This window comes from Varanus komodoensis, unplaced genomic scaffold (genome assembly GCF_004798865.1).
Source record: "Varanus komodoensis strain SLA01 unplaced genomic scaffold, ASM479886v1 scaffold19, whole genome shotgun sequence".
NCBI lineage: Eukaryota > Metazoa > Chordata > Lepidosauria > Squamata > Varanidae > Varanus > Varanus komodoensis.
This window is the reverse complement of record NW_025335550.1, coordinates 3,177,146-3,321,324: the sequence shown is the minus strand read 5'-3', so window position 1 is coordinate 3,321,324 and position 144,179 is coordinate 3,177,146. Positions and strand designations below refer to the sequence as shown.

General features: G+C 43.4%; 1 long non-coding RNA gene across 1 annotated transcript; it reads right to left on the bottom strand.

Moving 5' to 3' along the window:
• Nucleotides 1–134,376: 134,376 nt before the first annotated feature.
• LOC123022324 lies at nt 134,377–138,139 on the bottom strand. The gene is made up of 2 exons (XR_006414510.1): nt 137,979–138,139; nt 134,377–135,436 (listed from the first exon to the last, which is right to left on the bottom strand). It is a non-coding gene; the product is annotated as an uncharacterized LOC123022324 (long non-coding RNA).
• Nucleotides 138,140–144,179: the final 6,040 nt, after the last annotated feature.

Sequence of the window (144,179 nt, the reverse complement as noted above, 5' to 3'; positions counted from 1 at the left end):
TTGTTGCCTTGCAACAAAAGCATCCACTGTCCCCCTTCATTTAAGAAAAACAAACAGTGGGTTTCTGACAAAATTCCACAACATGGCACGTGGCAAGCAAGAAAAGGCCTCATTCCTCCTTCTTTTAAGGGAATATTAAAAGGAGGAGGAACTTCAGTGAATTTCAGTGGCAAGCTGCCACCTCTCTCCCTTGAAACAGTGACAAATCAGCCCCTCTTTGATACCTGGTGGATCCCATGGTAAATTTGGAGGGGGACAGGACTGGCGTCCAAGGCAGGCATAGCTGAATACCTGCAGAAGGTCCACTCTCCAGTGGGGTCCCCATGAGAAGAATCTTGTGGACTTGCTCCTCCTCTTCAGCAGTACAACTTGGTTGATCAACTGCCTCTCTGTGTGACCTGGGCCATGCAGAATCGGAAAGAGGACAGGGAGAGTCCCACCTACTTTCCCTCTGGCTCCTTTCCTACGAGCAAGCAGTAGCCACGAAGCGAAAGAGAACAAACAGCAGTAGCAGCCAGGGAGGAGGTCACCTCACTGAGGGAGGGGCTCATTTAAGCACCTTGCCCCAGGCCCCTCAAAGTGCTGGAGCCAGCACTGGGCTGTTGGAGGGGTCAGTGTGGGACACGAAAAGACGGGGATACATTTCCCTGATCTAAATAAAGGATTCTTGAGGATCCCAGCTTTAGCTAAAAATTCTCCTTAGAGATTATTACCCCAGACTTCTTGTTACATTCAGGTCAAAACAAAGTTGCAGAAGTCCTATCTACATACACAATGACCAAGACTCATGGGATCTGAAGTCAAAGGTCAATACTGGCAACCTGTTCTGAAAATGAAGGTCGAGAGAGAGACGGAGGGAGGGAGAGATGGAGGGAGGGAGAGAGGGAAGGAGAGATTTAATTTTATGGAAGATCAAACCACAAAATACTGTTTAGGGTCATTACTTGGGTCACAAGTTCTTGAAATAATTCAAGATAACTGGTGGATGAACTCCGTGCTGGAAACAGAAACATGGCCTATTACAAATGGCCTTAATTAGTATTGTTCTGAAAAGGTGAATGCTTTAATATGTTCCCCATTTGCATCATGCCATTTGGAGAGACACAAGGCCAGGAACGAAACCCAAATTCTCCAACAGCCCACAAATTATGAACTATTCTACTCCCTGCAGTATATTAAGCCACTTTCAATTTGACCCGAGAACTGATTTATTTTGGAAAGCATTACCATAAATCTAATTCTAATGAAGGCAAAAAAAGAGGGAACTGGACAGTGATGCTGACCTTTTTATCTTTGTCCCTTGTAGCTAAAAGTTCATTTGTTCCTCTGAACACTGCAGTGCTTTTCTAAGAGGGAGAAGCAAGGAGAATAGAAAGGAAAACAGTATTTTTTCCACAGAAAAGGTTGTCTTTGTTGTTGGTCCATTAAGTAGGAAATCACATAATTAGAGCAGCTTTAAATTCTGTTCCAAGCCACAGAGTGTGGTGGTCCTAGGTATGAACGTACCTTTATTCTTGGTTTTCTCCCTTGCAAGCTCACAGCTCCAAAGCTTACAACTTCTAGATTCAGGAAGAACAGTTAATGACTGGAGACCGCTGTAGATCTCCAGTCTCATCAGTTCCCTGGGCCAGGGCTAGGCACCTGTTGAACACCTGTCCTGGCAGCTGTGGAATCCCTGGACTTGCTCTTCCTCTTTGCCATTACAACCTGTTCCATCACCTATCTCAGATTCTGATCCAAACAATGGTGATGCTCAGAAGGTAAACCAGTAAGTGCCACTGACAACTTGCTCGCTTGTTCTCTGCCTGTTCAGCAAGTACTTAGTAGTGACAGCAAAGTAGGCATGTATCTGGATCTCATTTTTGCTCGCAAAATGTGAGCATCTCTGTGTAAAGCTCTGCCACGGAGCCCTGTGTCCACCAAACCTATTAGCAATGTGCTTGCATTTTCCCAGTTCTTCATGCCCAGTTCAAACTGCACAAAGGCCCTAATTTGTGTAGGTTTTCTCTGCAGGCTGAATTAGCCCCTTTTTAATCCATGGGGACAGGTTGTGCGAATTAGGAGAAATTTGTGCAAATTTCCCAGTTGGTCACTGCTTGATCTGCCCCAGTTTCTCATTTGTGTAGAGCGAGCAGTGAGATCAAACATGAGTGGATCCAGCATGAGAAGTGTGGTAGGATGTTGCTGAGATAATTCTGGAGTTCTTGCTTTGGAACTGAAGCTCCCTCAAAAATTTAGAGTCGACACTGGATATAAATTAAGGGCATGGGACAGAATTGGCTTTCTTTGGCTTTTTCCACTGCAAGTTCACAACACACAACCCTAAATTCATGTCAAAGAGTGGAAGCAACTCTAGATCTTCAGCTTTTTTTAGTCTCATGGTCCAAGGCATAAGTTTAGATACTGTCCACAACTTTGAAATATGATATAGAAAATGCAAGGAAATCCACATACCTCTATTTGCAATTCAGAGTTACTGAAGCACCTTGTTGCAGGGAATGCTGTTCAGCTCAGTCTAGACATTCAGAGTGGTGGGACTGAACCGGAATTTAAATTTTTGGAGCAGAATCTGATCCTAAATATTTGCCTTGGAATATTTTGCCTGGAGGGACTCAATCAAGGTCTAAAAAGGAACACCAGGTTGAGTCAACAGACCTTTACTAATGGGCAAACACACAGATCTGTGTTTCACACAAATGCAAGTAATGAATCCCCGTGGAGCCAGTGAATGTGAACAGAATGAAGGCGTGGGGACAGGGCTGCTTAATAGTGCCTGGGATTTTTTTTTTTTTTTTGCAGCTCCCACTTGATAGCATGGCATTCCATGTTTCTATTTGCAAGGACTGACTGATGCATTTGGGATGTTGACACAGGGCACAAGGAACTTCTGAAGGTGGGTGTCTTGTTTTTTTTCTTGCAGAAGAAAATCAGCCATCAGGGAATGAATGGCCAAAGTGTCTGCTTTTCCTTATTACTACTCTGTTCAACACTGCAGCCTAGAGAGGTTGCTTCTTGTTCCACACAGTTGTAGCTTTATTATACAGTCTTTTGCATGTAGCCTCCGTTTATTCTTCGGGGTCAGTTTGGCTCCATCTCTTCCATTTAACAGCATCAGGAGCTAATCAGATACCAGGGGACTGTGATCAGCCTGTGACCTGGAAAGACTAACTCTGCTTCCTTTCTCCTGTATAAGAAGTCTCTCTCTGGTCTTTGATGGTATAACATTGTTCATCTTGATCCTGGCTTGTAAGCTTTAGACCAAAGCTGAATCATTCTACCAGAAGACCCATTAAGTTCTTCAAGAATCCAGCCCTTTCAAGGACCCTACAGGGAAATACTTGGTGTATTTAGATTTGATTTTAGTGGGTCTGGAATACATGTCTAGTTTTAAAGAGAACATTATAAAAATGACTGGGAATTCTCATTATATGTCAATTCAGCTGCTACTACAGATGAAAAGAACTGAAAATATACTTCGCTTATCCCATTCATTGTTAAATAAACAAAACAGTCAGTTAGGGTGGCCATGGAGGATTAGGGTTATGTAAAGCATAACCCAAAATCCATGCAGCATACTAAGTTTATCAAAGATCGCGGCACATGTGCAACTTTTGATAACTCTAGATAGGGTGAAAAAAGCAGGGTGGATGTGATAGGATGTCTCCACCAGCAATCTCAAAATGAAATGGAAGAGGAAGATTTGCAGGTATACAAATTAGGTTCTAACCATTCAATCTGCATGTGAGGGAGGAGGAGGAGGAGGAGGAAGAGGGGGGAGAGAGAGAGAGAGAGAGAGAGAGAGGTGGAAATGAAGACAGAGACACACAGAGACATCCCAACCCTTTCTGTCCTACTCCTCCCCCATGAGTCATCCTCTGAGAAGACTGACTGACCTGGATTCATGGATCTATCTTCTAAGGATGGACCAGAAGCAGTGAAGAAATCAGGTTCACATGTGATGAGACGATAGGGCCCTCGTGTATGAACAGTGAGAATTTTCTCCCCCACATGAGGTGCTCAGACCTAGCTCCCCAAAGTCTACCACCTAAATCAGAGCACACACGTTTTCCCTCTCAGCAGAAGTGCCGGATCAGTCCAAACTCTCTCACAGGCTGCAGCTGGTGCTTAGGTGGACTCCAGGCTGCCCCTTCTTAAACATCTCACAAGCACATGGAGTCGGTGGCTGGAAAACAACATGCTCTGCTCCTGATCCCTCAGTCTTTTCCCTGTATTCTGCGTCCTTTGTTCCACGCCCATTCCTCCACTGCTGCGTTCAGCCTTGTACTGCTTGAGCCATCCCACAACTCACAACCCTGGGAATCAGATGACCTTGTGGCATCTTTAGCACCCTGCTTTTGCCTTGCCTTCTTTAAGAGCTCAACCGGATGGTTTCCCGACTGGATGGCTGTTCTATAGTTCAGAGCTGGTCAAAACAGGACACTTGCTGCTGGTGTTTTTATGAATTCTGGACTCCATAAGTTAACCTGTCACTCTCATTCTATGTTTGCTCTAAAGCACCTCATTTAGCATCACTTGGATGCTATTTTCCACAAATCTAATTACATCAGGATACATTGTAGCAGTAAATAATTAGATCTTAATTTGAGAAGACATCGCTGGGTGTGATAGTTTTCCATTTGGGACAAGGTTGTTTTGAAAGCAGTGCTTGAGGGTGAAGTTGTGGCTTAGGTCTCACCCACACTTCCCACTTTTCAACACCTTTGCTGAAGGTTTTTGGTGTAACAGCATTTCTGTGTTTCCCTCATCTCACACCCCATTCCCAAGTCACTCCATTGTGCATTTATCATGTTTTTTCTACTGGGGAAATACAGAGACAGGGTTTTTCGAGCTTAGGACAAAATTCTGCGGTGATGGGCACAAGGAGTCTGCGAGGCTGGTGAGGCAACCTGGTAGCCGTGTGATGATGGGCAAACAAGTCATGTCCAAAATTGTCAGGATTCTGCAAACGTCACCTAGGTGCACGGGTCGCTTTGTTCCCATGTTAGATTACAATCTGTTTTGCTTTTTTAAAATACAAGAGGTGCACATTCCAACTGGGAAGAACCCACTTTTTTAAAGTACACAACTAAATGTGCACTTTACCTCCATATACTAAAGCATAGGAATCGTTATTGTTTTGTTTTGAAAAAGGCACATGCTGTACACTTTTTAATTCAAACACAAGTTTGGGAGCATGTGACCTTTTCTTGGAAAAACTATTTGCATTCATGGTAATATTTAGAGGTACCAATGGGAAAATTAAAGTGAAAAGGTTAGCAAAATGAATTTCGTATGCATCCCTAGTCTTTACCATTCAGTTCTGGGTCTAAAATCAACCTAGTTCAGTGGCTTTTCTGAAAAGGAAGCAAAAGAGAGAAACTAAATAGATGTTGTGGATCCACATGGCCTGAGACCAGAAAATCTCAGCGAAATGTAATTAGCATTTAGTTTTGCCACAGAAAATCCGAACTCAGAGTTAACTGCAGGTTCTTAACAGCTAAGCTGCTTTCTTCCTGGATTTCAGAGTCACTTGTGGTCCCTCAAGTAGGAATACCAGAGCAATCCACAACTGATTGAAATGTTTCTGGATTTCCAGGAATCCAACTCACAGAATACACAGTGCACTGGTTTTTCCTGAGTCACACACATTCTGTGAGTATGGAGACAGTTTCCCTTACTTTACATTATGTACAATTAGTGATAGCAGAAAAATACTAATAAAATGTGCATTCCTTCCCAATTAATACATGGAAAGCTGGGGGCTCAAGGGGTAGATTTCTATATTTTCAGGGATTTCTGCATGGTTGGCAATGTGAATTTGTACAAATGGATAGAAAACCATTTGCATAAACTCTAATTTAGTCAATGAGCAGAGGATGGAACTAAAGTCAATTTAAAATCGACCAAATGCAGAGAGAACAGATTTTACAAAGTTTTTACATCTCTGCTAGCACCACTTAAAAGGCCATTGTCCAAATGGAGCAATGAAGCTTTATCTGGAAGAATGTGGCAGAAGCACAGTGAAAAACTCTAATGTGGGAAAAGAGAGCACAGCCCCACAAAGTTGGGAGAAGATCACAAGAGTTGGGCAGGATGCTGATCCTGGGAGAAGTTCTGGCCAGTGCCTAAGAAAATCCATTATTATTGGAGCCTACAATCAGTACTGATAGTTTGGACCTAAGGGTAGTTATCAAAATCAAGAGCGACCACCTCATGGTAGCAACTTGTGGAATGCTCAGATCAGCATCCAACAGATAGTTCAATTGTTGTCTCTTGGCAAAGAAAGAGGCACCATCCAGAGGTTCTTCACCATGTGACTGAATTTGGACTGACTAAAGCATGAAAGCCTTTGACTGTGGGGGTTACAAGAAGCTGCGGTTGGTATAGAAAGAAATGAGGGTGCCTCAGTACTTGATCGTCCTGATGCAAGACCTGAACAAGAAGCTACTGTTGGGACAGAATATGGAGAAAAAGAGAGGTTTCCTATAGACAGAGACCTCAAGCAAGGACATATTTTCTCTCTCTATCTGTTCAATCTCCGTGCAGGACATTTCATGAGTAAATCTGGATTAGGATCAGAGGACAAAGGAGGGAAAATTGGCAGAAGATGCATCAATAATGTTAAATACCCAGATGATACCATATTCCTGGAAGAAAGCCGCATTGAATTGAAAGAAGGACTCCTGGTGGAAGAAAGGAAGATCAAAAGAAGATGGAAAGAAGGAAGATCAAAAGCAAGAAAGCAGCCTACCATGAAGAAAACAGAGATTGTGACCACAGAAGAATGTTGCAACTTTAATGTCAACAATGAGGAAATCAAAATTGTGGGAGATTTTCCATACCTTGACTCTATCATCAATTCAGAGGGAGCCTGCAGCCAAGAAATTAGAAGAAGGCTGAGGAGCAATAAACGAACTAGAAAAGATCATGAAGGGTAAGGACATTTCACTGAAGACCAAGTTCAACCACACTCTTGCATTCTCAATCACGATGTGTGGGGGTGGAAGCTGGACAGGTAAGAGAGCTGACAGGAAGAGAGCGGATGTGTGTGAAACATGGCGCTGGAGGAGAGCTTTGTTCTACAACTTGTTGGAAACTGCTCAGAAAGTTTGGACCCAGCTCATATAGAAATTCCTCCTTGCATGTTTGTGTTGGGTGTGGAGGGGTGTTAATGTGGGCTTGTTTGAAAAAGAAATGAACTGTCCTTATTGATAAGGAATTGCACCTTGAAAGGAGCACCTCTTCTCCAAAATTGCAAGCAGCTCTGCCATCATCTTCACAGATGATGGATGGCCCCATGAGGGCACAGAGGGGATTCCTCCCACCCCAGTCCTTCCTTCTGTTCTTAAAAAACGCAGAACAGAATACAGGATTTATTCAGTGTGGTGGCCAATGAAGATGATACCAACCTATTTCATTTTACAAACATTGCCTTTTCTTTCCTTTTAAAAATTTCAATACAGCAAATCAGAGAAGTATGGAGACACTTCATTTCCAACTGGTCTGGAAAATAAATGGACCAAAAGGTACAAAAATCAAATAATTGCCCAGTGAGAGGAGAGGAAAGGCTGTTTCAGCTGACATCATGTCGCATTCCATTTTGTACAGTGATAACTGTAATTTGAATCCTTAACCTTACATCCCATGAGCTAAAATGCGCCTGTGATATTGATCTTGATGGAAGATCTTAATATGCTTGTGTATTGCACACTTCGTGCTTGAATTATCACCTTCATTGCGCTTCTTGCTTGGCTGGCCGCTTCCTTGGTTCTGCCTCCTTGTTACCTGAGGCTTTTGTTGTGTTTGAAGAATATTTCTGCTAGAAAATGCTGTTTCCAGAACTGAGTGAACTCCAGGGACAATCTTGTCCACAAGTCCATTTATGTCAAGAGCCCTCCAAAGGCTTCTGGAAGTGAAGGTCCTTGTCTTCAGCGTCTGGTACATGATAGGGATGAAAGGATGATTGGAAACAAGGAATCAGGAAGAGTGAAAATGTAACAAAGAAAATTCCTTAGCCAGAGGAGGAGGGGGCTGGGATCACATAGGAGGAGGGAATTGTCGTGTAGGCAAGATAGCAGGAAAATTGGTCAATGAATGACCTCATGACTATTAACAAACACACCCTGCATAGGAAATAATCGCATTATGAAGCACATGGGAGGGATGACGTGGGAGGACAGAACAGGTATTGGAGTGACATGGAAGAGGTGAGGACAGAATGATTGCAGCCTCGGCCAATGAGGGAGAGGAGGGGAAAGCGAATGGGGAAAGGGCATAAATAGGAATTGTGAACATGTGCTCTGGGAGCTGGAAAGGGGAAGGAAACCCAACCACTCCCTTTATGCAATAAAGTTTCAAAATAAAGGCACTCTCTGTTGCCTGGTGCATTTTCTCTGCCGTGGAAAAGGAAAGGGTGTTACCAACAGTACACAGAGGGAGGAAGCCTGGGGACACAACTAGCATGGCCACTGCAGTTGCAAGACCTCCAGCCTCCTCCACAACATTGCTTAGGACCGCCTGCCTCTTCAAAAGCTCTCCATGAGCCAAAGCTGCATTATCAGCACTGTCATGTGACTCATCTCACTACGTAACCCCTTTCATACAGGCAAGGGACTGAACTATGCAGACTAGGTCAGTGAGGAATTTTCCTCAGTTGTGTGAGCCTTGTGGGAACTTGCTTCAGACCGGGAGGAGCTGTATCCTGTGGTGCCCATTCTGAGTCAGGGGGCCCAAGAACTGGGCCCAGGTCACGAGGATGCCAAGGCCAGGGAGTTCAGTTCAACCAGGATTCTCAGTGACTTACCAGCTGGGAGTGGGGGACAAGCAGAAGGAAGAGGTGGCTCTCTTTCACAAGGTGAAGACCTGGCCTTAATGGAGACCCCTGATTCTCAGCCAGGGACATTTTCCACGTGAGGAGGGCACAGCTGACTGCTAGAAGCCAGGTTTCCCTGCCAAGAAAAAAATATTGATCTTTAACAGCTGCTTTCCTGTATTTAAACCTGAGTAACCTGGTGTAGATTTTGCTAGAACTTGCTTTTGTTTGAACTTACTGAGGCTTGTTCTGCATATTGAAGCAAGGGCAAGTTGGGCCATTTGTTGTGATGCTCCTGAACCAATTCTCATCTAGCAACTTTGCTGTGACCTGTTAACTGCAGTTCTTTATTGGGGCTGTAAGGGCTTGTAGCTATTTATTGGGATTACTTCAATAAAAGGTTTTATTGAGACTTCTGCCTTCGCTCTGGGAAGTCCAGTTCCAACAGGTGCAGAAAACCATTCATTTACTTTGCATTTTAATGAGAACTTAATGATTTTTGCAATTTGGAAAAAAATACACAAACCAAACCCCAGTTATCCTTTGCCTGTCATTTGTCTCCAAATATAGCAGTGGAATTCTCCTACCAAAAATGTTTATGAAATGTGATTTTGGGGGGGAAAGTATCCACACAAAAATGCATTCATTCATAAAGATGAGGTTGAATGCTTTTCAGTTGAATTGAAAACTGAATGATTGAATTGATTCATTGAATCCTCATTGAATCCTCTCAATTAGATCAATGCAGTGATTCCAAAAGTGGAGGTACCACCCCCTGGGGGCAATGGAAAGGTCCAGGGGGCAGTGATTGGTTGTTTTAGATTTTCAGTGGAGCAAAAGACCTAAAGAAAGAGACTTGGGGGAACCAGGGTTGTTGCACAAGATGAAATGAATCAGGAACATGAAAAGTTTGGATTAGTGCAATGTGTTATACACAGGGGTGCCTTTGAAAATGGACTGGAAACTTTCTGCTGGTCCAGACCAGGGGAGCAATATTGTTAATGGGGACTGGTCAACATGATCATATTAGCCCAGTAATTTCCATCTGCACTGGCTGCCAATCCATGTCTGGGCCCAATTCAGAATGCTGGTATTAACCTGCAAAGCCCTAAACAGCTTGGAGTCAGGTCATATATACCTTCCTGGACCATACGATCAGCTTCAGCAAATTTATCAGAGATATATCAGAGCATGAATTTTATCCAGTGTTAGGGTACATCCATTGAAATGAATGGAGCCCAAGATAGCTGGATAGTAGGTACAATCCACTCAATGCAAACGGGAGGGCTGAGAAATAATTGCAGTTGCAAATCTGCCCATCTATTTGGGAGAATATTTTCAGTAAGGCCATCCTACTTCAGGCACATCCCAGCAAGGCAAGACTCACTGGAGAAGGAACCGTGCTAGAAAAAGTTGGAAGTGGGAGTGGAAGAGAAAGACCAATTAAGAAATGTTTGAATCCATAAAGGATTCCAAGACTTGCCAAGGACAGGAGATTTTGGAATGTACTCATTCATAGGGTTGCTTTAAGTTAGAGACAATTCAATGGCACATAAGAAAAATAACATTTCCATTATGGGTGGTGGAAACATTTCTCAAGAACGTTATGGGATAGTATTGATCAGAGGTACTGCTGGATTTCTTTACTTTGAAAAATTCTCAGCTGCCACTTTTGTGCAATGGGCATCCTCCTCTTTCTCATACACAATTAATCATAGCAAGGCTACATCAGGAGCATTTGGTCAACTGGCAGTAGCGATGGATGAACTCATCTGTTTCAATTTCTTTTTCTCATTGTTTCAGATGTTCAGTTTAGTTCTTCCTGAATTTTAAGATTTTCTTGAGTCTTGCACAGACTAATCTTTGATTAAGAATTGAGTGATTTTAAACAGGACCATTGGAGACAGAAATTCTCACCTTTTTATGAACATGTTTAGATCCTGAACTTGCATGCTATATTTGTGGAAGTCTCTTGGCATATTTTCCCTATATATTTCTTTTCTTTTTTTCTAATGTACTTCAAGAAAATAAACGAATAAAATTGGATAGCAAAAAGAATTTCTTGACTCTTACGTTTTGTTTCTCCCAAACATGGGAATTTCTGTTTGTTTTGCATGACCATTCAAAATTTTGTGCATGTTTTTCCTAATATGCAATACTTTTTTTGTAATATACAGCATTTTAATGTTATTTCCCAAGCATCTTCATTTTCCATTTCAACTTTTTGAGATATCCGCATTTCAAGTGATAATGAATTTTGTCATTATCATATCTTTGCATTATTCTTCAAAAATACAAATTTGATGCATTAATTTCCTTTAATGAAGCAACTGTGCAGTTTCACTCTGTGGATCTTTTTCTGCTCTGAATTATTTTGTATTGTTATAATTGTTATAGTTGTATGTTTTAAAATTTTATTTTAAATGTGATTTTAATATTTCCATGGAAACCACTCTCAGTTTTTTCTTAATATTAAGTGGTATAGAAATAGTGCAAATAAGTAAACAAACAAACAAACTTTGTAGGAACCTCATTGCCCCATTCCAGGTTTTGCACCTCTGAAACTGGCTTCCATATTTCACTTCCCCCTGTCCCAAATTCTCCAGTCAAACTTTATTTGAAAGAATTTTCAGCTCATTGTTAAAACATAGCTATTTGTTCCTAATCTTTGTGGCCATCCTATGAGCTAAACTGGCTGATATCTTCATACTGACTGAGATAGATATTTCTTGGATTTTGGAAACTGCTGATACAACTGAAAATGGAAGCAAAATGCGAGGATTTGTCTCCCTGATATTAATGGCTACTATTGCTTCTTAGCCCACGAGAAACAATACATCAACCAAGAAAGAGACAGACATGAGAAAGTCTGTGGGAAAGAAATTGCTAGAATGCAAACCTATGGAAGGGAAATGTCTAATGAATTAATTGAGTCAATGTGTAAAACCACCCCGGCTTGAGAATGTGCTCTTGATAAATATACAGTTCCCTGATTTCATATTATTGTTTCACTGGAAGAGCCATGCTGGATGGAAGAATTTGGAAGGAAAACATACGAAACCATAACTGGGCTCACTGATATCCCTAGAATCTTCTTTCATCTCACATTCATGCTCACCCTTGGTCTCAGATAGTGGCATTTTAATGAGCCCCACACACAGTTAGCATAACAGAATATGACAGAGTAGCGTTTTCTTATTCCCTTTAGTTTCATTTTCTGCATCATGTTTTACACCAGTGGCAGTTTCCATAAAAGAACAGCTTTGATTAGAGCAATGGAGAGAGAGATTTTGCTCAGACAGTTCTGTGTTGTTGGTGGGTTGTCAGGTGTCTTTTGTTCTGTGGTCCATTCATTGACAGAACTGGATTTTTTTGTTTTTGTTTTTGATGAGTGAATTGTGTTCCTTTGCAAAGGCACACTTGTGCTAATGCACCTTTGAATAAGCGTGCATTTGCAGAATGCAACAGAAACACAATGGAGAATATAAAAGAAACATTTCTGCATGAATCAGATTCCTTCTTAAAAATCTGCACTCGTTGAATGGACTGTAGATTTTTCAGGCATCCAGAGTTAGTCTGTGTTCCAGTAATCTAATCTAAGATACTATTCACTGTTACATTAGACTTATATATAACATCCAGTTGTTTTTAAGTATTTCTCCCAGAGACTGAGGACAGACACACACACACACACACAAACATTTATATGGCAGTTTCATATTCCACTTAGTCAAGATGCTTCCTTGTCATTATTTTTTAAATACCGGGGAATGTTATTTTGCTTTTTCTTTCTTTCTTTCATTCTTTTTTAGTTAATATTAAGAGCCAAAGAGAGATTACAGGAAAGTAATTTTGTTCTCCATTGATGCAATATCCAACATTCTAGATTTTTGAACCCTAAAAATCTCTACATTTAACTAGTGCTGTTAATTCAAGCTGATGTCAGATTGCACATACTTTTCCATCTATGGAATGCTATGCTGTAGGAGGATGCTATGCTGTAGCGTTGTTTCTAATTTATGGTGACCCTTGGAATGGAAGCCCTCCAAAATGTCCGTCTTTTGACAGTTCTGCTCAGCTCTTGTACACTCGTGGATGTGGCTCTCTTTACAGAACCGATCTGTCTCCATTTGGACTTTCTCTTCTTACTCTGCCTTCTCCTTACGATGTAACCAGATCTTAACTTGTCTTGACATGCCTAAGGCACAGCAGCCTCAATTTTGTCAGTTTTGCTTCCAGGAAAATTTCTGGCTTGATTTGATCTAGGGCCCACTTGTTCATCTTTCTGACATTCCAGGGTATTCAGAAAGTTCTCCTCCAGCATCATGTTTCAAATGCATCTGTTTTCTTCCTGTCAGTTCACGTCATGGTCCACCTTTCACACCCATACTGAGTGATCAGGAATGCAAGGATATGTATCTCCTTGGCCTCCAGTGCAATCCCTAGTTCCTTCCTTACTTCCCATCCAAATCTCAGGTATCTTCTGTTTTCTCAGTTGCAGTCTGCATTTCAATCGATGATTGAGCCTTTCATTTGCTTTTAGGATCCAGAGAGCAAGATGAGCTCACTTAAGTTTTAAATAAGTTTTCAGCATTTTGAAGCAACTCTGTCACTGCCCTTTTGCTTCTATGCTGTAGGAGCGTTTGCTAGCTTGGAACCTCCTGTTTCGACTACAACTCCTTTGTTACCCCTGAAAAAATAACAACAATAGTTTAAATTATCTTATGAACTATGACTATCTTTCCTTTCCTTTGCTTTATGATGGAATATTTGTTTTTGTATTTCTACGATGCCCAAGAAATGAATCCATACCACTTGGGTAGTTTACAAGAAATTATACAACACAACATAAAGTGCAGATAAAAATAAAAACATCATTCACCTTTACTTAACCCTCCCCCTGCACAGCCAAATTAAAATGAATAAGGGACATTAAAATAATTGTCTCTGCTAAATGGCAGACATAGCTAAGTCTCTCTTGGAGAAGGCAGCTGGAGGAGGAACTCGGACAGTAATGGAGAGTCAGGGTAGATCGTGGTTGGGAGAAGTATTCTGCCAATCACTGGAGTGCCAATAAAGGTACTTCCTCTGTGTTCACACCAGCAGCATGGAATGGGCTGAGAAGCATAGAGAGGTGCAAGGCACCATTGAGGCCATCAGAAAATGCTCTCAGTAGCAAAACTTTGAAATGAAACCACTAAAATTGAATGGTTTCTGCTTAGATTCCCAGAAAAACTCAAAACATGTAGTTTGAACTACCCGACACACGATTAAAGATGGTATTTTCTAATGAACAGTAGGGTACATAATGAGAGCTGTGTTTTGGCATTTAAAGAATTTTCTTTGTGTACTTTGTACAGAACAATGGCTTTGGAAAAATGTAAAGTCTCTTTGGGGGCTGTAAATGTAGCCAAAATTTACAGGATCTCTTTGTGTGAATAATAGCTAAACCTTTAGTTCCTTCTTTATCATAGGAAATCTCATTTTTAGTCTATAGTCCTGTTTACCTTTTGTGACAGTGTGAAAACTTCATTATACGTGCTCTCCATAATCTCCTTAGCAAGTGAGATAAAACAGCCCACAAATTAAATATTCTTTTGGTCTACAGCAATAATACCTGATGTTCCTTTGCAGATCTCTCCAAAAATCAGTAACACATTTTCTGCTTCTGTGATTAGAACAAGTATATTAATTGTGCAGTAAAATGCCTGGAGGTTTTTAGAAATGATGAAGATGATGGTTTTACAACCGAATTCCACCACGGTGCATGTTTCAAACTGTTTTAGGAGCTGAATTAGCTCTGTTAATTAAATTTGCTCAACTGAAGTGAACGAGATGCCATGATCTTAAGTATGAAGCACTGTCCGTTGATAACCCAGACTATAAGCTAGCCTTTCGCTTTCTTTCTGTGCACCTCATACACCAAAATGGAACCAGATACAAGGAACGGAGATTGTCAGGCTCAATTGGCCTACAGAGCTTTTCTTAAGCGATTCCTGAGCTGGGAATGGGCAAAAAGGAAGTGCTACTGAAAGCTGGGAATATGCAAGAAATTACCTAGAAATTTTGTGAGGCTGTCTTGACCTAAGGTTGGCAGAAAAAAGATCTCCAGTTGTTTTCCACTGTAGCCCTCAGAAGTGCCTGCCAGAATGGCCAGTGGTCAAGAAGGTTGGGGAGTAGAGGTCCAAAGGAGATGCACATTCCTGCTTATCTCACCCTAGGTTTAGACAGAATCAACAAAGGGTTTATTTTCTTCTGATGGGTTCATCAAAAATGGCTCATAGCTATTCTGTACTTTCCTCCAACCTCTAGGCATATCTTTGGGCCCAGAATGTCTGCAGAAAGATTTTTATTAGAAGTGTAAAACAAAAGAACAAAAATAAACATCCTGGCCACCTCATCTAAAACTAAGCTAAGTCAAGGTACTTTCTCCAATTTTTCAATTTTCCTCTGTCCTCTCAGAGAAACCAGCCCCCCTGCCCAACCTTCCACAAGGCACACACGATCTGGTGAGAAGGGGAAATTTTCTGCAAGTTGTTATATGTGTGCATACATTAAAGTTAGTGCAAAAAATCATTATATTGGGGAAAACTGCTTGCACAAGTAAGCACGCTGGGAAATACACATATAAAATATGCTTGTAGAATGTAGTAGAAAAGCTGCATACATTTTCATGGAGTCTTTCTTCATTTGCTGGCAAATAGGCCTAAGTGAGAAACGAGAAGCAGAGTGAAACCAAAATGTGACATTTCCTAGATGCCACAGGGCACATGATGTAACAGATGTGAATGCCTGGGGAACAATTCTCAGAAAAATAGGAAGAAAGGAATTTGATTTGTTTTGATTTGTGGGGGGGGGTGGGATTGCGGGTATTTTTTTCCTTTAAAAATAGACTGCTCCAGGTCCTCATATGTGTAAACATGATTTGGTACCCAGTTCCTATCCCAGTTTCCTCATCTTTTTATCCAGCTGCAGTGATGCCTCCCAAGATTCTTCTCTGCACTGATGACTTCATAAGCCACTAGCCTTTCATAAGCCACTAGTCTTCATTCTTGGTACTGCTGCAATTGTTGCCGCTTGAGTCTGAGATCCAGATGTTTTCAAGACAAGTTTAACATGGCTGCTGTTGTTTTATTCACAACTAATTGCTTATCATTCTAATCTTCCCCGTGACACACGCAAAAACATCTTCCATTTCATCATTAGTCTTTTAAACGTGCTCTTAAATATTTATTTTCACATCTACATTTAGTGCTCTTTATTCCCACCCCCTCCCTTTTTAAAGGGAAGGCACTGAAATCTGATCAAAGATAGCTGATGTTGATTACCACATCAGTCAGCCCCATCGATGTGATTCCCAGGACTGTAGAGAAGAGATCAAATGAACTGGAGCCATAGAAATACTGCTTGTTGCAACACAACGGATGCCTTTTGATCAAGCACCTCCCATCAACAAATGCACGGCACACAGTGGGGTTGTTGTCATTTAGAACTGCTTGTTGTGAGGTTTTGCTGCTCCTCCTAGTAACTTAAGCAGTAGAACATGAGCGAGAACTATCAAGTCCACTCACGCCTACCTTGGCCCTTCCCGCAAGCAGTTAGCCAATAAAGGCATAATCCTGGGCATATTTAGACAGGAGGAAGTCTGGCCTGGTACTGCTGGGATTTCTAGGATTTCTTCCTGCCTAAATCTGCATAGGATTGCACCCTAAGACTTGGCTTTACTTCCAGGCATTTGACAAAATCGAATGCAGCTGCTTAATCAGGTTGCTGTAAAAAGCCTTGGCATTTTATTGCTGACTAGTTTTAGCTGTTTTATTTTACATTTTTGCATGGTTTTAACCCCTGTCATAAGAAAATATGATTCTTTTTCTGAGAAAGATATCTTATTCATGCCATTCTTTTTATGTACGTATTAAAAATTCCATATGCTACCCCATACCTGAAGCACTCTGGGTGCTTAACAAGAATTTATTAAAACAAACAAAGAACCACAGGAAACAGCCCAGTTACAATAAAACAGCCTATAATTCAATATAACCTTTAAAAATAGAATTTAAAACTATTTAATTTTAACTTGAGGAGTTAAACACATTTAACACGTTCAATAAACTAGAACACTACATGCATAAGGCCCAAATGCCATTAAAAGCTACGGCATAGGTAGCAGTCTCAACCAGGCACTCAATAGTTAATAGAGTTGGCAGCAGGCAGGCCTCAATGGGAAGTTTGTTGTACAGTTGGGGGCCACCACGTACAGGGCCTTCCTTTTCATTGCAGCTACCGACTGAGCCCAACCTTGAACACTCAATGGATAGTGATAGCGGGTGAAGAGTCCAGGAATATTTTAGTCAGGTGGAGTGTGCTGGGCCCCTATACCTTGGCTAATTTTAGCTTGTCTAATGTAATCATAATGAACTTGAATAATGGAATCTGTGAGCAGGGAGCAGAAAATGAATGGTGTCTGGTCCAAATCTTCACTTAATAAAAAGTCTAAGTGTCAGTTGAACTAATGCATAACAACAGAAAGCTGAATTTTCTATATTGTGCATTTTACAACATTATATGATGTCGTTACTGCATTTCTATATTGCCCAGCATCCAAAACTCATGCAGCTAAATTTGGAAAGACAGTGTGGAATGCAAGCAGCAAACCCTTCCTGTTTTACTGTTTACTGTGGCTGATTCTGCCTCATTGCAGTGGCAGCATCAAAGCCCTTCCCTTGGTGACCACCATTTTCACTTCTTCCAGAAGCCCTTTTCCATAAGACATGCATCTCAGCTGGAAGATTCTGGGGTGGGCGGGTTAACAGCCAATTCCTGCTTGCATTACTCTATGCCCCTCATAGGAATATCCTGGAAGATGGAATCCAGGCTGTGCAATTCCACTTTTTGCTGCAGGTTGCACTTGTGTGACTCTACTGAAGTGGCGCCAGGTGACTAGAGCATTCTTACAAGTGCTCTCAACCCAGCCTGGCTCTTCAAATAGCTTCCTCCATGCTCTTGAATCTGCTCAAAGAACAGAGCTTTGGAAACAGGTTGTGCAAATGAATGGACAGCACTGGTTGCTGCTTTGGGTCATGAGTCATCCAAAGTCTATTAGTCTTGGAGGAGCGACTCAAGAGCTGGCTCAGAAATGGGTTTTCGGAGCACAGATAAAGTGGCTCAAAAGCATCTGGATGTGTTGCTGCTTTCCTGAGCAATCGCCAAAGACACTCTCATGTGGACACACGCACTTGAATTTTCCTTTATAATGTGAATTGATCAAACATAGGAAACAGCTCTACTTCCATAAGAACATAAGAAAAGCCCTGCTGGAGCAGGACAAGGGTTCATCTAGTGCAGCACTCCATAAACACTGTGACACGCCAGCTGCCTGCAGAATCTCCCAGGCAGCATGGGTGCAAGGCCTCCTCCTGCCCAAGCTCCTCAGCAACCGGTGCACGCAGGCAAGCCACCTCTGCTAAGGGAGGTAGCAAATAGCCAGCAGGACTAATAGCCATTGGCACTCCAGAGTTCTTATTGATCTTCTTTGTCTTTGCCTCTTGGCTGGGAGAAGGAAACTTCACTTTCTTCCAATAACAATACGGATTTCTTAAAAAGAAAGGGGCCCCAATCCACTTATCATGTATCTGTTGCACTAGGAGGCATGCCCTTTGCAGCTGTGGAACAAATGTGGGGTTTTTGTCTTGATTTTTTGCTGAAATGTTTGTTCTTCTCTGTTGTTGTAAGCCTTTTTGAGCACATATTGAAAAAGGATCCAGCCACTTACAAATAAAATGCAAAAGCTCTTATACAATGCCTTTGCCAAAGAGGAGATGGCAACAAACCCGATGCTTTTTCAGAGCAGAACTGTGAAGGAGCCATCCTTTTAAGCGAGATTGTGAGGGCTTACGGCTGTGGCACTGCAAACTCAACAAAACTGGTTCCGGGAGTACACGGCACAGAAAGAAAAGCCAATAAATGAAAGAATAATAGAACATTGATCAACCCTTTATCTCAGCAGGGTAACTAAGTCGGCTGTCACCAAACATGTCATTGCTGAGCCATTTGATTAAATACATTGGGATGGATGGAGGTGCGTGGCTCCTGCCAGGAACTATACACACGCGAAGATAAGGAAAGCTATTGAAATTGTAATAAGAGTGTCCATTGGGGCAGGCGGGGAGGGAGGGGGGAGTTTGAGGTCCTCCTCGTTCTCTTCTTGTACAGAATTTGCATTGCAATCTCCAGCCTATTCAATCTCCTTCCACGCTAAGAGGGCAAATATTGGTTGTCTTTCTGCACATTCCATAGACAGATTCCAGTGCCCTGATTAATAACATGGATAATTTTGTGGTTAAAATGAGTTCTACTTGGGGTGGAAATGGCAGTGCTGCAAGTGAAATGAAGCAGTGGATGAACTAGATGGTTTTGCAAAAGGCAACTCACGTTGGACACTGAGAAATAAATTGGCATTTGAACACGTAGCAAAAGTGCGGCAACTTTGGGGGTTCATAGAGTGCATTCTTTGCACTGTTGTGTGAGCTGCAGTGACTAAGGTAGAGGCAGGATGGGCAGCTTACCAAAATTCAGGCTCACCAATGTTATTTTCATCCCATTGCAAAGTTTGTTCTGAATCGAATCTGTCTGAAAATGCCAGGTTCATTTTTTCCCCGTGAAAATCCATTGGCGCTTTCATTTATATTTTTCTGAATGAATACTTTAATTTTATGTGTCGTTCAAACGTGCACATCTGCCTGCCATTAATTGAGGGGTATTTTTGCACATTTATCAAAAGTCTCCATTTCTGCGTACTCATTTTCATGCTGCTGAACACATTTTCCTTGGTCCAGAAATCATATTGCAGGCTCCAGATTGCATGAGCTTCAGCCACAGATTCCATCAGAATGCATGTTTAAGCTAGAAGATGTGAATTGGGTAAATCCTTATCAAATCTATACTGAAATGAAGGAGGAGGATGAGGAGGGGGAGGGGGAGGACCAAGCCATGAGCTGCAATTTAGGAGTCCCTGTTTTGGGTAAATGATGCTGATCATTCAAGGGTGTACCATTCTGCCCACACCTCACTAATGAAGAAGCCTGGTCTTGCAGCTTCAGATGCTCCAGGGAAGAAATGCTTGAACTTGTCATTGGCTAAATTGCTTAAAATGCTGTTCTAAATTTTGTGCTACAATCTTTTGCTTTCATATTGTTTTGCTTGTTTGCTTGTATCGTATTGCAAACATCACAGTTCACCACTGAGAGACTGTTGCTTATTGGGCACTGTAGACTTGAAATGAAACGTAGATGAAACACAAGAACACTGTCCTCTGATGGTTAAAAGCAGCTGGTCCTTCTATTTTGCCTTGGCCAGGGGACACTTTCCCACTGGATACAAGACACCAAGTGGAGGACAGCGTGAAGACAGCACATTGAGGCCGAATTTACCTTTGGTGCCCGTCGCTCGTGACCTTGCTGTAAGTTATTGCCGCAGTCCTATGCACATTGCTACCGTTTTTCTGAAAAGACCAGGGACCGTTCATCAAGTAGCTATTAAGGCAAATTTGTTTTCCTTTATTTGAACAGCTGCTATGTAATAAAATTCATTACACTTGGTTGACTCTCTCTCTCTCTCTCTCTCTAGTTAAGTGCTTTGGTTAGAGACTTACAATGCACACGGGGGCGGGGGAGTGCGAAAACGCCTTCTTCCTGTGTGCAAGGGAGGCATTTCTGTCTGAGGCTGGTTTCAGGGCATCAACAATGCAGAAGCATTAAAATGGGCTATTAAGTAGCTTTCTCCAAGGATCTGAATGCTGCAGGATTGGAATTGTTGTTGCTAACAGTCATCTCTGTGTGTCTGCATTCAACGTGCTCTGTCTTTCTGCTCATCTGTCAGTTTAACATGCATTCAGGGCTTTCCAAAATATCAAGAAAGTGAGCTATTAAGGGGCACACCCAGAATAAGCTTGCTGCGATATTTAGGTAATGTGCTTATGGCATGGCTTCCTGCATTGTGGTCAGTTCCAGCTTGACCTCCTCTTCTTGATTATCCATGAGTGCAAGACATGGAATAACTGTTGTGAAAGCCCAGAGAAGACTTTGGCTGTTGGTTGGTGGTGGTGGTAGTGGTGATGTTGATGGTGATAGGTTCTAACTTACAAGAAGCAAGCTAAAAATCAGGAAAATGCCCTGGCAGAGCAAGATGGCAATGGAACCAATGACCTAGGGCAGCTGTGGGCTCTTCTGCACTGGAGGCATTCAAGAGGCAGTGGGACTGCCATCCGAAATGGATGGTTTAGCCTGGAGTCCTGCACTGAGCAGGGGGTTGGGCCCAATGGGCTTCTTGGCCCGTAGCAGCTGCATGATTCTAGGATGCTAATTTCTGTGACTCTGTGGACTTGGATGGCTGTCCTGGACAGATGTGTAGGCTTACTAAAGTCTCCATTCCATGACTTGGAGACCCAACTGGCAACCAACACACCATCCACATCGAATATAAGGGTTGGGGGAGACCTTGATTTTTTCTATAGTCCAACCCATGCCACAGGTACATATTTCCCCTTTAGCCAAGTGAGGCTGCAGCATTATACTAACAAGACAGGAGTAAGCTGCATTAAAACACAATGGGCTCTGGAAATAAGGCCCACTGTGTTTAATGTGACTTACTCCTTTTAAGTAGATCTACAACTGAAGCCTCAATTGGCTGAAAGGAAAGATGCTAAAAGGAAAGGCAGGCATAGAAGGTGACAAGGACCAATGTTCTGCCACGCTGCCTGCAGCACATCATGTTGGAGCAGTGATGGAGCAACTATTCCTATGCCCAGCATTGTAATATGCAAACCATGACTGAACAATTGATTTGGAAGTGAGTGATGAGCCAAGATCAATTGATTTTACCTCTGAGCATTTGGGGAATGGGATTTCCTCCGAAACAAATCTGTTCTCTTTCCTATGTAATGGTAGCATAACACTGAGATGGATATCATGCATGGACATTGCATCTCCATGCAATAACATTTACTAGCTCAAGTCAGGATCTGGGTTACATCACACCTCAGCTTGCCTTAATAAAAAAGGCCTTAGTGAAAACACAACCAATAGAATGGAGACAAATTTATTGGAGCCATTTCTCTTGCTGCAAATGACCAGAGTGCCAGGCCGTCTCTGGTGAGCATTCAAGCATTTGTACCCCCATTCCTGAAAAATAAATGATTTTCTCCCAGAGTGTTTAGAACCAGGGTTTTATGGTGTTCCACCTCCATGCTTGCTGGAGGGAACTGAGGTATGCATTTGGGATACATGGCGGGAATCCAACATGGATTAGTTTGTGGAGTTCAGCTTTCAACTGTACTGTGAGGAAACCAACTGGAGGGACCCATCACAGATTTTAAAGTGAGCTATGAACCAAGAATATGTGAATCAACAAATCTCAAAGATGTTAAAGTATTCAGAAGCATGCCATGAAGTGTATTCCAGCTCTGAACCACAGGAGGTTATACGCTTTTCTATCCTTTTCATGTGAAAATGTGTGGCACACATACTGTTCTCCCGTGGATTAAGTTATACTTGTGTAAAATATCCAAGCATTCAGGAACATGTGTGGATTATCCATAGCTTCCGAACATGTTTTCTCATGATTTTAGAACAGTATCACAGTATCACAAGATCAGTGGACAGAGGTGTCCAGAAGGAATTGTCTCATGCGCAGGGATGGGCCAATCAGCCATGCTCAACATCACGGGATTCTCCAAACATCATCTTGCCACATATCTCATGCCCAGCATCCATGTGTACTTCACTTTACACAAATGGAGTCAGATTGGAGTTTTGTGCAGATCTTCCCAAATTTGTACGCATTTCCTCCATGGACAAAAGTGTGATGTTGTGAGCTGGTCCCTCCTTTCCTCTGGTTCAAAAACTCAAAACAGTCCTTTGAAATGCAGTTCTTTTATTGAGACTCCACAGGTAACAGAATAGCTTGACCTCTACCAAAGATTTAAAGAGAAACCTCTGCTCATGTAAAGAGTGGAACCCAGCTTCTCCTCTTCCCTCCCTTCCAGTAAAGCTTCCAGCTCCACCCTCAGGGTGGCTCTCCCTTCTGGAGAGCAAAATGGGGAGAATGGTGGAGACCCTCCAATGGAGCGACCAGTTTCTCCCAATGGCTCCTCTCTGGTGTCAAGGACTGGGCCTTGCAGATGCTTCCCTGCCCCCTCCTGAAACTCTTCTACCCTTTCTAAAACAGGCTGGTTCTCACACCTGGCCTTGGAAACTTCACTGGCCACAGTTGAAGGAGCTTCAAGTCTTCATCCCCACCCCTTGCTTCTCCTCCTCCTCCTCTTTAGACTCCTCCAATATTCTCCATTTGAATTCCAGGAAGTACTTCCTGACAGTTAGGATCCCTAGGGTATGGAATGGACTTCCATGGGTTGAAGCCCCATCAGCGAGGGTTTTCAAGGACAGGCCGGACATGCACATGGAGCCAGGGGTCAGACTAGATGGCCTGGGAGATCCCTTCTGACTTTCTGTGCTTCTATCTCCCACTGAGCAGCCTGCAGGGCATGAGAGGATGGCCCACTCTCTGCACAGGGGGCAGCTGCAGGACTTAAGCAGCAAGTGTCTCTGTCTGGAGTGGCAGGGCCAGGAGTGTTGGAGGACTTGGAAAGATGCCGTAGTGCCAGAAGCAAAGGAGAAGGCAGGCAGCCTGACAAGGCTTGGCAGGGAAGGAACCAAAGGCAGAGTCAGGAGCAGGCAGGGAAGCCAAGGCAGGGCCCAGCCCCGGAATATGAAGCCACCACTGCAAAGCTGGGCAGGGCCGAGCAGCCTTTGCAAGCCCTGCCCTTCTCTGCTTCCAGCTGGTCCCAGGATTGCAGTCTCTGCTCCCTGCAAACCTGGCGCTGGTCCTGTATGAACTCGCTAAGTGAACCAGTCTGGCCGCTTGATCAAACCCCCAGGAGGGACCGTGGCTCTCTGCTCCTCTAATCGGTTCTGTGCCACCTGATGGTCACATGTCTCTCCCACCTACTCATTCCTTTATTTATTTACTTTATTAATTTAATTTATTTGGGGTTCTTGTATGCCGCCCCATTCGCATAAGCCTCCTATTTGCCACCTTTCCAGCCATTGTGGCATGGACAGTGCCCATCCATGGACCGGGGAGCCTGGCGTGCTTGACCCATGTGCCCATCTTTGGCCTCACAGCAGAGGAAATGTGGAAGACTTAAATTCCGGTTGTGTCCCTCTTCCCTTGTTAGTAAGTGCTTATATTCCAAAATGAGATGCAATGTGAGAAGGAGAATGTATAATTTAACTACTTTTGCTATACTCCATCGCAAAGCAATTACATAAAGATTAATTAGAATGCTCCCCAAACAGTAGTAAGCTGCAAAGTAGTTTAATTAAATACCATTATCTCTAGAATCAGCAAGTTAATAACACAGTTGACGGTACAGGAAAAAACAATGCGGCGACCAAAACATGAAATAAGGCAAAAAAGAAAGGATCCGGTTGTGAACAGATTTCAGTATTCTGCCTCGTTACATCTACCAGAGTTGTTTCATCAACTGCTAGGAGGCTTCCTCTAAACGTGGAGGGGTGAGGGAGGAAGCAAGTGGAACTCCTGTAGGCATCGAGCTCAAAACCTGCAGTAAAGCAGAATCTGCCACACCAACTCTCCAAAATGCAGTCGCCACTCACAGATCAGCCTAATCAAGGCTGAAGCATCACGTACATTATGTAGCTTGACAAGACAAGAGAAGCCAGTGTACAAAGGTGCACAGAGGCTTAATATTCTTACATAGCCAGAGTTACGTGACTAATGGCCAAGTTACTCATCACACTCATAACCAACAGGCCAAACTATTAAATTCTCATTTCACAAGCCAAAGTACACAGATCTGCACAGCCCTAAAATGTACACAGTACCATGATTGGATCTTTTGGAGTCTTTGTTTTAAGCTAAAAGCAGCAGTGGGGCTCAGGCGGGGATTAAGAGGCCCAGATTGGTTCAGGGTTGTCAGAATGGGAGACAATGTGCTTGACTCTTTTCCGCAGTGCTATTTTTCTCATGAGGATTGGTCACACAGCCACACGCCAAGCCAGTCTTCCACCAGCGCAGCTGCTTTTAAGCTTAGTCAGTGAGATTTTCTTTCCCAGATCTTACAGCTCATGGTACTGGCTAAGCTAAGCCCTGTCGCTTACAATGGGAGTTAATCGTGACAGCTGTTACCCAGATCTGGACAAAAAGTGAATAAAATAACCCTGTATTCTAGGTCATGATAACCTACTCATGTCCTCAAAGGTTTTCAAAGAATAACATAAATTAGTGTTCCCTATCCACACCAACTTCCAGCAACCCAGATCATTGGCCATCTTGTATAGGGCCGATGGGAACTGTAGTCCAAAACATCTGGCAGGTTCCAGGTTGGGCAAGACTGACATAAGGTTCACCATAATTTCTTTCATGCATTTACTCAAAAAACAGACAAGCAGAAAGTCTTCTCTGAGAATGCACAACACATCCTCATAATACTGGACATGAAAGTGCTGGCACTGGCGTATGCTCGGAATGCTTTTCTTGCCACGTTGTTTGTTTATTCTGTAATATTCTGACTAAGATCAGAAGGGAGAATTTGTCCTTATAGTAAAATATAAATTTAGATGTGGAAACATACACATTTTATAATGTTATCAACATTCAAAGCTCAGACTGAGCCCCATATGTGAAATAATAGATTCTACAAATTTAGTTGTAATGGTGTACACCTAGAAGAGGAGTGTTGAATAAACTGGGCATTTTTTAGCCTGGAGAAATATGATTGTGGTCTTCTTTTAACTGAAAAGCTGTTGTGCAGAAGATGGAAGCCAATTTTAGCTAAACATTAGGAGAAATGTCCTCAGGGCAGCAGGCCAACGGGCTAGGAAATGTGTGAATCAGCACAGCTCAAACCTGCCAGTGTTTTTGAATTCTACCTTGAAGCTTGTTCCAACCCGAGTCCATCACAGACTGCAAGCTTTTGGTTGGGTGAGAGGGGCAGTTTGAACACTACGTAATATGCATTTTTCCATTGACTGAGGTTTGTTTCTCACATTTTTAAAGATGTACTCATTTTTCCCAGTATGTTTTAGTTGAAAGCATGTTCAGAAGCATTTCTTTTGTCCACATATTGAACCACAAGCTCAGAAACATATGCACCTTGGCAGCAGATGGCACTTAAACATTCATTCCAGTTTGAGAGGTGCCAAGTGAGTAAATGCAGGTCTAAAACTAAATGAAGCAAGTGCCTCGTGCTCGGATTGGGTCAGCCTGTCAGTTTTGCTTTGTTCCACATTTTATTTTATTTTATTTTATTTTATTTTATTTTATTTTATTTTATTTTATTTTTTACAGCTCAGGTTCTTTCTCCCCAGTATATGCATGCTGTGAATTTTGGTAAATTATTAAGAAAGGTGAACTGAATTTAAATTCTTATTCATGTACATCAGACATGTATAACAGGTAATCATTAATAGAAGAGGGAGATTATTGGCTAGTCACCTACATGGTTTGAATGTACAGGGACATTCAGAACTAAGTACTCAGAAAACCTTAGGTCTTGAGGGATGGGTCCTTGATTAAGTTTCTCCCAAATTTGTTTCTTGTTTAAATGTCAGTTTTGGAAAATGCTCATCAGAAACAAAAGTCTCCCCATCTCAACAGACATGCCTCAGATAGACCGCCTCTGGAACACAGGAGGTGTGTGCATTTAATGGAATTAATGCTTTTCTTCTGTAGAGAGAAATAAACAGAACCTCAGGGGGCATCCATAAGAGATGCTGTAGTTGGACAATTCCTGCGCAAAGTCAGGGAATTGGACCACATGATATCCACTGTGCCTTCTCATTCAAACATTCTCTGCATCTGTGTTCATTTAGATAATGCATTCTAAAAGTGCGATATGTATGCACCACACTCAAGGCCAAAGTAGAGGTGATTGTAGAAGCATTGGTCGTTCAAATGCAAAACTGACCCAATCACTTAGAAAAAAGGATGACACGTCTGATTTCAAAAGCAGAAAGTGCATAAGGGAGGAATGAAAGTCCTGCTGATGAAGAGGTTGCCAGAATGGCATGTGGGGGGCGGGGGGAATAGCACTGTTGCTAATTTGCTAGACTGTTGACTGCTTTTCAAACACCTTGGCCAAGAATTCTAATCTTCCGTCTCTGTGGAGGTGTAATCCCACCGTACTGAGCAAAAGTCTCTTCTTACCCCTTAGGAAATGAATATATAAATTTAATCAAATAGTGCAGGGAACCAAAACCAGGTGGAAATGCTGATTGAGGTGCCGTTGTTCTCACATATATGGCTTAGGGAAAGAGGGAAATGCAAATGTTCTGGCAACCAAAAGTACAGACTTTGGTAGCTGTAAAGGTAAGACCTAAGCTATTAATCCAGTCCCAAAGATGTCACTGGAATGATTTACAAGGATATTGCACTGGAGTATGTTCAGGAAAGGTTTATGGGAGCCACATTATTGATTGCTAGAAGATGCATCACCCGGGTTTTATCAGGAGAAGTCCAGAATGCTTTGCTTTAGAAAATCCCTGACTAAGTAAAGCACCCTCATCCTTTGCTTAAATTTCCAGTGTGAAAATGTGCAAACTGCAACAGATATTTATTCCCAGTGCAGCTGATGGGACATGAGCGGGGCATGGTTCAGGTGGCTGAGGATGCAGGTTCCTGCTGGCAGAGGTGCCATTTTGGAGAGCACACATGACCGATCTTGGGCTGGGCAAACTTTTATCTGCTCACAGCAATAACATCTGGGTCTTGCATGCCCGCTTTGTTCTGCAGGCGTTTGCTCTGGGCTGCACTTTGCCTGTGGCTGTAGGTCAAGGTTAGAGTGCATGGTTCCATGGGAAAGGCCCCAACTTCGAGCAGGTTCATCGCTAGCAATGGGTTGCGAATTTGGCATGTTTTGGATTTTGGTGAGAGGTTGTGAATTTTGCACATAACAAAATCAAAAGAACAAAAAAGTAAAATAAAAGTCTCAGCTATATAGACTCTGAGTGCTTAGGTCTTAAAAATCGGGGTTTGGATTTTCAATGCTTAGTTATGGTTGCAAGGCAGGTATAGCATAACCTTCAGGGCTTGGAACGTTGTACTTACTGTACATGGCCAGTCCAGATGGATGAGAATTGTGTTTGCTGTGGGTTTTCTGATAGCACCATACCCAAGTTTGTATTTCACTTGTTGCTGTTATGTTCTATTAAGCCATCTCCAATTTATGGCAATGGATGAATGCACACCCTCCAAAGTACCCTGTCCTTGACAGCCAATGAATGTGGGAGAAAAAGAAAAGGCAATCTATTCCTACCAATCAGATTAGGGCTAAGGAAATTCTCAACCAGAAACTCTAGTTTCCTGGTGCCAGTCAGTGCAGAGAGAAAGGAAAGAGATGGACCAATCATCAACTGGAAATTAAAAGAAAGGAATATGAAGAGGGAGAGGGAAAAGAAGGGGAAAGGGGAAAGGAAAGCTTCTTATGATCATACAATCTCAGTACCATTTTATTTATTTGATTTATGTCCTGCCTTTTTTCTTGCAAAGAATTCAAAGCATCTTACCTTGTTCTCCTCCTGCTGCTTTCAGTCTTGTCCCCACAACAGCAGGTCACTTGGACTGAAAGTCTGTGACTTGCCCAAAGTCACCCAGCTGGCTCCATGGCTGAACAGGAACTAGACCTCCTGAGTCCCAGTCCTGTGTTCTTAACCACTACACCACCCTGGATCTCTTGTTTGTTCAGTTTGGACCTATTGATAAACCATAGTTACCATGAACCAGGAGGAGAGGAAAGTGAAGAGGAATCAAGAGTATGAATTCAAAGCACAGATTTAACAACCTAGTGAAGATAGAACTCAGTGTCTGAGCGTGGATATCAATGCTTTCTCAGTGAAAGTCATAAAGGGCACCTTAATTCTACTTTCCTAATGACTACACTATAAAACGAGGGATGGGTGAGGAATTCATTATCTCTAAATATTTCTGCAATTTTATCAGAGTTACACCTGCAGAACCAATGAGCCAAACAGAGCTAAAAGCAAACATTTGCCTTCCCACTTTAAAAAAAAAACCACACACACACACACACATGTAAAGGGAAAGTGTGTGCAACATCCATTTACAAGAGAAATGTGCAAAGAGAAATAGTTCACAGTGAAAATTACACCGAGAGGTGCAGTATTATATGGGAAATAGCCTGCAGAAATTTGTGAATCAGCAAAAAGCGCACACACATGTTGCACACTTTTGATAAAAACTGTACAAAATGCCAATGTATTTCTGTTAAAATCAGAAAGTGAATGGAAACCACAGTTATTCCAGACTGGTATGTATTTCCACACAGGGCCCAGGCCTCATCCTGCCCCACACACCTGCTGTTCTAGCTTCCCCCATCCTCCTACGAGGTTTGAAGGATCCCAACATTTGTTCTCCATCTATGAACATGAAAGTGGAAGCATGTCTGAATGTAATAATCTTTCCTAATAAGATGAAAGACCCATGTGCACACCAAATGCACACACATTAATTAAAGCTGAGCAAAGCTTTCGCATTGCAAAATAGTCAAGTGTTTCCAGTTAGAACATTAGGCAGCAAATTCCAGCCTTTCTCACCAGAAATATTACTTTGCATTTATATGCAGCTTTCCTTGTGTCCCTTTTGATGGATGCGGAGGTGGATCCTGGGAGTGCCTTCCACAAGAGGAAGGGTACTTCTGCCCAAATTGGGGAGAGCCCTGCTCCCCACGCTACAGCTCCCACCCCCTTCCCAATGACTCTGGAGAACTTTCGGTGGCCTGGAGGGGGCTACAGTGAAAAGGGAGGGGCGGAGAAGTCCAGTTCCATTGGTGCAGATTATCAGTCTGGATCCAGCCCATTAGTAATTCCTCTCAATACAACAGCCCTGTAAAGTACAGCACTAGCACAATCCCCGTGTGCAAACAAAAGGAGCTTTAATGCTTCACTGAAGACCACCTCGTGTGTCCATCCCAAGTTATGTCCAGGTCTGCTTGGGCATCTGCCTGGGCTCCAAACCCACAATGGTGGCTACCAATGCTAACCGTCCCTCTAAGGCACCTTCCCATATTTTAGGCAGTTGGGTCTAGGGACCCACAATTAAAACAATTCTCATAATGCCCCAGAAGGTCCCTCACAGCTTCACTCACAGCACTGTGTCAAATTTGCAGTGGCGGATACTTTGCTGTCTAGCATTGGCATGATATTATGAGGTCTACCAGCTTGCTCACCTTCAGTGAGGCCCCTCACTATTCTAGAGATGGTCTCCTGACTAAGTTGAATCGTGGACTATGCAGAAATTGTTCTCCCTTTGGTTGAAAAGTTATGCCTGTGCAGATAATGCCTTAAGGCAGGGTTGGGAGTTCCCTTACCTTAACATCCAGATTCTGTTTAGGAGAAACCTTCAAGGTTCTGAGTGGGGTCAAGGCAAAGAGGGTTGTGACGACCACCAAAGGCCAAAAATACACCCATCCCAAGCAAACTGCCAAACTAACTCACAGTAAGTGATTTCAAGCTTTAAGGATGGAGGAAAGAGCTGCGTAACACCGAGGAAATCGATACATGATTGATGACTGGGGAAAAGGGTGGACTGGAGAAAAGGAGCATGCCTCTCAGGGGAGCCGTAGAAAGCCGGATTAGAAGCCCAGGAGGACCACGCTTGGCTTCTGGACCTGAAGGTCTCCGCACTGCCTTCATGGTTTCATGCAGAACTATAGAGTGCCTCGGAACCGGGGCCCGGGGTTTTCTAAGCAAGCCTGCTTCGCAATAACTAACAGGTTTTCTGAAGCAAGCCTCTGGAGACACAGGAGCCCATGGCTTCTTCATATGTTTGGGCGTGATTAATCAACACACTCACCTCCTTTTTGCAGCCAGGATAATGGCCGAAAGGAAACCTGGTTTCAGTAAACCACTGTCGGCAATAATTTCAAACGAAGGCTCACCGAGCCCTAACAGCCAATTTAAGCCTAATGAAAACATATTATTTCTTTCTAATGAAGTCAGGGAAGTGCCCTAAAGGGAGGAGGGAGCTACAATGGGTCTATCTGCAATATATTCCAAATACGGTTCAAGCAGTTTAAACATTCATGCCCTTTAAAAGTGCTCAGCAATGGCATAGCACGGGTTACATGTGCAAATCGCCTTGCTTCAAATGGTCCAGACCTTTCAGCCAGCCCCGTCCTTTTCCGCAATTTGGGAGACCTTAAAAATTGCCCTGAAATACCAGAGAGCCGTGTGTCTTAACTAAGTTTGGTCTACTTATAGGAAATGACCGAGCATCTTCCCCTTTTGCAGGAGGCTAAGAAGTCTCAACATTTATCATTGTACCAGTAAGTCTCTAGACTACTGCCCAGTGTGTCCTCAAGAGAGAGACAATGATTTTGCAGCTTTTTTCCCAGGCTAAAACTGACAGCTCCCCTTTAAGGCAGCTCTGAGCATGGATGAATTCCATTTCTTCTTGCAAAACACAGAAGCAAGTCTGGATCGCAAACGTGCACTTTTTTGGAGAAAATGTTTGCATGTTGCAAGACCATTTGAAAAAGGCATTTTGAGTGTGCACTTCTTAAAATGTTATAATTTTAATTTTATCCTCACAGGAGCCATCTTGTGGGGTAGGTTAGCTGAAAGTCCATGACCAAGGTCTTCTAATGAACTAGAACCTGGGTATCCCAGGTCCCCGCTGTCTGTCTATCTGGTTGTCAGCCACCCCTGCTCACCCAGCTCTAGTGGTGCATTTTTCCTTGCTTTACTTTCCAAGGACAGCAAAGGAGAAATCCTGTTTATTTTATCCCGATTTCCAAATATATGCCCCATATGTGGAAGAACCCCTGAATCTTTTGTGTTTGGGTCCTGCAAATTCACAGGCTGCCCACCTGCCTTCTTCCTCCAGTCATATCTTTTGAATTATACAGATATTTTTTTTCTGTTATGTTCCTAACCTACAGTCAAGCTTCCCAAACACTCTGCAATCATTACGCGACGGACGTGTATCAACTTCGTCACCCATTGTGATGCAGTTCCAGGGGGCAGTCACAAGGGCTCCAGTGTCCCCTATAAGGAATAGCTGCAACATCTGGAACTGTTCAGCAAAGACAAAAGGTCAATTTGGAACGCATTATAATGCTATACAAAATTATACGTGCTGTGGAGAAGATGAATGAGGAGGATTTTTTTCTCTTCTCATAATACTGGAATCTGGGACATCCCATGATTGATTGATGGGAAATTCATGACAGATAAAAGGAATGATATCTTTACACAGCGCAGAGTTAAGCTAAAAAAAGTTGCTACTGGGTAGCCATGGCCACCCTATGGCCTTCCAGCAATGGTAGGGATGGCCATCCATTTGGATGGCTTTAAAGGGGATTAAAAAAATGGACGAAGGATAAGCTCTTGGTTATGGAGGTTCTATTCTGCCTCTGGTGTTTGAGCCAATATGAAGAATGTTTATGTATGGAGAAGGGCAATTTGGAGGATGCTTTTACATTCATTTCTGCCACCGGTTCCTGCCGGGAGCTGGCAGTGCGTCGTGTGAACAGGGTGCTGGACTAAATGGACCCTTGTTCTGATCCGGCCTGGCTCTTTCTGTGCTATGAAAGAAGGGCCTGTATGAGGTCATCTAAGTTTAGGCTGGTAATTTCAGAATGTAAGGGAATATTTGACATACAACAAGGCTTCATTCCATACAAGGCAGAAAGGATCAAAAGGATCCGAGTCTTAGTTTTTGCTTCCTTCCAAGAGGTTTGTGTGCTCTCATCCTATGATTACATTTTTTCAGTTCCAGAGAGAAGCCCTTGGCTGCTGCATTTTTGAATAAATTTTATCCACAAAGCAAGTTTTCTCCCAGGGAATGTGGAAATAAAGATTTATCATAACCACTGCAGTTGGTAATCAGAGCACATTTTAATGTCTTTCTGAGATATGACGGTCCACCAAAGAGTAATATTCCACACATGGCAGAATGATTTGCTAATGGTCATCAGACCATTTGGAGAGGGGAAACACACACACTCATGCAGAGAGTCAGGATGAATGCACAACTACAGATTTAGAGTGGAATTAAAACAGCTTTGACAGCACTATGGAAACCTCTAGAAATAACCTCCCTTTTGACTTTTACTGGGGTCTCATCTAAATTAATTAACATGAAGCACAGTGTTTTGCAGAGACGTTTGGCCTGAATCTCTCATTAGTTAGCCCCTTTCTCTTGAAAGCAAGTGCACGGCCCAACAGGGAATCTGGCACACTGGGTTCTGCCCATAGGTCCTGCCCTTGACTCACCTGATCCAGGTAAGGTTGCCAAGCAGTGAACCATCCCCCTCATGATAGCAGATTCACCTGCAGAAATGAGCACCGGGCACCATCAAAAACTCCAGCTGCTTATTTCCGAGGATCGGGGCTCTTTTAAAGATGGAGGAGTTGACCAGGCTGGTTTTTTAATTTTAATTTTCTGGAGAAAAGGTGCCAGTTGGCATCTCACATCCACTACTTGCTCTAGAACAAATGGCCTGGCAGGTAAACCACTGTGTTGCTCCCAGCCCATTTCCCTCTGCCACCAAGCCGCAATTCTTTGGATCACACAGATTACATTTGTAGCTCACTTCACAACTCAGACACGTGATTTTATTTACCCATGAAGACAACTTATAGACATGGAAACATGGAAAACTTATATACTGCTCCTCTTCCAAACACAACAGCAACAATACAAATAAAACTCCTTAGTAGGCATCTGTAATAACAATCTTGTACCCGTAAGACTGGTCACAGTCACCAATAAACATAATGTTTGTAAAGGGGTGCTGACATGATGCATTTCCCCGTGAATTAAAGGCTGCACATTAAATTGTCCACTTAACCCGGAGTTGCTCACCATAAAGGAGAAGCTGGACTGATGGTGCAATCTCCTTCAGCTAATGGGAGGGTATGTGAGTAAGGAGCTTGTGACAAGAGCAAGCCTGCTAGCCTATAAGCCTAATCTTCCAGGTACATGCTTGGGCCCCCTGCTCCTCCGTCTGGCCTTGCTGCACCTGGTTATGCTCTCACAGGAGGAGTGCTCCGACAGGGATGAGATCTGGGACCTGACTGAGGCATGCCATTGCTCTAGGCCTGGCCTACCATGTGTGAAGTATTGAATGATTTGCTCCTCTGAATTTTGATTTGCTAGTCCTGCACTGCTTCTGACTTACTGTGAGTCAAGCCAAAAACATGGACTCCCGTCTAGGAAATGGGCCATGCTTTACACATAGCTTTTTTTCTTTTCTTTTTAACTTATTAAGGAAATGCATGCAATTTGCATAATTTCTGCTACTTACACACGTGGCAGGCCAAATACAATGCAATTCTAGCATGTTTTGCACAAATCACGCTAGAGCTATATCAGTTCCGGCTTCTAATTTGCACAAATCTTACCACTGGTGCAAATTTCGTTAGCATGTTTTTTTCTTAATGTACATCTGCAATGCATCTTACAGACACAACCCGGACTGCCTTCATTCATTGGAGCAGGAGTGGGCAGAAGTCTGTCAAGATCAAATAGCCAGATCTCCCAGGATCATCCCATTCTTACTTGCATATCCGCTGTGAGATTAGGCACATGAATTCTCCATCCAGAAATCACCTGGGTCCTGAACTGCTGTGCAGTCAGGCCAGTGAGAGTCGAATAGCAATGGAAGCAAGCCGCAGCTAAGCGAGAAAACAAGGTTTTCTGCACATGCAGGAGTTAATCGAACTGTAATGTGAACAATGGAATTGGCCTGACTGAGTCTCTCTTTTAAGAAGCGCAAAGGTAATGCCGGCTGACAGGTGCTGCATTACAGGAGACCTTTAAAAGGCAGATCACTCTTTTCACATTCAGTTTGGCCTCTGCCAGGAGTCAGCTATCCAATCACAAATCACTGTCACCATCCTGGATGGAAAAAGCAAAAGGAGAGAGAAGTTGCCTATCCAGACAGTGCAATAGTTATGTGGCAAAGTTTGTTTTTGCATTATTTATGTATTTGCTTGTTTGGCTGGTTGTTTACCTGCACAGGAGCAGAAGTGTGGCAGGAGAGCCATTAGGCACTGCCTTCCTGGAGGGTCCCGAGTTTCAGCACGGTGAAGCTGATCAAGAATTACGACTGCACAATGACGGGACAAAATTGTTGAAATGGCCTGGCTCAGCTTACGTAAAGTGTGGCATTGCAATAAAACCATTTCTCCCACAATAATGGGTGACTCTGCATGGCAAAAGCACTTGACAAAAAAAGAAAAAGAAAAAGGAGTGTCCGATTACTGATTCATGCTTTGTATCTGCCTTGTGTTCAAAGTGTCAGTTTGTTCAATGAGAACACTTCAAAGCGTTTTTATAACCCGGTTTGGGCATCCCTTCATTTTTTATCTTCTCTCCATTTTTGATCTCATTTTCGAATCATTGCTAGAGGCATTGCCTGTGATGATGGTGCGTTTGATGTGAGACCCTGTGCTCTAAACCGCCTCCCAACCAAAGTGTTCCTACGGTTAACCTTGCAGAGCCCCACTGGGGCATCCGGATGAGTTGTCTGCCACAAACAGGGCCAGTGTGGCATAGTGATTAGAGCAGGGGACTGGGACTCAGGCAATCTGGGTTCTAGTCTCCGCTCAGCCATGGAGCCCACTGGGTGATTTTGGGCCAGTCACAGACTCTCAGCCCAACCTACCTCACGGGGTTGTTGCTGTGGGGGTAAGATGGAGGAGGAGAATGATGTAAGCTGCCCTGAGCCCTTTGTAGGAAAAAGGCAGGATATAAATCGAACAGGAAGTCACAACACTGATTCATCACCAGCATGATGATGGGCAGAGGGAATGGGATCCAGACTTTCTGGAGAAATCCCCTGGGACTGGCTGGACCCTTTCGGACCAGGATCTCTTCTCAGTCACCACAGGGTGTAGGATATGGACCAGTGGGCTTAAGTTACAGAAGCCAGAGACTGGGTAGACATCAGGAGAAGTTTCTTGACTGTTGGAGCAGTGTGACAATGGAACCAATGACTTGCGGGGGTCCTGAGCTCCCCCACCTTGGAGGCCTTCAAGCAGCAGTTGGACGACCATCTGTCAGGGATGCTTTAGCATGGCATCCTGCATTGAGCAGGGAGCTGGACTCAACAGCCAACTGATGGCAGGTCTGAACCGAACTGGCCAAAGGTTGCACTGAAGGAAAAAGCTGTATTAGCATTTATATGCCCTGCAGACAATGTCAGTTTCCACCCTGTAGGAGTGTAAAAGGTAAACGTTGGCACCCTTAATTTTAATATAGATGTAGCTACAATTACTTGCTTTTTCATAGCCTCTCCCGTCCTGCCATTCTCCACATAAGCTGGACCACAGCTCCCATCCTCCCCAGATAGCATTGGTATTCCAGATGGGGATGATGGGACTGTGGTACAACACATCTGAAATGTAACAAGCTGAGGAAGGCAATTTTATGATGCCACATTTTCTGGAAGGTCTTGGCAGTTGTGGGCAGCCTATAAATTTGCGCATAGATAGATAGAACATTTAAAGTGATACACACAGTAGAGTCATCACATTAGGGCCCAACTGCGAAAGCACAGAGCACAGGAAGTTCCTCCTGCAGATGTTTCCTGTCCCACCAACTTGTCAAAGGTCCAGGACGGTGTGTTGCTGCAGCTGCTCGTCCCATCCACATGCATATCTCTGCAGGCTGTTTATTTGATCACCATACCTGGTGCCCCCTCTCCCAAACCCCCTCCTCCCTTGAGATCTGTGTTGTGTTGAATAAAGATAAAACCTTCTTTAAATTACCAGGCTGCCAAGCAGTGCACTCGTTTGGAAGAATGGAGCTGAAGAGCAGAACTAAGCTGCGGCCGGCATGGGGAATTATAAAAAAGACAGCATCCCATGTGCAAGATGGGAACGCCATTTTCTTCTGAAAAGATGCATTCAGGAAGGGCGAATGAGGGTTTTGTGAAGCCTCACTAATGACTCAGAAATGCCCCATTTGGAACTACAAGCATGATGGGAGCGTGTGTTCTCTGCAAAGGCCTCCAAGGCTCCGATTCTCCAATGTGCCCTTTCCCCAACTGAATGAACTAAAAACACAGATTGAAAACTGGAATGTGAGTGAGCCTAACCTGGTTTTGAATTAAAGTGACATGAAATTTGCTGAACACAAGCTTCCCTGCTTCTTCCAACCCAACCCAGAGTCCCTTGTTGAGCATCCTCTCTACAAATCTAGCTTTGATCCTGGGTCTTGGACCAGCATAAGAACACTCAGGTTAGCAAACCGCTCTCCACAAGGGGCGCACACTGTGTCTAATTGATCACACATTTTGTCTACCAAGTCCAGGATGGACCCCGTGTTCTTTCATGGGGCCCCAGGTTTTATGAATCCCTACACTAAACTGAGCTGAATTGCAACCTTAACTTGAAGTTTTAATTTCTCTGCATGGAGACAGAGTACTCAGATAGCACCAAACATATTTTTCCAGTTGGCCCCTCACTCTCTCTGAGGAATCTAGGCTGGATCCAGGCTCATGTACCCTGACTTTAACCCTAACCACACTTAATTCTACTCCTAGCCTACATCTTAAACCTCTCCCCATGAAGGCAGCATGTTCTGCAAAGTCTCTTACTCTGCCTGCCCAGTCTGGGCTAAATCTAGGCCTGGTTTTAATAACTGTAAGCATAACTCAATGCTAAATCCATCTTAATTCAAAGTTAAGCCTATCGAACAGCTTCAGTCTCTCCCTATGAAGACAGCACTCCATGTCAACTCGATACAGACTGCTGAAATACACAGGAAACCTGACTTTACAAGTCCTAAACCACGCCTGAAGCTGAACCCACTGAAAGCTGATCATTTTGAAAGCTGTCCATCTTCATGCTTTAATGGGGAGGGGTGCACTTTAAGAATGGACACATTATGAAATTCACCATTTAAAAATGCATATCTGTAAAATACACAACTTTTAAATACACACCTTTATGAAGCACATTTTTTTAAGTGTGAATTTTAAATTTTGTAACTTTTAAGCAATGCACGTTTTCATGCCTCAGGCAACTGGAAAGGTGCACACTTCTGACAAATCCACTGTCCCCACTGGAATGATCCAAAAAGACAGACGACAAACAAGAACAGGAGCAAGCCGAATTTAGCTTTGAAGTGAAGTTCAGAGAATTTCAGAGAGTTTGATCATTTTGGGTTCTCTCATCACTAGCATTCAAGTGATTTAAAGTGCTTTAATTTTGCAGCTGTTTAAAGGAGGAGCTTTATGATGGAATGGAGACGGAGGTGTATGAGATTACGTACCCTGAGTTTTTTGCATCGCCTAAATAGCAGTCCTCTCTCTGCACCTGGAAGAACCAGATCTTGCTGAGGCCATCAGGCCAAGCAACCTAATACTTCTCACCACTCCCATCACCAGGAGCTATTCAGAAATATAAGTCTGTCTCAAATACATCCTCAGGTGTGCTAAAAGCTTTCTCACTCTGTTTCAAGATCTTCTTTCAATACCACTACAGGCCACATACCACAGAGAAAGGAAAAATATCCCAGTGATGACTCAGTATTTTTATAGAAAAAGAACAGCATTTTGAGGCATCATCATTAGGCCAGACAATCTTGGGAGGTTGGGGCAATGCAATTCAAAGGAACCACTTGCCCCCCTAGGTTGCCTTGAAAGAGTTGGGATCTTTTGCTGGGCTTTAGCATGCACTGCCAGGCTTTTGCATTCACATGCAACCCTTGGAGAATTTCCAGCAGAAAATATTGCGCAGGTACAAGCCTTAACCCGAGGTTGTCTAGGTAGCAAAAATTCTTCTTGCATCCCACCCCCACTCAATATTTCTAAAGAGCTAAAGAATAACAAAGAAGGATGCTTAGAGACAAAGAGGAGGAGCATTACCCAACAGCAGTCCTTTGTGTGGACAGGAAAGGTGCTAGGCCAGTCTCCAGAGCTGCCCCATTTTCTGAGTCCCTGATCTTTATATTGTTTGTCTCCCTATGTGTCACTGTGGGAATGAGCAGTTCCCCAGCCTTGTGTTGACTGTTTGATGGATGTGTGATTACTTCTTGATGACCTCATCTACTGCTGTCTTCTAGATGACCATGTCTATTTTGAATGGGTCTTTGTCTGTGTTTGCTGGCTGCTATTGATGGGGTAATTTCCAGGGGTCTCAGGACAATGGGTCATCCTCCTTGCAGGGTTGTTCTGCCTTTTTTGGGGGGTTGGTGGTGGAGAAATGTCTTCAGTTGGACCACTTCTCTGCCAGTAGGCCAGCATTCATTATTAACCCTTTATCCTTATCCACTTTGGCCAGGATAGTAGGTCCTTCTTCCTGAACTGAGCTAACTCAACATAGCCCATGACCAGAGAGCCTAGTCTGGCATGGGAACATGTTGGTGTGGTGCTAATATTGATATATACATCCTTGTAGTTCTCCCACCACCATCAGGGTTGAAATGGTCTGATTGTATGCAATGGTTCCTGGTGGGCAGTCTTTGCTTCTCCTTATTCAATGGCTGCTAGATTGCATCTCCATTCATATCCATTTGCAGGCCACTGGGGATATATGGCCAGTAGGGATTTGTACACTGACCACAAGATACATTTTAGGTCCCATCTGTGAATTAATAAACTGACCAGATTGGCCCAGACCAATTAGGAGTTCATTGGTTTGGATTCAGGCCTGAATCAGAATCTACAACTGGAAATACAAATCTTTATAGCTCTGTTGATGATCATTAGAAGTCAACAAATGGAAACAACTTTTTGTCATCCTTGAATGTCATTTGCAGGTTTAGCAGTCCCTTCTGAAGATATTGTGCTTGTCCAATTTACAAACAGGTGCAGCATTTTTTCCTGTTCATTGTTTGTTTGTTCTTCTCACCTTTAAACATTTTTATTGCTGTGCTGATAACTTCTTTGCCAGAATTGGATGAAACTTAGAAACATAGAAACAGAGTGAGTCAGAAGGGGTCTCCTGGGCCATCTAGCCTGACCTCCGGCTGCAGCCAGCTCCACTCATGACATTCCTACCATGTGCATGTCTAGCCTGTTCTTGAATACCCTCACTAATGGGGCCTTAACCACTTCCCATGGAAGCCCATTCCATACCCCTGGGGTCCTAAATGTCAGGAAGGACTTTCTGGCATCCAAATTGCACCTTGGTTCCCTGAGCTTTGCTCCATTGGAGCGCATCCTGCCTTCCTCTGTAGGGGAGAACAGGTCCGTGTGACACCCACCTCCGTGTGACACCCCCTCACATACCTGTATGTTGCCAACAAACATAAAAGGTTTGCTTCACTTTCTGAGAACATCTAGCTTGGCAAATTCAAATGTTTTCACAAGAGTTTCTTTAGAGTTAGTTGACTTTGCAGAGGAAGAAAAAAAAGAAAGAAAAGGAAAACAAACTGTGCTGAACTACCATGCAGCATACAGTTGGGCGTGATTAAAAAACATGCACCATTTCAGAAGGATAGGTTCAGAATGTCTGTAGAAGAGAAATATTAGCATGTTTTGTTGAGAGGTGCAATGATTCACTTCTTCTTTTAAGTTTAGTTTTAAATTAACATGGCAGAGGCATCATATAGGTGACCCTAGGCCATGAAATTGGAACATTTCAGAAGGATCGCTGCTGAGGCTAGGGAGGGCATGCAAAAGAGCTGCAGGCTTTTCTTTGCTTTCTGCTCAATTGGCACTGTAAGCTGCAATAGGATGGGATGGCACATGCAGTAAAAGGGACTCGGAGAGCCAGTATTTCCAGGTAAGCACCCAGAGCTACACTCTTCCTTGCTGCATGGACTCCATCAATCCGTTTCAGACATTTCTTCTCCTGGGAGAGAGAACTAGCAAAGAGCCTCTGCGTGTTGCCTCCTCTTCCACCCCACTAGGCACAGAGAGCCCTGGTGAAACCATTCTCTGTCCTGGGAAGCTCTCCTCTCTCCCTCTGCTATCTCCTACCCTAGTGTTTTCCTTACACAGTGAGAGCTTGGGGGTAAATCAATTTCTGTGTGTCTATTTACTCTGAATCTCCTGGAGCAGTTAAATTCAGATTTAGTCCACTGCAGAGTAGTCCTACTTGGATGCCTCCATCTCCCAAATCAGCTTGATTCAGTTGTGGAGTTGGAAACTGGCCAGGTCTGACATACACCTCTTATAGAGAGTTTTGTTGAAATCTGGAGGGTCAATTCTAGAAAAGAATCACTTCCCAGAATTTCAAGAAGCCCATATTGCTTTTGAAGCTCACATGGATTCCCTGCTTCCTTGTTTTTTGTCCCAGTAAGACCCATTCAATTAGTATTTTAAACCTTCAGTGACAAACACTGGTGGAACGCTTTCTTCCAGGGAAAATTGACTTGATAGAATCTGCACTGAACCTTCCAGCAAGTGAAAAAATGGAATTGCAAAAATGATTATCTCCAAAATCCTAAGTGAAAACAAAGCCCATCCACTGGATTTTTCAAAAAGGAAATATTAGTTAGCTGAATTCAATATGCTTTTCGATTGCCCAGTAAGTGGAGCTCTTCAGCTGGCAGACAGGTAAACTCAACAGGTAAAGTGGAATCCATATGATAATAGCATCTTGCCTCCAGCTGTGTCCATTTCTGATTTTCTAACCAGAAAGGAAGAACTGGGGGTCTAGGGAACACTTTAAATTTCAATGTGAGATTGTTTGTGTAGAAAACAACAAGGCAGAAAAAGGTCAGGCAGAACATGGTGGTTTGATAAAGTCAGTCCTAGTCCAATAAGTTTTGCTGGCTGAGAAAAATAGCAAATGATGGTTTTTCCCAATAAGCCAAGATGCGTGGGACACAAGGAAGGTCCGGTTTCTTTGAAGCACATGGCAGACAATCCCACAAGTGCACCTTTCCTTTCTGTCAGTAAAAAAATATACTAATAATACCTCAACCATGAACCCCTATAGATGTCTATTCAGAAGTCTCATTGCAATCAATAGGACTTACTTCTAGGAAAGTTCCTATTAGATTGCAGTCTAAATAACTAAATATTGCTTGACAATTTCATGATACCTAAAATCTGGTCACCTTTCTTGAAATGTATAATAGGGCTGCCCTGGCCACAAATGTTTCTGTGATTGAAGGTTGAGGAGGAAAGCTTTCCTAACACCAAACAAGTCACAACAGAGGTGACAGAAGAAAAGCATAAAACAATGCTTATTATTATTATGCTCAAATATATCCAATATTGCCTTCCTGAAACTTATGCGGTTCTTCTCTTCCATAACTGCTTGGAAGAGGTTATTCCAGGATTTTACATTTCCCCTTTCTCCAAGATTAAAATTTTATGCAATTATAGAAACAATGAAAATTATATTTAGAACTTCTCAGCTTATAATGGCCAGTGTTCTGGTTACTGGTGTTGTCAAATGCATGCCATTAATACTTCCAAATAGTGGCTTGGAGCTGAACTGTCAAAAAGAATAAGTTCACATGGCATGTGACAATCCTCTGCAGTAATTAACAGCATTTTTGTAAAAGTTATCAAATACATCACAAGTGAGGCTGAACTGGTCTCATTAGATGCTGTGAAAATGCCAGTCCATGAACACAGTAACTGGGAAATTGACCGGAGAAAATGATCCTTCTAGGATGATAACAGTAAACTAGACTTCCAATATATATGAAATGGACCCAATTCAGTGCTTTGGAAAATGGCCCAGTTTAGAAGTCAACTTCTAGACTGATTTAGAAGTCAGCTCTTTTGACTCTGGATCAAGCTCAAGCCCAAGTCCAGAACCCTGAGGCTTTTTGCTTCCTGTTGACTCTCAGGAAAACAGTGGATGGAACTATTTTTTTTCTTCTTTAACATAATTGGATTACATATGTATGTCTTACACCTGAATTGTCCTAACATCAGAAAATTAGGTTCAGGGGTTCTTTGTGCTATGAGGTTTCATGTTTTGATGTTTGTTTTAAAGGGAACTGCTAAGAACTGTTAAAAGAATTATTTCTTGGAAATATGGGATGAGCTGCACAGAAACAGCTACCCTTTCTTAGTGGACTAGCTTTGGTGAATTTCAAAATGATAGCTTCAGGATGTTGTATTCTTTAACATTTTTAGAGTACCTTGAAGAGAAAATGCTAGCCCCCTCTTTTCCTTGTGCACCATTGCTCTGAAAATAACAGAAAGATGAGAGGTGTCCTTATATAAGGACCCTGCCAAGTTTCAGAAGGATAGGTACAGTGATCCTTGAAGATGGGGTGGGTCCTCCAATATGGAGTAGGCATTGTGACACATAGAAACAGAGCGAGTAAGAAGGGGCTTCCTAGGCCTTCTAGTCTGATCCCCGGCTCTGGCCGGCTCATTCGCAACATGCCTACCACGTGCATGCCCAGTCTCTCCTTCAACACCCTCACCACTGGGGCTTCAACCACCTCCCATGGAAGCCCATTCCATACCCATTTCAGCTTCCTTTGCCCAGTGAAGTCTGGCAGCACTGGAAGAATGGTCATCTTATAGTCCCATTCTAGCCTGCCCTCAAAGCACAAGGATTGGAGTACCTGGCAATGATTCCCTTAAGATTAGAAAGTGGAGCTGCCAGTCACTCAGCCTCACTCCCTCCATTACTCCTCCCTTTCCACCATTTAGTTTTTTAGGTAAATGAACTTAAAAGATGCTATATTTTCAGTAGACATAAACATCTCTAAGCCTGCAAGTTTAGGCAGGAAATGTCCTATAACTCCCAGCCTGCACCAGTCTGGCATGATGGGAGCTGTGTGACATTTTCTGCCCAGGCACATATTGACTTGCATCTTGAGTCTCCAATGAACGTTGTCCTGGAGGACTTTCAGCTTTGTTCTCTTTTCCTGGATCCAATGATCCATATTTCACCTGGGTAGACAGGGAAGTTAGCTATTCAATGGAAGAAGGGAGAAAGAAAGAAAGAAAGAAAGAAAGAAAGAAAGAAAGAAAGAAAGAAAGAAACTTCCCTCCATTGCTTTGGACACACTTGCCAAACAGAATGCCAAATGGCATTTAAGTCCTTGCAAAATGGTATTTAGTTCGGTAACTTTCCTTAGCTATACTTCAGGACCAGCTACTGTTATTTTCAATCATTCTGACAAGGCAGTAGACAAATGAGTGTGAATGGTATGCTAATGATTCCCCCAGAGTGAAGCTGAAATGAAGCCTCTGGTAAAGTTGATGCTTAAATAAAAACCTTCATTGCTCACGGTTGCCCCAACAGGGATGCTATTTTTAGCCCACATTTCTGATTAAACCAAAGGAAAGTATATTTAACAGGTAACGTGGATGCCTGAAGGCTTTAGGATGGAATTTTATGATGGAATGTGAGAGTAAGGGCAAAATTAAATGTAAATGTTATTTCCCCCTCTAAATATGGCAGAGAGCTTCCTTGCCTGTATCCCATTGGTGTCCCAGGAAGCATCAAAGCATCTTCACTAGGATTTGGCCTTTCGGAACCTGTTCCTCTAATATCTGTGAACGTCTCACCTAGGCCCTGTCCTGCAAGGCAAGGGGAGCCAAGAGGAAGAACATGAATGCTTGTGGGAGAGAGGAAGGGCAGCCCTTGCATTAGTAAGTGGGGTTTGATTCCTGGTGAGTGCCCCCCAAACCCTGGGCACACTCACCAGGAACTTGGACTCTGGGCTGCAAAGTCTGGGGAGCTGAGCCCGAGGAATCTGGTAGTTTCCCATCGCCAAACAGATTCTTCGCACATGCACTGCATTTTTTTTAAAAATGAAAACAACAAAGTAGTGTTAATCACATGACTGGGGCAATTCATGTTTAGTTCACCTTATGAAACAGGCTCTAAGAAGGAGATCTGGTGGCCCCCACACATCACTGGGAGCGGGAGAGGCCACAGGATAATTCAGATTCCCAGATCTGGGGTCAGAAACTGGGCTTTGCCACTGGAGCTGGAAAGCCAACCCCTCCCCATCCGCAGAGAAAGAATCACCTGTCCCAACTTGGAAATCAAGCTTGGAGAGGGAATAGAGGGGTCATTCTGTGTGGGGGAGAGGAAGGTTTACTGGGCACCCCCAGGGGAGGATGTCCTAAAGCAGCTTTCCCCAAATTACTGCCTCTTAAGATGTTTTGGATTACAATTTTCTTCAGTTTCAGGCACCATCATCAACTGCTTGGAGAAGTGAGATTTGTATCCTTAAATATGTGGAGGGAATCAGGTTGGGGAAATTTAAAATCAGCTGGATTTGTACCTGTTGAGCTGGCATGTTTTCTTTAATCATAGCAATTTCCTTGTTTGTTTATTTCAAATTTCAAGACCAACCTTTAAAAAAAAATCTTAATTGGTTCTGAAAAATCTGCCCTGTGCAGTCCACCACGGCCTGCCAGAATGAGATGCTGCAAAATTATTTGGGGTTTAAACATAACTGTATTCTCAGCATTGCCTAGCTCTCCTATTCTTACCCAAGTTAATTAGCATTTAATCATGCATTCTAGCCATACATTTGAACATGAGAAGATGTTCATTAGAGTAGTACTAAATGGAAGCGTACAATGTATTTTCAAATACTTAGGTGCCAAGGGGCGATATCTTAACTATTTGGAAAAACTAAGTTCTGTTGATCCTTTAAACCAGGCCAGATGGCTTATTTCTTGCAAAATTGTACTTTTCTCTCTTGGCTGTTTTTGTATGAAACCAACGCAATGTTATCATCAAGTGTAGGTGTGAATGACAACATTGTTACTGAAAAAACTAGTACCTGGCATTTTATTTGGGGTTTGTGTACAGGAGAGGGAGAATAGGAGGAAGGAAAATAACAATATGCCATGAGAAAAGGGAGAGAATTGTGGAAGCATTTAGAAAGAAAGAGGTAGGGCTGTGAAGATGAGCAAAACCCAGGCTTATGCCCTGAATTTCATTCCATCACATGTAATTTCATATTGTGACTTGTAACTCTCCTTTTACATGAACATTTCTGCGTATTCTCATGTGCATTTTCCTAAAATAGACACGCGTTTTGGAAGTGCACACTTTTCTCCCACTGTTCAAAACCTGCTTGGGCCCATGGTTTGAATGCACATGTCTTTCAAATACATTTCATTTTGTTTGTTTCATTCTGTGAACTGCACTACAAACCTAGAAATGCAGGGAGCCATGGCATGGCTATTCTCAGGAAAACATTTCATTCTGGATGTGTGAGCTGGATAATTTTTATTTAGTCAGTTAAAATGTATTTATTTAATTTTTTTTACCACATCTGTACCCAAACAGGTCTCAAAACAGCTCACAGAACAATGACAGCACATTAAAATAACATATTCAGATACAAGCACATTAAAATAACATGTACAAAAGAAAAAACTGAACTGAAATCAACATCTCATTTAATATGTTGTAAGCCACCCAGAGAGTCTATGGCTAGAGGAGTGGTATATAAATTGAATAAATAAATAAATACAATTTCTGCATTAAGGGTGACTTTGAAGAGCAACTCACCCCAATTTCTTATGGGTTCAGGAATGAGTATTTAATGTCTTACATGACTTTATATCCTAGATACACACAGGTGCATGCACACATGCACACACATCACTGTTTAGAAGGATTTGTAACATCTGGGATGGTGGTTTAGATGACAAACATTTGTTGGGTATTACATGAGCAGAGCTGGCTTCAGCCAGGGGACAGACTAGATGGCCCCGGATCCCCCTTTGACTCACTTTGTTCCTGTGTCTCCATGACTTTTGAAGGGGATTACACGAACGAATGGATGCATCCAGCACAGCTTCCAGTCGGAATGGCTGCACAGAGCTACCATGTTGCAGATTCAACACTTTCAGACTGCCTGTGGATTAGCACCAGGAGAAGGCAAACACTCTGAAGTCCTGCAGTGGGATTTCCAGAAACCACTGCTAGACCACTGTGAGGCAGAAGGAATCCAGCCAGGCACACAGAGGTCTGAAATGCCTGGGACTCCTCCACACGAGTTTTGGGGGGATAACGTTTGCTATGCATGGATTTCCCAGCATGTGAGAAGTGCTTCCTTGCTCTGTGTGTGTGTGTGTATTGGAAGGTTTCTCTAAATCTGTAACCAAATGGACTCTTGAAATGCTCCATCCTATCTGAGAGCAGAGATGCCTTGTGTGCGTGTGTGAGACGGGGAAGGAAGGACATTTAACTATATTTCTTCAAGGGGAAGAAAATCGCTCCACATGTGTCTCAGGGACCATCAATGGTCATCTGGGCAGTATTTACTTATTTAGTAATTAAATATTTTTATATATTGTGTTCTCCACACATTGCTTTCAGAACAGTTCACAAACAGTTATAAACATTAAAACAGCATAACAAGCATCCATACAATCTAGAACACCTAGAAATAAAATCTTGAATATCTAGACATCTTCAAGAATACCAATGAACAAAAATGAACAACTATAACACACAATGAAATAATATCATATTGGACCAGTGCAACCAATTGCTGAAATACAAACCAATAGAGAAGCACACCTCCAATCAACAGTTAAGGTAATGGGATCAGATGGAGGAGGAGACAGAAGCTGCCTTGAGCCCTTTGTAGGAAAAAGGCAGGACACGAATCGAAAAATAAATAAATAAAAAGGTCCTGACCCAGTGCCCAAATGTATAAAGTGGTGGCTGGTCTCAGGAGAACCTCCCTACAGAGCTGGTTGCACAAATGTGGTGTCACTACCAAAAAGGCCCTTTCCTTTGTCACCAGTTTCAAGGGGTTCCTCTTAGCCACCTTCCTTGCTTCCTTTAAAGATGACACCATTTCTTCTTTGCATGTTCTGTAAGAAGCCCCTGTGCTGACAAGCTGGCCACCATTTTGTATCCCCCACCATGCCCTGGGTCTGGCTGCATTCTGGGGCATTGTGGGGCGGGGAGCAGAAACATGATAGAGAAGACTGAGACAATGTTCTTACTTGGCCAGTCTCCAGCAGTACCTGCCACTGCTGCCTCTCCTTGCTATTGACTGATGTCTCCAAGCAACTGAATGGGGGCAGGAGAAAGGAGAAGAGTTTGCAGCCACCGTGATCCCTGGCTTTCCGGTCTGGTGGTGGTTGTGGGTGAGCATTAAGCCCAGAGGAATCCAGCAAGCAAACGATGGGGAAGAAGGAGGGCTACGGAGGGAGGAGTCCACCCCTGAACATTTTTTCCTTGAGTAAATATCTTGTCACACCTTAAACTAACACCAACACATGGGGTTTTGCCAGCAGTGTTCCCAAGATAATGTACTTCTTAGTAATAATTCCCATTCCTTATCTAGGAATAACTAATTCATGGGTCTGTTGGAAAGGGCAAAGCTAGGGAAGCTTGCACGAACAGCAAGCCCCAACTAATTTCAGTCTTTCCTCTAGTATCTCAGCAGCTATACCTCCAAAAATTATTTCTGGGAAACATTTGACCCACCTCCCAGAAAGAGGCTTCACAAAAACTGGCAAAGTTCAACCCCAATTAGCCATGGATGAGAAATCAAGTCATGTGAATATTTCTCGTTCATAAGCCTGCATGTTGAACACAAGCAGGAAAGCATTCACAGGAACTGTTGACAGCATCAAAGCTTGAGTGAGCCTTCTCAACTCCACATAGGCACATAGGCACATATGCCCTTGCACAAAACCTGCCATGCACATTTAAATGGTACATTTTTCCAGTTCAAGCAAATGAACAACAGTCACCTTTGGACTCAAAATAGATGAAACAAGCACCAAGGAAGAATTAAGAAAGCCCCAATGAATGCAAGCATCTCCATTTGCTCATAGCACGGCACTGCCACTATCCCAAACAGAGCGACCCTTGACCATGTCAGCTGCGCATAGTCCCACACAAGCCCCAGAATGGGAAAGGACGCTACAAACCTTTTCTACCTGGACCTTGACTCCCGTTGTTTTGCCTCCTCAGGAATACTGATTTGTTTTATCATGCAGAGGAACCAGATAATTTAAACATCTCACTTGTGTAAACAGTGAGGCGGGAGAAGTCACAGATACGGTGCCTGTGCCACATCTGACGGCATAATTGCACCCTTGAGACACGGCAATACATTAATAGGCATTTTAAAAGCTTTCCTATTTACCTGTGGAAAGCAATGGGGAGAAAAGAGGACCATCTAATTTATTGACATTTCAACACCTTGCTCCTTCTAAAACAGACTTTAGTACCCCAAGATGCCCTGTTTGCTTTGGTAAAAAGACAATAGTTCCATATTAAAGATAATGTGATAGTTAAGGACACTAATTGAGCTTAAGTAAGTATGTCAGTGATTTAATTGTCAAGTCAGTGACGAAGGGTAAAGCCAAAAACATGTTTGAGGAAGAATTAAATAGCAGATTGTCTAGGAGCATGCCTTCATGATCGAGTATATTCGAATTATGCTTTTCCTTGAGAAATGCAAAATAAAATATTTTCACAAAAGCTGCTCAAAGTATATTCACCTTTAGGGACTGAAATAGCTGAGGACATTACAGAAGATGCACTACACATTAAAGAGGGATAAACTCAGTGGACGTTCCTTTGGAGAAGAGATGAAGCATCTAGAGAGGTGTGTGTTTAGCAAAGTAACACTTTATTTCTAGCAAAACAAACTCCTCTGCATGAAAATAAAACACAGATGCGTATTTAAAGCATTTCTTTGAATTTGCAGGAGATGTGGGGAGCTAAGGTATGGCAGCAGTTCAGTGGCTGGACACATGATGAAGGGGTGGCCAGTCTGCTGATCAAATTCGCAGACGACACTAAAACCGGAGCAGTGGCCACAACTGAGGAGCAGGGACTCCAGATCCAAAAGGATCTGGACAGACTATGGAAGTGGGCAGGGGACAAAAAGAAGGCGTTCAATGCAGGTAAGTGCAAGGTCTTCCACTTGGGGCATAGGAATGGGTGTCATAAGTACAGGTTAGGGGACAAGTGGCTGGAGAGCAGCACCTGTGAAAGGGACCTCAGGGTGCTGGTTAACTGCAGGCTAAACATGGGTCAGCCATGTGACTCAGTGGTCAAGAGGACAAACACCACCCTTGGTTCCAGAAGCATGGCTTCTAGATCGAGAGAGGTGTTACTGCCACTCTGTATGACTCTGGTGCACCCGCAACTGGAGTATTGTGTTCAGTTCTGGGCTCCATATTACAGGAAGGATATAGCCAGGTTAGAGTCAGTGCAGTGTAGTGGCTGGATTGCAGAGAAAGCCATAGGAGGCAGGACTGAGGGAACTTGGTCTTTTCAGCCTGGAGAAGAGGAGACTCAGAGGGTATCTGTTGGCAACATATAGGTACATGAGGGGATGTCACACTGAGTTGGGTAGAGACCTGTTCTCCCCTGAAGAGGAAGGGAGGACATGCTTCACTGGTGGTTCAAGGATAGGTTAGTCATGCACATGGTAGTCTTGTCATGAATGGAGCCGGCTGGAGCCAGGGGTCAGACTAGATGGCCCAGGAAGCCCCTTCTGACTCACTCTGTTTCTATGTTTCTATGATCTGCAGGTAAATGTCCCAAGTTTGAACCCTGATGTCTTCAGGAAGGGCTGGAAAAGTCCCTCCCTGCCATGTGGTAAGCACCCCTTTTTGCTATTCCTGGGTGGTAGTGGGGAGACTAAAAAAGGAAAAATAGCCATTTATTTATTATTCCTGGATAGATGATGGGTATATCGCCTCAAATTTCCCAAAACCATTTTCAAGCAAGTTCAGTTATTTTGGCCCTGAAGGAGGCCACGTGCATATGCGTAATCTTTCACTAGGCACGGATACAAGATTTTGGCCTCCGGTTTGTCCCTTCTTTCTCCAGAACCACCATTCTGCTGCATTCTTTTTCTTACTCTAGGATTCATCTTTTTGCAACACAGAAACCGAAAATAAATGATGTAGATCCATTTTGGATGAGCTTCCTCCAGCAGCCCATTCTTCATAAAGTCATTTATTGCTTGATTGGCCAGATATTATCATGGGCCACATTCTAATTATGCTCTCCTAGATTCATTTCTTCTCTGGATGTCTGACAAAATGTAAGATGAGCTACAGACTGCCGAGTAATTTTCTTTCATTTGCATTGGCAGTTAGCTTGGGCCCAGGGGAGTCTGGGCTGTCTCCTCACCTCCTGGTGGGTGGCCAGAGAAGAGAGTGGGCTCCAGGTAAAAGCTGCCCCATGCAATGGAAGAAAGGAGATCAAGATCCTGTTTGTTTGCTGCTTTCCTCTCTCTTTCCCTCTACTAGGGAGCCCAGGTAGTTCCGTGCCAACAGAACTGGACCTGCTGGGAAACTACAGGGAAGCGTCAACATTGTCAGGTGAACCCAAAGTAAGCAACAGCAGAAAACAGAGAAGCAAATGGAAATCATGAGTCCAGTCAGCAGGCCCACTGGCATCCAGGTGCTCTGGAATGTAGAGTGTTATGTGGAAAAGAAACTGGTGAAAACTGGGATGGGAGTGAACTGAGCCTTTTACTGGGTACGGAGCGCGTCTTGCATGTGGCATGGCTAGGTGCATAACAGCCTTGGACAGAGGGACGTTCATTAGGATGTGAAGATACACTGCAGTGAATTGTTGCAGGTCCAGCTTTTAGCACCACAATTCACAGTCACGCAGGGAAGCCACGGGTGTGTGTGTCTCTGTGCGTAGAGGGAGCAAGTTCCTGACCCCGCGCTGGTATGTCCGTCCATTAGGATGCCTACAGGGAGTCCTAATGAACGTGCGCCACCCCCCTCCTCTGTGGAATTCACTGTGTATGAATGAATGACAGAAATCGATTTTAAATAGCATGCAACTCTACAAATGAATTATGCATTGAATGGTGAATTTTCCTGTGGCTGTTTTCCATCTTATTCCAAGGAGTACGAGCATTATGGGAAAAAGAGAAACAAACATCTCTCTCCCTATGCACACATTTTCTCCATACCATGAATACACATATAAAGGTCTATCATTACGTCTTTTCTTTTGTGATTTGGCAATTTCAAATACTCAGGCCTTATCTCATAGGGAGAATGAGCCATCTCAATATTTGGGTCACTTTGCTTGCTTTTTCTTTCTTTTTCCTTGATTTCGTAAAGATGGGACCCCTGCTGTACATTGTATCCTACCGAGAAACACTGTGAAAATATTATCACTTCCTTTGAAATGCTACGGAGCCTTTGTCCAAGCGAGGTCCGAAACCATCTAGAGATATGCTGCTAATAAGCTAAATTGTATCTTTGTTCTTTTAACTTTCTTGAGAGTCTTGGCTGATGTTTCTTTTGCTTGGACGGGTCATCCAAATGCTCCCTCAATTTTGCTTTTTAGCACAATTTGAGAAGAGATGTGTGTGCTTCTTGCTTGACTTTCTAGAGGCAATACCCAGAATAAAAAGCTGAAATTCACTGGAAGGGATGAAAAAATCTGTCAAGTCCATTTTCATTCAGTTTGTCACATATTCAGTATTCAGTTCCTTCTGTCCTACTTTCTGCACTAATTTGCAAATTTATTTTTAAAAAATCAAAGTTGAACTGTACATTTCTTTTGAGTGACTTTTCCCCCAATATACACATTTTGTTTGCCCATTTTGACTACTATGCACAGAAAATGTGCACTCTTTCTCATGGACGTGTTTAAATTGAAAAGGTGATCACAGCATTTGGAAATGTGCAGGTTTTGAAGAACAGCAGCATTCTGTTCCAAGTGCAAATCCAAGGAATGCATGTTTGCATCGAAATGTGAAGTGAACAAAACTATCACCTATCATTGGTTGCAAGTTTGGGCTTCATATGGAAGCTCAACCACCTGGCACAAAAGCGACAGCCGGGAGGCCTCTCCTGGGTATCTAGAAGAAGACATGTGTGGTCTTCAGATGAAGATGCTGCAGTGGCTCTCTCTTTTCTAGGAAGCCCATTCAACCACTATCCTATCAAAAAATAATATGGACCCCTGAAGAGGTTTTCTGGCACCTGAGTTGTACCAAGCAAAGACTTTTCTTCCCTCCCATGCATTTGAGGGACCTAGTTCTATATTATTATTATTGTGTTCGATCAATCTTGGGCTGTTTGTTTTATTCGATCCTTTAAAATGGTTATTTTATACTGTATTTTATATCTATTTCTTTAAAACATGTCTATTCCTTACCTATAGCCAGTCAGCTCTCTGGACAGTTTACAAACATTTAAAATATAACAAAATCCAATGTTACAATAAGAACAATAAAGAATAAGAATGAAACTAAGAACAATCTCACAATCATAATCAATATAAACAAAGTATAAAGCCAATAACAATAAAGGATATAATAGAAAACCAATAATATTGAAATTATAATGAAATAATTAATCTACAGTGCTACAGTAAAATAAATTTTATTATATTCAACAATTGAAATACTGAGAAAATAAAAAGGTTTAGCCTGGTGCTGACAAGTGTAGAACGTTGGCACCAGGCACACCTCTCTGGAAAGCTGGTTCCACAAACGATGTGCCACAGCCAAAAAGGCCCTTCCTCTAGTAGTCACTTTCCTTATATCTTTTACAGGTGGCTCTCGGAGAAGGACCTCTGATTATAGCCTTAAGGTTCAGGCAGGCATGTATGATTTATATGTTCACATTTTAACTGTTTTTATCTGCTCAGAAGAGTTATTGGGCGGAAGAGAAATGTACTAAATAAATGAATATATAAGAGCATCCATTCACTTAATGAAGTGATAGACAATTTCATATTAGTATTAATACTATTCGTCCAGCTAAAACTCTGGCTTTGTTTTAAGGGGTTCTCATTGCTCTACACAATGATCTGAGCTGAATAGTTGGGGCTAGTTTCGAACATTCAGACATGTGCCTAGACATTATCTGCATGGAAAGAACATTGAGGTCCGAACAGCAACTTCTGAGATGGTGGGCAGAGAGTGTTTTGATGGATGGCATGCCAGGATTTGCACTCTCCTGAATTTCTTCCAACCTCCTTTCTGCTCCTTCTTGGAGGTGTTATCATTGGGCCAGGAAAAAGTCTGTTTACTGAAAAAATGTGACTGTTGTACTTCAGCCATATCACGAGAAAGCAGGACTCAGTGGAGAAGACAACAATGCAGAGGAAAGTTGAGGCCAGAAGAAAATAAAGAAGACAGAGATAATGAAGAAGAAGACAGAGACAATTGAGATAAACACGGAGACCAAGTGTGAGACGGATCTATTCCATAAAAGAAGCCATCGCCTTTTGTTTACAAGAGCTGAGCAGGGCTGTCAAGGACAGGGCATTTGGATGGCACTCATTCATACAGCTGCCATAAGTCAGAGAAATTTGATTGCTTGTAATGGCAACACATTGAAAAATGCAAGGCAGGATCACCTTTACCACTCTTCCTGTCCTGCCTTTGATGAAAGGAAGCCTCCAGGTTTGAGGGGCTCTGAAAAATGAGGGTGCAATCAATAGAACTGCACCCTAAGTTGCTCCAGCACTAATTACCAAAGCCCTGCATGCAGTAGGTTTGCTGATTTTGCAGTAAGTAGATAATGAACTGTGGCCCTAGTTTACCCATATGTCTTTTCCTCATGTCATTATTTCTGCATCTGTCTATGAGCAGGAGATACAACAGCACAGAACAGGAGTTAGTTTAGGAAAAAGAAGAAGAAGCTGAGTACTGGATAGGTACAAAATGTGTTCTCTGAAAATCGTTTGCTTAATTAGTTGCACTAAACAATATAAGCTCTGGCTATATCAACAAATGCAATTAATTATTGAAAACACTGAGGAATAAAATTAAATAAATGATCTTTGTCTACTACGAAGATATTAAGCTGGTCCAGGGTTTGCTCTTGTTGCTGCCTAAATCAGCACTAGATCAACAAACAAAAGGGAGCATACGGAGCAGATTGGATTCCTTCTCAATCTCTGGAGGGAACACAATCAGCTCCTTAAATTCTTATTCGGGTAAGGGGACCAACACTTAACCTGATCAGCTTCTTTTTTTAAAAAAAGTGTGAGATTACAGCCACTGAATGCAAATGAGCTATAATTACAGAAAATAAGTTTGCAGTAGGTTGAAAGCCCATTGCACTTCTGGCCAACAAAGCTCATTCAACAAATTCTCTTTCCTGGGGGGACGTGGTGTGGCATGAGCCCAAAGTAGCTGTAAACCTGCTGGCACTACCCAGCCTCTCCACGCATTCAGCAATAGACGCTAAAGGGGCCCCTATCCCTGTATGTCTGTAGGGTTACATGCTGCTTCTGGTCACATGGAACCCCTAGGAAGGTCCTCCTCTTCAGACCTTCACTAGGGATGTGTGAGGAATCCATATGGGAGTGGCCATCTGCAGGATTCCCTGGCCCCAGTCCGCAGACTCCACTCAGCACTGCAGCAGCCCTGAAAATGAGTTCCTGCAGAGCACTCCCAGCATCCATGGGGCAAGCTGAGGCCAAGAGCACCAGGCACCAGGAAGAAGGTTGCCACCAGGAGGTGCCAATGCTTTCAGGGCTCCTCTTCTGCAGCCGTTCTTTGCACCTGGTGGAGAAGGTGGCTGGATGTGCATTCAGGGTTCTGCAAGAGCTTGTGGACTTCCTCTTGGCTTAGCTCACTTTGTGGGACCTGGCCACCCATGAGAGGAGGCTAGAGAGATACATTCTGAGAGGGGCGGCGCAAGCCCTACCTTCAGCTGTACATGCTGAGCTTGGCAGTGCTATGCAAGACTACCAGAGCTGGCCCTGCAGTTGTGACTTCTCCAGATGTAGGAGGAACTGGTGAAAGACTCTAAGGTCGTGGGGAATAGAGAAGACTGCACCCCGTAGTACCCTCTCCCTTGACTGAATTCTGCCACTTCTTTATGTTAGGATTTTGAGTCCTGGTGGTGTGTAGAAATAAGACAACCTATCAATTTACATTTCTACTGCAATCGATTTATTTTAAACAGCGAGTCATTTCTTACCTGCGTCAGAACATTGTGAATTTTACTGAATTCATATTTCAAATGAATGGCAACAAAATTTTCACCATCTGCACTGGCCCAGTCCAACAGGTAGGGCTCCTGCCAGCATGGAGAGGACCAGGATGGACTTCCCTGCCTGCTAGCCATCAGAAGGAGTCGCTGTCAGAGGAACAGGGTGGAAGAACTGGACAAGTCTAATGCGGTGCTAGCACAGCTGAACAGGGGGTCTAACCCAGGGTTGTAAGAGCCAAGGACGCAAAGCCTTGAGCCAGGGCAGATGAATCTGTCCGTAATTTATATCCTGCCTTACTACCAAAATGGGGTGCCCAAGGCAGCTAACAGTAGAAACTTAACTAAAAGCATAACCTTAACTGAAAAACCACAAAAGAACAAGTATAACAACCATTAAATAGACATCAATTAAAGAAATAAAGAGCTCCAACCAGTAAAATAATCTTTTATCAATGAGAATAATGTTTTTGTATTGTTAAGCACACTTTATTTTATGAAAAACAAAACAAAAAAAATCATACAGGTGGGGAGGGGGTGCTTTTCTACCCCAAACTGTATTGGAAATCAGCCCAAGGTAATAAAAGGACCCCAAATACAACAAACGTAATCTCTAGCTGTATTCTGGTTCCACTGGCTTCATTGACCAGGGTTGGGGACTTTTAATTTTCTTGCATTTGTTTATATTTGCAGCAAGATTTTTTTAATGAATATTAATCTTTACTTTGTAATATATTTGAATGCTGCTTAGACTGATTTAGTAAATTAAGTAGAATGCAATTCCATATTATTATCATTCTCATGCAATTCTACCATCTCAATTCTACTATTATGTGCCTGCAATTCTATACTCAAGTCCATTGAACTCAATGGGAGGTCTTCATATATCTGCACCATACCTACAGTAGATTCTTTTTCCAAGTCCTGATTTTGTCTGCCCTCTTAGTGCGACTTTCTTCCAGCTTTGCAATATTCCAGCTACTTCTGGGCAATAATTTCCATCTGCCAAGGGAAAGATCCCCCTTCTAGCCATTAGTTAATTGCATGAATTGACTTTAAAGTTCTGCAAATGTCAGAGAAGGGGCTTTTGCCACTACCTGCGTAACCTGTGAACTCCTTTCTTTTAAATCTGCCCAGCCAAAGGCAGGACAGCCTTGCTGATATACAAGACAGCACTCAACAAGTTGGTCTCGCTGCACCTCTTTGGATTCTCTTCCAAAGCAGAGAACTGGGGGAATTTATAGTGTCTATAAACAATTAGAATAAATCAAATAGATTCTCCTTTTGGATTGGTTTAGATTACTTTATAATTAACAAATGTGCTATACTGAAACTGGTTTTATGTTATCCTAATGGCTACATAATGAGATCCCCAACTTAATGACTGTATAACCACAGGGAATGTTAATGAACTTTGCAAAAGGCCTGCTTTGCCTCAGGCTGAAAAATGGTAGTGATTCAAATATCACAAGTTACTGAAGTGTTAATTAATAAGGGTTCTACAAAGATACTTCACAAGCATGTAAAATAAGTCAATAGCTTTAGAATACCTGCAAATGAATATGCTTATCCCACCAGTGATACAAATGTCAGGTGTGAAGCACTGATTTCAATTCTTCTTCCCTAGATTTTTAATATATGCCACTAGACTCAGCATGCCTCAGACTAGCTTAAGGTCGTGCCATTTAAGCAACTGGTGAGGACCGGAGGAGTCTGGCGGTGCCTGTGACACTGGGGCGCCTTATCTGGGCTTGGAGGCGGTGTCCATGGTGCTGAAGCACCTCTCCACAATGGAATCTCCACCCAAGAGCATTGTGGATCTCTCCTACAAGGCCCAGAAGGACAGCTGAAATGAATGGGAAGCTGCTCTGGCATCCAATTCATCAGCCTTTCCCTAGTGGCAGTGCTCCAGAGTTCTATAGAATTGACTGGGTGGCGGCAGAACCAGGTGGAGAAGCCTCATGTTTCCTCTCATACCTTTGCTGATTCCCTTTTTTTCTTTTCCTGTCACCTGCCCCTCTCTCTCTGACACCCTTGTCCGCATTCTCTTCTTCTTGCATCCTGGTTACTCAATTGCACACTGGGGCAGATATTGTTCTTTCCAAGGTCTCAAATGAGCATTTCCAGGGCTTCTGAAGTTAGGTCAAGCTGCACGTGAAATCAGAACATGGAATGCCCAGAATAAGCATCAAGATCTTCAGCATCAAGCAAGTTTTCCAACAGATACCGATGCCCATTTCCTACATGCTGTTTCCCACAAATATGCTGCACAGCCTAATGAGCAGTGCCATCAAGTCACTGTGCAACACTGGAGCCTACTTTATGGACACGGGTTCCCGGGAATTCCCAGCCAAGCAGAACCAGGAACTCTTTGACATGGCCATGAGGCTGCATCATCCAAAGTTTCAGCCACTGCATATACTTTGTGAAATGGTGGCCAACAGCTCTGCACACATCTCAGAATGTTATTCATCACACGACAATGTATTTTGCACATATTTCTATTCACACTGAAGGTACAATGCATTGTCATAATGCAGATGCTCAGAACATTACCAATTCCCCTAATTACTTACTAGATCTGAATGCCATGCTATGGGAAAAACCCTGAGGCAGCTGATAGTTTAACAGAGGTGTGCAATACTAGTATTGTCCCGGATCCCCTTCTGGCCCTCCATGGCCAAGCACATCTTACCGGCCCCATTCCCTTTCCCCCAGCAAAAGGGCCAAAGACCACGTGGTCCCAGCTAGGCTGCTGCAGTCAGCCTCCCTTTCTGATTTTCCTCCCTTCTTTAACAGCCTGATGCTGGAAAGTGTTCAAAGAAGGAAGGAGCCAAATAGCAGTGATTCCCAGCAGATCCTCTTGTTTAATGCAATCAAAGGCTATACATCTGTATAGTAAAAGCTGCTTGGTTGTAATTTTTGTTATGATTTTGCACATTACACATCTGCTGAGAGGCCAAAAGGAAGCACAGCTGGTTGGAGTTATACATTTGGAGCTTCGAGGAGCTATCCATGGTGCCTGGGGGGAGAACCTACTTTGGGGATAGCGTTCAGGACCACGGACAGCTCCTCTGATGAAATGCTGGAAGGGATGCGATAAAGAGACTCGCTGACAAAAGAGCCACCAGGCCCTCCTGGTCCTCATTCATCATCAGCATCAGCAACTGGAACTGATACCTTGAGGGAACCCAACAGGCTGAGAGGTTTCATTCTGCTATCTTGTTCTCTGGCTTAGTATGGGGAGTACAAGCTGGAGGAAGAAATCGGAGTTTTTTTCTATTTTGTTTATTCTTCTTATTATGGCATTACATATATATCTCACTTTTTTCCTCTTGCAAGGAACCCAAAGCAACTTACATGAACCTCCCTATACTATTCTCACAACAGCCCTGTGAGGTAGGCTAGGCGGAAAGTCAGTGACTGGCCCAGTCACCCAGTGAGTTCCATAGTGAATGGGGACTGGAACCCAGATCTGCCTAGTCCCAGTCCTATACTCTAACCACTACACTACATTGGCTCCCAGTTTAGGGTTAGAGCTATTTAATCTTTGAACAATAAGTGACAAAAATTTGAATGTGAAGACAGCGTTTTGCCTGAGGTGAAAAAAGTCCTTTGATAATTAACTTTCACTAATGATCTAAAATGCCTCCTGTGATATATCATTTCCTCTCACTTTCTGGAATAATTTATTAAGATACAAGTAATTGTTTTTTTCTGAACCGTCCATCCGTTGAACAGACTATACCATGGTAGCAGGTCCTTCATCTCAGACTCCGTAATTTTAATTTATCATGTAAGACATTAGTGCTTGTTGTTATTTATGGTGATGAATCAGGCGGAGGTCACTGAAAGCTTCATACCAGCAGCTTGAAATGCAGTTGTTCTAAATATACAGGAATTGGGTGACTGCTCCAATCTTATCTCAACAGGGAACTGGTAGCAATGCATTAAAAAAAAAAAAACCTTTCTCTATCTGCCAGTGATAGATAATTTTGTTGTGGCATATGGAAGCACTGGAACTCTTTTAAGGTTTGCTATTATGAAATGCGTGGTTTTGAAAATGCATACTCTTCTTTGAAAACCGGACTTTTGTTTGCCTTTAAAGTTTCAAGAAGGGCACATTTAATCCTGATATTAAAAGCATGGCATCCAATGGTACTTACCTACCAAGTAGCACCATCCTGGTCACTGGGAGGACAGGGAAGATTCCAGTGCCAGAAGGACCACAGGAGGCTGCGATGTGAAGCCAACATTCCTGTGTAAGTGGAAATGGGGCATGATCGGAAGAACCTTTGGGGAGGGGGGCAACCTAGACTGGGGCAGTGTTGGCTTCAGGTATGGCAGGGCCCTTGGGCCTCAGCCACATCCCTGCCCCAGATGTGGGCAAGTGGAGTAGAGACAGCAGATGATTCCCTTGCTTGGAAGTGTACAGGCAGCGACTGCACTGGGGAACAGCTGCAGCACCCCTTGGTTTTGGCAGTAGCTCCCTGCAAAAGTCTTCACGGTGCCTCACAAAGCTGGCACTTGATGCTAGGTCTATTCCTGGCCTTGGTGATCCAAGACAGACTGGAGGGGTTGACCAATCAAACAAAGGCTGCCTTTTCTCCCTGCAGGAAGTGGACTTCAGAGTGGCAGGAGCTACGGATATGGAAACAGATATGCCTAGCATCACATGCCTGAGATGGACAGTTGGCCAGGACCCTCCAATATTCATTGGAGCCTTCTGCAACCCCATCTGCCTTTCCTAATGGGAGGGGCTGTCACTTTTGCTTGTGCGAGGAAGACGTGGCATGTTCAGCCTTGGGAAGAGAAGACTGAGGGGAGAAATGATTGCCCTCTACAAGTATCCCAAAGGCTGTCACAAAAAGGAAGGACAAGATCTCTTCTCATCCATTCCAGAGTGCAGGACACAGAATAACAGACTTATGTTGAAAGAAACCAGATTTAGACTAGACACTAGTAAGATTTTTTCATGGTCAGAGCAGTATGATGATGGAACCAATTACTGGGGGAAGTTGTGGACTGTCCCTTGCCGGAGACATTAAAAAAGCATCTAGACAGTCCCCTGAATGGGATGGTGTAACTTAGTGTCCTGCAATAGCAGGAGGCTGGGCCCAATGGCCTTCTGGCCCCTTCCAATTCTATGATTCTATGATTGAGTCTATGATTCTATGGCACCACAGGGGTCTTGGGGAATGAGCAGAATTCAAATGGACTGTCTTCATGATAGGATATCTCACCTGTCATCAGCTATCAGAATTCACAGCATCAAAGGCCCATTCCACCCCCTACTCAAAAGATTAGTTCTACCTACCAATCTTTCCAAAGCACCTCAAATATATTTCTGCAGGCCTTCTCTTACTGGGTGACATTGTCTTTATTTTAAATATGCTGTGCAATGTTATGAACTCCTACTCAGAAGTAAGTCCACATTTGATAGCTAAGCGTATGCTGTTCACAGGACACAGCCTCTTTCATCATCTTTCCTTTCCTTACATTTTATTCCTTCTTCCCATGAGTCTATTTACTGAGATTATGAAGCTTCACAAAGGGGATTTACATTGTAAATCTTATACTATAAAGTGTACAACATACTGTAAGGTGCTTCAGATTTTAGCAACTTCAGCAAAAGCATCGGTGCTAGCACCGAAATAGTATTTCTATGCCAGTTTTCATGGCAAAAGGCCCTCCCGAGGAGGCAAGCTGACAAAATCAGAAAATAAAGCACATATTATTTTTTGATAGTGTTCTTTTTTAATCAAGATGCAGTCCACAGTTTGTAAGGACCTGGAGTTGCACCTGCTCCACATTACAGCAACCTTGGAAGAGGCATGAAGCTCTTTGGAAGGTCAGGAATGGGAAACACAGAGAAGAGGTACATTTTCTCTCCAAGTAGTAGCTGATGCAATCTCTACTCCCTTCTGCTGCTATTAATGTGCCCATGCATGGGAGTAGAGAGGCTGTCAAGAGATTGTACCTGCCTGTAATGGGGTAGCTCGGGAAGCCAGCAACGGGAGCTGTAAAAATAAAATAGTGCATATCGAGCCTGCCATTAAATCTTTTCCCCACCGTCACTCTGAATGTTTCACCTGACATCAAATCTCAGGGAGACTTTATGTGCTGGGTGTTTTGTTTTTGCTTTTTAAAAAAGCGCCTTTCATGTTAAGTGTTTCAAAGAGTGTATCATAATCTCTTTATTAGTCTAGTGGGTGAAGAACAGGTTCAAACTCTGCGGTGGAGCTCTCTGCTGCAAGATGAATTGCTGTACCTCTTTAAAAATGAAATGGGTACTAAACCTTTGGAGAGCGCACTGGGAGCACAGGCAAAGCTGTCTCCCCCTGAAGGAAGGAAGGAAGGAAGGAAGGAAGGAAGGAAGGAAGGAAGGAAGGAAGGAAGGAAGGAAGGAAAGAAAGAAAGAAAGAAAGAAAGAAAGAAAGAAAGAAAGAAAGAAAGAAAGATGCCGTAAGGAATGATACTGCCTGATTAATGTACAAAGCATCTGTTGTGACTTACAGACCTGCTCAAAGAAAGAAAACAACGCTTTGTTTTGCATTTCCTTCTTTCCCACTTGGCATGATGACGACAGCAGTGATGATGAATTCAATTCTCTAGTTGTTTTTCCTTTAAAAACAGCCCAAGGCTACAACAAACCTATTAAAGGCTAAACTAGCTAAAAATGAACTAAAATCATTTCCATTAAAATATCGACATAACTAAAACATCAGGATCCTGTAACCAAAAACCGCTTGTATGCCTTCCAAAGCTTGGCCATAAAAAGAAGACTTGACTTGGGTCTAAGGGAGGACATACTGGCACAAGGTGGGCCTTAGTGGAGAATCACACAATAGGGGCCAACACCAAGGAAACCCTCTTCCTTGTTGATATTCAGTAAACCTTCCTTGGAGGAGGCAGTCAGGAAAGGATCTCAGATGTTGCTTTCAACAAATGGGGAGCTTTGCAGTGAGAGATGCGCCCCATTAAACAGTATGAAGTACGAATAATAGTTCAATGCTACCCAAGAAGAGAGCCACACTTGTGGAAAAATAACAAGATGGATAATATGCTAAGGAGAGTTTCCCATCTGTTGATAATAATATTCTACGCATTACTGCATCCACTATTTGGGAGTTCATGTTTACAGACCCTTTGCAGCTGCTCTACTCATCCTTCTGCTCACTAGGCTACCCTGGAACAAAAGCCCAGTCTTTCTTGTTAAACCTGTGAGAAAGAGGGTAAGCAAGAGGACCAGTGGAGTAATAGGTGAAGCATGTCAAAGCTCTCCTCTCCAACTCTCTGGGCATGAAATCATTGTTATTAAGTCTGTCAGCAGGGGACCTTCACCATACAAACCCTAGAGGCAGTGTGATCTTGTGATCAGCAGCCCAGTCTGGAATGAAGGAGACTCAGGTTCACTTGTGCAATCAGCCCTAAAATGGACCAATGGATCTAGGGCCGATCACAATCTCTTATGCTAGCCTGCCTCACAGGAATGCTGTGAGATAAAATGGAGAGTAGATGGAATCCTGCTTTCCTTTTTCTTGGGGAAGAAAAGGGAGATCCAAATATTAATGCATCTGGCTGTTCTCCTTTTATCCTAGTAGACTTTCTTCTCTAGCAAGTAACCCTTCCTACTTGTTCTGCAATCAGCCACAAAGAGACCTAGGACCTTTTCGTTCACCACAAGGAATGCCTTTAACTTAGAGGTCGATAAGAATTAGGCTCCATTCAGTTTTGATCAGAATTTTACTCAACTGGCACATCTTGAAACCATCACATATCTCAACAAAATTTGTAAGCTGAAATGTGTGCATTTCCATGTTTGTGATGTGTATATTTGGAAAAAGGCATAAAATGCAATATAATAATATATGCACTGGAAACATGATTTATTCTCTAGGGAAATCCATACATTTGAAAAACGCATGGGATTGATGTGTACACAACAAACATGTCCACGTGGAATGCTATCTTTTGTCATAAGGAAGTGAAAAAGAAAGAAAGGCTTGTGTCTTATATGGATATAAGTTGGAAAGAGCAACTTGAAAGCTGGAGAACCTGAAAGGTTTTAATATTCGTGGATTCACACTTCCTTACTCTTCCATCACTGGAACTGGATTGTTCTTTGCTCAAAGTGCTTTCCTCCAGAAGAAATGGAGCAGTTGTGTTGAGATTGAGACGGGTTGGGAGAAAGAAACAGGCTGCTGTAATGAGTTATGTATGCAAGGATTTAATGGAGGCAGTTGCTCAGGCTTCCCTCGGTATGCTTAGCTCATTTGGTGAAGAAGCTTGACAAAGCACCAGGAAGACTGGCAGCTTGTATTTTTGGAAGGAGCTCTATGCAGCAGATTCTGAGGCTGTAAGTAATCACCGCCTTGGGCCGTTTTAAATTACACCTATGCACCTTCAGTTTAAATATTCGGCTTTTGTTCCATGGTTATTTAAATAAGCGTAGGCTGCGTTTCCTAGTACCTGCACGTGATACAGAGTTGGACTCATGGAAGGCTCTTCCGGAAGGCTGATGGTGAAGGTATGAAAGCAGCCAACAAGGTGGAAGGGAAGTGGGTGCCCGGAAAAAGGCTGGGATCTCTCAGCGTTTTCCTGCTTGCCTCCCAACACTCGTTGCATGTCAGGGCTGAGCAGTAGGCGGCAGTCCAAGGACAGTCAGGTGTCCAGGGAAGCGGCAGTTCTAAGCCTGAAGAGCACATATGACTCTGATGTTAAAGCAGCTAAACTTGCTGCCTTTTGATTACTGAGCCAAGTACACCGTCTTTCTGTTAGCATATAAACGCCTGCTCAGGCTCAGGTGACCAAACTGCCTTTTCCAGAACAGACCTGTGAGAACATTGGAGGAGGTGTGGCTGGACCTGAACAACCTGCTACAACCTGAACATTTCCAGGCAGCAGGCCTTCTGCATGGTTATGCCCACTTTATGGAACGTCCGTATCCCTCATTTGGGAGACACGGATTGTTGTCTGTCTTATGTATCCATTAAAGGCCCATTTCTCTACTCACACTTCCCCTGAGTGAGCCTGCCACCCAGTTTGCTTGTTAATTGTGATGCTGATATATTGTTTTAATGTTTTGTAGAAATATTCTAGCAAGTATTACATACTTCAGTTTATTTAATCTCTATTATAATTTTCCTTGGGCTGTACAACCAAATCTGTCTCTTTCATTTACTCCTATAGTTTTCGCACAACTTGAGTTCTTTATGTTTGGTTTATGAAGAAATTTGTACATGTTGTAAGTTCTTCTTGAAAAAAAATCAACCAAACTAAATGTTCCAACTTTAGGCATCCTTTGATTTCTGAAATGAAGTGCCGGGTCTCTAGAATCTGCTTTTTAATGTCTACTTTTGCATGAGCAAAACTGGTCCCAAGAATCTCCATTCATATCTTTTACATTTAAGAAAATGTTCAAATTTGACTGATTGTCAAGGTCTGAGGCTACACCAGTATTTTATTCCAAATAATTAGTCCATTCCTCATTCTAATATCAAGGAAGAAATAGAATACATGGGCAGTCTTAAAAACTAATGGAGGTTGAGATTAATCAGCTAAAACTAACTGTTTGACGACAGCAAGTTGTTAAATTGTTCTCTCACTTATGCAGAGTTAAGTGAAGGAAAAGTTACAAAATCAAGTCATGATTGAAGCCTTTGGAAGAAGGAGATTAAAGTTTTGAAACTTATAAAATTAGTTTTTGCAAGTAAAGATGGAAGCAGAAATAAACTACAGAAGAGTGACAGATAATTTGAGAGTCAGACCCTGAATATAAAAGTGGCATAAAATTGATGTGAAGATTATTGTAATTCAAATGGGGCCAGACATAGTTCCTTACCATCCTGGTGGTGCTCACAGACTATGCAAATCTACTTAACTAGACAATTATAGATCTTTCCATGGGAAGGGGCAGATATCTTTCAGAATACAGAGTACAACTTCCCTTTAAACTTGCAGAACAAGGTGGCATTCGGGAGCAAGAAATCCAACACACTTCCATGTTTTGTAGTTGTTCCATTAAGGCTTCACTCTTTGTTTGTTTCCTTGAGAGTAAGTCCCAGTGAACTCCGTCTGGCTTACTTTGAAGGACATTTGTACAGGATCCCATGCCCTGCTGCAATCCTGCATATATCTACTTAGAAGTAGGGGTCAAAGGGGTTTCTCTCAGGTAAGGATTAAACCCCCTCGGGGCAATCCTATGCATATCTAATGAGAATCAGCCTCCTTGAATTCAAAGGGGTGTATTCCCAGGAAGGGATGACAGATTTACTTGCATATATATGATATATGTTGTATGTGCATAGGCTGTAACATGAAACAGGAACATGAAGTGATTAAAACAAAAAGCAAAACACACTGGGATAAGACTCAGGTTCACACAGGCAGCATCATGAAAGCAAATTTTCTCCGTGGAGCATTTAACCATTTCTGTGCTGCAAGCCACTTTGACTTCCACCATCACTGGGGTGTTAGAGAGGAAGATCCTCTTTTTCCTGGTTATTGTTTTACCCATTGGCCCAGAATTGGCATTTTTAGACCTTTGACAGTCTGCCTGTTGAGCTCAGTTGGCTTGTTGTCCTGTCTCGCTGCATCCTGCAGAAGGCAGAATCCTTACCCCTGCTGTTTCCAAAGGCTATTATTTGTATTAACATTAGCTTAAATCTATGCTAGCCCACAGATGAAGCTCCCTGGGAGGCTTACAGCCATCCAGCCACTGTGACAGCAGCTTCGCAGCATTTGATGGCACGTTTTTCGTTGAGGCAGGAGGCACCTACAGCAACTTTCTCAAGGACTCAAGAGTCCATTGAGCTGAAAGATCAGCTAAGTGTTGCTGTGAATCTTCAGACTGTAGGTTTCACCCTGGATCTCCCCTATAGCTTTTGTATATCTGTGAGGTGTGAGTGTTAACACATGCCTAATTCCTAATTAAGAGCTGCAGTCTCCCAGGTGGCCTTTGCCATTCTCACTGTGCAATTGAGATCTCCATCAAGATCAAACTAGATATGACACCAGACTAGTAGGAAGGGCATAGCTCATTGATAATTGCATGCAAATCGTGGGGACCCAGGCTGGCACCGAGTGGGGGACTTCCAACCATTGTTCCCCTGCTGTGGTTCCCATTCCAAAGGGGCAAACTTCAACGCTGAGGACATATTCACAGGAGGGCTGATTGTATCCACGGAGCCTCATCTAGTTTAGCTGATCCTTGTAGCCACCATTACAAAGAACTCGATTAGTCCTCACAGAATTCTATACAGTTATTGCTATTATTATGTCACAGCAGAGCCCAAACTAAAAGCACCTGGAGGTCTTGACAGACCATCAGTAAAGTGAATTTGCAGGCTTACAATCTAAAAAGATACACTACACAATGCAAAGGGAATAGGGATGGAGATGGGAAAGGGAAAAAACATGTGTCCCTCTTTTTTTGGCGGGGCTTGGGGAACGGTTCTGCTTCACCCACCTCTCATGTCCCTGAAGGGGCAGGGTAATCCAAAGGGAGGGGGCCAGGACACTCCCCCCTCCATGCTCCTATATCCCTTCTTCCTCCTTCCGATATGGGAATGGATGCTGCCCTGCTGTTGGAGATCTGCGAGAAGTCTGCCTGGGTGGCAGAAATCCTGCAGCCCAGACCACCCCCACCCCAATTCCAGCCCATCTACCCATCCATGGCCCCAATGCACTCCAACATGAGTCCCACATGGTCTTCTGCTTTTAAAAGTGGACCACAATGGGTATATGGGAAATGTCCTTAAAATGGGGTAACCATTCACATAAATCGCTCAAAAATGTCCACAAATTGTGCCAGCCTCACCTGCATTTTATGCAAATGTCCCTTCCTTAAGGGAAAAGAAATGCAAACTGTGGCCCACTGTAAACTCAGAACTCACCAATATTCCAACTCTCCATCAGCTCTCAAGGTGGGCTGCAGCTTGATGAGCACAAGGGGTAGAGATCTTCAGTGTCTCCCACGCCTGTCCACTGCAGCAGATCAAAACATCATTTTTTAAGATGCTTAAATCCATTTTTCCCCAAAGAAAAAATATAGAAACATAGAAAACAGAGCGAGTCAGAAGGGTTCTCCCAAGCCATCTAGTCTGACCTCCGGCACCAGCCAGCTCCGCTCATGACATGCCCACCATGTGGACGTCCAGCCTATGCTTGAACACCTGCACCGATGGGGCCTCAACGACCTCTCGTGGAAGCCCATTCCACACCCTCGGGGTCCTGACTGTCAGGAAGTGCTTCCTGGCATCCAAATGGAACCTTGGCTCCCTGAGCTTTGCTCCATTGGAGCGCGTCCTGCCTTCCTCTGCAGGGGAGAACAGATCTCTACCCATTTCCATGTGACATCCCCTCACATACCTGCATGTCACCAACATATCCCCTCTGAGTCTACTCTTCTCCAGGCTGAAGAGACCCAGTTCCCTCAGTCTCGCCTCATACCCCACCCCTGCAAACCAGCCACCAACCTTGTGGCCCTACGCTGCACTGACTCCAACCTGGCTATATCCTTTCTGTAATGAGGGGCCCAAAACTGAACACAATACTCCAGTTGCGGGCACACCAGAGTCGTGTAGAGTGGTAGTAATACCTCCCTTGATCTAGAAGCCACACTTCTGGCTATGCAACCAAGGGTGGCATTCGCCCTCTTAACCACCGCATCACACTGCTGACTCATGTTTAGCCTGCAGTCAACCAGTACCCCAAGGTCCCTTTCACAAGTGCTGCTCTCCAGCCACTTGTCACCTAACCTGTACTTATGACAGCTATTCCTATGCCCCAAGTGCAAGACCTTGCACTTATCCACATTGAACGCCATCCTGTTGTCTCCTGCCCACTTCCATAGTCTGTCCAGATCCTTTTGGATCTGGACTACCTGCTCCTCAGTTGTGGCCACTGCTCCAGTTTTAGTGTCATCTGCGAATTAGATCAGCAGACTGTTCACCCCTTCTTCCATGTTGTTAATGAAAAGATTAAACAGGATCGGCCCCAGGACAGAGCCCTGGGGGACCCCACTTGTCACTGGCTGCCATCCCGATGATTCCCCGCTAATGGTTACCTTCTGCTTTCGGTCAGTCAACCATGCCCTAATCCACCAGACAGTGCTTTGGTGTATCCCAAAACTCCTCAGTTTCTCCACCAGATATCATGGGGCACTTTGTCAAAGCCCTTGCTGAAATCCAGGTATACCAAATCCACTGCATCCCCTCCATCTAGCCATCTCGAAACCTTGTCATAGAATTCCACAAGGTTTGTCTGGCAGGACCTGTTTTTGCGGAAGCCGTGTTGTGCGGCTGTCAGCCTCCCTTCCCTATCTAGCATCACTAGATCTCTCTCTATTATGAGCCTTTCCATTGTTTTTCCTACAATGGACGTAAGGCTAACTGGTCTATAATTCCCCATACCCTTTCTACTACCCTTTTTGAAAATTAGGACCAAAAAAAAAAAAAATCTCCATGTTTCCCTGGCTCCTGTATAGTGCATTGCATCATGTCCTATCTGCCTTCGTGAATTATAAAGGCCATTTACCTGTTGGTTGATCATCATTTCCCTTCAGACAGTCCCCTGCAAAAATAACTCCAGCCGATAAAGAGAAGCCATTTGGTCCACACATTCTCTTCCCTCACGCCTTGGCATTGTTCTCCACATTTTCTCCAACTGAAGCATTAAGCTTATTGACTGAATTCTCCTTTACTGCCTTTGACACACTTAATGACAAACACTGGCTTAGTCTCTTTAGATTAAATAGATTTATAGCCTCTCTCTTTTCCCCTCCAGGCATACAAAAAGGAGCAGTAAGTTGGAAATAAATAAAAAATGGGACAGTGAATGAGGAAGTTGAACGGATCTGCAGGCCTTTCAGTGCAGTGAGCTCTAAGACCTTCAAGCCCATTTCCATTGCCTTGATCATGTTCTCTAGTATATTAGCCTGTCACAGACTCTTGTCCTTTTGCAGCTGCAGGTAAACAGGTTTCATAGCAAGTTAATTAGGCATTAAGAAGTTGATCTAGGAAGGCATGATGGGAAACAAGAAGCCCCTTTGGGCTCCTGTTTTCTCAGACTTTCTATCTCCTCTCACAGAACAATATTTTGCAGTTCCTCTGCAGGGAAAAGTTCTTTCTCTTGCTTTCTTTCTTGCTTGCTTGCTTGGCCAGTAGCATCAGACCCATACCGCAACAGGGCCTTTTTGGTGGCAGCACTCCAGACAACGTAGAAATCAAAAACTTGGATTATTTTTTCTCTTTAGCTGTATTCTTTTGAGACTCAGATACAGACCTTAAACTCTCTTGCTCTGCCAATTATCTCCTTTTTTTTGAAGCTCCCTAAGTGAATTTTATGGGTGAAGGAGGTTGGATCAGGCAATATGTTAATTACTTCTTTCTGTTGATAGATATTATTGAGTTGATGAAGACTTGCAGCACAAGTCTATATCTCTGTATTAAAGAGTTACCCATCAGATTTCTCACTGACCTCATCTGCACATCCAAGAAGGTCCACAGAGCCGAAGAAATCATGCTTCAAGTTTCCATGCTTCTCCAAATGTTGTGATGCAGTTGTCGGCTTCTGAAGCGTACCAAATGCATATACAATGTGTATTTCAGGATAAAACTTACATTAAAAAATGTTTTGACTAATGTAATCTCATCAGCGCTTCCTTTCAAATTGTGGATTTTCTCACAGGGCAGAATAGAGGTATGAGGGGTACATGTAAAACTGACCCAGGGTTCAATCCAGGACCACCACAAAAGGAAGGCACCTTCTCAAGGGGAAGGGATCTGAGCATGGAAATCCCCTATGCCCAATTTCCACCAAATCTGGGCTCTCTGTGTAGCATGTTTGGGGGTCTGCCATGGGAAAAAACAGGCTGAAAATGCCACTTCCATTTGAGCTGTCAACCCAACATCAATCTGTATCCAGTTCAGAGACTAGAAGTAGGATGATCTGTACTGCTCTAAGTTAAGAAATAGAAAGAGAGACTATGAGAGCTGTGAGCACAGGGCTGAAAGAGTAGGACCATATGAATAGCTTGCCTTTCAGAGCTTCCTTTGGAATCCAATTTCTAATCTGGCATTGTTGAAGAAGGTTCCTTGCTGCAAGGGTTTCCCGAGCACGTATGCTCAACACAACCTTTAAAGAATGCTATTCCATAGAAGAATTTCTTTCCTGTTGGAACCCAAGAATGGGTGATTTAGTACTTTTGCAAACACAATAGAAGACTCTCAGCAGGAGCCTTCATTTGGAGGGTCTATGCATCTGTATGCCAAGGTATTCAGATGCAAGCCACGTGTTGGAACAAATATTCCTGATCTCATAATTCTGTCGGATAGAGAGGCAAGATAATGAATGGCTAGGGAGGAGATGTGAATAGCTAAAAGGGGTTCCTCTGTTAAAGTCTTGGAGGAAAATGCTCATTTCAGATGAAAAGCAACATTTTTATAGAGATGCATGAGAAATTTGCTTCAGTCCTTTTCTTTTCTTTTCTTTTCTTTTCTTTTCTTTTCTTTTCTTTTCTTTTCTTTTTTCTTTTCTTTTCTTATCAGGATTTACTTGGCTGAAATCTTCTGGACTGCATATAGACTTGGACATAATCCGCAGCTGCAATTTCTACATTTCTCAGCTTTCCACGTCATTTACAGTCATAGATAACTTTGAAAAAAGTGCATAAAATATGCATTTGAAAATAGCACACAGAATTGCTCTTCTCAGTGGGAGGAAAATGTGCAGATTTCAAAATGTGTACAACTGAACATATTCAGAAAAATATGTTCAAATACATGCATGGATTTTCATGTTCAAAGAAAGAAAACAGTTAGAACAAGTTTTGAAGTTGAATTTGGAGAACTTCAGCAGAAGCACAATGTGGGATTTGTGCTTTCTTTCTTAAAGCACAATGTATATTTACTCAGAAGTAAAGCCCAGAACATTTAATGAGAATGCCATGTTGGAATTCTTAAGCAATTTGTTCATTGTGGATTCTAATATGATTACCTCCTAGAATACTATGAGAATTGGAACTTAGTTATCCATCAACTTTTGCACTTCTGATTCAGTTGTCAGCACAAGCAAACTACAACCATTAATGACACTTGGAGGGACCTATTTTGAAAGACTACTGAAGCAAATATTTAAGTGTGAACTTCTTTTCATATTACAAAAAGGAAAAATGTGGAGGAAGCATGGGATGGGATTGCAAAAATGACACCCCTTCCGACTCACAAGTAAATGTGACATTCATCCCAGAAAGAATCTGGTAAATACTGTAAAAAGGCAATGCTTTCAAATCTAATTAAATCAGTCCAGAATCCCATTTTAGTCTAACATTGAGATTCGCCATTTATACCAAAATCACTAATGCTGATAATGAATGGACAACAATGCAAACCAACCTTTGGTTTTCCAGAAAAAGGAAATCCCAAGCTTTGTTTCACATCTCTCCCTTGTTTCCAGGTGAAAGACAGTTAAGAGTTTTTATTCAATGCACATGCCTATAGAATGGAGCCCTCCCTTTGGCCTTGTTTTTATGGAAAGAGAAGCAAACTCTGAGAATCAGGAACTTCTTCATCCATTCTTACCAGTTCACTCCTTCCCGGCTGGTTCAGTGAAGGTTTGAAATGTCCATGATTTCCAAGTGTCTGCAGCTCTAAGGGCCCAGGGGGAGATGAAGTGCCATCACTGTTGGTTCGATGTTGTTTTGGACCATGTGCTTCCCCAGGCCATAGGGGTTCAGAACCTCAGACCAGGGTGCCAAATCCAGCTCACCTGAGGGCCAACTTGGACTTTCTGGGTTCCCCAGACCTCCACTGGCCCCACTTTCTTCCCCCTGACCATGGATTGGCAGCTTCCTTTGTGTGTGGTTTTCCCTGTTCTAGAAGACGGAACTAACTTTTCCTTAGGTTTCGTTACTGGGAGTAAGACCGTCCAGCTGAATTGTGCTGCTATTTTGGGGGTTTTGGCCTATTTGGCCCTTCCCCTTGGTCTTCAACTCTGCCTATCACTGATAAGGGATCCTCACACACACCCTGAGTTTTTCCAAAATAAAGACAGAGCCTTGAGCTAAAAGAGCTCCAGCCTCAGAAAGGATATTGCTACTCTGTAATTTGGAATGACTGCCTGATCTAATATTCCAAAGAGACTGCTAGAATTCAGCAGGCAAAATGCAGTTCTGAAAATAAGATGAAAATTAAAAAATATATATTTACTTCATAATGCAGAACTAGAGAAAAGAGTTTGACAGAGTTTGACAGAAATACACCTGGCTTCAGAACTTCTGCTGGCATTGTTATCCCATTCAACGCAGTGGATAATTTCTCTGTTTTTTAGCTGCTAATCTCCCCAATGCAAAAATAAAATAAAATAAAATAAAATGCCACCTTAAGATTATAATGGGAGCATTAAATAGGTTCCAATTTCATTGGTTACAGTTATGATTTCTGCTGAATGGATTTTCCTTGGTCCTGCTATTTCTGCTATGCTGGATTGCCCACAGGCCTTGATTCAGCATCTGGGCCTTTAGCCAAAATACAGCCATGAGAGATAAAAGCGCTTTCCACTCAAGTATATTGAACTAGGAGACTACAAAGCAGTATTTTGCCTGGAAGCACAGAGCAGGGATAGAAAACATATTTTGTGCAGAAGGCAAACCTGGAATACATCAGGAATAGGTATTGTTTGTCAGGTTAGTATAGACCCTTTGCCCATGTGAATTCTTGGAAGAATCGAGTGCTTACCAGAAAAGAACATGGTCTAATGCTTTGCCCTGATATTAGGCATATTTACTGGGATCCGTCATGAAAAGAATTGCCTTCTGCATGTTGATAGGGTTGAATAGGGTTGACCCAAACTCTCTAGACATTTCTCCTCTAAATTTGGTCAGGCTACAATTCTGAGTCATGAACAGAGGTCATGGATGATAGAGAACAGCATCCAAAGACATCTGGTGGGCCAGAGGTTCCCCACCCCTCTGAGTCAGCTGCCGTATCGTATAGTAAAAGTTTCATGTCCTTCAGAATATGCATATCCATTCTGATTTATGCTTGGATACAATGCATCTCATGTGGTTTCCATTCATAAAATAGCAGTGGGATTTTATTCCATATTGATAAGGCTGAACTTCCTCAACCAGCTTGGCTGGTTGGCCTTGCGTTGCTGCTTATCTGGATTAGGTCCTCTGTATCTACAGCAAGGATTGGCAACATGGTGCTCTCCAGATGTTTTGAACGACATCACCCATAACCCCTGACCATTGCTTATACTGAATGGGGTTGATGGGCATTGTAGCCCAAAACTCCCAGAGTATAACATGTTGAGCTTCCCTAACCCAGAGCATCCCTGCCAGAGGTGCATCCAACAACTTCTTAACAACTTGAGTATGTTGGATTAATCCCATGGTCTCCTTGCACTTCTTATCTCAGTGACATTCCATGATGATGATGGAAATGCTGTCCAAAATGTATCCAGGAGCAAAGGGAACCGTTCCCTTGGCTGCTTCATTTATCATGGGAGTGAAATTGGCACCAGCATGCCTGAGGAGGGTTCGTTGCAGCAGCTCTTCAGCAAAACCACTGGGGCACCTCAGCCAGTGAAATTAAACAGCAAAGCTTGTAAAAAAAATTACAAGAAGAAATTAACAAAGGAATGCATTTGACAAATGTGTGCTTTTGAAAAATGCGTACAGGCATTCTTTAATCAACTGGACAAAATTCATATGATTCAAACATGTACATGATGGGTGCATTTAGGAAGGTATGTGAAGATAAGCACACTGGGTTTTTTGCCTACAACAGCTACAACAAAGCCCATCATCTCTCATAGACACTAGTAGGAATGAGCTTTGAGGTGGAATTCAGGGAATTTTAATGGGCTCATGTTTTGCTAATTCACATATCTCTACTTTCCAGTGTTAGAAGATTCTGGGCATCACTTTCTACTTTATTTGTCCAGCTGCAGCAACTTCAAATCTATCTGTTGAGTCTCCAAAACTGCCAGAATCCAATTTTATCTACAATTTCCCACTCTTTCTACTCTTGCCTTTTCAACTGGCTGCCAAATGAAAAATCTCGTTTGTCTCCAGAGCTTTGCAGAGATCTCAGAGCTGATCAGCTGTCAAAGGTTGAACCCTCCCTCCCCTCTCCCCCGGACTGCCTGCATATACGTGTGCGAGAGAAAGACAGGAAGGGGGGGCAGTTTGTGCCTAGTTGGGGTTTATATGTCCTTTCTCACACACATACCCACAACACCAATCTCTTTAACAAACACGTTCTGCTCCAAGAATGTGTGACACTAATCTGCAGTGTTAAGAACACTATATTTATTTTTTAACATGGCTATAGGGGGATTTAGCACTAAGAAAGAGAGAAATAAACTGCGGCTCACTTACCAGACTGCAGAGCTGCCACACAGTCATGGCAAAAAGATTCCAACAACTCCACAGCATTTGCTTCTTAGGAAACACAAACAACTTCGGCACCAGCACATGCAAGTTGCAAGAGATGATATAAAAACTACCTTTAAAAATGCAAACCTGCATGACAGAATGGATAATCCTCTTGGAGCAAAGTTTGTGAGACTGTGTATTTAACATATAAATTTGGCTATGATAAAGGCCTCCTGCTAGGACAAAGGAAGAACTGCAGTGTGTCTCTGTATGTGTGCACACATGTCTGAATGTGCTTTGTGTGTGTGCGCTTTTTTAATTACAACATTTTTCTTAACATAAAAGAGGGGGAAATGGGGCACAATTCAGCCAAATGTTCAGTCAAAGCCTCATGAGACCTGTTCGACTTAGTGGGAAGACACCCATTTCGACACCTGAGACACCTGAGTGGAGTCAAACCTTTCAGGCCAGGTGTTTCGGGTGGGGCTGAAGAGAGCCTCAAGAAGTGCAGCATCTTCTGGAAGGGAAGTCTTGCCCTCTCATGATATGGAGAGATAGATAAACACAGATTAGATAAGATTTAATGGAATCATAGCATACTAGAGGTGGAAGGGACCAAGAAGACCATTTGATGCAACCCCCTACTTGTTGCAATTCAGGTATCCCTCTCAGATGTCTAGCTGTATCTTGAATGCCTCTAGTGTAGAAGATCCCACTACATGAGCTTTGGATTAAGAATGAAATCTGAACAGATTTAGATCACTTTGATCAGGTTGTGGTGGGCCCTAAGGAGAAAGAGGCAGGCTTTGCTCCATAGCCAACAGAGCTCAACTCAGTCCAGAATGAGGCTTCCTTAGTGACCCGTGCTTTCAATTCAACGTGCATCCACAGCCTGTGCCTGCAAATACCATCTCTTGCTTTTCTTTATCTCAATGCTTCAGGGGAAGGGAAGCTGGTGTGGTCGAGAGGCTGTTAGGTCCACCTGCTGATGGACCTAATGCTTTACCATGGTTCCAAATCTCTGTGATCTCAGACAGCACAAGAATGGACTGGGAGATTCTTCCAATGCATCCATACTTCAGTATGAAAAGGCCTTCAACAGGTTTTCAATCAGTATAACTTCCTAGGTCCTGCACCAAACCTTTTGAAAAGCCGTAGGTTTCTTGCCTAGGGATACCGCAATGGCCTAGGCAATTTCCATACAAATGGCCTAAAAAATAGGAGGGAGCGTTCCCCTCTCCCCAAACCCCAACATTATGAGCATTTATTTGCCTTCTGCATGGACAAGTGCAACTATCCTTTTGAAATTTTGCAGCTTTCTTGTTTAGGGTCACCTCTACGCTGCCTGTTATTCTCTGATGAACATGGAGGGATAAATGTCTTCTTTTCAGTCTCTCAAAGCGAGTGTCTCAGAATGACACGGCTGCTCTTGAACGGAAACCCATGCGATTATCATTCCAAATGTGAGTACCCTTGATGTCTCAGAACCAGGAGACTCTTATTGCACATTTAATCCAACTATACCACTAAATTAAAAAGTTATCTTCAGTTTTTTTAAAGAAAAGGAACAGCTCAGGTAGAAGAACAGCTAACATATTAAATAAAACAAATCACGAAATATTGCCAAGTGTTTTATGTTGCAAACCTCGGTGGGTTTGTCACAAGAATAAAAGGACATCTGGGCATAATCCCAGAAGTGAATGGATGACAAGCCCTGGAATGTCAACATAGTAGATTCCTTCCTTGAATGTAACACCTGACTGACAGCCCTCTTGGCATTAGCATTCAACAGATTAATTGATGTGAAATTCAGATTCATTAAAGAGTCAAATTAATCAATGTCCCACTTCGTTAAAAACATCAAAGCAACCAAACTCTCTGCAGCTGGCATTCATGTGAACATTCTCGAGCTATTACTTCAAATCTGAAGAGTTGTTAATGGAAACCAATCTTTTGAATTTGATAGGCCAGATTGGTTTTCAGCTTAGCAGCTATTAACTGCATGCTCAGAATTAACTAGAAGACATTAAGGTTTAAATTACTTTCTTTCTCTTCTGCTTCTTCCTCTTCTTTTGAAATACTGTTTTGTAGGAGAAGCTGGGAAAGTTTAAGGAGTTACAAAGAACCCGTTTCATTCAACCCATGGTTAATTTCAACATCTTTCTTATGAATGCCCTGCTGCTATCAAATTCCCATTTGTTTTCACAATTCTGGTTGCCTGCAGCTTTTGTTTTCTTTTGTTTAATCTAAGTATATGGCTCAGGAAAGAATTCTGAATCAATAATTTTTACAAGGAGACTTTGGATTTCTCTCATTGGATGGATATTTTACATTTCTCCAAAGTGTGAACTCAGAGTCTGTGCACAGATAATTGGCTAACTTCTTTAGCAAAGTCTTTCCCACAGACAGTTGCTTTAGGTTCTATATATCCTTATGAACCATAGACAGTAGGACGCCACAATGTTGCCGCCTTGATTACAAGGTGTGATTTGTCAGTGGTGCAGTTAAGTAAGCTTAGATTATGCATTCAATCATTCTATTTATCTCATCTCTCCTTAAACAGTAATCCGAATTAAAATCATAGAATTGTAGCTTTGGAAGGGGTCAGAAGGACGTCAAGTCCAAGTTCAGTGTAGGACTTCCAGTTAAACCATCCCTCTCAGAAGGCTGTCCAGTTGCATCTTGAATCCCTCCAGTGTGGGAGAGCCCACCACCTCCTTGGTCATTGGTTGCATTGTCATGCTGCTTCAACAATCAGGAATTTTTTCTTGATATCTAGTCAGAATCTGGCTTCCTGCAACTTGAACCCATTATTCTGAGCCTTCCACTCCTAACCTTCTGATCTGTGACAGCCTTTCAAGTTTTTTATGACCTCAGTCTTCCCTTCCTGAGGCTAAACATGCCCAGGTCTTTCCATTTCTCCTCGTGTGACTTTCAGTGAACAGCAAGGAATGGCAGGGAAGTGATTAACCCCTTCCATCCCTTGCATTTCACCCCAGAAGGCGCTTCCCTCCAACTCTGAGGGGGTCAGTGAATGAGGGGTATTTGAAATTACCAGGAGATGTTGAGCATCATCTTGCTGATCATCTCATCCCTGTTTCCTACTTGCATTTGCTGCTCATTCTGCATGAATGGGAAACTTTCTCAAACTGAGCAGTGACTGAATGGGAGATTTCATCCAATTCATACAGGTTTCTTCTATAAACTAAAGTAGGGCTTATTCAGTTTCTGGGGGAAATTTGTAAAGATGGAGAACATTGTAGAAATTGACCTGGGAGCCTGGAATGAGACAACCATGAAAATATGTTCAACAATTTAAGACCATGTTTATCAAGCACGTGCTTCTACTCAGAACTTTGAATGGGGCATACCAACATACTCTGAAAGTGAAAGCTACTTTCTCCCATGTCCCTGAGGCATATTTACCATATTGGTGGGGAAAAGTGCTAGTGGAAGGTTGAATGGAAGGGGAAAGTTTAATTGCTTTCTTCCCACTGATTGTTCCTTTCTGACACATTATACCATTCTCTGCAATGTTTTGTTGCTGTTCAGGGGCACTCTTTGCCCCCAGAAATGGAGCCGGCACCAAATACAGAGTTCTGTGCTTAATGCATCCTCATGCATAAAGGCATTTATGCAGAAGATGGGAGATGAACCTCAACCCACAGAAATCCAGGGACTGCCATGCTTGCATAGTGTCCTTGCTGATGCTGAGTTGTTGTTGTTTTAATGGACTGTTCCAGGAGGGTGGCCTGTTATACACAGAGCACATTTATGCACTGAAAATAGAATCATCAGCTTGGAGGGGGCTCACTTGGCAACAGGTCCAACCCCCAGCAAGCCTAGAACTAAAGCATTCAGTGGGTGACTGTGGAGGCCAGCCCTATCACTAGGCAGGGTGAGGTGACTGCCTCAGACCGCTCATTCTGGGTATCCCAAAAGAGACTGCAAGTGGTTCCTTAAGAAGCGGATTGTACTATCTGCCTCCTCTGCCAGCATTGGTGGATGATCCTTGGACAGGGCTCTGCCCCAGGTAACAAAGGTTCTTGGGCTGGCCCCGTGTTCACGGCCCATCTGGGTCCCCTACACAGTTAGGCACACCCACACCTGTTGGTACTATTGAAGACTCATATGCCTCAGTGACTGCAGCGGGCTCCCCAACCATCGTCTTCCAGATGTTTTGCCTCCCACTCTCATCAGGCCCAGCCAACATGGCCAATGGTCAAAAAGTTGTTATCATCTTCTAGATTCGAGAGCTGAAACACGGGCTGGAGTGCTAGACTAGGAGCCTGCTGATACGGCTTCAGATTCCTGCTCAGTCTTGCTCATTTGCTAGGTAAACCTGCTCCCACTCCTTCTGCCAGATTTGCTGTAACGATTAAGGGTTGGATCCAGATTTCTGCTGGCTCAGCCATGCTGGTGAAAGGGGCCCTCTCTCCCCAGGGCAGGCCCATGAAATGCTATGCAAAAAATCGAGAGCCCTGTTGAATAGGAAGAGGGGCAGTATGTAGACGGGGGGAGGGGGTAGTGGGAGCATGCATGCATTTTGAGGAGAGGGCTTCAGAAAATAAGAGGAGGGGCTTTCAGCTCGTGCAGAACAGCCACTATGTGACACTGAAGCCAGCACCATCCCCTGCTGGACCTGCAAGGAAGAGGGGGAGTGGCATCCTTAGTGCCAGCAGGAGGGACAAAATGTACATACACTCCCCCACTTAGGAATGCAACACTTGGAAGACCCTGGAGAATGTGCTAAATCCCCAAGAATGACAATGAGCACTGGGTCAAAGCTTCTCAGACTTTTTTTCCTCCAGGAAAATACTAAAATACTAGCAGTACGGAAAACAAAAACAAAACCTTAGTGGGATGGGTGGGAGGAGAGAGAGTAGCCATATCACAATTCCTATTATTGCTGAGCCCTTCAAGTGAGAAGCTGTTGAAATTTCTCCAAGGATGAGAGACATTCTCATCTAATTATGCCACTATTGTTCTGCCTACAGTTAGGGTAAAGATCATTGAGTGGCTACTTGCCCCTGACTCTAGTAAAAAAAGAAAAAGTATTTAACCATGTTTGTGGTGCTGAATTAGGCTTACTATACAACCCCCCCCCCCCCCAGTTTCCTCATCCTTAACAGCTTGGAATGTTTTTAACATCTGTTCTGGGAATAGTTGTTTGCAGCAGATTCAGTTCATGCAGATGGTGAGAATTTCATTTGGTCGTCTGTTTTTGAAAGGAACTTAGCAAAATCTGTAGGTTTTTGCATAGGAAGAATGGAAGGAACTTGAGATTGAAAATTGTGGGAGAAAGCAAAATTGACCGGGTTGCCCATCTTGGTGTAGGCTGCTCTGAGCTTCTAGGAAGAACTTGAGTTGGATGGGTGATAGAAAAACCTCCCACAGGTTTGTTTTTTTAAAAACCTGTGCTTGTAAATTGTACCCTGCAAACACATTTCCTGTACAGTTCTGTTATTTTTCCTTTAAGGTTGATTGCATCTGACATGTTATATAAGGCACAGTTAGAAAAAAAACAAACAGTAAAATTCTTCCAGTATGTTTTTACATTGCCAAACTTACAACTTGTTATTCCAAATTATTAATATAGTCAGGGTTACTATTGTTGTTTTCTGATGCTCAAACATTTCTTGCTCTCTTGTTTGATGCATATTTCTAGCATCAAAAATAAGTTCTGATTGGCAATGAAAGATTCTATTTCATTTTGAGTAACTTGGGTTTTTTTGAGAGTTAAAATGATGAATAATCAATTTGACAGATCTGTTTCTTCGTTTCTTATTGTCAGACATCTGCAGATGAGTTCAAATTTCTAAGAAACTGAACCCCAGATTACACAATTCACCTGCTTTTCCCAAGTTGCACAGATAGTATAGACTTTCAGACCTTTAAAAATCTGTAATTTTACACAAATGTTATTGTAGAAAATATAATAATAATGATAATGATAATGATGATGATGATGATGATGATGATGATGATAATAATAATAATAATAATAATAATAATAATAATAATAATAATAAAACTAAGGAGCCAAAATGTGCCTTTCCACCATAGTCCAAAGCATGAAAAACATATTTTCTCAGAGTTGTCCATTTTGAGGAGATTTGTATGTTCAGAAGTGTGAATTTGTGCAAATGCAAATTTCTGCTAATATGTATGCATCTATTTTCACTAAATCATATGCCAACAGTGAATAGAAACAGAATGAAATATCTAACCAACTGCAAAACACAGAACAGATTTTACAACTTGTATTTTTCCCTAGTTTGACCCTACTTGGACTTCGCTGATGGCTTAAAGATGGCGAATAACCCGACCCATCTGTAAAAGAACCAAGACAACATGAGTCTGACTCAGATCTGGTGTGTTCCACTGTACTTCACCTTCCTTGTTTTAAATAATCACCTTACCTGTCGTTTCACTGGCTTTGAAGAGAAGGCCAAATCATGCGCCACACTAGTCTTCTTCCCCCTCCTTTGATAAGCACCATCTTCTGCAATCACAACAATAATAAATCAAATACTGTGTGCTTATATATCTATCTCCCTCCTATGCTTCTCTGTTCATAATTCACAGCAGCAGCTGCCTAGGACACCGGTCCTTACTTCTGAGAAATGTCTTTTTAATAAAACGTTGCTATCTGATATTTATATTGTTATTAGCATGTATTGTCTAAGGTCTAATATCACATCTTTCCCACTGAAGTCTAAATCCTTCCTTGTCATTCTGTGCTCTTTTGAACTTAAAGGCTTATTACCGGGATGTGCAGTGTTGCATCCAAACAGCCTGCCAAACTGTCAGTAGGACTCAAGTGTTTTTCTGTTGAGCAGATATGGTTTCCTTTGTTACTTTTTACTGTAACATTTATTATTCTTACATCTCTCCATGTGGTGAATTCTAAGTGGATTGATTAATTCCTGTCTGTCTTTCTTTCTTTCTTTCTTTCTTTCTTTCTTTCTTTCTTTCTTTCTTCCATTCCAAGAGCACCTATGCAGCAGCACCGTTCTCTCTTTCTCTCTCTCTCAAACGCAGGCGCAGCCATCATCTTTCTCCAGAAATCTTCACTGAAAACCCTGTAAGAGCCAAAGGCAAGAGGTGTCTGTCAGTCTCCAGATGTGTCCAGGGTGGGAAGAAGGCACCGGTGGCAGCTGACTTTCTCCCTTTCCTGCTCAGTAAGTCAGCTAGGCAGCCAGTTTCTACAACCAGCCTAGTTATAGGGTTTTGCATGAGAAGAAAAGGAGGATGGACCATTGACAGAATATGCTGTACACACTCTTTACCCTTTCTCTAAGGTAACACTTGCAACCTCAGAGAAATAGCCAGTGCAGCACTTCCCATGACATGTGTGTGTGTGTGTGTGCGCGCGCGCGCGCGCACGAGAGAGCGAGAGCGAGAGCGAGAGCGAGAGCGAGAGAGAGAGAGAGAGAGAGAGAGAGATCCAAGTACAGATCTAAGGTTTTTTTTCAGGATTCAGATCTGAGAGACATCCGGAAATCTGGGGTTATCCCATGAGGCTGATTGGTGGGAGGTTTAGGACAAATAAAAAGAAGTGCTTCTTCACACAGGATATAGTTGAACTGTGGAATTCACTGCCACAGGAATCTGGATGGGTTTCAAAGGACAGATTCATGGAGGAGGAGGTGAGCAGTGGCTGCTAGCTTTGCTGGATGTGGACTTCCTCTTCACCGGAGGTGGAAAGCCTGCGTGCACCGGTTGCTGAGGAGCTTGGGCAGGTGGAGGCCTTGCCCCCATCCTGCTTGGGGGATCCTGTTGCAGCTGGTTTTCCACCATGTGTATGGAGAGCTGGTCCAGATGGACCCTTGGCCTGCTCCAGCAGGGCTTTTCTTATGTTCTTATAGTCATGTCATACTTCCCGAGATCTAGCAGCTTCCAAAAAGATCCAGCCGCTGGAACGATGGGTGTGCCTGCATAAGAATCAGCCATCTATTTATCCCTATGAGTGTAATATAAAAGCTGCTCATGTCAGACCAGAGTGAACTTCATCTCATGTTAGTTCATGGGCCCCAAAGCCAAGGAAATGTAAACTTCCTTGGTTCCCAAGGCTTCATGCCTTAGCCGACGTGGCCCCATGGTCAGTACGGAAGTTGTGCAAGGTTACGAACTGCATTTGCTTGCAACTTCCTTTCCTTGCATCCACATTCTTCCTGGGTCTTTCAGACCTAAGTCTAGAAGGAGTGGATGGAATGCCCGGCCCGCAGGGAAGTCTTGAATTACTTTATGAAGCAGCTGAATCCCCATGTAAGCCCTCCAGGGCCTCCTTGTGGCTTCCAAGCAAGCACAGGGGAAGGCCCAGCTGCTTAACGACTTGGAATGTGGTTGTATATCAGCTGATTTCCCCAGGCTTGATGGGAAAAGGGGATCTATGATTTGTCGAGCCACAACTTGCATTAAAAGCATGAATGTGTCATTTTTCGGTTTCTTTCCCCATTATCTGTGCCAATGCATGTCAGAGGAATCTGAAATTGTGCACAGTTGTGGAACCCATGAAATAGATTGTGAATGTCCAGGTATTAGTTCTACAGCTTTCATTTTTATAAGCAATAGAATGTTGAGGCTTAATAACAGTGGGAGCTTTTCTTGTGACTCACTATAACTTAAGAAAAAGTCCTTTGCCCCTTTAATATCCAACCTGTGATCTTCAGAGGAGGCCTGTTGTCTCCACTGAGGCCTAAAGAGTTCCATTTGGCAGCAACATGGGCTTCTCGGTGGTGGCTCTGGAATTACCTCCCATCTGAGATAATTATCTCCCACACCAATTTTTAACTGATCATGTATCTGTTTACTCTGCCTTTCCACCAGCCATGAGCTATGCACAGTGATAGACTCCAGACCCAGATCAGATTCACCACGATGGAGCACTTTGGACAGCATCTCTAAAAATCAAAATAAAATTTGCAAGGGATAAGGAGTCCCAATGGCAGGAGCCGCCAACTCCTCCTGAGTAAGATCTGCAGTGAAATGAGGCAATTCAGGATCCAAGGAGCTGGGAGTAATTTATGTGAGTTACTGGCTGGCATCTTTTCTCCTGCTCCCCTCCCATTTTTCTCCCTAACTTTTATTTTTAAGGGGAGAACTGGAGCATCAGAGCTCCAGGGAATTTAGCTTCTATAAAAGCTGATTTAATTTAAGAGTTTGAGGTTTGGGCTAAAATTATGTTGAGAAACACGAATTGTTTTCCTATGCAAAGCTTGTTTGAGCAGATTTACTGTAGGATTGCTTTTGGCCTAATTGGATTGATAAACAACACTTTCTGGACAGCCTTGTAAATTGAGGGAAATAAAGCGAACCATACAGGTAATTTTCAATGAAGCTGAAATTATTGAGTTGTTTCTCCCTGGCGCTTTGTTTACAGGAGTTTACGCCTTAATTAAGGTTACTTGCCCCTAAGGATGTGGAAGTCGGCTGGTCTGGATGCAAACAAGTAAATATGCTAATTGTGAAAATACTAAATATTCATATATTTAAATGGATTTTGTTTTCATTTTCCCCTCCCCACCCCCCTGCAGAAACAAAACAATATACTTTGAAGAAATGCCACTGGCATGGATTGCTTGCAAGAAGCTTGAAGCAAGAAGAGTTGATGGAGCAGAATGGTAGGCAAGAGGGGTGAGGTTAGAAGTCATCCATTCATTGATTCCCTCAATGTGCTATAGCAGAGTCAAAAACATGTCTCAGAAAGTTCCTTGCTTCCTCTCTCCCTCACTTCATTCCTGGGATAATTTCTTTTTTAGTCCCTTGAACCTTGTATGAACATTTGGCCCTTGTGGCCGTCGTTATTTGTTTTTCGGCGCCAGGCGAAGACCTTTTTATTCAAGCAGCATTTTAAATGTTAATATTATTGAATTTTTCTGGCCAGGGCGGCTTATTTTATATTATATATTTGTAATTTATTTTAATGTATATATTTTAACATGTTATTTAACTTATTTGTTGTAAGCCGCCCCGAGGCTTCGGCGAATGGGGCGGCATAAAAATGTTTTAATAAAATAAATAAATAAATAAATAAATGTACATATGCTAACTTCTACCTATACATGCACCATCTGAAGGAAGGCTCTGCAGCAAAGACTACCATGGACCTCACCAGCATGAGGAACCCCCAGGCTTTGTACCTGTTCAGTCCTCCCAGGTGTACCATGCCAGCCACTCCAAGACCCCTGCTCTCCTCTCTTAAACAGTTATATTTTTAATTCACTGTTGAAATTGAACAGAACCACATTATCTGCCGAGAAGCCATCAAGTGGTCTGGGACTATTTAAACCGAAGAAAACGATTTTATAAGTCAAAAGAGTAAAATACTATATCAAAACAGAATATCAATAGAAGCAGTGGGTGGTCAACCAAGCAAAACCCCCTAAAATAAAGTCTTCAGGAGGAGCAGTATGATGCTGGTGCCCACCCAAACTCTGGATGTAGGGAGTTCCACCGGAAAATAGCCCAGATTTTTCTCTTGGTGGACTCCAGTTGGGCCATGTGGATCCTCAAGGAGCATCCCATCCCATGACCTCTTTGACTGGGTAGATTGATAGGTGAGAAAGTGCTTTCCCAATTTTCCTTGTCCCGAGTTGTTTAGGACTTTATACACCAGTACCAAAACCTTAAATTTGGTCTAGCAGCAAATAGGTTGCCAGGGCTTAGAGTTCTCAATCTTAAAATCAGAGTTGGACATAGAGGATTGTCCTGTGTAAAGTTGGGCTTATGGTCACCATAGGAGGATGAGGTCTTTTGCTCCCTCCTTTATTATTCCATTGTGCAATAGCTATTTTTTTCCGAGTGGAGAACAATAATTCATACAAGATTATAAAATAGAATTTAAATTCTTGCATCTATTCTTCCTGCATCAACCAGGATAAGTTAAAATGTCCCATTAACCAGGATAACTTATACAATTAATTTCAGCACTGGATTTTTTCCATCACTTTTAGTCTGTTTGCATCTTCCTGCTTAGCAATATCTATGTGTGTCTCAATAAAGCATCACAAAAAGCAATCTTTATGTTACTTTGTCTTCCATATGATTGGAGCAAAGGTCTTTTACTGATGTGTGACATACGCTTTTGTGCATTGGTAAGACCTACAAAAAAACAGAAGTTTGATGCAATGGTATATCTGTTCACCTCGAGCTTGCCTTGGTGCAGAGTTTTATCAATCCATGCATACTTATTAATGATGTGGAGGGATGAAGGCAGTAGAAGGGGGAAACCAAACAGGGCATTAAACCACAGCCGAGTCTATTAAGTCATCCACAACCATGACATTACAAGAGCTTGGCAGGGCTGTCAAGGACAGGACAATGCGAAGGGTGCTCATTCATGGGGTCACCATAAATCAGAGACAACTCGATGGCACACAACCCATGTGGAGTGGGGTAATGAAAGGCCCGAAAAGTGCCACAAGCTGTACACAAGAAATATTCTTCAAAAAAGAGGCAAACAGAAAGAGAGAGCAAAAGAGAACGGAAGGGGGCAAGGAAGAAGAATAATGCTTATTTTAAAACAGAACAATGTAGCATTTCTAACGCATTCCACTTTGGTAACAAGAATAGTTCAGTCCAGTTTCCATGATCCGGGGAAAATTTGGAGAAGAAAATCAAAAGCTGCCACTACCCCCTCTTCCTCTTCCAAAACACCCTTATAGTTTCAGTATTTGTCCATCTGAAAAGGGCTATATAGACTTTGTTAAACTCATTACATTTGTGTCAGATGGCCTGTGTTCCATAATCCATGACTGATGGGATCCAGTATTTTGTAAAAGAATATTGCGTATTTGCAACCATGCCGCTCTGGAAGTGCAACATCATGCAACTGCGTAACAGTGGATCTGCAAAAATCGCCACCTCGCAAAAAGGGTTTTCTTTAAAAACAAAACAAAACAAAACAGTTCTCCAAGTCCGTGGAATTTCAATGACTCAGTGGGAAAAGCTGAGCCATTGCAGAAATTGCAGGCTGGATTCACAGAAATCCACATGTTGTAGATTTTGCAGGAACCCCTAGCTCTATTTATTTTTTTATTTAGAAAATTTCTAGGCCGCCCCATTCACTGAAGCCTCGGGGTAGCTTACAAATAAATAAATTAAAATACATAAATAACAATATAAAAGACATGTCACTGTATAAAATAAGTTGCCCTGACCAAAAAACTTTAAAATAAAAATAACATTAACAATTAAAATGATGCTTGAATAAAAAGGTCTTGGCCTGGTGCTGAAAAACAAATAACGACGGCGCCAGGCGGACCTCTCTGGGGAGCACATTCCACAGATGGGGCGCCACCACAGAGAAGGCCCTCCTCTAACTACCCCGTGCTCTCCAGAGTGCCATCAAGTGCTCTCAGAACCTTTCAAATGGAGATTCCAACAATTGCTCCTGTAGCCCCCCATGAGTGAAGTGGGAGCTCTTCTTTTGAGCTATGGGCCACTTTCTGGAGGCATTGGGCTTCCCTCTTCTTGCACTTCTTCTTAAATGGGAAGCTGCTACAAGAAAAGCATCACATGTTTTGTTTACCCAGGATTAAGGATGGGTGAGAGATTTCTTTCAGTTTGGTTTTGATAAGATAAAAGATGGGAAAAAAAAAACCTGCCATGCTCTCCATATCCAGGAACAAAAGAACTTTCTACACACACACACACACACACACACAGAGGAAGAAATGAAAATGCAAAGATTCATCTATCTGGGTTCCTGGGCTGGAAGTGCTTAGCCTTAGTTCTTTAAAATCTGCATTTGAATTCCTGTATACTTAATCTTGGTTGTGCTAAATTAAAGTTGTCACTTCTGTTTTTGTGATAGGCTCCTCGTCTTCAACAGTGCCTTGAAGTCTAACAAGGTCCTCTCCCTCTGGATGGTGCAGACTGACATGGATTTTATTTCAGTACTACTGTTGTTGTTGTTGTTGTTGTTGCCAAAGAGCCATAGCTCTCTGGACAGGACACAACATTTAATTCTCCCATCCAGATTTCAACCGTGCCTAACCCTGCTTAGCTTAAAGATTAGGCAGGATCAGGCACTTCAGTCCATTCAGAAGTCTCTGTCATTCATAGTACATTTATTTAGTACAAGTTTACTGAAATTTGCTAGTTTCTTCCTATCCAGGGGAGAACAAAATTTTGATTAAAAAAAAAATACAATGTGGGATAAACAAAACCTGACAGATTCTCCCGGTTCTGCTTGAGATCTTCCATAAACATGCATGGAAGCCCACTAGAAATATTTACCCCGGATTCATTACAGCTTCCTGTGGCCTTGAGAAAATGCTTGGAATTGTACGTCTTGGCATTAAATGTGTGTCCCTCACCTTTTCAGCCGCACAAAGAGTGATGCGTTAGCAACAGAGTTCCATTTTTCTTTGTTATGAGTCAGTAATAGCTGAAGTGTGAAACCATGCAGGGCCTTGTTTGTCTCCACACACGGAGCAGTGGAGCTCAAAGATTGTGATACGAAGTTGACATGCTTTCCTTGAAGGAAGATTTATTAGGAATGCACAGACTCACTGGAGGAGAGGCAGGCTTTTCCTTGCTCCTACAAATGAAGAACTGCGTTGCGAACAATAAAAGGCCCTGCACCCTTTCGGGAGATGTGTTTGAACAATACTAAAATCACGCCGACTGGAGAAATCTCATTTTCCGGGGAAAAAGCCTAATGGAAGTCTTTACTTGATGCCCTGTTGGGAGAGGTTTATTAAGTGCCACACTTACACTTGGCATGAAAAAGCAAAGCCGTTATTTCGGTATGACCATCCTTAAAGTCGGACTCCAATACTTAGTCACTGTGTCGAAGAGGGAAATTTAGTGGAGCTGCCCCAGTGTGTTGCGCAGCGTGGAAAAGTCCTACCTGCCAAAATTCCTTTGTCGATACAGCTATAAAAATAAAGGAACTCCAGAACTGAGACTGTTAGCAGAAGTGCCAGAATAAAGCAACTGAATCCAAAACGTGCAGGACTTGGCAACCTACGCAGGAAGTCACTTGGCAAACTGGCAAATGGAAACTAGCTGGGGAATACTGAGAGTTGTAGGAGTTTTGTTTGTATAAGCAAGCATGAGTTCACACCCTAAAAGCCAACAGTCACTAATCGACTGAAAGCCATTTTCCAGGAGGTTTTGCCTGTTATACCACAAGGAGTCACTAACTGAACCCACGGCCTGCAGATGCAAAACACGTTCTTTACTGCTGAGCCATAGCCTCAAGAAAGCATCCCTCCCTGGCTTGCCGGAAGCAATGGAGGGGACCTCACATTCCTCAGTTCTCGAGATGGTCTTTCTGTAGGTGGCCCGTCACCTCTAGTCATAGCATGGCTATTCAGGTGACTCCGAGAAGCCCAAATGCAACACGTGACAAAGCAAATCTCTCTGTGGTTTGTTTCTGCAATATGGTTGCACAGAAAAAGGCTGCAGACCCTGCCCTTTCCACTTTCTGAACAGGACCAAACGACGCAGATTAAATACTAGGGAGAAAGAGAAAGAATGTTAACCCTTCAGAAGCATAGAACATTTGATGATCATAATCACAGAAAGTCAGGAAATTGTTCTGAAGAGAAAATTTGCATCAGTTAGCAAAGTGTGTTGGAAATGCTGCCCGTCATTTTTTCATTCTGATGCATCCCTCAACCTTTTATTGAACAGGAAGATTTGTGTGTCTGTGTGTGTGTGTGTGTAAGAGAGAGAGAGAGAGAGAGAGAGAGAGAGAGAGAGAGAGAACAACTGAAGGCTGACTTAATGGAGAAGGCATGGCCTATTCTCTCTGGGCCAGAGGACTGGTGTTAATGAGACCTTCTGTTATCTCAGCCTCCATCTATACAAAAATGTCACTCAAGTCCTTTTCAGAGGAGGCCCAGGGATTAACTTCTGAGGATTGATTGCTCATGGATGTCAGTCCGAGATTTCAAGAGGGATCTGGGAAGGCTCAGGCAGAAATGCTCAACTGGGAGTCAGGATGCCCTGCCCCGATCTTAAGAGGAGCCCCTGGGAGGGCTCCAGGGTGTGGCAGAATCAGATAGGTAGATGAGCTGGAATGACAGGACCTCAGAGCGCCAGGTTAGCAGCTTGGGGGAAGCGCACTGACAGAATGCCGTTAGGTGCAGCCGCTGAGACCTTTTCTGAAGCAGCCGGATCCATGCCTGTGTTACTTCGCCCTTACACTACTACGAGGTGCTCTATGTGGGGCCACCACAAAAAGGCCTCTGGAAGCTTCCACTGGTGCAAAACTGGGACTCTGGCTGGAAGGTGTGTCCCACACTGGGCAGATGAGAAAAAGAACGGAACATGTAACTATCCAAACATGTGGTGCCAGCCCCATTAATCGAGAGCGCACAGGACTGGGATTCGGGCATCCTGGGTTCCCGTCCCCACTCAGCTGTGGAGTCAACTGGGTGACTAGCAGTGAATCACAGACTCTCAGCCCAGCCTACCTTACAGGGTTGTTGTTGTGGGGGATTAAGACTGAGAGGAAAAGAAGGAGGAGGATGTGAGTTGCTTTAAGTTCATTGTAAGAAAAAAGTGGGATATAAATCTAATAAATAAATGGTCTGCATTAGCAAGTAGCTACTGGGGAAGTCAGATCCCTAGTACAGAGTGGAAAGAGCTCATGCTGCACCCCTATCTATGGAATCACAGTTCAGGGTCTTCTGTTAAAGGGGCAACTGGGTAACAAGCCCTTGGGCTATGGGGTGTCATACAAATATAACAAATTAGCCAACAGGCAAGCAAGCTGTGGTGCAGTTGCTGCTCAGGGTGGGGACTGGTTGTGGCTTGTGTACTGCAGGAAAGAGTCTCTCGATCCAGTTTCCTTGCATTCAGGTTGTCCTTTAGCTCATTTTCCCTGCCAAGCTGATGACTGTTGATCAGTATTGCCTAGGTACGTAGAGGGGCGAAGTCTCCCTTGACTCTTGGCATTTTATCTTATTTAGCTACAATTAGTGTTTAGGCACATGCATATTAGCTTCAACTTTTTGACCCCCTTTCACTTATTGAAAATTATGGTGCTTCACTCTCAGTTCCCCAGATGTCTTCTCTCTTAATTAATCCTCACAACCTTCTCTGCAGTTTTAAAACAAATTCTATTATCACCACTCAAAGTTGAGAGAAGAATTGTAATAGATCTCAATTGCATATTCAGATTAATCTTATTATGAACTGCAATTAACATACCTGACAAACTTAATTTGATGGCCCCCCTGACTAAATTTTCCACTAAGTAGGCAATTTAATTGCTCTTACAAATGTACAGATCAATATCGTTACAAGGTAAAAATGATGACACGATAATGGATTTCTAGATATTGATTTTTTGCCCCACCAGTCATCTGCTTTTCATGCATTCATTAAAAATGAAATGTCAGATACTATTTTGCCAATGAATTTCCCCCCAAATATGTGGGATGAGAAGGAAAAGGCTCAGAGGAAGTGAGTGCAACTTCCACTCAACCTTGAAACTCAGCCTTGCATTTTTGGAAATGAAGACTTGCCGATAGGGTTGCAAAGTACAAACACAGCTCCCCAACCTACTGCATTCTTTTAAATGGTGTGGGGGGGACAGTTCTAAGGATGTATTAGGATTCCATTCCTCTTGCAAACGATGCAAAAGTGTCCCACTTGTAACCCTGAAGGATGGTATGTGCAGCAGTGTAATCCCCAAGAATGTTCCCATCTCTCCAACTCAATTATTTGATTAGATTTATATCCCATCTTTTTTCACTGCAAGGAAACCAAGGTGATTTAAACATTCTCCTCCTCCTCCTTTCCCTTTTCAATCCACAGAGTCCTGTGAGGTAGGCTAGGCTGAGGGCTGGTGCCCTGGCCTAAGTCACTCTGTGAGCATCACGGCAAAGCTGGGACTAGGACCTGGATCTCCGGAGCTCCAATCTAACACTGACCACTACACCACACACAGCCATGTTGGGGCAAAGGCACTTTTTCCAAGAACAGCACAAGTTTAGAAAATTATGACTATTTCCCAAGAACTACTATCACAGTGCTGAAAATGCACATCCTTTCCCCCCAAAAAATTCAATTTTCACATTATAGCCAAGGGTGGGAAAGTGTACATTTTAGAGAAGGCTTGGGAAAATGCATCTATTTCATGTCTGAAAATTTATAATTTTCCTGTTAAAAGATGCTCATGTTCAGGCAGAAGAAGAGGGAGTGGCGAGAACTTAGCAGAAAACAGGGGACCTCTGTAATCATAAACACCTCTCATTTTCCCATGGCTAGATAGTTTTCCATGTGGAAAGTGATACAAAGAAAGCACAGTCCAGTCCATGACAATGGACAGGAAAACCTCTGCATGCTGAAGGCCGTGGGTTGGATCCAAACTTAGTCGAGCTTAGAATTGGAGCTTTAAGCCAGTCAAGATTTAAGCCAGTACCAATTAACCAGCCCTACGGATTTCAATAGGCCCATCCTAAGCAAGACCTGGTCTTGATTCACCCCTTTATATTCACAGACAGTAGAACAGGGTTTGGAAAATTTTCAGCCTGAGGACTGAAGTGGGTTGGGCAAATATTGGGGGGCACATTCCCACACCCCACCACTGACATGCAAGTCCAACAGGATTGCCATGTGCCCATTCACACGTTCATGTGTGTGTTTGTGTGTAATCATTATCCTGAAAATGCATCCCTTTTTTAACCTTTTTCATTCCATCTTGAAAGAAAAGAAATTGTTTCAAAAAGGAACGTTAGGAAATTCTCATGGGCTGGAGTTGGGATTGTTGTGCTTTCCTTACCTGGCACGTGGCCCAGGAGCATGCATAGGTATCCTGTCTTTCATATTAGAGTCACACATATTATATATTACACTTGCATGATGCCTAAGGGGAAACTTCATGGTGCAATTTCTCCCGTACGGCTTCTTCAGATCAAGAACTGCAGGCAACGTGGCAAACTGCAGAGCCATGTGGAAATGGGTAAGTGAAATCTAGAATTGTACAGCTGAAAGGGGCCTCGCAGGCCCTCGGGTCCAACTGCCTGCTCAATGCAGGGCTCAGGTCTCCCATCCAGATTGCAACCAGGTCCGACCCTGCTTAGCTTCCAAGATCAGGCCGGGTCAGGCACTTCTGGCTAGAGGGAATCTTGGTCCCCTGCAATGATTTAGTAACCCTCAAAGCACCACTAAACTGCTTTCTAAATCACACCAGGGATAAGGAAGGACAAAGGAAGTTTTATTTTTGGGAAAGAAAATGTGTGTGACATTGGGGAACACATTGGGGCTCAGAACCACGCCTGTGATTTCCCTGGACCTGGACACCACAGCAGGGTGGTCAGCACTGGAAAGGGCTTTCTGTCTGAGATCAACAGATTGTCAAGACATTTCCGACCTGAGAAGCCAAAGTCAGGGAGCGAGTCTAGATTTACACAAAGTTAAGAACAGTGTGTCTGTGATACCTTCTGCACCCATCACATGTATTGCATGTACTGGATATGTGAGTGCCATATGATCTTGACCTCTGTACATTGTGGATGCTTCTGGAATGGCTCCACTCAAGCCCATCTCCTACTGACCCTTGTGATGCCACCATATCCACCAAGTGATCCCTGATTGGCTAGGCTCAGTCAGCTCCATAGGGGGGTTAGGGTTGAAAAAATTGTGCATAGATGGGTGTCAGTGGGTGTGGTGGAGAGGTCCTTTATGGAATACTTCAGATTCCCCAGAAGCTCTTTCTCTATGCAGAAAATGCTCCCTCGCATTGGCTGTCAGTGTTGAAACCCTGATGGGCATACTTATCTAACTTTCTGCTTCACTGGGAAACTTCTGACCATTGCAACCAAACTGCAGACAGGTATCTCAAAGTTCAGAAGACTGAAATAAGATTCACTGCATCCTTATGTACAGCTGCGATGCTGCAGGGCCTATTAAAATATAATTAGAATTTTAAGTAATTTATTGCACCGGAGTGACAAACCTACAGAGTTCACTTGAGAAGAGACAAGAATAATTAAGAGCCCAGATAAGCATCGATGCAACCTGGCTTCTGTTAATTTAAACCCTTGGTAGGTCATTTGTACATCCAGCACTTTGCTTAAGAGGAAAGACCCATAGAAATGCCTAATCCCTGCGCTGCAGGAAAACATGATTAAGAATGCTCCGGTTGAGAAGTTTGTTTTCAGAATCTCCATTGCTGCATGTTTATGGGGGATGAAAACATTTTACAATCCATGGCAGGCAAGTTTACCACCAATTGGCCTCTTGCCCTCAATTTAAAAGTGCTTTCTTCCAATCCACATTGTCCATGGGCTCAAATACATGTTAAGGCGACCAATAGATAGCGGAATGACTCCTGTTGGGGGTGAGGTGGGATTTAGATGGAAATGGGCATGGACTTTCAGCTGACTGTTATTTAAAATACATGCCACTGAAACTGAAAAGGATTAGCTCCTGTTTATTACGGAGAATCTTGCAAATGTGGAATTGCAATGACCTTGGCTAAATAAGAAATTTCCATCAAGCTATACCCACAAGCCACAAAAGACGCTTTCCTCTCTTCAGTGGGGCTGCTGGAATGAGTGTTTGTGTGGTGGAGCATGCATGCAATAAGTAAGCCCAGTCATTCTGGATTCCTCCAGGATCACAAGAGGTGTGGGTGTGAGGGGCAGATGGGTGTGAGGGGCAGCAAAGAGAAGGTCCTAGCAGCAAAGCACAGGCAATGGAAAAGACCGTTCCCTCAGTCTCTAGAGCAGGATGAGGCCATCAAGGGCCCTGCAGGTGTTTTGGAGTATGATCCCTGTAGTCTCTGACTATTGGCCATGCTGACTGGGTCTGATGGGAGTTGTCGTCATGTAGTATCCATATTATTGTACGAACCAAACCAAATCCTTTCCCTGCTCTGCAAGCCAAATTTCAATAGGTACCACTTTGCCCAGCATAGAGAAGGTCATGATGTACCTGTCTGCCACAGGTTGTTAGCGGGGAGGAGGAGAAGTAGAGACGTGTGAGAAATCTGGTAGGGGGTAAAAATTTGTCTGATGCTTGTGATTCATCTTCCCAGATTCTGTCAGGATCAGGGCCTGAGAGACCCTGTGAGTCTCTGCGGAACCAGGAACACCTTTGCTGAGGAACAATGGCACAGTGTAGCTGGAAGACCTGGAGACCAGCATAAAAGGCCTTCCTGCACTGTTGCTCTGCCACACCAACATGAGTTCTGGTGACTTCCTGCCCTGCCGTCTTCCTGCTATGGTCCCAGCCTATTCCTGCTTCCATCCTTGACTCCAATCTGACCTGTCGCCCAGGTATCTACACCCTTCCTCTCGGACCTCACCTTGTCCTAGAATCTGATTGCCTTTCCAGAACTTGACCTTAGGACTGCTCTCTTGGACTATGCTTTCAGATTGGGAATCTGAATTCTGTTTGCCTGAATCTATCACCTCACTGCCTTTTGAACCTGGACTGTTAAACTAACGTGCTTCTTGCCTCTGTCCCTCTGCACCTGCAGCTGGACTCCATCCAGCACCTGTGTCCTGGTCCTGGTGTCCTGACCATAGCCTGCTGCCCAGATTTTAGTTAATCAGTGCTACACTGGTGTCAACTCACTGTGGTGTGATTTGTGCCAGTTCATGGATTTGTGATGTGTATGTTTTTAATCTGGTAATAAAATGTGTGCAAATACATACCAGCAAACCAATGGCTGTACAAATTGGCCAATTTTGCACAAATTGTCCTAGACTCATGTGGTTTCCAGGTACTTTTTTGCACTAATTGCATTAGCAGAGGGGAAAAAGTAAAAGTTGTGCTTCATCTTAGAATTCCACCCACTCCCCTTGCCCAACTTGACCCACTTCCAGGCAGCAGGTTGGAAGTGAGACAGAAAGAAATCTCTCCAACATCCAATGGATGAGATTTCCTTCCTTTCAGTATATCCCTAAGGAGAAAAAAGGAGGTGGCACTAACATGACTGAACACACAGTGATGCAAATCCAGATTTTTAAGAGCAAGGTGCTCAAAACTCTGGGCCAGGATGGATAAACCTGTCCATTCTGGATGCTACAACAGTCATAAAAAATCTTGAGTTTATTTTGCCCCAGATATGGATCACAGTGACAGACAGCTGAAGTCGCACCCCTTCCTTCCTGAGAGCCCAGAGCTAATCACAATCCTGTGAATGTAGCAATGGGGCAAAGAGAGGCATTGTGGGAGTGGGTGACTATGGGAAGGAAGATGCACATCTTTGGGTGCCATTTTGGTGAAAGGTGCCGGCAGTGACTGAAATAACAATCTCCAGGTCGTTTCCTGAGTTGGCCTGATCCTGTTGGAGCTAAACGCTTGCAGCGAGAGGTGAAAGCCCTGGATAACTTCTGGTCTGCCGAGGGATTTGGAAAGGGAACCAGAGTGTAGAAGCCTGAGTATCTCCCATGAATCCCTCATGAAAAGCAAGCAGGATATGCACAGGAAAACAGTGACCTCGGTAATGAGCATAAAAGGCTGCAGCTTCGGTAAAGGAGGAGAAACTTACTGCTACATTTTTCCACAAAGGTAGGGCAGCAAGCTGTGTCAAAACCGCTTTGTTCATTTTGGTAAATTCTTATCAAAACAGAACTGAAATGAAATTCTCACCCAACCCTAGAGAATATTTGGCTTGGCAGACAGCCTGCCCTAGAATAAGATAATTTCCTATATAATTATGTGGAGATGTCTCCTTAAAAGACATGACTTTTAGGTACCCTTGAGTCCCAGAATATCTATTTGGAAATGAATACTGAAATGAATATCAGTGTCCTTAATAAAATATGTAACAGTAATTGTCACACTACTTCTTTGTGATGGCGTTCCTTGCTTTTAAAAAATGCAGTGTTGCAAATGGCAAATTCAAAGCACAGAGATGGAATGGGTTGCTTTTTTTAAAGAATTAGAAATAGTTGTAGAAGTCAATTTTGTTCAGGGAGCAGCCATCGCAATGGCAGTCCTTACGAGCGAAATATGGGCTTCCCAGGGTTCCGTCTATCTCTGCCTGTCAGGAGGGTCACTCAGGTGATCCACAGCAGAGGAAACAAGATGTGAAGTATTGCTGTCTGCCTAAGAAAAATTCATTCTCATATGCCTTCTGTTACAAAAGGTGTACTTAAGCTTACCTTCATGGCTGAAAGCTCGCAGGATAAATTTCTGCTTGGCGAGCCTAGAACCTTTCAGAATTCAAGAATAGAGTCATGAAACATGATGAGAAATTCGGGTTCACTCAAGTTCTCTCTATTCCATTTCAAAGATAATTTGAACTTGAGTCAGTATAAGACTGTGAGCTCTGTGCTTTTCTTTTTCCGTGAGAATCCGTGGGAATTTCTGGGTGTATTTTTTTCCAAATTTATATCCCGGTTGTGTGCATCTTAGCAATGTCTGCATTCTTCTCCCATTGATGAAAGTACATTTGCATCATTTTTCTAATGTACACATTTTGTCATGCAAAGTCTGTGACTCACATCACAATATCAGAAATGAATGAATGAAGGCCAACCTCCGATTGTGTCTAAATCTGTATTTGGCAAAGGAGGTGTGAAGTGAGTACATTCTAATCACAAACAAACTGAGATGCATTTCTCATACTTTTCTGCTTGACACTGGATGAAAGATGTAGGTAGATCTACACCTGCTTTGAACCACCAATCAAAAAGCAAACAAGGCAAGAACCAGAGTCCACCTATGACTACTGGACAGCTGTGGAAAGGACAAGGAGCAATGATATATTTTATGTTGGCTTCTTGTGGTAATACAGTGGTTGTTTCTCAGTCATGGAGTATAGGTGAGCAAAACGGTGAGCTGCCCAGATGTTCATGGAACTGTACCCTACATCATGTTTCATCATTAAGGATGATAACTAGGGTTGATGGGAATTACAGTCCCCAACATCTGGAGGACAACATATTCACCTCTTTTCCAGAGGTTGTTCACACCATTAGTTTCAACATTTAGCTCAGAAATCCAGCCACCATTTGTGGTGGAATAAGCTAAGAGGTGGATTAAGAATTCAGCCCAGGAAAAATGCTCAGAGGATAGTCGATTTGCAGTTACCTAACATTTAATGAGAGAAAGAAGAAGGATCCAAGCTTCGGCTTAGGAAACTGACAATTAAGGAGAATTGGAAACTTAACTATACTTCTGGTTGGTTAAAAGTTGGGATGGGTGACCATTCTGTATAAAAGCTAAAACTCGAGTTTTACTGTGGAGAATTAGGTTGAGAGGGAAGAAAACAACTTAAGGAACAAACCAAAGTCTCAGTTATTTTTATGGGACTATTCTGTGTTTGACTAAATTTGGATGCAACCCAATAGAAGCAAAATAAGTATTTTTAAAGCATAGCAATTAAACAGCAATTAATGACTAGAGCAACAAGAATCCCAGACTAATAGACTGAGCCCAGCAGACATGTGCAGTGAGAATGGAATCACATGCAACTTAAATCTAAACCCTCAGTAGGGATTTTGGTTAAAATCCTTCAGCTCCTACAAAAGGCTCTGAGAAGATCTCTGGGGAGCCATTAAAGGAAAGATCATTTACCCATCTGCATAACTTCAAGATGGCAGCTGGAAAAGGACCCTCTATGGTGATTTGAGTAACCAGAAGGGTAGGAATTCCACTCACAAGAGAAACCTATTTTTATACCTACACATTGGAAGTAGCATATCAAAATGAAAACTTGGACCTGGTTCATACCTGTATAGGAAACACTTAAGGATTTTCAGCCAAACTGTCTTTGGACAGGGCTCCATTTGAGAGGGTCTGTATATGAGAATGTTGAGTCAAATATTTGGAATCTTCTGTAAGGGGCGTTCACAAATATAAAATAGTACTTTAAACCTAAGTCCTAATCATTTTTCCAGAAGCTGGAACAATGCTCCATCTTTAGAGCATACAGCATAGTCTTGAATCTTCAAAGCTCTTATTTCTGTGTTTTCTTATTTCCTTGGGTACTCTTCTGCCAAAGAGCATTCAAGGCTGAGAAAAATCCCATTGAAAATGAAACAGCGAAACATCATAAAAGAGACCAGCAAACCCCAGAACAAAAACACTCCATTATATAAAATAATAGATAAATGCAGCAATTATCTCATTCATTCACCTGAAAATCATCAACAACCCAAACTGGGCAACTAGCAGAATTGCAGAAGTCCAGGCCGAGATTAAGGGTCATGTTAGTTTGATTATGGTTATCTTATAAGTTCACAATGCAGACTATAATTGAGTTAGAAAATTCTGAATGCAGCTCAGTCCCGACACCAAATTTCAAATTATGTTTGTAGTGAAGGATGTGGTTCAGATTTCATCATTCTTAGAGTGGATCCACAGTAATCCATGAGACTTCAGCGCAACAGGACTAACTTCAGCCGTACTAATGTTCATAAGTCTACTTCAAGTATGATGTCTGCATCCAACCTTGAAACTGGTTTCAACAGTCATTTCCATTTTTAATCAAGCAATTATATGTATTTCATTCCATGATCACATTTTCCCTCAAGTTTTTTTCCCCCTTGCCTGGTTTATAAAGTGGTTTTGGGTCATGAGCTACCCCAGGTGGGTGATGAGTGATAGAGACATTAAGCCTAGCTTTCGCTGCTCTAATGAATGCCATAATTTACATGAATTTGTCGTATTTTTTCCACCCATAAAGGAGATTCAGAAAAGTACCGGTGCTTCCATATCTCCTTACAGTCAGTAATTAAGTCTGCATAGATACTGATGTGTTTTTAGGCTGATATTATCCAAGTCCTGACAAAGAATCCAAATTATTCACATAATTTATCATCATGGCCATCTTGAATACTAATGAGCACACTCCTTGATTAGAATTGTCAAAAGGCGTTTCCCCTGCTGTCCTGCTCTGGAACATTTTTCCCCCCTGACAGATGCTGCCTTTCATATTAACAATAAAAGGCTCTCTTAATTCTTCATCCTTTGTACATTTTCCCTGGCCCTGAAGTAACACAAACACCAAGTGCATCTTTACCTTCTCTCTCTTCTGAATAGAGTCAAATAAAAGGGTGCTCTTATCAATGTGTTAGCACTTTTATCTCTACTCTTTTAAAATTTGTTTTAAGCGTCCTCAAAAACAACAAGAGAGAAGCTACCCATCTTTCTCCTTCATCTGCTGATGGGAAACTCAGGAGTGAACTGGCCTGTTTTTAGTGAGCTTCATTCCTTTCAAGAGGGCTGCAGTGGAATCTCAAAGATGCAGTTGAGCTGCTGACACTCCAAAGATAAAGCCCCGTTCATCAAGGGCTCTTCTTGTTCCTGAAGACAGCCCCAGGTTCAAGCCCCAGTGTCTTCAATTAGCAGCAGATGGGACAGAGCAGAGGAGGGATCCTATGGACCTGCCGCCAGCCAGGCTGTCCACTTCTTCGCAGGATCTTTACCCTACTCCTCTGCTGAAAAAAGCTCCTGGGCCACTTTAGGGTCAGGGTAAACAAGATAACCCCTGTTCAGGCACACAAGGAAAGAAGCTTGGAGTGGAAGAGGAAAAAGCGAGTGACTTTAAGCAGGGTTGCTCAAATGCACCTGTTTACTGTCATACCCCCCAGGATCCAAGAGGGGCAGGCCCTGATATTCCTTGAACCCCTTCTTCATTCTTTCATGGCATCTTCTTTCTTACAAGTCCAATGTTGTCAGAATAGGTAGCACTGGGCGACCGATTTCTCTGCAGTCCAAGGGTCCTAACATGCCCTCTTGTTATTCATTATACTTCAATTTCACACTTGCAAGGAGGTGTTCTGCAGAACTGCATTTTATCTTCACAACAACCATGTTGAGGCACGTTAGGCTGAGAGATATGAGGAAGCCATTAGGGCTGGATATCTGATGGTGGCTATGTTTGGACTCCTCATCTGATGCTCTAGCCACTAGATCACACTGCCACTCATCTGCAATGTGATTGTGGATTAATTGAGGTCCTACTCTCAGCACTAGATTGGCATTACCATCTTGTTTAAATGGCTCCTTGCTTTGCATTCAAAAATGGTTATGGAGAAACAGATACAAGGTCAGATTTTAGATGCAGATTAGCAACGAACAGGCAAAAGGAAGCTCTGACACATCCCTCCAGTAATTGTAGGCCTGCCTAGTGTGTCGAGATATCATTTCAGGGCACAAATTGTACTCTCATGTTTCTAAATAGAAAGCTACCCCTGCCATGGTCTCTCCTCTGTCAGAGAGTGTCAGCATGGACAAACTAGCCATCCTAGCACCCATTCCTGGGGGACAAAGGAAGGGAGAATGAACAAAGGCTCAGCTAAACTTCAGAAAAAAAGGTGTGTAACCCCACTTAAGGATAAGGTGAAGAATCCACAGCCTTTCCTAGGCCCTTTCTCAAGTAAGCCTAACAAGTACCTGTGGCTACCCTTAATGCCTGTGTTGGATGCTGGGAGCAGTTCCTACTTAGCTGCTCATTATGATTTTTTCCTGTTACCAATCCCAAAACAAACTTCCTTCATACTGGTCAGAGCTTGGCACTGGTCAAAGGTTTCTAGAAGGCAAGTGAAGGAGTGAGGCAGGTTATGCTCTTTCATAAACAAATGGTATGTTCATCCCACCCCTACACGTGTCTCATCTGCCTTCTGTTGGAATAGAGAACTTTGTCAATAAGAGAAAAAAGGCAGGGCAGTGTAAGGTTTCGGCATGGACCGATACCACGTCTAGCACCTTTTCCCCAAGAAATCCACTATGGATTCAGATGAGCCTGGCTTTCTTTGAATTGCAGAGCAGCTTTGTTTGAGACACACAGTTTCCACACACTTCCAAATAATTTCTTTTTTTTTAATGAAGGGAGGATTTGTGGAGGTAATCTCTTCTGGAGAAAGAGCTCTCTCACAGCAGCTGCAGGTTGGGGAGGAAGAAAGAATAAGATAAGGGATAGCAGGAAGAGAAAGAAGAAAGAGTGGGTGGCAGAGAGAGACAGAGAGAGAGAAAGAGACCCCACTTCTGGATCTGGCTGACTCTTCTTCTACCATGTGACCTCCAAAAGAAAAAAAAAGAAAGGTTTTTTTCCCCTCCACCAAGTTTTAATCACTTCTCCACAGATGAAATATCTGATGAATGTCAAGCAACAACTTCCCACAAAAGGTTTCACTAAGGAAGGACCTTAGTTAACCTTAGTAAAAGTTTGACAACTGCCAGCATTCCCCAGTCAGTCCAGGATATGAGCATTTCTAAGAGTGGTTTCATGAGTGAATCTACCCCCAGGTCATCCTTTGGCTGCGTGAAGCAGAACCAGGCTGAAGATATTCTTCATATTTTGGGGTTGGTGTTTTTCCCCCAAAGTGGAAAACTGGAATACCCCTGGCTATAGGGCTTCAGTTTTGGAAGCTTTGCTTCTCTTCGATTCTTCAGTCACTTAGCAAGAAGCTTTGTTTCAGCCCATCCTAATGGCTTTTCCTAAGTGACAACATCCGTTATATATTTCAAGAGTTCTTGCAGAGCAATCACCTTGTTGTTCAGTGAAATAGCCATAAATTCTTCTGTGCCCCTTTTAATCAGCGGTGATAACTAGACTTTTAATATTTTGCTGCTGCATTGATTTTCATAAATTACACCGTGAGTATTTTTGTTGCCTTGGAAAAAAGCTCATACAGGAATCTGGAGCGAGAGAGGGAGAGGCAGTTGTGGAGAGCGAGACAGCCAGGGTGGCATTGCAATTAAGAGCGCAGGACTGGGGTGCAGGCAGTTTGGGGTTTATTCCTCACTCTGCCATGGAGCCAACTGGGTGGTGTTGGGCCACTCATAGACTCTCAGCCCAGTCTACCTCACAAGGTTGTTGTTGTGGGGATAAGATGGAGAGCAGCAGGGGGGAAATGATGTAAGCTGCTTTGAGTTCATTGGAAAGGGTGGAATATAAATCCAATTCAATAAATAAATATTAAATAAACAAAGGCCTCAAAGAACTTTGTCAGTGGACTGCTTACCAATACTGATGAGTAAATGGAAGCCCATAGCAATGGAGCGTAATAGCTATGGTGCAAGACTGGGACTCAGGAGATGTGGGTTCCAGCCGTGAAACCCACTGGGTGACTTGGAACCAGTCACAGTCTCCCAGCTGAACTTACCCCCTTGTGCTGCTGTAAGGAGGAAGAGAAGATGAGGAGGAAAATGGACTCTGCTGTGGACTTCCTGAAGGGATGATGGAATATAACTGCAGCAAATACATGCATAAATATTCCACCTCCAAACATACATCTGGGCACATTGGATGAACTTCCTAATTGTCTACTGGACAAGTTGTCTATTGGACAGATCTTAAGGGATGGAAAACCAACAAGCACATAAAGACACCCAGTGGCAACCTGTATCTACCTGGTCAAGGTGCACACCGGCTTGTGGCCCTCAAAAGCTGTTGCCTTATGACAGCTCGATGGTGGAACAGCAGCCTGGTGATGGGGAAGAAGATGGGGAGGTGGGGACGATGCTTGTTGGCAGCCCTGGGGAGCTGTTTCCAGTCAGAGTAGACAAAACTGTGTTTGAGGGACTAATGTCCAACCAGCCATAATGCAGATTTTCCTTTTCTCCCCCATATAGTATGCCTAAATGTTAAAGGTTCGGCATCACCTGTGAAGAGAAGGCTGACCGTAGCCTGGAAAGGGGACCAGGAGCTTCTTCAGGGACGTAGCTCAGGATGGTGAGCTGCTCAGAGCTCCCAGAAAGCCCCCAAACATTCTCTCCTACATGCCACTTCACTGATAGACATTTATTATCGCTATGCCCACTACCGCATAATAATTACACACATATAAAGACTTCATTAGCAAACGAATGAATCATTAAAGAGTCATGAATATATTCAGTCATAATGTGAGCTTTTGGCCACATGTTAGTCCCTATACAGTGACAGGAAAATATACTCTGAAGTCTTTAATACGGCAATTAAGAACCCCGGGCTGCATTCCGCTCATGTTATAAGTGCTGAGTACTAATGTAAACATGTTAACTAGGCGGTCTTGAGGGCCTTGCTGTATGCCAAATAATATTTTATTCAACACATTTTGTTAAAGCATTATCACTTTTGTACGGGTGGCTCTTTGTGAGGTACCATGAGAGACATTAGTGTTGAGAAGAAAGCTGTTGCTATGAAAGATGCATCTGAGTTCTCGTTATGAAAAATAAATAAATGAATGAAAACACTGTGTACCACTTCAGTCTGGGATGCTCTGTGCTACACCTTTTATATCCAGTGTATTAATTTGTGACCATACTAGTCAGGTGTCCTTTGGGACAGGGGTCAGGGGACAGGGGTGAGAAGCAGCAAGACGTAAGCTTGTCAACATCCCCTGAATTCCACCTGGAAGCTCTTTCTGACTTGTGTCCTTAGACGTTTTTCCTTTTCAGATTCACATGAAAATTTATGCACATTTAAGGCATTTTAAAATGAAAAATGTATATGTTTTTCCCATTGATTACATCCTATTTGTGCATGTTTTGCATCCATCTTTCAAATGTATGGGATGTTTGAATGTATTAATCTGTGAATTGTATCATAAGTTTGGAACTACACAGACTTCAACTGCAAATTGCTTCTAGATTGCATTCATTCCAGGAAGTGTGAACTCGCTTTTTAATAAATTAAAATGAAATTCTTATACATCACCCGACAGGGGCCAGTTCCCAATTTTCTGTGCTGAGATACTAACATCAAACATTCTTTAGGAATCTGGAAATAAGCGAACACCAGACAGTCATTCCTCTCGGTTACCAGGCTCCCTGATTGGTCATCCTCTTTTCTGTCTGCCAGATTCAAGCCACCTAGTCTTTCTTCCTTCATGTCCAGTAAGTACCTTGATTACTTTGATTGGTTTCACAGTTTTGCAATTTGCATGGTAGCAGTTTGAACTGAACCAAAATTCTTGGGCAGGGAGAGACCACAATTTGGGAAATTCATTATTACAGTTTTTGCAATATGACTTTTGATGACAAACTTGATCCCTCCATTTAAAATATTAAAAGCGAATTTTGACATTGACATTCTGAGTTTACCTATATTTTCCACTTCTTTGGGGGATTGTGTCTTTCATAAATTATGTGCTACTGTGTGTCAACTGCCAGATCCTGTCAGATGTTGACTGCTACTCTGAATGGCTTGATGTTGAATGCTGATGTGGAATATCAGATGTCAGCTGAATATTCAGTGAATGCTCTCAAAATTCACACGGAATTGCAAAATCAACATTGTCACAGTTGCAGCTCTAGATACCGTGTGGATATAGAACGGTGTGGATTTCTTAGAACAGAGAGTATGAGGAAAAATAATGGTTTCCTCCATATAATGAAAATAAAAGGGCTGGATGTTTCAGAGCAGGTAGCTTCACATGGCTCAGAAGTGGTGTGTTGTGAGTGATCATTATACACAGTGTAGCAGGGATGCATGTCCTTAGTTAATGCCGGGATGCAATTGCATTTGCATTTTGCTGATCATCAGGTGCCTTTTGTTCTGTTGTCCATCCATTGATAGAAATGGGTATGTATGCATTTATGCAAATCCATATTTATGAAAATGCAGAAATTTTCCCCACTCCAAATATGCAATAACCATATCTATATATCTACATATCTATATCTCTTCATGCTTTAGTCTGGGAAAGAAATGAACAATTTTGTTCAGTGATTTTTAAAAGTATTGCACATTTTTCTACCACTAGAGTTACTTAAAATTATGGACAGTAATGAATGAATGAATGAATGAATGAATGAACCTGCTAGTCTGTGGATTCCAGTCAGCCCAGGAACAGCCAGCCTGCTGCAGAATCCATGAGTCAGATAGACAAAAAGCCTTTAATAAACAAAGCAAAACAAAACAAAAAACAAAATTGGACATTTAATGAGAATAGAGGTGTGTTTACTGAGTATGTTTTAAAGAAAGGGAAAGGATTTGAGCTTTCAAAAGAACCATTACATTCTTTTGAAGGTTTTTTTTAATTGCATCCTTGGTTCTGGTGGTAGGGAGCACAGTAGTGTAATAATCAGTTTTACTAGACATCATTTTACGTTTGCATTTTAAATGTAGTGGTGTTGTACTTATATTTCAGATTGGAAATTATTAAAAACTATCAAGGTAGATTGATAGAAAGCCAGACTCATTAGACTCCATCATGGAGCATGCCAGTGTCCCTAGAAGTTTGGGTTCACTCTGTATGTAAGCATGCATGTATGTATTTGAATCATGTCCCTACTTGAGCACCATAGGGTGTCATTTTTTATCACTAATTTCAAGGGACATCTTTTATTTTATGCAATATGGTCTCTTTGGGTACATAATTTCTGGTCCTCTATCCCTATAGGGTTTGTTTGCATCCCCTTCAACCTAATTTCACCTCTAAACATCCATTAAATATTCTATCTGCCATTCATAAATTAGTCATATTTTGGAGAATTCTACACATATTGACCTTGAACCAGGAAGCGTTGATTGCTACCATACTTGATGAGACTTTTCCAAACAATCAGAAACTGAAGAACTAGCGTTCTGAAAACTAGCCCTGAGAAATTATGTTGGTCTTAACAGACCAAGTTTCTCCTCAAAATTAGTTGTTTAGAAGTTCAAAGGAAGCTCTAAGTATGCTTTTGATTAAATATCAGCAGTCTAGAGAGCTGTGGTGGCTTCTCCCCATCTTTCCAAGCAGGTCAAGATAAAAGGGTTGCTAACTGAAGTCTGGGACGCAGGTGGCGCAGTGGGTTAAACTGCTGTGCTGCTGGGCTGGTTAATCGAAAGGTCACCGGTTCAAATCTGCACAACGGGGTGAGCTCCCGTTGCTCCATCCCAGCTCCTGCCGACCTTGCAGTTCAAAAGCATGCAAATGCAAGTAGATAAAAAGGTACCACTTCAGTGGGAAGGTAACAGCGTTCCGTGCACTTTGGTGTTTAGTTATGCCGGCCACATGGCCACGGAGACTGTCTGCAGACAAACACTGGCTCCCTCGGCCAGGAAACGGAGATGAGCACCGCCCCCTAGAGTCAGGCATGACTGGACATAACGTGAAGGGGAAACCTTTTCCTTTACCTTTTTTAAACTGAAGTCTGGATTGTATAGAAGCTGATCAGCTAGGCTGGCTTTGTGAGGACCAACAGAAGTATTGCGGATGTCAATAACAAAAAAAGCCCGCCAAGATGGAATACTGGCCATTCGGGACATGTAGCTTAATGATATCAATGATCCCACTTGAGAGAAGAGGGACCCTTCTTCACACTGTAGTGATGGTGGATCGGTTTCTTTCCCCCTCAAGTGCTTGACATCGATCAGTGGCTCCCCAGTGTTCTCACTATCGAACTTGGAGTCATGGGGAAAAGCTAAGGAAAGAGCTGGGTCCCTGAGGCCTACAAAAAGGGCGTTGGGTGTGGGAACGATTAGACTTCATTGTGCTCCGCTGGGGCATGCCAGGGGCTGACCCATCTTGGAACTGGTCTGAAAATAAGGCAGAGTATTTGCCTAGTTGGGAAAGGTGGCGGACTGGAGCAAAGTTCATTATCCAACCCCAATTCAGGGCCTAAATGTAGGAGTTTCGCCTCATCATTAATTGAAAAGTACCAGTTTGTTGGAGTAGTGTGACACAGGCCTAAGTCAGTATTTCTGGGTTCTTATATAAAAATGATGAAAGTCTGACAGCACAGCTATTCCGGTACTGCATGCATATGTTTTACATAACACAACCCTAAGTTCTAGAGCCATTTTCTCATCTCATCAAGTGCACTGTCTTTGGATGACAATCAGAAGCTTGGATGTCAAGCTGTGGGAGATGCTTTCCAAGCAAAGGCATCTGGCTTGTTTGCAAATTCCTCCGGCAGTTGCGTTGGAAGCTCAGATTTGCCTCCAGGTCATTAATGTGGATAGCTTGCTAATGGGCTGCTGGGGCTGTTTTATCATCCCAAAACCATTTTGAGCTCATTTTGGTCTCCATAAATTCCATGCATTTTAATTTGTTTTTGAGCAAGGTCTCGCATCAAGTCCCAAATGGGACTTCTACATAGATCCTTCTGCTTTTGTTTTCTTTTGGTTAGTTCTTCCTCTCTCCTGGATTAAAGAAACAAATAAAATAAAATAAAATAAAATAAAATAAAATAAAATAAAATAAAATAACTGAATGACTTTTCCAAATTGGACTAAAGCAGAATTCAAAGTGAACTTGGAGAATACTTTTCAGGACATCTGACAGATGTCAAGGGAAGTAAGAATTAAAGGGAAACCAACAAGCCAAAGAAGTGGCTCCAGGTATAAGCTGGATCAACCATGCTGCTGGAAGTGGGCTCCCCCAGTCCTCCACCCACTGCAAATGATACAGAGGGAGAAAAAAGCCTCTGCTTCATGGGATACTCTATGGTTTGAGGGAGGAAAATTCCCTAAAACAGAGCCAAGGGAATATGAGTGAAGGCACAGCCTAGATCCCACCCAATCTTCATCAGACCCCAGGATACATTTCACAAGCCTTGGCGCCAACTGCACTGCTGGGCTACTTACTTCCAGGGAGCCAAGTTGGTGACTTTTTCCTATGCAGCCCTGAAACAAGGGTCACATGTATCCTGAGGGGCTGAAGCGCCTTCTGAGATTTGGCAACTGGTTGGAGGCTGCACAGCCAACAGAAATCCTAAGCTTGCATGCGTACACTTCCATTGGGTGCATTTCTGATCCAGTGACTTCAACAATGGGCTTTGGTGAATATAGGTGCTATGGGTGCATGGAGGGACAGTGCTACTGGCTGTGGTGATGTGAAGCTTCTTTGACAACGTTCCTAATTTGCTCAAATCCCTTCCAAAACAAAAAGAAAATAAAGAAAACACTTAACCACAAGTCTTGGAGCTGCATAACCTGGAAGAACCTGGCTCATGGTGGAATGAGAAGGAGGGATTCATAAAATTCCACCTGAAGCTTTGGATATGCTGGTTGCATGCTCCGAATTTTCCAATACGCTCCTTTCCAAGGCTTATTTAGGGAATGAAATTCGTGCACCATGCTACAACTCATGGCAGCTCACAGGGAATATAACTTTTGTCCATAGTTGCTTCCCTCCCGCCTCCCCACCAAGATCTTGAACGGGGCAGTATGGTAAATATACTAGGGACCACCAGCAAGATGGTGGGAGGTATTGTCCTCACCCCACAAACATACTTATACATATATACTCACAATTTCACAGGCCACAAGTGGGTTTTGCTCAGCTCCGTCAAAAGCAAGGGGTTGTTAAGCAAGTTTCAGGCCATGATATATGGCTGTGATTCTGAATTTTGTTTGGTAGGTCACAAACTGTGGAGATATAATATATCATCTAGGATTTGCCACTTATGTAAAATGTCCTATTGTCTACTGGGATTTTATTTCACAACTATAAAACATCTGGATGACCTCAATTTATAATAAATTCATTGCAATTTTATGGGCAAAGTGTCCAAAACAGGAATTATCCATAACAATTATGAATGGGGGTGTGTGACAGCTCAAAGACCAATTTGAACCATTTCTGTTTTGTTCTTGCTTTGCATGTTGTTGGTACAGCCAGAGCATTTTCTTGCTTATTAAAAATGTAGTTATTCCTCCCTTTCTCTGCTTCCTACCTCCAGCACACATATTTTTAAACTGGAAACTTTAAATAAATGATAAATGTTCAGTGAAGCAGGCCAATACCCTGCAATAAACATTCCTAAACCCATTATTCTGCATAAAGAGTGCCAAATTCTGCTCTCAATTATGCCGGCTGAAATCCAAAGACAGGATTTTGCTGGAACCAGAATTTGTGGCTGTAAATAATGTAAGAATCTGCCTTGGAGTGCCCAGAAAGAAAACGAAGAGGCAGAAAAGGAGTTGGGGCTAGCAGGCGAGAGTAGACTATATTTCCAAAACCATTTTCCAAAGTGCCTCTGTCTTGGACTCTAGAATCCATGACAGCATGAATATATTTATGGCATTTTCATGGCATTAATATTGAAGGACATCACCTTCCTGACACTTTCAGGTTGTCCAGATGGCATGCAAACTAATTGCTGTCACCTCTTTTTGAATGCCTGTCCCTGCCATTCAAGTTCCCCTTCACTCAAATCTAGAACTTCGTGTCTCCCACGCGGCAGCCTCTGATTCCTTTCTTTCCACCTTTAATTAGTGAGCCCTTTAAACCTGCCATTTCTTAGAATTTTGTTTTGCATGCCTTTTCCATCCAGCTAGCCACCCTTCCCTACTCAACCCAGGCTGGTGTGGATCGACACCTTACATGGGTTTCCCCCCTCCCAGGTTCTGTAGGTCGCTGTTCATTTGGGCTCATCCAGTGAATGAAATCGGAGTGAAATCAAAACTGGTTGTTCTTCTTGCTAAGAGTGTCAGTGAAACTGTTGCTCTGGACCCCAAGAAATAAGCTCACTTCCGCTTCCGATTTTTTCCTTCAGCTTCCTCCTTGCCAGGATCTGAACAGCACCTCAGCCCCCTCTGGTGCCACGCGGCCTGGTTAATCGTGCACACACCAGGAAGACTGGATCCTGGCCTCTTGGTACTTGCAGGGATTCATGCCGCTGCAATCCTAGGAGCCACAGGAAGGGTTATAAAAGGCTGCTTGGTGCTGCCTAACAGTGCCCAGCACCATGGGTCTTTGTGGTAGCTGTTTTGTGGTCCCTGACCTGAGGCCCTGCCTCCAGTCCTGCATCTCTGCCTGGATTCCTGACTTTCCCATTTCCTCTAATCCAGCTGTACCTGGCCAGGTATCTGATCCTTGCCTATTCTTGACCCTGTCTCTGCCTCTGGTTTTGCCTCTTGGCTTTGCCTTCATTTCAGTCATTGATGCTTGCTGTTTATGTCATGGAAAGGACTCTATTGATCTGCCACTTCCTTTGATAGGCAAATTAGGACACTCCATAGACACTTTCTTGGTCCCTATGATCATTATTCGAAGCCCAAATGGGGTGAGGCAGGAGGGTCCTCAAGACCCTTGAGGACTTTTTAGTGTTTGTAGAATGCCCATCCCAGAGATTGCCATCAGATTCTTCGCAGCTGTTGGCTCTACAGGGGTTCTCCTACCACCAACATTTTGGTTTTATTCTGCTTTCGGCTTTTACAAGGAAGGCATTCAGTTTCACCTAGTTATATTTTTGGTTTTTCTGAATCTCCTTGAGCATATAAGAGTATAAATGCATTTTATAAATGCATATTCGTATCTTACTTTATTATTGTAAACCATCCCGCGACATCAGTGATGGGACAGTATATAAAAGTTTTACAAAAAATAAAAATAAATAAATAAATGCATATGGAATAAATTCATATATAGGGGACCTGTTACAAGCTTACCCCTGAAATTTCACAGATGAGAGGGGATCTGAACTCACAGGATGCCCAAAAATTCTTTTGCATTGTTTAAACCACACCCATTCAAGCTGATAGAAGATGCATCATTTCAAATAAAATCAGAGGAAAAGAAAGCTTCAGTGAAAGTCTCATGGCTGGAGTGTGGCTTATTTCAGTGATGAGGTGGTTGGGTGAGTATTAATTCCCTGTCTTGGATTGTATCAGCATTTCTCCCATATTCTGTAGTTCTGCCGCCTTCCCTGTAGTCACAGTTGACACTCGCTTGACAACTCCTCACATGACGCTGTGTTTGTTTGTCTGGGCAACTGAGGAGGCAGCAGAGCGATAGAGAAGTGTGTAATAGGAAAGCAGGGGAATGAATGCACAGAAACCTGACTAAAGTAAGCTTGAAAATGCCTGCAAGAGGAAATCGAAAGAAATTCTAACCTGCCCTGAGACTGTTTCCAGCGAAGGAAGAAATGGAAGTTCTTCTGCAGGGGAGGGTACCTGCGGAGGAGAACTTTTGGGAAATCAGAGGGCAGATTTATTTATTTATTTATTTTCTGATTTATATCCTGCCTTTTTCCTACGAAGGGCTCAAGGCAGCTTACATCCTTCTCCTCCTCCAGCTTTTCCCCACAACAACAACCCTGTGAGGTAGGCTGGGCTGAGAGTCTGTGACTGGCCCAAAGTCACCCCGTTGGCCCCATGGCTGAGCGGGGACTAGAACCCAGATCCTCTGAGTCCCAGTCCCCTGCTCTTAACCACTGCACCACACTGGCCCTGTATTGTCAGAATCATATTTTCCTTGGGTAAATGCAACACTCCAACCGCTGCATGATCCTGATTATGCCAAGAAGAGGATGGTTGGGGTACCATCACCCATCATGCAGGACATTAGAGAATGTAACTTCGGTTTCTTGAACATCAGAACATGCCCCGTCCAGAGTCCTGAACATGAGTGCATCTTGCAGGCAAAGCTTTCATATTCCTGATCTTGCCATTGTGAGAGGTTCACCCTTCAAACTGTACTCAGGGGTGTGTTTACTCAGGGTTGTCATGCTTGAGTTAATGGAGAGTAAGGTCACTTTTCAGAAATGTGTATCTGAATGCTGACTTCTCCTATTCAAACAACAGCAAAGTGCTCAGTCAAGAATGGAGCGGTGGTGGAAAGAGCTTGGAGAAACTCCATGAGGTTGAGCCTTGTTCGTTCTTCCATCCCCACATATTATTAATTGTTATCTCTCATTGGTTGCATTGTGAATGCTTCCATTAATTTCCTAAGATGCCCAGTTCCACCAAAGGGTTTGAGAGGATGTCGCTGGAGCCACCTTGGCATTTATGAGTTGGAGATCTCTTTGGAGACCTTCAGATTGTTCCGTTGTTTTTACAGTGGTTGAGATATACGTACATGTCTGGGACTTCTGATTCTATTTTATCTTACATGGTTAAGCAGATTGGAGGGCCAAATGATAGGAAAGCAGGGATATTAGGCTGCTTTCCCAATCCAGGGAATTCTGGGTACATTGAATCCCATGGAAATAATTGATCCAGATTGATATCTCCCACTGATTTTATGGGAACTGCACAGACTTGGCATAAAAGGTTGGATGTCATGAGCTGAACTTCCTCCTTCTAAACATCACCAGCCACAGACCAATGCGGTACAACTTTCTTTAATGCTCCCACGTGCAGATCACCCAGAATGTATCCTTGAGCATGCGCAAAGCATGCCAGTTGGGTGTTTCCTTCCAGGAATTCTCCTTATGAACATGTCTGGCCCCCAGCCGTTGGGAAGGGCTTTCTGAAGGCGAACATGCCTCGCCTTTGGGCTCTGCTCACTCATTTAGGCCTCTCACCTCTGCTGATGCCTCATCACGGGGTCAAGTGGATTTTATGTGCATTATGTTTTATTTTATTTTATGTGAGCTGTCCCAAGGCTATGCGATGGGGCAGCATACAAATACTCTAAATAAGTAATAATAAATAAATAAGTGGAGGGGGTGGGCCTTCTCCACTCCTCTTCCTGCATCTCAGAACCTTGACCTAGCCCATCCTCCCCAATTTCACCAAAACATGTTTCACCTTCTGATTCTGAACCATCCTCTGAAAAGCAGCCAGCAGCCCATGGGAATGATTGCTCAAGACTGCCATCCTTCTTACGCTCAACTTTGGACAACCAGTGGTTTTAACAGTCTGGGATGATGAAGATGATGCATACACATGTGTGTGTCTATTTGTGTCTCGCTGGGCATGAAAGGAAAATGGAGCACCTTCGTCCACTGAGGTGCACAAGTCGGTCTGCCCTTTGAGGTGCTAGTTCTGGTTTGTGTGTTATGAAGCTCATGCATTACAATGGTTTTAGGATGCCATGGGTGATCCTAGCCAAAATTCCCAGTGGCTTAGGATAATGCTGCCCCTAGGCTTTACAGTAGCACACAACAAGGATCCATGCCAGTTGTTCTGCCTTCCTGTAAAGCGTTCCAAATCACCAGTAAAATATTAATATCAAAATCCTGACATAGCTTGAAACAGACAAATCAGTGAGAGCAAAAGAAGAAAGCAAAGCTGGTTGCAAGACTTGCCAACTTAACAGAAGTGTGATTTGCTACTGGATTCACGTAAGTTATTGCTTTTGAATGATGCCAAACATTAGGGATCAGGGAGAAGCTGGAGGTAAAGAAGTGATTCCAAGGCAGGATGGCAGCTGTGGAGATTATGCAAGCTTTTTGGGTGAGCGGTAGCTCCTCGTTTGTGCTAAGGATGTGGCACAGTGAGAGACACCAGAAACATGCAAAGTAGGCTGCCTGGACAACCGCCATGTGCTTTATGTGGCTTGGAAGGGCATCTGGAAATTTCAACTTGTTCAAAATACGGCAGCTCAACTATTGACTGGCGCTGGATATCGGGAGCATGCTTCTTTATTGCTGAAACAGCTGCATTGGCTCCCAATATGTTTGCCAGCTCAGTCAGAAATGTTATGAAATGCCTGTACAGTTTGGGACCGGGAAATCTGAAATGCAACCTTCCCTGTGCAAATCAGAGAACTTCCTGAGTGTCCCAGGTTCATGTTTGATGAAAATGAGAGGCAGAGCCTTCGCGGTGGGCATGCAGGGATCAGAGCTCATTCTTTTTCTGCGGCAGTGTAAACACCTTCTCTTTAAGAAAAGACTTTGGGTTTTTTCGAGGTTTCACCAAACATGCTTGTGTTGCTTTGACGCTGTTGCAAGATCTTCTCGCTCTTTCTATTTTTTCTTACTTGTAGGATGCACTCTAATGTCCTCTGTGCTCAATGCACATACATCTCCAAAATCAGAGTGAGGAGCAGAGGTGGCCGTTTCTCCTAAACTTGACACCCTGCACTCTATCTACACCACTGTTTTCAGCAGTTGGACAAGTCATTAGTTCCCTCCCCTTCACTCCCAGTGCCCTCACACCCAACCCCTGTTTCTCTCCCCTGAGACCAATTCGCAACTGGACAGCCACCTGAGAAGGAAGGTTCAACTGGGAGTCCTGCGCTGAGCAAGAGGTTGGACTGGATGGCCTTCTGGTTCCTTCCAACTCTACTATTCTAGAATGCTATTCTATGAGTTCTGACTTTCTGGTTGGAAATTTCAGTCTCTGGTCCTTTCCAGAGCTGATGGGTGAGGAAAGTAGGGTTTGGATTTGGAATCCTTCTCTGAGTAGACCAGGATCTGCCTGGACAATTATGTGCCCTTTCATTGACTGGCAGGACCAGGCTGCCATAGGCTTGCAGCCTTCTGTGTTTTTATGGTGTGTGGGTTTTGTAATTGTATTTCTTTATGGGATATGAATAACTTAAATAAATACTTTTATTTTGTTTGTTTTTAAAACTTGGATCCCACTTTATTTGCAAGTGAACTTCAGGCTGCTAAAAAGAATAGACTTTCGTTCACAAATATGTAGATCAATTCACATAAAAGCGCCCTCAGAGAGAAGCAACATTAGTACAGCAAGCCAAGAGCTCTTGTAAATAGAAGAAGCACCCACTGAAATCAGCAAACATGGTATAAATAGAATACATGCACAGAATAATAGCCAACCCAAGGCCCTCTTGAACTTCCATGTTTTGAATAACTACCAAAAAGCTTGCTTATCTTTTCTCCCTACCAGAGACTAAAAGGGGTTCTTCAATTGTAAATGGCAATGTAATGATACAGCAATGACAACAACAAAATGAAAAAAAATCACAACAGCAACACCAAACTAAGAATTGCATTTTTGTTTAAAAACAAGCCAAAGAATAATATTCAAAATTATCCAAGGTCCGTTGTAACATTGCCTTTTTAGTGCCCAGACAAACCTCAGTAGGCAGGGAGCCAACCTAACTTCCCTACACGATTCAAAAATATTTATCTTTAACAGCAAGGAATAATAATAATAATTTAAAAATGGTTTTGGGGGTATTTTTCCCAGAGATTTTGCATCAGCTCTTGTGTAATGGTTCTGTTTGATCTGGAAGGTTCAATCCCCCCCCCCCACCCTTCATTCAAGGCCATGGATGGATCTGCTAAACTGCTCTTGCCAGATCCCCAGATCTGGAATCGGAATTATCTCAGAGAGGACTCTCAGTTGGGTAAGACACTAGTCACTTCACTCCAGGGAAGTCTTGAGCGAACTTGTGGGGATCCTTGGATCCCCTAGATCCAAGGACTGAGACTTCTAATTGACCTTGATTTCCAGGAAAGACTTTTCCAAAGCCTCTGAAGGTCCTTCAGACATAGAGATGTTTAAGGCTACAGAAGTGAACAGGGGCATTGCTATATCATGGCAGGTGGAGCTTCTGGCTGACCTGAGTTTACCAACCCCCTTAAGGAGCTGGCCAGTCTGAGCTTCCTGCTAGCACAGTCTCCTCAAACACCAGATTGACCAGCCACTTCTCCTGGGAAGCCCATGTCCTACCCTAGCCCAAACTCACCTGCATCTTCCACCCAGATGACAAGAAGTTCTCCCAACTCCACCCGCTGACCCACCCTTTTTCTTGTCTCACTAATCAGGAACACTTCAAGATACCCATAGGAAATTTCCGCATCAGAAAAACTAGCTTCAAAATAGATTGCTGGGGTTGGGGGGAGGGGGGAATACTCAGAGATGTGCTGCATCTATTCATATTCTTTTTGGTAGCATGAGTCCTTAAAAGACAGCAATTTAGGGTGAATTGATAATGTTTCTTTGCAATTCTTCCTCAGGATTTATGTCACCCTGAACAATTTGGAGGACCAGTGGGATATTAGTGTGATAAATATACAGATCTGTTTATGATGAGCTTCTCGACCTGTGATATGCTCGCTCCATGCTGCAGCTTTGCTGCTGGGGCTTTGCTGAATGATGGTACGTGCTGGAGGAACATTTGGTTTGCTGTTGCTGCCCCAGCTCCCCTGCTGCTTCTCCTGAAGTCGACCTGCTGTTTGGAGTGCCAAAGTCTCGTTAGTAAGAGACTCTCTGACTGAAATGACTGGAATACTTGCATTGTTAGACAAGCTTGGATGTGCCTGATCTATTTTATATCATCGCATTTTGCATTTGCTAAGGGTAAAAAGTCTTCAAGCAGCTACTGCAGCACGACGGCTCCACCACACGAGCTGCTCCTTTGACGCAACAGGACTTAGGCTGGGCGGGTGAGGTGTGGACATCCCACACTGTCCAGAGCTGTGCTAACGGTAGAGGAGAACGCATTGCTGCTCCTGTGAGAGGGTCAAGGGGCTTCCACAACTTCCCAGTCAGGCCCTTGACCTTGCCTGACCCCTGGGAACTGGCTGCTCCGCCATGCAAGTGGGAACAAGTCAGGCATTGGCCATGCAGAAGACAAGTGCTGGAAGTAGCTGGGATCCAGAGCTGGGCTGTCTCCAATTCCTGGCAAGTATCCAGGCTGCAACCTGGATACAGGAACTGGAAGGATCCGGGATGAGTCGCTCTTCCACTGCTTCTTGGAAGGGAGTTCCCAGTCTCTTCCAAGTGGCACTCCAGTTTCACTGTCCTTGGGACTGAGGATTGACTGCCTGGCTACACTCAGACAAGTGCGGCTGGCTTCGGGCTTCGGGGTTGGGCGCTCAGGCATCTGCTGCGGCCCCGTGCCTCAGCAGGGACCACATGGCAAGAGCACCCTGGACTTGGTGTTCTTCTTCACCTTGCAACTTGCATCCTCACCTGCCCTCAACCTGGCCCAGGTGATGAAGGTGCTGAGAAAGAAGCGAAGCACTTGCCGCTGCCCGTCTGCTTCCTCCATTTGCTGCCTCTATCCTGGACAGCAAGTGGGAAGGAGGAGAAGAAGCAAGAGCTGCTGGGGACCGTGGAAGTACAATGGAGGAAGGTGTCCCGCTGAGAGCATTTGGTCCACATCCCTCAAACGCCTGGAGCTGGAAGTGAGACCATGCTCAAGATATTCTTCTGCCTGAGTGCAAGGAGAAGATGCCACGTATCCACCCTGACTGCACATCACAGGTGTTGCCTCACGGACCCATCAATGCCCAGTGGTCAATACTATGTTCAACCCCAGCTAGTATTGATTCTTACCAGGCTTGACCAATGCAGAGGTTTGCTATTGCTTTGCAAGTACAAGGGGGCCCTCTTCAAGGCGCTTGCAAGTGAGACGTCTGATCCATGTGCCACCATGCTCTGATGGAGCTCACTCCTTCTGAGAGTCCCAGAAGTCCCAGCTAAATGTGCCAAGTTAAGAAGGATGTTGGATAGGAGCTGCAAATAGTTCATTTAAAAAAATCAAAATAAAGCCCACTAAAATAACACATAACACATGAAAGGAGGCTAAAAGAGGTAAACAGTAATGAAAAATAAGATTGTTAATCAATATTTTTTCTTCTACATTATGAATATTCATAAGTCTGAATGAAGTATGGACTCAGTTAACAGCACAGCATGGAATGCTAAACCAGAAGTAATTTAACACCTGTTTTGCTTCTGTGAGAATATTAAGGTGCTTTATCTTAAATAGCCGAGGCGTCATTTTTCTTTCTTGTGCAAATGCTAATGAGTTATTTATTGTCCACCTGTTGGAACAATCTCCACCCTTGTCAGTCATGTTTTACATGCGCAGAGAGCATGCCTCAGTACATCCAAACAGAAAGGTGCGCTCGCATTTTAATTTAAAATAATACTGCATAACAAATGATGTGCCTTTAAAAAACTGTTTTGAAAGGAAGTACAACATTCCGTTGAATGCAGGAACCCCGAGTTGTGCACACACATCTATGCAAAAAATAGTTGTGCACAAAATGTATGATGTGATGCATAAATAACAAATGTTTGGAACTCCATCAAAGATGAAACAAATGTGGAATAAAGTTCTGTGTAGTAGAGCAAACTTTAGATGGACAGCTAGTTTGGCCACTTGTCAAGGAATATGGTTCTATGGGCTATGCTATCAACAGATTCTCACCTGTCCTAGGACAAGGAAGGGCGGGAGGAAGATGGAGACGCCTTAACCTGTTCTTCCATTTAGGTCCCTCATAGCAGCTGAAGAGACCCCTAACCTGCCAGATGTTTGGAAGGGACTGGAGAGGCTCACGCCAGCCTTCCTCTTTCCTGTTGCAGCCTCACCAAAGTAGACCTTCATGTTAGCTGGGAGGGAAGACCAATGGTTAGATCTTTTCCTCTTCTGTGTGTGTAGCCCTGCCAGTACATATTTTTTCTATAACTGCATACAATATATTCCCTGCAAGTTTGTGGAAGTTTTGTGGAAACTCATGGAAATCCAAACTCATGTGAGTCTATTGTGGGTTTTGCTGACATTACTATTATTACTATTACTACATTTTATACTGCCCATAGCCAAAGCTCTCTGGGCAGTTTACAGCAATAATGATGGAATCATACACTAAAGTCACCCATCCCACTTCTGACCAGGCCTGACCCTGCTTAGGTTCCAAGATTAGACAGGATCAGGCACTTGAGGCTACATGGAAGCTTCTACATCTCTACTGCATCTCTACTGCAGTGCCATGGACTGGACCAGATTCTGCTTGGTCTGCCAAACGCAGCCGTTTCTGGCCAGCGTGGCCTGTATGTCAATGGGAGGCACCATTAGGGAGCTCATGGTTGTTAAGACCAGGCAATATGAGGAAGGGCACATGCTTTCTGGATGGGACAGGCCAGCAGAGTTTGCAAGCTGGAGCGTTTCTACTCATTTCATTCCCAAGGTTCCTTCAAGAATGAATTTCCTGTTATAAAACATAAAAACATAGAAACAGAGCAAGTCAGAAGGGGCCTCCCGAGCCAACTAGTCTGACCCCCCGGCTCCAGCCAGCTCCATTCACCACATGCCCACCATGTGCATGACTAGCCTATCCTTGAACACCCTCACTGATGGGGCCTCAACCACCTCCCGTGGAAGCCATGGGTCCCAATGGCAGAATACAATCCATGGGAAAGCAGGCTAGTGATTTGACTCAGTCCAGTTGTTACAGAGGAGCTGCTCTTTGGATGCTGTTTCTCCACCCCTGGGAGAGAAAGCACGCCCCCCTGGCACTATTCCTTTTGCATCACCACAGCTGAGTGTGCAACTGAAACCCGGGAGATGCACACTTAGTGCAGACACAATTTTCCTCGCATATGGTCCGGGTGTCACTTCCAGATACGCCGAACCAGGCATTTTGATCAGTCTTTCATTATTGTCTCTCTTCCCTGCCCCACATCTTCTTCTTTAATGACTTTTGGTTATTTATTTTATTTATTTATTCAACTTATTTTCTGCTATGGCTAGTCTGAAGACTCTCTAAGCCGATTACAGCATTTCACACAAAATAACATCAAATCTTCAACATAAAAACAACATACAATAACACAGAGAATATGCAGTTGAGAGGTTAAATATCAATAAGTTAAAATATATTAAAACTAAAAGCAGTATAAATAACATAATAAAATTGTAACACTATAAAATCAATTGTTCAATATCTGGAGAGGAGACACCAAGTTATTCCATGTATGTGAATCCATCCAAATGCAAGCAGAAACTAGATCCTTGCAAGAGGAGAAGAGGAGGGGGCAGAACAAACACGAGCTCAGCTCTTGGTGATTCAGTGATGAAATATAATTGCACCTCTGGAAGGAAATAGCAAACCAAGAGGGGGAAATGTGTCCCCTTCTGACAAATTAGCTATGTGCTAAGACACACCTCCAGCATTACCTGGAAGTGCTAAAAGAGCAAGCCAGGGTCTGCTTGCACTTCCAAGCTGATCTTAAAAATGAGAGGGAAGCTGACACAAGCGCCAGCTGATGGGTGAAAATTCGCAAGATTGCACCTTCTGAAGGGAGCTTGGGGGTGGGGAAGATAAGTGACCTTGATGGATCTAACTTTCCTGTGCATTAGTTTATCCCCTTTCCTTGTTAAAAACTTGTGGAAGTTAGAGCATGAAAAGTACATCCGAATATTATTCCAAGAAAGGGATGGAATCTCACTACATTTGTACTCTGCAGAGCTGAGTGGGCTGAGCTTGACGTGCACCAGGGAACCAGCACAGCTTTCCCAGCATCTGGCTTCCTACAGGGAACAAAAACAACGTAAAAGCGCCATTGCAAGCAGAGACGAGCAAACTGTGCAAAGGACCATGATTTCGGTAAACTGCTAGATTCCAGGATTTATGCATCAGTCATGTATGCGTGTTATTGCAATCATCCTGATTTCCATGGAACAAAATCTGAATTCGCTGAATGCCCAGCATCTAACAGGCTCCAACGAGAGAGCCGACAACTGCAATGCTCACATGGTGCTGCAACAAAAGCACGCGATTCCAGACTCCTCGATGGATAAAGCTGCAATTCCATGCATGGTTAGGCAAAAGTCCCGCAGTTTCTGATATTTCTCAGCCAACATGGCTGGCTGAGACTGCTGGGGGTTGTAGTACTGTACCCTAACTGTGTGCTGCAGGTGGCGCAGTGGGTTAAACTGCTGTGCTGCTGGGCTGGTTGACTGAAAGGTCGCTGGTTCGAATCTGCACTACGGGGTGAGCTCCCGTTGCTCCGTCCCAGCTCCTGCCGACCTTGCAGTTCGAAAGCCTGCAAATGCAAGTAGATAAAAAGGTGCCACTTCAGTGGGCAGGTAACAGCCTTCCGTGCACCTCGGTGTTTAGTCATGCTGGCCACATGACAACGGAGACTGTCTGCGGACAAACGCTGGCTCCCCCGGCAAGGAAACAGAGATGAGCACTGCCCCCACGAGGCAGACATGACTGGACTTCACGTCAAGGGGAAACCTTTACCTTTACTATGAGAAATGAAATGTTGGGCAATATTGCATCCCCTTTCCTGAGCAGCAGGGTCTGCAGATTCCATCCTGCAAGGGCACGATGCAAGCTTCATGCAAGCCCACTGTTTATGCAACAGGAATGAAACGTTTCCCAGAGGAAGCCCCAGAATGAGCTGAAATGCTCCCACACCAATTGCACTGTGTTAGCAAAGCCCGCTGCTTGCACGATGCAAGTGATGGTACTTCAGGGGGCAAGCCAGAATAACCAGGCCTGCGTGTGCCTTGATAGGAGCAGACCACTCAGGCTCCCTTCTGTGAGCTCCATTGGCTGGCTCTGTTCTAGCAACTGCCTTTTGCACACTATTTGGGTTCTCCTTCGAAGAGTAATATTGCCACTGAGCAAGAGGTGGGGCCGCGTACAATGGAATGAGCAGAGCAGAGAAGAATCAGGGAGTGCAGAACCATCATGCTGCCAACTGCCCATTGATACAGAAATAAAGTTTCATCTTTCCAGAGAGTCTTAATAGCTAATGTGGCGGAGTAAGAATCCAATAAATAAATCAGTAAACAAAATTTCCCTGCATTTGGAAAAAAAAGTGAAACAAAACGAAACTCAGATCCTTTCCATGCTATATATGAGCTTCCTCCACCCCAAATTTTGATAGATTCTGATCAAACTAAAATGCAATTTTCTTGCCCAACTGCACCAGTCAAATTTAAATAGCTATGGACAAAATTTCTGCTACGTGTTTGCCAAACAACTGTTAAAGCACAGGAGACTGTCAGAAAAAAAGGAGGTGACCCTAATTCAGCACTAACATGGTTGAATCCACAAGAGATTCATATTAATACTTAGAAACATAGAAACAGAGCGAGTCAGAAGGGGTCTCCCGGGCCATCTAGTCTGACCTCCGGCACCAGCCGGCTCCGCTCACGACATGCCCACCATGTGGATGTCCAGCCTATTCTTGAACACCCACACCGATGGGGCCTCAACGACTTCTTAGAACAAAGCACTCAAAGATGGGCAGATCTGTCAGTGTCGGTTTCCCCTTAATATACTTTATTCATTCATTCATTCATACATTCATTAATACATTCATTCATTCATTCATACACACACACACACACACACGAGGAAACGCTTCTCAAAAATTAACTGAAATGAATTTCTCACCCACCATTACACAGAAAACAGAACCGAGTTCTAAGTCCCCAAACGGATAGCGAGGGTTGAGTGTGTGCAGCTGGGTGGGGTTTAAGTGAATAATTTACAGCATTGCGAGAACCAGGGCTGTTTGGCCTTGCCAAAGTTCTTCAATGTCACTTTGAAGCAGATTCTGTCTGATGTCCAAAATAGCCAACACTCTTCCTTCATATATACCCTTTTCAGCATTTTCACTGAGAAGACCTGACCTTCTTAAAACAGCATCTCAAATGTTTCCTGTTTCCCCCCCCCCCCCAGTAGCTATCCTTGGAATATACACAAATGAAGTCTACTGGCTTCTGTTTACTCTGGTCTGGTGTAAACATACTGGTTGGATCCCCCTTGAAAACCACCTGAGCAAGAGAATGCCAAGCATTTATGCTGTGTAAAAAAACTACCAGATTTTAAGGGAAATTTGTTTCCGTTCATTTCTGATCAGGAGTTACTCAACTTGCACCTCCCTGATGCAATCTGTGGGCAGAACTGATACACTTCCAAGCTTCCATACACTCTGCAATTTACAGACCTCAAAAATGCTTTTGGTGGCAGGCATCTACCATGTGCACGGAAGAATATGCACTTTTGAAAAATGTTCTTTAATCAAAGAGAAGAATGTGGTGCGTGCCAAGGATGCACACAACTGATCTGGAGAATACGCACAAAATATGAATGGGTTTTCATATGAAAAGAAGAAAATGGTACTCATGGTCTAATATGAACTTGGAACTTCTAGATGGAATTTGGAAATATGAAGTTCAAGTTTTGCTGAGCATTCCTACTCTTAGCTGGTTGGTGGCAGAAATCCAGAAGGTCCAGTTCTTCCCACAACTGACTTGCATTCTGGCAAGAATTCAACATTTCTTTTAGCTTCTGCTGTCAACTGTATCAAATGACAGAGCCTTTCCTGGACTATTCCACTACATGTAACATGTCACATGTTATATTATACCTGTGACCTGAACTAGATCTGTCCAAGGGGTCTTTACCACACAGTTCTGCTGTTCTCTTCCCAGGAGAACATTTAAGGGGAGGTTTACTTCTGGGAAGCTTTACTGATGTCTAGACATGAAACGTTGGAAGACTTTTCAAAAAGAATCCTCTATCCCCTTTTCCTTATGACCACTCATGTTCAGATATGCAGCTTTCAGCTTCTTGTTGATAGAGAATAGATTGCTATCTCTCATAATACTAGCTTTAACTCCCAAATAATAAGCAGGTTTTGCTCTAGAAATGGCAGCTGGATACTTCATGTGATAATTAAAGACGCTTAGCCATTTTCAGTTTCTTGGCATCTCCAGCCTACCAAGAAGCTGACTTAAAATATGGGCATTGCCTAGACTGACTTGGCTTCACTTGATTGCTGCTGGTTTTTGTTTGCTTTTTGGGAACTGTGACAAGGTTCTAAAGCCAGAATCTGCCAGGCTTTGACTGATGTGCACACCGCTTGAAATGCGAGAGGGTCTCTCGGAGCCCAACTAGATTCAAGCTTATTGGGCAGGTTTGGCAGTCGTACCTTGTAGAAAACTAGGCTGGTGAAGAAATCCACTGATAAGAGGATTGGAGGCATGAAATGAAACCTTGAGGGAAACTTTAGCATTCTCCTCCAGCCCTGCCTCCTCCCCGCCTTCCTCCCCTGCCATGTCTCTTCTTCAAATGGATTCGCTTTATTTTCAAGATTCCACTCAAAGGAGCCAAGGTGGATAAGCACGTTTGCTTTAAGCAATGAATAGACTTCATTTTATGGAGTGATCTGAAAAATGCATAAACTTCAGAAGAAGAGCCATGGGACAGTGCGGGCCCCATCAGACTCGCTTTCTGTGCACATGGTGGCCAACCAGCTGCCTAAGGAAAACTCACACGCAAGACAATCCCACCTCTTGAGTTCCTGAGCAGTTCCTCGGCACGCTGCTCCTAATCCCAGAGGTGACATATAGCCATAAGGACTAGCAGGTTTGATAACTCAATGACTTCATCAGCTATTTTTACATAGTCATGAAGCAGCTGCAAAAACATCTCCGACAGGAGGAGTGGAAGATTTTGAATAAGAACAACATACATCAGCCAGACCAGTTTCTAATTCGCATGTGTGACTGTACACACTGCTGCAAATCAAATACAATTGTTCCTCTCTGTGTGTGTGTATGTGTGTGTGTAAAATCCTTTCCCCCCCATCAGTACAGCTCGGCAGAAAGCAATCCCACAAGCTCAGAGGGGGTCTTACTGCTCTTAAGTCTCACGCCATATGTTCCGCTTCTACCGTAATCAGGGATAGACATCACTCAGCACTTATCTGTCAGAAGCCAAAGAGATATGGAAACCTCTGCTGTGACTCTGAACAGTGCCAGCAACCCCAAATGTTGCTTCGGCTGAGTCTTGTTCTCCGTTACTTGACGTGATGCTGTAGAAGCCAAGAGGGACAGCTCTCATTCTAGTTAATTGGGAGGAGAACTTGAGCTGAGCAGAGAGAAATATTAATAGGCATCACTAACCTTTGCTTCAATGCTGAACGTGCGTGCACTGTTTGGCCCAGTCCTGTATGTCCAGCATGCAAAACCTGGGATCCCAAATTATCCTTCTGGAGCTACACCTTCTGCCGTATTGGGGAGCTAGGTCCTCACCCCTCTTTTTCCCCCATCATTTGATGATACCTTCACTTCTCTCCACCCTTCCCTGGCATTCCAGAAGTTCAAATCCTCCACCTAAGGCCTAGTCATTAGCAGAAAGAGCTTGAAGCTAAAATATGTTGGGATTTTGGATATACTGGCCCCATTCCATTTGCCTTTGGCCTACCCCATTTTGCCTTTGGCTCCCGTATGCAGTGCAGCCTTTTAAAAATCTCTGAAATGGCCTGCAGGCTGAAAATGGTTCAACACACCTGCCGATGCATTTCCTCAGAAGGGTGTTTCTGAGTTCAGTGCTTCCTCATAATTCCATCTTTCAGTATGACAGCCCATGTGGCACATCTCCTTCTCATGCTGATCCAACTGCCAGTTGCCTAGGTCTGCAGAGTAGAAGACGGACAAATGTTGGCTCCTGCCAAGAGCTAGAAGACTCAGGGCGCAATCCTATGCATGATTAGACAGAGAGAAGTCTGGCATTCAGCTCCCGGCATTCAGCTCTGCTGCCTGGAGGATGCTTGGAATTGTATGGATGTTTAAAAAAAATATTTTTATGATTTCTGAAGAGGTACCCTAAGGGTCACTGTGCTACTGCAAAGGAAGAACATCATGGAAAGAGGGTGTTTGACTTGATTCTATCCATTGTCCAGTGAAGATGCTGACAACCCAATTCTTTTGCTTTCCATTCCATTGTTTTCCTTTTTGTGTTAGGTCTATCAGAGAGCTTGTCTGCAGGAAGAAGCTGCTTTATCCAGGGACTGGGAACTTGTAAGCCTCTAGATACTCCCTCTCTTATCAGCCCCATCCAACATGGCCAACAGTTGGGATGATGGGACTTGTAATACAGCAGTATTTGCAGGGTCACCGGTTCCCCATGGTTTTTCATACTAGGAGCAGTGAACATAATTCAGAAAATTGAAGCTGCTTTAGAAGCATATAATGCAGCAACAATAGAATTCAAATTCTGGTCAAGAAATTCTGCAAACTGCATAGATTGTGCAAATGTGACCCTGGTCATGTCTGAAACGCTCCTACAAATAAATCAGTGCAGCAAAGAAATACCTCTGCACATTTCGTCTGAGTTTGCTTCTCAGGGAGCCATGGAAGGGTAGCATCTCTAATTACTGATGATCTTTTTAGCCACGCTGGCTGGCGAGGATGAGATTTGTAGTCCAAGACACCTGGATTGGGAAAAGTTTGCATTCAAAGGATAAGGACAGCTCCATAATGTTTAGTGTTTATTATCTATACACTCCCCCTCCATGCATTTGTTCCTCCAATTCTATCTTTTCGTCTCTGGAAAATGAGTCCGAGGCAGGCTTTTCATGTTATTTGAAATAATCTCAGTGGATGCTCTCTATTCCACTCCTCCAATTAACTATGCAGCTTGGCTCTGCTAATTTGACAGCTGCTCCTGCCTAACTAGCTTGCCTTTTAAGAGTTCTTTATTTGAAAACTCTTCCTTGCTCGGTCGCTCTTGCTCGATTTTATGTTCAGCCTGCAGCGAAGCAGCAAGTCCTGCTTCTTAATCCTTCAAACAAAGTGCCTTGCCAGCTCTCTGCCCAAAGGCAAGCTTCATCTGCACCCACATTCCGTGGCTTGGTTTCCAATGCTCCGAAACCTTCTGCTGGGGTTTAGGATCCTCTCCTCCTCTTGGTGTCTCTCTGTGCAAGGGGCACGACCGGCCATCTGGTGGTCAGGTTCGCACACCTGAAGGCAGAGGTGTGGCATCAGTGGTCCCCAAGTTGTTGCTTAGCCTCAGATGATTGCAGCAGTGGAGGCTGGAGGCGATTATATCAATGAAACAGCGAACCCACTTGGGGCTCTACCTGATATACGTTAAGTCACCTAAGAAGGCCTCAGCAGTTCTAGGCAGCCTATAAATACATGTATAAATAAATAAACCTTTAAGGAACTATCCATGGTCCTGAGCTTAACTCAGGGATGGGATTCAGCACCATAGACAGCTCCTTTAAATTCAGATGGAAACCCGGGATATGCCAACACACAGGTGTTGGAGTTACCACCCTTCACTATTCACCAACCCTGCTCATTGGCCAGGCTGGCTGTGGGTAATGGGCTGTGGGCTCCACCAACTCCAGGGGATTACCACTTTCCTACCACTGCTTTAAGGCACCAAGGAATTAGAGCCAGGATCCAAGAAGAATTCAGGTTCAGTTCAGGTTCCATTTTGAGAAAAACAACTGTATCATGTTTGCACCTCTGGAATCCAGAGGTGAAGTAGGTTTTCATGAGTAGATGAACATCACAGAAAACTGTGATGAACTTCTCAAAAGAAAAAGTGAACATGTTAAGGGAAAGTGTGAGCAAAACCAACCATGGACATCAGCCAGCTTTCTCCTCTTGCCACCACCACAGGAGGCTCAGAAAGTGTCAACCAGGCAGGATCTTCTAAGTAGCAGCTCCCTGATCCGAGAATGATCTCCCCACTGAGGCAGCTTTGGTGCCATCACTGTCATCTTTTTGGTGTCGGGGAAAGGCTACCCTTCCTCCAAGGGGTGTTATGGTAATTTATGACATATGTGAGTTGTCTTCTCTAGCACATCTATTATTTTTATTGGCCTTGCTTTTAGCGGCATACTTGTTTTAATTATTGGACTGCCAGGTGGCATTTCATTATTTGTGGTTAGTGATTTTAGGAATTTTTTAAACTGCCCAGAAAGCTTTGCTTATTGATCAGTCTAGAAATGAAATGAAATATTATGATGAAGAAGAAGATGATGCATCTTAGGAAAAATGTGCCATTATATAAGGGAATTTTGCTTACAAAGATGCATGAATTAGGCAAAACTGTGGGCAAAGATGTATATGTTAGGAGAAATCTGTACAAAAATGCATATGGATTTCTTGTAGATTTAAAAGAAAGGGAATGCAAATGGACATGAAACAGGGTGGAACAAACCGAGGACTGGAAAAAACCTTCACGCATGGGTGATGTCCCAGCCCAAATAGGAAGCCTCTTGATGGGACGTCCTTTCTAGGAGAGCCCAGGGACCCTTCTGCAGAGCATGGCAATCCCCTTCCTGTGTGTGCACCACTGCTAACACAAGCTGCGGTTGTTGCAGTTCTATTTATTTAATTTATATACTGCTCTTCATAGGAAATCTCAGAGAAGTATACAAACAAACACCAACAATGCAATGCTGCATGAAGCTCAAACCCCAGCAAAACTATACCGTAAAAATTCACCAACCAGTCACCAGTGAGCCAAAAAGACCATGTCTTCCCTGGACTGTTCAACAAACAACAGCAGCATTGGTCTCACCAGAAGCTCCACAAGTGTGGCCAAAGAGGTGTGTCTTAGGACCAGAGCAGAAGTTACTCTCCATGTCATGCAGTGATATCTTTTCTACCATCTTTTCTCCACACTGGACACCCCAGTGAGGTGGGTGAGAAGTTTTTGTATTTCCCTATGCTGGGTTCTTGATTCAGAGCAGGGTGCCTATGCCTTTCCAAAATCAAAACAGAAAAAAAGAATGGACTTGCTAGATGCAAATTTAGGAAAATGTTGGTTTTGGTCCTCACTCAATTATGAAGTGGATTACAGAGGCATGGAAAAGGAAGGCCTTGGTGCTTATAGATGGCCTGTACATATGTGTTTAAATATATACATACATGCATAAAAGCAGGGCGTTCCACAGTGAGCATGCTGCCACCGCCAAGAAGAGCTTTGGTCAGGTCACAGCTCCCCAGCTTTTGCCTGTAAGTTGCAGCCACATGAGAACTGAAAGGCTGAGCTGATATTTACTAGCAGGGTTGTCCTTTCACCAGCCAAGGTGCCTCGTCCTAGATCCACCTGCTTCCCACAGTATGTCGCACTGAATGTGTTAACCTTTAAGATGCCATGGAACTGTAGTTTCTGAGACAAACATAGCATGTGCCATTTTTAAAGGGCTCACCAGAAACAAGTACAGACTTCTTTGGAGAAAGAGAAATCCTCAGCACCTTCAACACATCCCATGTCTTCAGCAGGAATTATGTGCCAAACGGCATTAATGAATTAAATGAGAGCCTTTATGGATGCACTGATCATCATTTACATGAAATAATCAGACAGTCAAAATCTCAACGGTAAATCAAAAAGGAGGGGAAAAATGGTTTACTCAGGTTAATCCTAGTTAAACCAGCTAAATTTTTCAACATATCCCAGCGGCCTCTTTTACGGAAGAGTGGAAGGCAGGATGTGACTGGAATGTGATGAGATGGGATTTCCGTGCTGGCTGCATCCATTCATGAGAAGAGGTAGTAAAAATTCCTGCGGAAGCAGACGAAATGGTTTCAAGTTTTCCTTTAAACATCCCTGTGATGTACAGCCCCCTGCTGAGCAATCCAGCCCTTTGAGACTGTTTAGCAAAAGCAGCCAATCCTGGCTGACCAGGGAAAGCATCAACATTCAGCACCACACCTATCAGTCCCTTCCCATTCTGAAGGCTGTGGTTTGAGGGAAACATTGCAAACTGGTAAGTGCAGAGTAGCATTTTCAAAAAAGAAAAACACCTAGGCATGGTTTGAAAAGGGGGAGGCCCCTAATGACTGGGTCAAAGAGACCCAATTAAATCATAAAGTGAGGAAAAGGTTTAAGCAGCAGCAGCATGCATGTAACATTGCACCTAACTTAATGTAAAGTATTTACATGTATATGCCAATCATCATCCAAAGAGCTCAGGATGAAGTTCTTGGATGGGGAAGAAATTGTTCAGTTCACACTTGAATGCAAATTTGCCTAATTTTGGTTCAATCAATCAATGAACCAAAATTCGGTTTCCTTTGAAATATGCACTTCCGTGAGTTTTGCAGTGGGGATCTCCAATCCCAAAGGAAGAAGAAACAATGGATGCAAAAAGTGGATATATTAAGGAAAATGACAGCAAAATGCATTCTGTATGGAAAACTGTTTTCCGAAAAAGAAGTGTATATTAGGCAAAAATGCATACAGGAATGCATATGTTGGGAGAGATGTACAAAAAGATGAACAGGAACTTTCATGCAAATTTTTGAAAAGCTCTCAAAGATTAGCATGCACTAAAGTTAGATTCACAGAATATTAGAAATGGAAGAGGCCAGGAGGCCATCGGGTCCAGGCCCTGCTTAGCGCAGGATTCCCAAGTTAAACCACTCCGCTCAGATGGCTGCCCAGTTGCACCTTGAATGCCTCCAGTGTGGGAGAGCCCACGGCCTCCTGAGGTCATTGGTCCCATTGTCATTCTGTTCTCATGGTCAGGAAGTTCTTCCTGATGCTCATCCAGAACCTGGCTTCCTGCCTCTTGAGTCTAGAGCAATTCTCATCGTAAGAATGAGATACTGAGACTCTGAGATAAACCCAAATTGACAGATTCATCCACCCCCGTTCAGGGTGTTTATGTTTTTGTTTTAATCTCAACAACTCCACAAAATAGACTAGGCTGAGGAAATGCAACCAACACCCAGCAAGCTTTGGAGCTGAGTTCTAGGAACACCCAGCAAGCTTTGGAGCTGAGTTACACTTTGAAGCCAGGTCTCTCCAACTCTGAGACAACACCAAACCATTAAGTCATCCTTATTCAGGAATGGCATCCAGGGATGCTACTGCTGACACATTCAGACCGTCTGGTCTCAGTTACTAACCTGGCTGCTGCCTTTTGCTCAGGCTGCAGTTTCTGCGCAGTCTTCAGGGGCAACCCCATGTAGAGTGCATTGCAGTGGTCTAACTTGGCGGTTACCATTGCACAGCTTGCTGAAATCAGATTATCCCTGTCCTACCAGACGAAGCTTGTGGGAGGCAGGCCATGCCGCTGAAGCTGTCTGCTATCCCCATTGTTCCTGTTGGGTTGCAGCCCCCCGTGACTTATTCTAGAGTTATCCAAGACTTATTCTGCCCAGAAACTCATCAAAGTATGCCTGGTCATTGGCAGAGGTGGGGGAAGGGCAGCAGGCTCACTGGTCCCATTGCTAAGCTTATTTTTAAAAAACGTTGGCATGTCCAGTTCTCTGTGGAAGTGGAAGAAGGGGACCTGAAGTCAAACCCTGGAGGAGAACTCTAGCCCCTCCAACTGGTAGGATTACTGTTTTGTTTTGTTTAGTCGCAAAGTCATGCGCAACCCATCACGACCCCATGGACAACCTTCCTCCAGGCTCTCCTGTCCCCCACCGTCCCTCGGAGTCCACCCAAGCCCACACCCACTGGCCAGGGGTCTGCCCTTGAAGATGGTTTGGTTGCTTCCCCTAGTGTAGCTCCATCTGCCTTCCTGTGCTGGTAGCATGCTTTTAATTCTCAAGCCTTCTAGGCTGCAGCACAATTTATGTTGCAGTCCCCATGTGGCCATGGAGTTACTGGGTGACTCTGGGCTAGTCACTGATTCTCAGACTGACCGACCTCGCACGGTGGTTGTGAAGATAACATGGAGAACAGGAGGAAGACTCTGCAAGCCACCTTAGATTCCTTGTGGGGGAAAAGAAGGGACACATATAATAAATGCAATCGATACATGAATAAATTCACCCAGTGCCCATGTTGTACTATTGTGGGCAAAAGGTTTTACGTACGTGTTTATTAAAGACATCTAGTCATTTAAACAAATATCCATAGGCGGAAATCTCAGCCTGCCTTTATGATTTCACAGGCAGATTTTGCCATTGTTCTTGCATTTTATTGCATGGAAAGATTCCATGTCATCATTTTGACAACAGCACCACAGACAAACACACACACACACACACACACGCGCGCGCGTGCGCTGTGCACAAATGACCTCTTGAAATTCTCTCCCCTCGCAACACTGATGCCATTGGCAGGCAGAGCAATCAGGGATGGGAGATTTCATTTAATTCCTTCAGTGTGAGGAGATATTTGCCAACAGGTACTCACAGGTGGTACTCCCCCAGCACACAGTAACTTTCTTTTCTTACTCTCTAAGGCTTTTTATTTTTTGCACAACTTGACTGTCAACAGTGAAGAAACTGAAACTGTGAAAGGTTTTACATATTGCATCTCAGTCCTGAATTCAAACGGAGGCTGTAGCTGAGAAATTCAGAGGAGGAGGAGACTTGGAAGGGAAGCAATGAGGGGACAAGAGAAGATAATCACATGCAAGCATTATGTAAAGACCAAGGCCAAGTTCATTCACATGATTGCATTCCTGTTTACTATGTGTGGACGTGGAAGCTGGACAGGAAAGAAAGCTGGCAGGAAGAAAATGGATATGTTCAAAACATGGCGCTGGGGGAGAGCTTTGCAAATTCCCTGGACTGACAGAAAGACAAATGAGCAGTTCCTAGATCTAACCAAGCCAGAGCTTTCCCTAGAAGCAACAATGAGAAAATTGAGGGAATCACACTTCAGACACATCATGAGAAGGCAAGGCTCCCTGAAGAAGACAATCATGCTAGGGAATGTTGAAGGCAGGAGAAGAGGACAGTCAAAGAAAGGATGAATTGACTCCATCTGTTCTGTTCAGCTGTTCATTCATGTCCAAAAGCGATCCTATGGACCAAATCTCACCACACTTTTCGATCCAGTGCCACCTCTTTCAGCTGAACTAAGCTCTGACCTACATCCTCCTTGATGGATACTAACCACCTTTCTCTTTGGCGACCGGGTTTTCTCTTGCCGCTGAGCATTCCAAGCATTATATCTTTTTCTAATGAGCTTAGATGGAGTCCCTGGGGCAGTGGGTGTGGGCTTGGGTGGACTCTGGGAGATGGTGGAGGACAGGAGAGCCTGCAGGAATGTTGTCCGTGGGTCGCGATGGGTCGGGCATGACTTTGTGACTAAACAACAATGAGCTTGATCACAGGAGCCTCCACCAACATCACTGTTCGGATGAGCCAATTTTCCTCTTGTCTAACTTTTTTGTTGTCCACCTTTCACAACCGTAGGTTGCTACAGGAAAAATGACCACTTGGATTGACTCCATAAAGGAAGCCAACGCCTTGGACTTGGACACTTTGGAGGGCTTCCATGAATGGGGTTGACCTAAGTCAGAGGCAACCACAAGATTTTCTCACTTCTTTTTCTCTTTAATCCTGACACTGTAAGTGCCATCTTTCTGCATCTTCCAGAGGGAAAGGGCTCTTTCCAGGCTGCTGGGGAGGGAGAAGCATTGGTGGTGTCCAATGGCAAAGAATGCAGACAGTTGCTGAAGCTGAACTGACAGTCTGGCTGCCGTATAGCATCCATTGCTCTAGGCACTTTGTGATAGTGTGTGTGTGTGTGTGATGAAAGCTGCCAAGGGGGAAAGCATTGAGCATTGGAAAGGATTCAGAGACAAAAATGAGAAAATGGCCTTCTTTTTATCCTGGGAGAGGGTGAGAGAAAGAGCCATCTCAACCAGTTTCTCAGGAAAAAAAGACTTTTTGAAATGTGGGCTTGGCTCCAAAAACTGATGCTAAACATATCAAGCGCCCCTTCTCAGATGTGGAAAAGAAGATATTGGCCACCAGAATAGCACCTGTCTCTAGTGAAATGGTCCTTGGTCACATCAGACAAAGGGCCATGAGCATTATACCAGGCATATAGACAAAAATAAATCTTGCAGTTCCCGGCATCCCTTGAGTAGAAGAGCTGGCCAATTTTCACTAAATGTGCAGAGGATTATTCCTTATCTACTTTGTTCTAGTCCATACCCTGACTTGCTTTCCTCCTTTTCGTTTGGCCCGTAAGCTTAAAGCAAGTGACACCATTCACGCACATTTCCCAGCATCAAATGAAGTCAAAATGAATGCTAAACATTCATGCGTCAGACTTGGACTTGGGCATTTATATTACTCCAACACTCAGGAGCATTTTACGATGTAGTTCCTCACAACCCCCTGCAGTCATGAGACACTGCCATATTTTCTGAAGGCTTTCCAGGGAAATATATACATTTAGCTGCATTTCTAGGTCAGAAGTGTTGGGAAATCGCTGTTTTAAACAACTGTGCCAAAAGTAAAATTTAATGGTGGAAGAAATATGGCACTTTGAAAACAAACAGCCTAGAGACTCCCGCTATGAAATCGTCAAGAGCGGTTTGCGAAAACAGCTTTGTCACCAAAGGAGAAGAAATAAAGGCCAATAATTTTTAATAAGCCACTAAATCTCCCAGGAGATAATTCAGCTATGGTAAACACTTCTCCATATTTTGTTTGCATTTTATGCAGTGCTGTTAACTAGTGTTGCTAAAGAGATCCCGTCTTAATTGAGAACAGTCTCACTCAGGGGTTGGCAGTCCCCAGGTTGACCTAAGTTTCCCCGAGGCTCACGACAATACTCTTGCATTCGGATGATGCGCCGGAAGACGTCTCCACCCTTTCCCAGTCTACTTGCAAAATCCTGTTCTGCAGCTCTTGCTCATTTATTCTGCAATGGTCTATCCTACCTGCAGAAACATCAAAAGCAAAGTATATAGTGAATGATTTTGTCTGGGTATTTTTATTGTATCGGTTATTATTTTAATCAGATGCACATGCTGTCCAGCTATCTTCAAGGATGGATGGTGATTTAAAATACTATCTAAAAATGAACTCAACAGCACTGTTTTCTTTGAGAGAGGTGGGGTCAGAAAGCTTAATCTCACTGCTGATCTGGTGTGTGTGTGTTTAATCTTAAAACATGCTGGCACCTTTTACTGCCTAAGAACATCAGAGAAGCTGAGAGAAGCCATGCTGATCGCTGGGCCAGCTAGTCCTAGGCACCTCTGTTTACCCATGGCCAACCAGTTGCTCACAGGATGGCACAGGAAGGATATGAGTGCAACAGCTCCTCCCAGCAACTGGTGCACCTGAGCATACTGCTTCTGATACCAGGGACAGCATAGAGCCATCATACTAAACAAGCACAGCTCCTGTCCTGATAGTGGAGTTGCTGCAACCTCGTGGTCGCTTTTCCTTCCCTTCCCTATAATTCTTCCAACTCTGTGATTTCCTTTTGCAGGTGCAGTGAATACAGTATTCCAAGGGCAGCTGAGCCAAATATTTGTATTCGTTGCTGCAGCCGATTGTGACCCTGTGAAAGAAAGTCGCCAAAGTCTCCCAGCACAGCTGCCCCGCTCAGCTCTTCTAAGTCCAAGGCTGCGGCTTCCTTGATGGAGTCACTTTTCCTTCTTGTCTTCTGCCTTCAACTTTCCCTAGCAAAAGATAAGAGAATTGGATTTGATTTTATAAGCGGTTTGCATTTTACTTTCAATTCCTTCCCTAATTTTGCCAAGCACGGAGTTGGTCTTCCATACCCCAGTTGCAAGCTGGGAGGACATTCCTTTCTGGCCTGAAAAGGGAAGACAATGTGCAGGGCCAAGAGGTGCGTATTCACACCTGTGCACTGCAGTCCTGATGCACCTTCCTCCTCCCGCTCATGCTTAGGTGTGTTAGTTCTGAGTAAACATGCAAGGGCAGAGCTATCAAGATGCTTTGCAGGAGACATCCTGGCGGAAACCAGAAGGAATGCATCTTTTAAAATGGTCCCACTTCGTACTTGATGTGCATCATCTAAAAGCAAAGTACAATTCTGTCCCTCTCCCCATGATTTTTCTTCAAATGCAAATGTATTCAAATGTATTCGATTGATTAATTGAGAGTCAGCATGGCATGCAGGCTAAACTGGGACTTGGGCAATCTGAGTTCTTTTTCTTGCTCATTCACAGAGCTCACTGCATGACTTTGGGCCTGTCAGCCTACCTTACAGGGTTGTTGCCATGAGGATAAATAGGGCGGGAACTATGTAAATCACCAGCATTATTATATTTATATGATTACAATCAACAGGGGATTAAACTCAGGCCATCAATCAACTAGCATTCTGTCAGCTGAATGATGATGCTACTCGAAGCATAGAAAAATCTGTCATGTTTACTTTTCCCAAATTCAAGCTTTCAAAAGAGCTTGTATCTCAATCTTTCACCAGCCAAGTGCAACAGCGCAACTGTCCTCAGTATGAATGAGGCCATGTTGCAATTCCCCGATGTGTACCAATGAAAGAAGGAGGAGGCAGTCAGGAAAAAAGAGGTGGCAGCCCTAATTCAAAGCCAAAATTTTTTGAGTATGCCCAGATCGAAAGATGGATGTTGAAAAGTGAGGCGCTCAGGAAGTTTCATGTGCTGCATATTCACATCAAGACAATCGCAAGTTCTTCCCCTTTTACTTCTGAAAGTATCTGCTTATTCTGCTCAGGTCTCGTAAATGCAACGAACTGAACAAAACTCCTGCCCATGTTTCCTCTCTGATGTGGATGTGATAGGCTCTCTATTCACACATTTCCTCTCAGAAAAGTTCTCCACTCTGGAGAAAGAGGGAATCAAGGTTGCACACATGACCTGCAGGTACTTCGAACACTCCCCAAACTGGGCACAGGACTGAGGTGCCTGGCTTCAGACACCCATCGAAAGCAGCACAGGTTAGAGTCAAACAGATGGTTTCAATACAAGTAGTGTTTCTTTGGATCCAGGGCAAGGTCCTGGAAGGATGCATTATTCATCCGAGGATAGGGAGGAAAGGGGGACGGGAGCAGCTTGGAAAATGAAAGAGAATTCATGCTCCCAACTCTCTCTGGAAGCTAAAGTCTAAACTGGAAAATACTAATTAAATGTAGAGACAACTCATAAGCTATTTCTCACTTAGATATGCCCCCTCTGCATTCACTTTCTTGCTTAAGTTGTCAGAAGTAATTTGTGGCTTTCCCTTTCGCTTGTGTTGTGCTGTGATCCAAGTGACCCACGATATGCGTGTGTGTGCATGTATGAGAGAGAGAGAGAGAGAGAGAGAGAGAGAGAGAGAGAGAGAGAGAGTTTCATGACTCAGCTTATCTGATATCTCACAGAAAGGAATATTAATAATAGCTCACATTGTGGGTCAAGCAAATGAGATTTTGGGAAGAGATTTTGGCAAAACTTCTACGCATCAAGTAAACAAAGGTTTGGGTTTTTTTTAAAGTAAAGCTAGAACATGTCATTCAGGCAATTATTATAACATTGCCTTTATATCCTGCTTTCCCCCCTTGTTTGGGGAATCCAAAGCATCTTACATAGCTGGATTTTACCCAGTGATTCACCCTGTAACTATTTTACCCTGCAACCCATTCCTCTCCAGACTTTCTGTATAGCATTTTGAGAGGGCATGATAGGGCGAACCTTCCAGAAGTAGGGTGAACCTATTCCCTGGAAGAACCTACGTGTTCCAGCTAAATCTGGATCCGGATCCAGACATTTTGGACTACATCTGGAAGAGGCCAGACTGGACAACACTGTGCTTGAGAACAAATGGTCCTCCCTGGTCAGACCTTCGCCGACCACCTATGTATGTTTGCAAGAGTATGATCTATGAATACCTTTCCCAGCTTGGAGCACTCCAGTTAGCTTGGACTACAACTCCCTGCCATGCTGATTTGGGAGGGATGTGGAGCATATTGCAACCTTAAGAATGCACAGATTTTCAGTGCAGAGTATGCTCTAATCCATGTTCAGTTGAAAAGGTGCAAGCTAGGTAAATCCTGATCTAAAACAAGCAGAAGTAAATGTCTCATATGTTGCTGGCTGACACTGCCTCTTCTCCCTTATCCTCTCATTCCCTCTGCTCGTTCTCTCTCTCTCTCTCTCTCTCTCTCTCTCTCTCTCTCTCTCTCTCTTTGCCTTGCTTTTCTGGGGGGTGGCAGTGATGGAAAGAAATTGTTTTACAAACCTTGAAGCAGCAGATGAAATACCATGTGCCTTTGTTTTGTGAAAAGTTTCCTTTGCCTCCAAGCAGCAGCGATTAAATATGTTCTGATGGAAAGGTGAGGAAACTCGGTGTTCTTTGTTCTCATCGCAAAAGGGGGAGAGGGGGATAGAGAGAGAAAATGATGCTGTGCATTGGGGGAAGAAAGAGAGAAAGAGAGACAGAAGTCTTTGTTAAGCTGTTAAGGGAAACATCCCACAGAAACAAGCTTTTACAGATAGCTATGAATATTCACCTCGGTGTTATGATGGAAGCCCCCGTCCCTTTTGTTATTTTGAAAATTCAGGTGTCAGCCTATTCGGTCTTGAATGGAAACAAGGTTTAATGCATCGAAATTATTTCCACCAACAAAGTTCTCTCATGAATATATATTTACATCCCAATAGAAGCCTCTTTTTCATCTGAAGGGAATTTTTTTTTTTAATAGCACCTCTGGATCATTTGAATGCGTATATTTTCTAAAGCAAATGGACACAATTTAGAAGAGGCTGATCTCCATCCTCTTTCAGCTCTTTTCCTACTGACCCCTTTGTTCCATTTTATTAACTGTATCATTTCACATCCTGTCTTTAATATCCCCCCCCAAAAAAATAGTTTTGATCTTCTGTTATCTTTGATGTCAGCTTCAGAAAGGGGTTCCCCCCCTTTTCATATCAGGCAGATGAAAAGTCTTAGCAAGGGGCTATGGAGGCCTAAAATTTTTATGGCATGCATTTGGTGTTGGGAGAAGGAACAGTTACAGGTAATCCTGCAAGGTCCAGTTTTGGGTCCTTATTGCAGCAAAATACCTGGTGAGAACAAAGAGGGGTGTCTTAGCAGAAAAGCAGAGAGTTGAAAACTTAAGGGGGGCATTGGGGGGAATGTGCTGCTACCACATTAACTTCTTGTGGGGTGGACACTCATGCATTCTCCAAAAAGAGGCCAAAAGAAGATACAGGCTTGCCTTGAAAATGCATAAGCTAATATAGGTAGGTAAAAATTTGCAAATAATCACTACACTTTGACCAGAAATACAAGAAATCTCTTAATAGTGGGGTGGTGGAGTAGGAGAGACTGCAATCAGATGACTTGTGTACCTACTCCATCTGCTGTTCAAGTGCTAATTGATAATGGGCAACTTCAAAGCCCCCTTCTTTCCTTCCTTCTGGATAAACTGGAGATAAATTGGACAGCCATTCAGATAAAGGATGCCATTAAATAGAAGGCTGTCCTGTGTAAATTGGGCTGCATGGACAGTATAACTTGTCATATCCTACAAGACTCAACCTTGAACTTTTGAGTCAGGTCTGAATGCCCTAATTTAACTCCTCTAGGAGCCACTGGTTAGAGGAAAGGTACTGCAAGCAAACAGCTCAAATCAGGACTCTTGACATTGTGAGAATGTTCCAGGACTTCATTACCAGTTCGTACCACCACTTCTTAAGGAGTTTCTTTACAGATCAGGATGGCTTGTTGCCAGGAGAAGCTAATAGGCCACCTCACCAGGCTGCCCAACTGCTCACTGGCTCCTCTGCTCTAGCTGCTTCCTAGCAATTCATCTTGTGGGAGCACTTGGACCAAAGAACTTTTCATGCCCTCTACCCCTGCTTAGTCCTGGAGATCTTGCCTCCTAAGTGCATTCCATCTGCTTAAGGTAAAACCATCTGTAGACAGAAATAAGCTGAAGCTTCTCGGCAGACTTTTTCTGTGAAAAAGTCTGAGATCTCTTTGTCTCATTTAGTCCTGGGAAAAGGCTACCTTGCAAAACAAATAAAATTCTTGGAAAGGTCCCCATGCTTTCCTTGGCCACGGCCACTGCTCTCCCTGCTGTACAATCCCACAGTGCCCTGGAAACCAGCTCCTGGGGCATTACAGAGGATCCAAAATGGCATCCAGGCAGCCAACACAGCTTCACTTCTTCACAAAAGAGAAACTAGGACGGAGAGCAGAAGCGGAAGCCGCCATCAGGGCTAAAGGAGAGTCCCAGGCTGAGAGGCTGTTGGAGAAGTTCCTTTCCTCTGGGAGTAATTGGATGATATGTCACTTTTGAGGTAAGTAGTTACATCATTTTTGTCCAGCTTTGCTTGGAGGTCACTTCCAGACTCCATTCTTGAAAAAGATGCTGCTGAAGACTGAAAACCATCAGGGGAGGCTCTTCTTCACGTACCTGGGTTAGGGTCATTATCATTAAGGGACAGAGTCTTCCCAGTTGTGGCCCCCCGCAAGTGTGCCATGCCTTTCCCATGGAGATGCAACTGACATCAGTTCTGCAACTGGCACTACAAGGGGAAACTGCCTCTTTTGTTTACATTTTAATATTGTCTGATTCCATTTGTCTGCCTCCTTTGTTTTACAGTGATGATGGATTTAAGGATTGTCATAGGTTTAAATATATACTGCCCTGGTATCTACAAGGATGAAGGTAAATGAAATTATCTATCAAATGAGTCTCAAAAATCAAACCAAAAACAAACAAGCAGAGAAACAAAAATAAGTCTTTCAGTTTTCTTACATGAAATGTGAGCAGATCTATTATGACAATGGAGTGCATATGAATAACCCTTTAAGCTGTCCAAAAGTGCTCAGAGGATTTATTTACACTGACCTTAGGTGAATTTCTAAAAAAAACCCAAGTAGGTAACCAAGGAGCACATGGACAGCAGTAAACGTTAAAGACCTTTCCAATAGAAAGTTTATCCATATTATAACCTCCCCTACAAAGAAGGAGCCCTTGGGCATTGTCAAAACATCAGCTGTGCCACCCCTCCCACAACTGGCCAGTTCAGATAAACCCGTACTAAAGAGGTGCTGTGCTGCTTAATATACATTTTGCAGTATGCAATGTACGCTTTGCAATGCCTCTGTGCACAGTGAGGCCGAGGTGTAGTGGTTCTGAACTGCTTTCAGCCTGAGAGCTGAAATTTAATTCTGAAAAAAAACTGGGGCTCCGTTGCAGCAGTGCATGATGTCAGAGACCCAAAGAGCATTGCCAAAATACCAGTGCTATGAATTTAGTTAACAGCTTAAAGCCTTTAGTGCCAATCCATGAACCTTAGGAGAGATGTCAGCCTTTTTAGGATGAAGAAAAAAACTGTACAAAAACTGGAAAGTACCAAATGTCCAGTGATGGAGGTAAGGTCATGAAGCTACGGAAAAGGGCCATTCTGGGCAAACCCAGGCCACCAGCTGGGAACCCTCAGAGGGCCAGTTTTGTGCCTAGGCCTGAGGTTTCTGTACCACTGTTGTAAGCCATTAAAGACTTATTGTGGTGATGCTCTGAGCAATGGCTGATTGTCACTTCCCGCACCTAAAAGGACCTTGAAGCAATGTGTCAACTGAGAAGCCTTGCTTTGCAGCGTCACAGGAATCCAGTCTCAGGCTGAGTGCTGCTGAACTCCGTGTGAGCTCGGCACCCCAGCTTTCCCTGAAACATTGCAAGGGCAACACAGGCAAGTCTAGCAAATGTATTTGAGCATCTCCTGAAAGCACCGTTTCCATACTCCTGGCAGATGCCTTGGCCATCCTTGACCGTGGGGTGTTAAGGCAAACTCATCTCCAAGTGGTTCATTTCCATTCTTCCTGGAGAGAACAATGAAAATAGAGAAAGAAAAACAACTTGCTCACTTAGCCTTCCACCTGACCTACAGGTGAAGCGGAGGAGGTGGAAGAGCAAGAATTAAGTGTCGGGGGATGGACTGACTGCGTTGTTTGCCTAACACTCATCTATTCTTGTTGCTTCAGTGGGCCAGTCTTCCGCAGTTCATTAGCTCATCTCAAGCTGTGCATACCTGCTCTAGAGATTTAACGTGACAAATATATTAGATGAAATATTTGGAGATGTGGGTGGGGAAATAACAGGGAAAGGATATGCCAGCCAAAATGAGTTAAATGAAAGGGTGATTCTGATTGACTCTATAGAAACCTCAGGCTGGGGGAAGAGAGGAGTCAATTCTGGGTGACCCTGCCTCCTTTCCCTTTTGCTTTGGGTCATTCCTTCTGTGCAGTTCCCCTGCCCCCATTCTGAAAAGGAAATGCTTACTGGCAGCAAGAACATTAAGCGAAAATGCAAGCCTACTTGGATTCAGTTTGTTTTTGTAGAAAGGCAGGGTACAAATAAAATGAAAAAGAAATAAATATGCTGGTACTTTGGCCTGCCCATCCCTGGAATGTGTATGCTGAAAGCACCTTCAAAATGGAATTCAGCCCTTGGGTTGAAAGAAGTTCAGCACAAATGTTGGGCGGGTGTGCTAAGCACATGGGGAAAGCTCTGCTGGATCAGACCAGTGGTCCATTGAGTCCGGGACCATGTTCACCTGATGATCAGCCAGCTGCCCACAGCATCCCTCCAGCAGGACATGAGTGCAATGGCCACCTTCTTCTCAAGTTCTCCAGCAGTCCTGCTGCCTCCAATACCAGAGGTAGCATGTCACCATCTGGACTTCTTGCCATTGGTAGACCTCGCCTCCCTGAATAACAAGGCTCGTTGGACTTGCACAGCTGTTCTAGGGTTAGAATCATGAGAACCTCCAGATGATGTTGAACTCCTGTCAACCCTAGCCATTGGCCATGTTGAGTGGCAAGATGGGAGCTGGAGTCCAACAACTTTTGACAGGCCCCAGCATTTCCCATTCAGTCTAGTTCTGCAATCTCATTTTATGTCTGAGCAAGTATTCTGCCTTTGGCTGGCTGTTTTCCAAAGACAGCTTAAAAAATAAATAGCTGCTACTGTTTCATTGTCATCTAGAATACATACCAAATAAGTGCTTCAAACAACAGCCTGAAAAGGAAATCAAGTCTTCCCTTCTTTCTAATAAGACATTGTATTTTATGGCTAGAAAAGCAAACAGCTGTCTGAGGAAAGGCTGACAAGAAAAAGATAATCAACTCTGATGGTGTGAGATTTTATTTTTTTATTTTATGAAGGTTAGTTCTTTTTCTCCTTATTTCCCTTATGGAAACCCTGGTGGGGTTTTTGGATTAGCTTGGTTGGTTTTCATCTGTTTACCTGTTTCCTTGCAGCTGAAAGGAAATCAAAAGGAAACAAACCAACAAAAAATGATTACGAGCCCCGTGGCACAGCCAGAAACACTCAATTCAGCTGGGTCAATGCATGCAGCTGAATGAAACTGGGAATGAGTGGGCAGCGGAGGAAGGACTGGATCATTTCAGATGACAAGCAGGGGGTGCCATTTTGGAATGCTTCTCCATGTTAAGATAAAGCAACAGAGGGCGTGAAAACAAAGCTTCATCTCAGGAAGGGTCTCAAAACCTCCCATTTGCTAAATGTGCTAGTTACTCTTAGGCAAGGACTGTTTTGATGCAGACCAGCGTGTTTAAAAATGAGATCTGGGATATGCAGTCAGGACCGTTAGAGAGGAGGAGGAAGACAAGCCAGCTGGATCTGACCAAGGGTCCTCTCGTGGTAGCAGGGGAGTATGCACACCATAACTCTATTATTTCTCCATTCAGCAGAAATGTCTGAAGCATTTTCAGAGGGCTGGGGGGACAGCTGTGAGAAGGAGGGTGTGAGGAACTTCTCTTCCACCAGCTCAGTGGACCCTGCATGCGTCTAAATTCCAACCCAGCAGTTCCCACTGTGGAAATGCTGATCCGAGGCCCCAGCACCTAGCCTAAGTGAGAGTATGCCATCTAAAGATGCTCCTCCACATGGCAGGGTATCTCCTAGGTTTTCCTGAGGAGCAAGCCCCATCTAAGCCAGGAGTTCATGTTCTCCTAGCACAAGCAATGCACAAGGCAACATTGAGAGGCGGTGGAATACTAGATTCCAGGACGGAGGACCACAGACTTAGGGCCTGGCTACCTGAAGGAGCGTCTCCTTCCATATGTGCCTGCCAACTCCTTAAGAGCTGGGACAGACACCCTTCTCCGGGTGCCCTCCCTGGAGGAGATTAGGAGAGCAACTACCCAGAGAAAGGCCTTCTCTGCAGTGGTGCCCCAATTGTGGAATTCACTCCTCAGAGAGGTTCGCCTGGCGCCGTCACCTTATTCTTTTCAGCGCCAGGCTAAAACCTTTTAATTTTCTCAATGTTCTAAGATCTGATTGTTTTAATTGGGGTTTTATTGTCAGTTGATTTTTAGGATGCTTTGTTTTATTTTATTTTACATTTTGTATCATTAAACCATCCCAAGACATTGGTAAGGGATGGTCCAGAAAAGTTTCAAATG